This window comes from Strix uralensis, chromosome 6, assembly GCF_047716275.1.
Source record: "Strix uralensis isolate ZFMK-TIS-50842 chromosome 6, bStrUra1, whole genome shotgun sequence".
NCBI lineage: Eukaryota > Metazoa > Chordata > Aves > Strigiformes > Strigidae > Strix > Strix uralensis.
In genome coordinates this window covers 20,583,379-20,692,277 of record NC_133977.1, presented here as the reverse complement: position 1 = coordinate 20,692,277, position 108,899 = coordinate 20,583,379, and the positions used below count along the sequence as shown (strand labels likewise).

Here is a 108,899-nt window from a genome sequence, read left to right as displayed (position 1 = left end):
ATGCCGGCAACGCTGCAGTGGTGTTTGGGCTAGGGAGGTGCTGACAGCACCGGTTGAGAGGTGTCAGGGGTGCACTGAGCTTCAGCGAGGCCATGCAGGTCCTCCTGTTCAGACCAGTGGGTCTTGGGGTCTCCACTTGTTGGTTTGGCCCTTACAGTAACCCACCATTTAATGGGGCTGCAGCAGTTTCCCCGCTGCAAAAAGGAGATGAGGCTTTGTCTTAGCTCTGTGCAGTCAGTGCAGGGCTGAGCTGCTACTTTGCAACCTGTTTCTTTTGAGGGTGAGTCCCATCCATGTCCCTCTGTCTAGGGCCTGGTGAGCAGCACTGCGGCAGGGGGACCTAGGCAGGCACAGCCAGGGACTCCCCAGGATGCCACTGTCTTGCAGGTGCCACTTGTGTGGGGCTGGGAAAACAAAGCCAAATGCCTCCTGCTCCATTAGCAAGTGCTCCCTGGGCAGAGTGCTGCAGGCTCCCAGCCCTGGTCCCTGGGCAGGCTGGGGAGGGACTCTGGGGCACCCCACATGGCTGCCACCATGGGACCACACCTGGGTCACCTGGGGCTGCAGGCAACCTTGTCCGTGGGTGAAGAGGAGGCAGCTGGCTGCACACCCAGGAGGCAATGACAGGCAGGGGGGAGGCTGGCTAAGAAAGAAGGAGCCCACCATCACCAACTAGAAGTCCCCTGACCTTCTTGGGGACCAGCTGGGTCACTGGAGCTCCATGGCAAGAAGTCTGAAGGCAGGATCCACCACTGGGGTCTCTGCACCCCTCCACCCCTATGGGAGGCTCTATGAAACAGCCTGCAGGGAGGCCCAGGCACAGAAGGGACTAGTTGGCTAGGGAAAAAAGAGGGTAAAGGGGATGGGGCTGCTGGGCTACCTCTGGGAAGGTGCCTTGCTGACAGTTGTCGGCCGGGAGGGAAGGAAGGAGCTGCAGGTCGTGATGCCATCCTTCTATGTGCCAGCCTGACATGTGCACCCAGCGGCCGCACACAATGGCAGTCCGGCGAAGGCGCAGTGTGCTGCGTGGTGGAGGGGCCCAGGCGTCCGGCACTGCTGCCGCAGACCTGCCTGGAAACAAAAGCTGGAGCCAGACGGGCAGCACAAAGGGGCTGGTGCTGCCGGGGCAATTAGGGCTGCGGTGGTTGGTTGGGCACCACGTGATGTTATATATTGATGAACTGGCTACCTCTGTTTTTAAAAGGCGTGAGAGGGGCTGGACCAGAGCTCCGTTGACTGCAGCCACTTTCCAGGGACTGAGCGGCAGGTTAATCCCTGAACGGGCGACAGATCCCCATTCCCATGTGAGCAGTGGCAGTGGGTACGCTGTGGTCCTCGCTGGGAGTGGGGCTGGCGGGGGAGGGAGGGGTCTGGCTCTGTTAAGGGTCATCAATCACATGATGAGCACTTTTCACTCGACAGGGGTTCCTCCTACTTCTGCTTGGGCCTGAGCCAGCTGGGGCTTGACCTGGCCAGCAAGAGGCAGAGCCCAGTCCTGGAGCTGAGAGCCATGGAGTAACGTGGCAGGATGGGAGCGAGCCCCTTCGGTCGCAAAGGCTGATACGCAAAAGGGGACACAGTGAGGTGTCTGTGCCTGCACATCCTCTGTAGATGCTGCTTTGGAGCAGAGGTGGGCCTTTGTCTCCACCTTCAGAGCCCAGGGTCCTGGAGCACCCTGAACTGCTCTGGGATGAACCCCAGAAAGGCTCAGCTGCAGTGACCATAAGCACAAAGCTGAATGAAATTATCATGGGATCTGTACTAGGCAGGATGGAGGTCTTCCAGGTAAAATTACTCCTGAATGTACAATTTGAACACTAGAGCTAATTTGTTACTTATTTTCTGATGTGCCAGTTTTCTTGAAACAGCAGTTTTGGGAGAGGATAGACATCCCCATGCTGAGTGAGGTGCATAGCCTCGACCTTTCCTCCAAGGAACCTGGGCTATCTTTTAGGATCTTTGGGAGCAAGAAGAGCTAGGCGAGGCAGAAGGCTTGGCTGCAAACCCTTTGACATCTCTGTTTTGCACCCAGCAATATGGCTTACCTTGATACCTCTGGGTTATCAATACGTGTAGTTTTTCCTTCTTACCAAATTCACAGCTGCGGGTCAGGCGTTACATGGCACAGGGGCCCGTGTGGAATCACTCGTCTGGGGAAATCCTTACAGAAGGAGGAAGAGACTTTCCTCTTCTTTGTGTTCACGTAGAGGATCTTTGTAATTAATCCCACGTACTGGGAGAGCAGAGGTCCCTGTCCCAGGCCTGGTGAAACTACCCCAGGGGTCAGCCAGGAAAGGGGAGCTTGTTGTAGGGAAATATCAATGGCAGAGGGAAACACACCTTCCTTAGGAAGAACATAAAGTGCCCTGACCACCTGGAAGGGCTGTGCTTGTGCTGGAGCTGAGCCCGGCTCCCCTGGAGCTGCAGGACTATTCCCCTTCTTTGCCCTGGGATCTCTATACATCTCTGCTTTTATTTGCATTTTACAAAATCAACTCCCCAGAGCTTCTCCTCCTTTTCTCTGACAGCCTTCCTCCCAGGGGCCTTTGATGGTTTGCCTGTGTTAATAGGGCCGCTGCTTAAATCCCCAGTGTTCTTTCACCTCTCTTCGGGATGCTCATCCACACCCTGGCTGTCTCCACACAGTGGACGTACATCCCCACGTACCACTGAGAACCAGCTCTCCTGGCCGTCAGTGTCCTGGCAGCAGAGGGGCCAGGACCAGGTCACGCTTGAACCAGACCTTTCACATCAGTTTCCTAAGGGCTGGGGAGAGATCTGTTGAATCTCCTGTGTCTTAGTTACTGTGACAAGCACAGAGGGTGGAGTCTTGCTCCAGAGAGGAAAGGCAACATGCCCCAACCTCTGAGTGGTCCCTGTGGCTCAGGGCTGCCACTGCCACTGCTCAAGCAGCCTCCCCAGGGCATGGCTGGTAAGTGTCTGCACTTTGTCAGCTTTTTGGCTGGGCTCATTCCTACATCATGTCTTAATTTCACAGTGGCAATCTCAGGCTTTGCAGTGGCCCACATGTTTCCAGAAGTGTGGTGGCACAGGGGCTGGTTTGGTCCATTGTTCTCACAGAGAATTCTGCCCCAGCAGCTCCCCCGGCTCATGCCATCACCACGCTGCTTGCACAGATGTCCTGAAACCTCCCAGCCATTCTTAAATTGCCTTTGACAGCATCATGTTCCTCCCACACTTCTTTTTAACCCACTTTTCTTCTTCCTCCTTTGACTTCCAGGGACTCTTCCCCATTAGAACTCTTGCAAAAAACCAGCTGCAGTCACTCAACTTCATATCACTGGGACTTAGCTAAGTCTCAACATTGTGAAATTCAGGAGTGTAGAAAATTGCAGCCCCCTCAAAAGCCAGAGCAGCAACAAGAGACGCTTTGACTGTGTTTAGCCACTGATTTCTGCTTTCCTCATCCCTGAACAGTCCTGCAAAAACAAACAGGTAACAAACGAGAAACTCAGTAACAGAATCCAGCTGGGTGAATGGAAAGATCGTTTCTTGGTGTGAACATGGACAGCTCTTCTAGTGTTTAAAACACAGCTTTAGCTGTAATTAAACCAGTTGCGTTCTGCAAACAGAAGACTCAAGTAAAGCAGCAGCCCTCCTCCAGAGCCAGTGCTGTTTGTTTCACTGAGGGCAGGAGTTTTTACAGCAGGGGAGACTGAAGAGCTTTCCTGAGTGGACAGCCTTTCTTTGCTAAAGAGAAAGCCTGGGGTTCCCAGGCTTCTGTGTTGTCAGAAGATGGCATTTTCCAAACTGCTCTGATTGCCATGGGTGTGCTGAGCAAGTTTGTTATCATTCAGAATTTAACCTCTCCCTCAAAATGTAGGTTTCCTGACTAGGTGTATTTGATTTAATCTGTTCTTCTAATTTATACCTGTATCCCTGCAAATAGAAAGGTAGGAGATAATCCATTATTAATGAGGCAGGGTAGCACGGCCCGGAACAGTGAGCACGTCTGTGTCTGGAGAACACCTAACTTCGGGTCTCTGGGCTTACAGTGACTGCTCTGTCCATAGACTCTGAGTTCCAAGCATGTTAAAGCAGTGATCTGTATAGCCAGCCTTTGCTAAGTAATGGTTGCTTTATAGCAGGTGGGCTGGATGAGCTGGGGAGAAAGTGGGGCTGATAGAAGGCCATGGTGCTGGCCAGAGCCCATCTGCAGGGGAGTGTTCCCCTGTCCTCGTGGGCTTGTGTCTGCCTGTCCCAGGGATGTATCCTCTCAGGGCCTCTGCAGGAAAGAAACCCAGGCCTGCTCTGAACCATTGGCTGGTGGGGCAGCTGGGGCTGAGCTGCAGAGCACATGTCTCTATAGGAAAGAGTTGAGGCTGAGTCGGTGAAATGGTCTGATTGTGCCTGCCCACGATGTGCCTTCTCTGCCACCAGCCCAGCCTCTGAAATCCGCAAAAGACCCAGTGGAATTTTTCCTTCTCTGGGGATCCCAGTTGCCCTTGGGTGGTTGGCACCGTGTCTGGTCCTCGCAAAATTTGTGGTCTCCTCCTGACCACAGTGAGCAGCACTTTGTTCCAAGAGCTTGTAGAGCTCTTTGGGCTGTTGAGTGGAAGGCACTGAATGATGGATGAAGGCATTTCAATTTCATGCTTTTATTTAGAAATAAAAAATATTTTTGATAAGGTACCGCCCTTGCATTTCCCAGCTGAGTCCACATCCACCTCTTAAGACTTAGAAGGTTACATGTCTAATTCGAAGCGGTACGATGTAGCCCTTCTTTGTGTTCCTTGTCTGTCCAGTCCCAAGTCACCAAAGCCCAAGCATGCTCTCTCCCCAGCGCACCCTTTTGCTGTTCCGAACTGCACTGACACATGGTTACCGGTTGACAAGTTGGATGAAACACATGATTACCCAAATCGAGCATATGTGTAGCTCAGACTGGATGGCCAAATGTCTCTTGGAGCCATTTAGGGAAAGACGATCGCTTCTGGAGTCCACGCTTCACATCCTCCACGCTTGTTCCTGTTCCCTGCCATTCCGGGGGGATGAAAACCAAGAGAGAGAGTGTTGGAGGGTTTGGCTGGGCAGTGCAACTTGCTGCACTCTGCCAGCTGCAAGCGCTCAGTGAACAATGCCGAATGGCCAAGGGAAAAATGAAAGCCCATTAACGGGGTGAGCCCGGGGATTCACTTTGGAGAGCCTGCAGAGCACTTATCTGATGGAGTGAGACCATTAAGCGCCGTGAGGTGCAGCACCCCCCTCCCCTCCCCCCCGCCCCGGGTGCGGACAGCCTGGGGGTGCCTGCGCAGCCCGCCGCTCCCCGGGCTGCTCCCCCGGGCTGCGTGGGCTCCCGTGGGAGCCTCCGGGGGCCTGGCCGGCGGCAGGGCAAGGGGAGGGGGCAGAGCTGCCCAGGGGCGGGAGCCCGGGGAGCGGGAAAGCGCCGGCTCACCCACCCTCCGAACTCCCGGCCAGCGGCTCCGCAGTGCGCGGCGGGTCCGGCGAGTCCCGAGCGAGCGGCCTGTCCCGGGGGGGGTCCCGGGAGGGCTCGGGGGGGCTGCCCACCCGCAGCTCCGCGCCGGCCCTGGGCAGCCGGGGGTGGGCAGGGAAGCCGGCGGCGCCCGGGACCCCCGGTGCGGGCTCCCCCCGCCGGGCTCCCATTGGCCGCGGGGCGGGACGTGCCGCCCCGCTCCCGGCCCTATATCAGGGCAATATTGCCCCGGCGGGGCGCGGGGAGCGGCGCTGCCCCGCGGGCCATGGACCTGGGGTACTTTCCCCTCGCCTTCCCGCCGGGGCTGTGCCGCGGGGCCCCGCAGCCCCCCTACCCCCGGCGAGGGGACGGCGCCTTTCTGGCGCTGGGCACCGCGGCCAGCGCCGCGTCCCCCGCGCCGCCTGCCTGCGCGGGGGCGGTGGGGTACGCGGCCGCTCCCGCCGCGGCGCCGGGCCCCCGCTACCGGCCGTCTATCTTCCCCGGGAGCGGCCGCCCCGCGCCGCCGCCGCCGCCGGAGCCCGGCCGCCCCTGCCCCTGCCCCGGCGTGGGAGGCGAGGGGCTGCGGCGCCTCTCGCCCTGCCCCCGGGCCGCCCCCTCGCCTGGCTCCCCGGCCCCGGCGGCGGCGGTCCTGGCGGCGCCCCGCACCTTCGAGTGGATGCGAGCGAAGCGGAGCCCGCCCGGGAGAAGTGAGTGGGGCGGCAGGGCGCGGGCGGGGGCTGCTCCCATCCCGGCTCCCCGTGCTCCCCCGTCCTGCCCCGGCCCCGGCCCCCGCCCCGCTCCCTTCCCCTGCCCCCGCTGAAGCGCGGTGTTTTTCGGCGTTGCAGGCGGCGCGGCGCCGTGCGGGGGGGAACCTCCCGCCTGCTCCGCACGCACCAGCTTCAGCACCCGGCAGCTCACGGAGCTGGAGAAGGAGTTTCACTTCAGCCGGTACCTGTCCCGGGCCCGCCGCCTCGAGGTGGCCCGCTCGCTGCGCCTCCGCGACGCCCAGGTGAAGGTCTGGTTCCAGAACCGCCGCATGAAGCAGAAGAAGCGGGAGCGGGAGGCGCTGGCCGCCCCCGCCGCCGCCCCCCACCCGGGTGCCCCGGGCGGCCCCGCGTGAGGCCCCGCAGCCCCCCCACGGAGGGGTCTACCGGGGACGTCGGGGTTGGACGCGAAGCTGCGGCCGGCGGGGCACCCGAGGGTCCTTCCACGCGGGACCGCGGCGATGTAGCTCCGCTGTTTTTTCTGTTGCAACTTATTCACAGTTTTATTTCTGAGGATTCAGGGAAAGGGGCCAGCCCGACGCGCCGCCGCTGCTGAATTTCGGGCCCGGGTCGAGGCGGCGGGCGGGCGCGGCTGAGAGCTGCCGGGGACTGCCGCTCCCCCCGGGGAGAGCAGCGAGCGGCTCCGCCAGCTCCCCCGGATCCGCGGGGCGGTGGGTGCACGGGGGGGCCGCCCCAAGCTCCCCACCCTGTCCTCGTTTTGGCTTTAAGAAAAGAGAGCTTCGCAGGCTCAGGCGAAGTTCATGCAGAAGAGGGGGAGAAGCCCCGAGAAGACAGAGCAGAGGAGAGCAGGGAAAGCTTCACCCCACGGGATGGGGCAGGGGTGGTCACCGCCACCAGTATGGTTCCCTTTGAGAAAAGTGCCCTTGTCTTCTGCCCTACCCTTCGCAAAATTGCTGCAAAAACCCGAGGCTGTACATGCTTGTTTTTATTCCTCATTGGTTCCCATTCCTTTTCCTGATGTGGCTGATTTAGTCCAAAATCTGTTTAGTAACTGTGAGGGAAGGTTTTAAAAGAAATAAAGTCGGAGGAGGAGCGCCTCTTCCCATTCAAACTGCGGAGGTGCTGGGATTTTCCTTCCAGAGCCTATGGGCTGCCGGGGACCGGCCAGCAGCTGCTCTGCTGGCTCCCAGCACCTCTTGCATGTGCCTGGCAAGGACAAGACAATGGAAAGCCTCTTACAGCATCTAGGGCCAGACTCTCAGACCATCCAGCTCTCCCAGGCTTGATTGTATCTTATGGTTAAAGAAATGCACCATATTAATCAGTTTGCAATGAATCTTACCACATGCAAAACCTCAAGAGCTGTTAAAAGTGCAGAAAGATGCTTGGGTTTGACCACAGACAGCTGCTAGCAAAAGCCATGAGGATTCCTTGTTCAAAAAGAGTGACAACGACTGACTACCCCATACAAGTGCAAAATTCACCAGTGATCCTCAGTTTTCCCTATTTCATCTTTCCCAGAGACAAAATAACAGTATCAAAGTGGACAAAGGAGCTGAGTTTAGACTCTTCCTGCCTGTGACAGGGAGAGCATAACAGCAAAGTGGAGAGGAATGACATCTGGATTTACAGGAAGGTGATTTTATTTGCTTGTGGGACAAAATGATTTTGGATAACTCTCTCTTTGCTCCAGATTTCTGCTGGGTGTTGGACTTTGGGGTGAAGAACAAATTGTAGCAGCACCAGGGGAGATGGATCTCTGGGGACCTGTAAGCACTAGGTCCCTATCTGGAAGCCAGCCCCAGACACCAACAGCTGTTGGTCTTTGCTGGATGCTTGCTGAGCAAAAGAAATACAGAGAGAAGATGAAGATGGATGTCTCAAGTCAGAAAGTCTGCAATGTAGGGGCTACTTATTCTCCATACTGCCTTCCACTCTCCAAGGCACCCCTCTGCTTGAAGGCTTTCTTATGAAGACATCTCTTCTGCCAAGCGACTGGGAAGCCACCGCCAATGGCAGCTTCAGCAGAGGTTGGTGGAAGTGCTGGGAAACAGCGTGCTCCCAAAAGCCAGGCAGGCACGTTGGGATGATGCTGCGGCAGCAGGCCCATGGCTGAGCAGGGGCAGGAGGCCGCCTCGGCAAGGAGACGGGTGCCTCCTCAGCGAGCATCTGAGGGAGGGGGCCTCCCAAGACAGACGTGTTTGGTTACACATCATATCCCGACTGTACCTGGAAAGTACAATAAAGCTAGAGGCTCACAGTTGTGCATGCACACAGGGACGCTTTCTTTCTGTATATGATGTTATAGTTCATGTCCCACTGGCTGATTCACTTCATGGGTTATCACTGAAAAATTCTCAGGACTGAAGTACTCTTGTGAAACTAGTTGCAACCAAAATATGTGGTTTGCAATTCCTTATTAAAGTAATGACACCAAACAAGAGTTTATACTGCAGGCTGATCATTCATTAAAAATTAGAAAATACTATTTCTGCCACCTTTTTTTGAGAAGATGCTATTTAAAGCAGAATAAAGCAAAATCTGGAAAAATTAATGAAAATTCAAGTAAATCAAATTTGTTTTGCAAGCTGAATATTAAAGGCAAGTCAGCTACTAACCAACTCTTTTCAGCTGTTTTTAAGGTATGTTTGTACCAAGTCTCCTGTTAGTACTCCTTGTTTTTTTAAACAACAAATAAGCATAGACATGTAGGAAGAATAACCCATCTTTCTAAGAGCATATGGTTCACACGTGAACTTCAGAAAACAGCTGTGTTTTGAGTTGCCTCCAAATTTGTCACATGTCTTTGGGGTTGCCAGTTTGTCAGCCTTTTATTTTCCTAATGATTTTGAGATTTGTGCTAGGCATTCAGGCCAGAGGAACGTTTTCCACACTGCTGGCATGCTCCTGCACTACCAACTCGGAGAGAAAGATTCTCATTGATTTCAGTGGTGCTGGATCAGGCCATTAGAGCACACTAAGTCTTTTAAAATGAATGTTTTCATGCCATATATTTTCCTGAATAAATAAATACATGTGCCAGCCTTGTAGCAGTGCACAGTTTGTATCCATCAAAATGACACAGCCTGAATATATAGAGATTTACTTGCAAATTAAGATGAAACCTTACAGCTCTTTTATGGCAGTCTGAATCAATTTGCTGGTATGAACACAACTATATTCTTTCTTAAGAACTGGTACTTAGTATTAAGCATAATTTCTGCTCACATGACAGGGCCAGTTTAATAGGATCTTCTTCATGAACAGTTTTAGCTGTATGAGGATTAGATATTGCTCCTTTGCACCGTGCTGTCAGCAAGATACCCAAAGGAAGGAGCTAATGCAAGTCGTGTGCCAATTCCTGAATAATTAAATAAAAATGCCTGTGCACACATGAGACAAATAAATGATATATAAGGTCTAAGATTCACTCATTTAACATTAATCCCAAGAGTTGTGTCTCACACTTGTTCAGTTTGATGCCTAGTAGTTGGAAACCACTTTTAGGTTAGGCAGATATAGGTAAGAGCACAAGCTGCAGTTCTCACCACAGTCAGAGCAAAATATTCCAGACTTGCCTCAGTAGACACCCACCACCATATAATTTATCACAATTTATGAAAATACTATTTCCTGGCCTTATTTTCCTTCAAACATCATTAGAAACCACAGAAAGACCATTCTATTTCAGTCATATATTAATTTTTGCCTACTGACTATTGCTCAAAGGGCCACAGGCTACAAAGGGATATGAACAAAATAATTTTTTTTATGTGTTCCCATTTTGCCTGAAACAGAACAAAAATATTGATTTGGAAGGCTTCCAAGGAGAAAAAAGTTGTAAAATTACTGTTCCTGAGCGGTATATGTGAATGTAGAGATTTCATATCCTTTGGATAGGTAAGTGATAACAGAAAATCACACCTCTTTGAAAACTAGGCTTAGGCAAGAACCTGGGCTTGCTTGGGTATCTGGCTTCCCATGCAGAACTGAATGAATATGTTACCGCTTGCAAATACAGCACAGGGAACGCTTTGCCGAGGGTCAAACCAATGACTCTGGTTTATGGTATGAGCTGCATATACAGGTTTATTTTGAGCATGAAAGAACACAGCAGTAAGCCAGAAAACAAAAATATGCAACCAAATCACCACATTTTAATCTCCTTTTAAAAGTGTGCCATTTCCTCTATTTATTGGTAAAACCTGGAAGAGTGGTTTACGCATAAAACGGTACAGATTATTAGTAGAGGAGAACAGGCTATTACCTCTTCTAAGAAAAATCTTTCCAGGCAACATTACAAAATGGAAAGACCTCCTTGTAGTTTCAAGCACATGTCTCTAACAGCTAATAAATCATACTTATGATTTGTCCTGAACCGCTCTGTTAGCCTAAATTCCAAGGAAATCCCGAGAACACTTGCAAATCCCTGACGACCAAGGAGAATGAGGTTTGGAGAGAAACCCCAAATAAGACATGGTTGTTACCAGTTTATCATTAAGAGGTGACTGAAGTTTAGGGGAAACGCATTCTTCTCTATTGGTGATATATGGCTCATATGGTGTATGTGACTCACTCAATCTCCACCATAATTTTTTATGACTTTTTCTAATGCCAGTGAACGAGAGGAGTCTTTGGCCAGGAAAAGGCACCCTGTTGAAAGAAAGAAAGGTGAACCAAATGACAAATCATTCTGCTCCCTATCATAACAACGTCTGTTATTCAACCCCCTCCCCAACCATATCGCTAAAATGTCCCTCAAATAATTCTGGACAATATATAGGAAAATATACTTCCCAGACCTGTGTCTGTATTGTCTTACTGTATTTTAGTTTTATCCAGGAATCATTTGCTGTTCTTGAGCACCAGCCAAGTGAACAAAGTAACCCTCAGCTGTGCAACATGTGAATCTTCTTTGGCTGAAATTTACACCTGCACAGAGTGCTAAAATCTGAGATAGAGATGCAGTCCTGAGAACTATTTGTAAGCAGGACAAGGCTTCCTTCATACTGAAAAAATTTAGACCGCTGGCCCACAAAAGAGCTTTTCATAAACAATTTTTTTGCTCGTGTTTTTGTTTCCTCAAAAGGCAACTGCCCCTGGTGATTAGCAGATTGAAAAACAGCAGATTAAGTAAACAAACAAATACATGAACAAATCTAGTCAGTTCCTTTTCTACCAGCCTATCAGACTTCCTCCCAACTGGAAAACAGATCTTTTTACTACACTTCATCAGAAAGCATAATGTTACAAATAATAAACCACAAGAAATTTCAGTTTATTCTGGAAACTGAGACATTTTTAACCAGGATTGGCATATCATGCTTTATGAAAATGTTTAACAGGTCTAACTCAAGCAGTCTGGCCCATGGCCCTGGCCTTAGAGTGAGACCCCTACACCCACCAGCACGTGGGACATTTCTAACCTGGGTGCTTGTGCCCTTACACGGAGAACAAAGACCTTTGCAATGCATCAATCTATGCTGCTGTGGGTGTGAATAAAATTACACCCATGTATGAGTTCAGTGGATCAGGAGAGCTGCTTCTGCTGGGCAAAAGGAACCATTCCTTCTGCCCATACAGGCTATGAAAAACACCCGTGTCCCAGTGATATGATTTTGGTGACATGAGTATAGCAGGAGAACCCGAGAGCTAAGGCTTCCCAGCCATTACTCTTCATCTTAACAGTTGTGCTACACTAAATCTACATTCCTAATGCCCCTTTTTATATTCCTTTAGCAAGTAAGCTAGATTAAACACAGTAAAGTTTAGAGTGTTGTTTGAAAATAGATAAAAATCTCACTAAATTTTTTAATGACTACTCAGATCAGATTTTGCCCAGTTACTGTTCCAATAATGGAAACAGTTTCTAATCCTGGCAATTTCTGGTATCAGATCCATATGTTAAGCATAGATATTGGAATAATTATTTTTAAACCCCACACATTTATGGATTTATAAATGATACCATTTATCTGGGGTGACATTTTCTTCAACATCGGAGTTTAGAATCCAATGATAATTATCAAACAGTGTTAAAAGCCTATCAATAAAAAACATCTATCTTTCCCTTTAGAAATTCAGCCAAGTAAAAGTGTGGTAGGTACATGACACCAGTGGGTTATCAAACCCATTTTCTCATGCTGGAGAGACTAGACCCCAAAGTACAGTGTACGCAACAGGGTGATGTCTTATAAAAGGTCCAAGATTTTGTAAAATTTTGTAGTTGTAACCAGAACTGTGAGCACTGTGACTTTCATTTTGATGTGACCAGGCAGACAGTTCAAAAAAATGGGACAGGACTGTTGAACACTCTTAATGTCACGTCTCACTTAAGAAATGGACCACCTGGTGCTTCTGGTTGCTTTTCAAATGTAGTACCAAATCAAATAGATTTGGTAATCTGATTTGGGACTTCACAGGTGTGAATTGTTACAGCAAGAGCCACACGAGAAAAGGACTATCACAACGCTCGGGATAATAATAAATGTGAAAGAAAAAAGGGAAAAAAAGCATTACATCCTGTCTGCATGTTGTCAATGTCATCTATGATGCCGTTGTGTCTGTCACCTGTGATCTAAGGCCTGTAACAGAGCTCACCCACTGCAGAGACAGACAGCTGTGCTTTCAAGAACTGGAAGAGCACAGCTCTGGCCTGTTCTTCTGAAGTTTTTTTCCTAAATTAAAAATCCATTTATTTAATAAAAAGGTGATGGCATATCTGGATGTTGGTGGCAGCAGTCCCATTCAGACAGGGACACCCTGATCTGTGGTCACTGCTGGTCCACAGTTTGTGTCCTAAAGCCTTCATCAGCCACAGGCTAGCCTGAGCCTCACGGGTGGCCGCATGATGTACAAGCAGTGCCACCAATTGCTCACATTTGCTGGGTGTGTCAGTCTCAGGGCTTGTTCTGTGTTGGTCCTGTCTGCATTCAACTATGCTGATAGTTCAGACTGACTGGCCATCTGACTCATCAGTGTAAGTCTTCTGTACCAGAGCTGAGATATATTGGCAAGCCCAGGCATTCCTTTTACTAAACTCATTTAATTCTGAACATCTGACTAAGGCTTTAGATCCTAACAACATTACTCTTGTAACTTTTGTCAGCCTTCAGGGATTTGAGAGAAGGTAATGGATCGGAGATGTCATGCTTACACATGGCTGCTAGCTGGACTAGGTTGGAATTTAGCTAGCCTGTGCTCTCTGCACACTCATGGAAACTGAATCTGGCTCGTGTGGCTCAAAATATTTCTCAGTCAGGCATTCCTTTTCCATGTCCCAGTGTTCAAAAAGCTTCAAAGTGCAAATTTGTTGCAAAATGTTCTGAAATCATTGTTGCATTACTTTTTATTTCTGGCTGCTTGGTCTCAAAAAAGACCAATGAGACACCTGGTGCTTTTCTCACATCCTTCTACTGGTGCCAGGAAATGGATCAATCTGATCTGCCACATCTCCTCATGAATCTCAGGAGGTACCCAGCCTCACCAACTCATACCCACTACTAAAAAGACCATATGTTTTTAATCCATGTACATTCAAGTTATTTCAGTCAGTGTAATTTTTTTCCTTACCACAGTTGTACCCTGGGGAGAAGCTATGTCAAGTATGAACTTCTACAGCTGTAATGAAGCTATGGCAAAGCTTTTCTTGTTCCTTTTATGAAACAAGACAATGATTTTAGATGGAGTAGATTCAACTTCTGAAGTTTCTGCTATGTCATAGTGAATCAATTCTCAGCCTCCCTTAAAAATATAGCAGGTCACTCCTGTATGGTCAGGCTACGTGTTTAAACTGGAAGTGTTAACAAAAAAACCTAGATAAAAGCTTCTTATTTATTAGACACATGGGGGAAATGATTCAGAAAATAAAAAGTCACTTCCATGTAGGCTTTTTAAAAAAGGAGGTTTCGCATCTGGAGGCAAAAAGTTTGTGAAAGGTCATTCAGCTCTGCAGAATTTAGCTGTAAAAACAGAAAAGTCAGTATAAACAACAGATTGCTTCTCTGAGGACCAAGTAATCAGGTAGAACCAGTCATGACTCTTCTGCTGAGGTGAGACAGGCAGCATGAAAAGCCAAGAGCTAATCCCCATCCTGACCCAGCAGAGACAGCATTCACGTGAGATCAACAAGGTTCAAGTCCCTGCTCCAACATGTTGGTCTCCTCCCTAGAGCACTCCCCAAGGATACGGAGATTGAATGGGATGCTTTTGACCTCATGAATTCTCTACCAGACTTTCTTCTTAGGTGTTAAAATTTTCTGTGGGGCTTTCATGTTGCAAGAAAGTCCTACACATACAACTGATGAGGGTTTTTTGTAGGTGAGTCTTGCTCTCCCTCTATTTCGAAGATCTTTTAAAGGCGTTTTGGTTTTATTCAAGTGTGGAATAGCCACACATTTTTAATCTCAAAAATCTTTTGGGACAAGGAAACCATTTCCTGCCCAGCTCTACAATTAATCACAGCACATCCCTTTTACAGTGTGCTACAGATAAATAATTCATTACAGCTGCCTCTTCCCTCCATGCGGGGTAGGCAATTGTGATCATTTCTACAGGAAGAAGAAGAAAGTTAATTCTTTCTATGCCAGCCTCCAGAGAAGGATTTAGACCCTCTCACAAGGAGCTTTGATGAATTAATAAACCTCCTCGGTATTTACCACACTTGTCCAGAAACTGAGTTCAGTTGCAGCTCCTTAATTTTCCAGATAACATCTTTAGAGTTTGAGAAGACTTGCCTAACCAGTGCCTACAGTCAAACTGTGAACAATTATTCTTACTTTCATTAACAAGATGGATCAGGATTTTGCTGCAGTATGAGCTATATAAATATCAGGATGAACCTTTACAGCCATCGCTACTGCAAGTTGGAGTTATGATTGCTGCTTTGACATTCATGCTGTTTTGACAACGCAGCCCTGATCCATGCTTTAAAAAAAGATTTGTTGGTGTCTGGTCAAATGGGGATTTAAAAACGATAGACAAATATGGAAGCAGTCTGTTAACACAGGTTGGATCCAAGGGAGCCAAAGGTACAGTCAGTTTGGCAGGGAGGGTAGAGGAGGGCAGTGAGGACCTGTGCGGTAGCATGCACAGGGAAACCAGGGCAAAGTCCCGTTGAAGCTCTTGTCTCTCCTCTGGGAGCTCCTACTTGCAGGCCCCTCTGCTCTGAGATTTTGTTTAAAAGCCAAATCCTGGTCCCATGTAGCATAAGCTATACGAAACCTTTTGCTCTAAATCTACCACTTGCGTGGAGAAACACACTCCACATGCAGCTGAGACACTGCCAGGGTCCTGGGGGCACTGATAGGCCTGACCAGCCCCACCGGGGAACCCCACCACACCCTTCTCATTGGCCCAGGGATCTACTGAAAGCTCAGCTCAGGGGAATTACTCTCTTTCCCTAGCCATGGATCCTGCTTAGTTGGGCCTTGATCCAGGAGGTAATGTCCCTGTTCTCATGGAGATGCCTGATGCCCTGGGCTGAGAACAGTGGGATGGGTTGTGGCTGTGGAGACTCTGCCCTGGCCTGCTAACCTGTGGAGAACCCCCCTAAAAGTTTAGGTAAAGCTGGGAAGATCAAGGTCCAACTTCAAGAGCATGGGGAAAGCTTCCTCAGCAGCTGCTATGAATGACAGGGATATGCAAGAGCCTGGGGGCCAGTAACGCCTCCAGTGAGTAAAACGGTGAAGTTGGGATTTCTGCACAACTGCTTTGATGCCTGCTCAGTGCAGCTGCAAGGATGACAGATGTGCTAAAATAGACTTGGCACCCCTGAAAGTCTGGCCCTGCTGAATAAAAGGCGGCAAGAAGGGAGGTGAGAAAGGGAGGAGAAAATGATTCATCTAATGGCTTTCATACACAGTTTGAGATCCCTTGCTTGCTTTCAGAAATGCTAATCTTGTGCCTCTTAAAACTCTATGAAAACTCTTTCTATCCTCATGTGGGTTGTTGGAAATGCATCAGCATTAATTGATTTGTCAATTAAGTATGCAGTATCTTCCATAAGTGCAAAGTGGTTAGTGTTAATGCTCTAACTATTGCATTTTTATATAAGTATGTTCCTAGAAATCATACCTTATTTTGTTTACACAACCATTAGACCAAAATTTGTACTTACCTGATTATGAAAAAAAGAGAATGCTGTCCGTAACATGCAATTAATTTTATCATAGTGTGAAAATCTATTGTAAGATACAACTGAACTTCCACAGCAACAACTTCATTTCTTATTCTGTCATGGATGCTACCACAAGACGTACATGCCAACTGCCCAAGGAAATGCACAGGAGCTGCAGAGGTGAAAGTTTGGCCTCAATTTTGAGTTCAGGTTCTCATATAAGATGGTATGTCCTTAGTAAACTCATAGGACTGTGTGCAGCTGAAACACTTGCAACTTGGCTCATACTTGGGGGAATTTTGGCACCATTCTTCATGAAGAACAGTGGATTGCATGAAATGGCTGATAGGCAAACACTTGCATTAAAGATATACCAAATGTCTTGTGAGATCCATTTGATCACGCTAGTCCAGATCCATCTGTTTCTGTTGCTCTGTGTACTTTGCCAGACTGTTTAGTGTACAGAGAACCTCTGGCATGAAGTCCTGCTAAAAACACCCTCCTGCTGCTGCCTGGCACTGGATGTGTTGGCAGGGAAGGCTTTACTGAAGTCTTCCTTCATTGCAGAGATTTCCAGCAGCCATAATAGCTTTTTAAAGACACTGACAGGCAGCATAATGCAGAGCAGCCCCCAGAATGCCCTGAGTTACACCAGAGGGGCAGCCTGGCCATGGGCCAGGCAAGGAGAAGGCGTTTCAGTGCTGGTTTGTTTGCTGTCTCTCGCTACAGCTTGGCCTATTTTCACACGCCAACTGTACCACACAAGCAGTCTTCAGAGATTTCACTCATCAGCGAAATTTCCGCACGGTTCTCTTTCAGAGAGAACCATTCCTAATTGAATCTATGACTGTCAGCACTCCTCCTGTGTCTTGGAAAGGCCTGACTTGTTAGAGACCTGCTCCATGGAAATGGAGAGCAGCAGTTTGGGCAGAGGTCCCCAGTCGTGTGCTGAGAAAGTGCTCTGATGAGGTCTGTTGAGCAGCATGTGGCCCTAGCTAGTTGTCTTGGGATGAAGAAAGGTCATACCGCAAGACAGAACAACCCTGCAGTGTCCTCTACCACCTCAACAGCGCACAAAGAGGAATGTTTGCTATCAGTGTTTGGCACACAATACCATTGTATCCACCTTAAATTGGACTTAGCCTACAATGTGCTTCACGAACTTGAGAACTGCACGTGACACCTAGCAGAACTCAAATTTGGAGAAACTCATTCAAATGCCTCCGCTTTCTGGTGATTTGTTTAATCTTATGTCCTGTCATATACTTGGCCAGATAGACTGTAATTTGAATAGTCAGCAATAGTAGATGTGTTAAAAAGCAAACGGCTTAAAAAAATGCAGGAGTCCAAAAGTCTTTCATTGCCATCTCCCAATTCCTCTTGTAAAAATATTCATAACAATTCTATCTGCAAAGGACTTATACCGCAGGTATACGTATACACTATTGATAGCCATATATTTTATTAAATATTAACATGGAACAAAAGAACAATACAAATTAAACATACATGTTAAAAGCTGTCTAAATAATATTATTAAGGGAACTAATAAGAACAGTCTTTTTCTTTTTCGTAGACAGAAGATTAATCTTATTCAAATTCCGTTCTATTTAACATGGACCGTATGTATATATGCCCTAGTCCTGTTTCCCCAGTGGACAGTTTAACCCTAGCAATGAATACCTTACCTGGTAAAGGCAGTCCATGTGGAGAGATGGGCTATGAGAAAACTGTACTCCATCTTTTGGGCATGCCTGTGTAAGGTGAGACCCTTATTAAGGGGTAATTTAGGTTCTGTTAGGTCTATTCTGGCTGACTTTTTGAAATGCAAAGCCCAAGAGACAGCCTAATTCTGCCTTTTCCTTGAAATCCTATCTGAAAGTGCATTCTTCTCTCTGCACTGAAATCAGAGGGACTATCACCTTGGGATCTGCTGTCATGCCTTTAAAATCTGTGAAAGCTGGCGAGCTTTCCATGGCATGCAGCAAGAATTACCAGAAATATGTTTGTTAATGGTATGGCCAGCTGAAGAAACGATTCGCATCCAGGCCCTGCAGGAAGCCAGGCTCACAAGAGCAACGCCTTTCCTCAAAAAACTGGGGGAGGAGAGAGGCGTATCGAATAAAGGTGAAGGTGGTGATGGAGCTGGTTTCATTGCTACTATCTATCATCACTGGAGGTCTCCCTGGAGGATTTCCTACAAGATACTCTGGTAAAAAACTCCTTTCAGTGGGAGGAGGGAGGACTGGGAATGCAGAAACAAAAACCACCACCTGTCCTGTGGAAGGGAGCCTGAGCACCCGCATCCTGCCATATGTCAGAGGCATGGACTGAGCTCCACTCAGTTTTCCTCAGTTTTGGTCTGTATTTGTTGATAGATTTCTGTTGGTCTGTATTTGTCGATACTTGCTGGATTACTTCCTGATTGCCGTTCCCTGACTTAGTTTGCATCATCCACCTCCACTTCTGGAGATGAGCTCTTTCTATCAAACTGAGCTCTACAGAGAAACCTTCCTCTTTAATTGGGTGCTAACATGTGAATTTGGCCTAGCTCATCTCCAGCTCATGCTCAGCCTTACCAGGGCAACTTTTGTACCATGTATTGTGTTTTTAGTCTTCTAAGTACTGTTGGTGATGAAAGGACTCAAATAGGACACACCAGCTGAATTTAGACTGTTGTAATCTCCTAATACAAAGTCACTCAACTTCTCAAGGCTGCTCAGAGCTTCTGTAATTTTGGTGCTATTCAACTTACAACTATAACTAGAAATGCAGCTTTCATCAGCATTTTAAATAATCAGCCCTTCCACATCACTGTTTTCAGTCCTCAGTCCACTGTTCCAGTGTATTTACTGTATCTTCTGCTTTTGATACTGCTCTAAAAGCATGCTTCCACTACCATGTGAAGAATATATTTAGTAATAATGCTTAGTGATTTAATAGTGTCACCAGAGGACTTTCACCTACTTTGCAAACAGTAATATATTTCTATATTTGTTCCATATCCTCTAGTACTTACAAGATTTAAGATCTTACAAGACTGAAGTATCATTGTGTTATCTGTCCTTCACAGTAGAGTAAGTCAGATAAAATGAGATATTCTTAATTCTTACTAAAGTGTGGCTAAGAAATGAGGATCATGAGGCACTGTAGAATAGTGGAACAAGTCTTTAGCATATTCACTATTTTCTCTGTAATCTACATATGGGATGCATAATTTAATCTTATGGCATTTTTCCAAACTTTGGGTAGTCTTTCTATTACAGAATTAAGACTAAGTAATTAACGGTTGTTAAAGGCAAGGTGTACATCTCAAAATGCAGAGTTTGTCTTCTGGAATCTTTCTTAACTTGGGATGAAGAAAAGGCAGCTGTACCCTTTCCTGAGTCCCTTTAGTTATAACTTATCGTCCCCAGGACATTTCAGGAAGCACTTTGGTACCAGGATGTTGAAAAGAAGATATTCAGTATGGTCAGTAAAGAAGTCACCTAAGATTCTCAGAACAACTTCCTGTCAGATCCAGATCATTTTATGTCCGCCTTGCCACCCCTCCTCCATTATTTGTGTTTTAAAGGTCAAAAAATGGTCCAACTGGTCCACTGTTCTGAACCAACCCAGGGGAGCAACACATTCCAAAGCTGTATAGCCAGAACTAACACTTTTGTTCATGTTTATATCAGGGAAGAATTCTACCTTGCAATTAGTGTGGCACTTTCACACAGTTGGAGGTTGTTTTTTTTTCTACTTTCACTCTAAACTGTATTTAGCCATTTCTGTTATGTTCAGAGAACTAATGGGATTAAACCCTCACATGTGTTGGAGTTCCACACAGATGAATGGCAGAGGAAAACTGAAGATGGCTTGAGTCACCTTTCTTGGGAGACCTTAGAGCCGGTTACAGCATTCCCAATAGCTCTTGCTACACTGAATTTAAAAAAAGCAACCAAACAACCCACAAAAAACCCTGCTGGGATTCTCTCATAAAAAAGAAATGTAAAGTAGTTTGAACTTGCATCTTTCAGCTCCTTAAGATATTGCCTCTGTGTGTCATGTAGAGCATGTTAAGCTGACTTTCCATCAATAGTAGAGATTCCCGGTGGCTGGGGACTGTGTCTGAGCCACTGTATTTTTTTTTTTTTTTTTGATTTTGCTCTACTGTTCCAGTGCAGTCTTGCCCCCAACTCCTCTCTGTAGGACCACAGCCTAAGTTGCACACCCTTAACATACCACTGAGAGCGAGTTGCTGAATGTCTGCAATTACCCTTCTGTATATACATATTTCCGTTTCCTACCAGAATAAAGCTGAAGTGTCTGCAGTATTTCAGAAGCCAGCCACATTTATACCGCTGAAGAGCCTGGCATCCGTTGACTGTACTCCGTAACGGAGGCCGCCGCTGCCCCAGCACAGGCCTGACCGTTGCTCACTGGGCAGAGCTGGGCCCAGCACCGCCCCAACAACCCACCGCAGCGCACGGGATCGTGATAAATATGCTCATCGGTCACGATATCGGCCCGTGTTTCTTCCCACCGTTTGACAGACCGGAGTTTTGTTTCCACGCCCCTTGTGATCGTATCTCCAAGTCAAGCGAGCTGCTACGCGTGGCTGAACCGGCCGCGTCCCCCGGGGCGCTTCCGCGGGCCGCGCGCGCCCAGGGGCTTTTCCTCAGGCCGGACTCACCGAGGAGAGAGCGGGGCGGCACCGCCCAGGCTCCGGTTTATTCTTAAACGTCCCTCAGAGTTCCCCTCCCCTCCCCGCTAGGCACTGTAAGTGAGGAAGGGCTCCGTTCCGCGCCCGAACGAGCGCCAGCTCTCCGCCTCCCGTCCCGCGTCCCACTCACCGGCGGTGGGGGGGGGGGGGCGTGGAGCGGGCGCGGGGCCCCGCCCCGGGCGGGGGGAGGTGGAGGGGCGGGGCGGGCCGGGCCCCGGATGCAGTTGTTGCCCCGGCGGCGCCCGGTTCCTGCGCGTGCCCTCGGCCTGTCGCTGCCACCGCCCGCCCGCCTCCGCGACATGTCGCTGGTGGCGGAGGCCTTCGTGACACAGCTGGCCGGTGAGGGGCGGGGGCGGGCGGGCCGGGCCCCGCGTCGCGTCAGGCGCTGCGCCCCGGGTCGCGGCCTGAGGGTGGCGGCGCAGCAGGAGCCGCCCCGCTGGGGTGCGGAGCCAAACCCTCGCGGCCGCGGGCCCCTGAGTGACCCCTCCGGGCGGGGCCCGGGCGCCGTGGGGGCGAGCCGGCCAGGCGTGCCTCGGGGAGAGGGGCTGCGGCCGGCGGGCCGCGGGGTGCTATGCGGAGCTCGGCCCTGGGCGCCATTGCCCCCGCGTCGCCCGCCCGGCGCGCCGGGACGAGGGCAGGTCACTGGCACAGCTGCCCGCGGAGCACAGCGGTGGACGTTCGCCAGGTCCCTCCTTTAGGGGGCCCCTGACCCCTAGCTATGCCAGGGAGCATCTTTACTTTTGATTTAATAACTTCCCTGTCTTTAAAACTATTTACATTTCTTTAGTCATCCAAAAAGCCGCATTGTATTTATAATTTTAGCAGCTGGGGTTGGGTCCCGCTCTGTGGGAGAGCTCAGTGTGGTGCCATCATCTCCCTGCACCCACTGGTGTGTGCCGTGTTTCCAGTGTTGCTCTTGTGAAGCTGAGAAATGTAACGGTACCTTTGTTACTTGTTAGTGCTCTTGTGATCTACTGCAGCCGGGCCGTGTAAAGTGGACATGAGCAGTGTCATAAAACAGAGATGTGTATCACTGTGGAGTTACTTAGCAGAGAATGGTATTAGTCTGCTCTGAAGGGGAAAAAAATAACAGGATAATTCCTGGCTAGGAAGTTCAAAATACATTTAGCATGTTGCACACTGAAAATCAGTGCATTGTCTGGTTTGTACTTACTTGTTATTATCTGTTCCTTATTTCTTGATGCTACACAAGCTCACAAGCAATAAATACTGCAAGGAAGCAGCATTTTAATTGCTACTGACCTGTTGAGGAGGAAGCCAGTGTTTTGTCCCAGGAGCTGGGCCTTTGGCCACTCAGTGGAGGCCCCAACGTAAGAGTCTGAGTTGGGTTCTCTGCTATGAATGTATGGTTTCCACAGCAGGCTTGCCTGGTAGGTAAAGTGAAGGTGGTGGATCTTCAATATGGGTGTGTAGAGGTACCCATAGACAAGCTTGAAAGTTGTGCTGGGCTCTTGGGTTGGCATTCATTAATTTGTAAATGTTAGCATAAGCCATGCTTACATTCTTAAGGGCCAGAGCCCTGGATCCTCAGAATGTGGAGAATATGGTCATGATCAGCACTGCTTCATTCTGTTTACTAGCCTTTATGATCTCTTCAGTATATTTTATTTATATTGTGAAACACAAGTATCATGACATATGTGAGTAGATGTTGCTTCTGCTGCGTTCCTCTGCTCTATGACCTATATTCTAGAGTGACAGCTGGCTGATATTTACTTTTTTCTAGAATTACAAATACAAACTCAAAACTATATTGTATGTAGGCATCTCATTGCTTTCTTATAGAAAGTGTTGGATTTTTCTTGCAACAACTTCCTGCTAAACAAGCAAATCGTGGAATACAGCAGTGACAGATCCAAATGAAGTGTAGTGTAAGGAAAATGTGTGTTTGAAAAACTGGAAACAAGAAGACAAAAGTTCTGCAACAACTGGCTCTTTCCCTCCTTGCTGAAGCGTTTTTTTGTTCCTGTAGAGATTCTTGCCTCCCCTTTGGGGTAGTTGCATGCTGCTTATACTAGTCTGAGTTGCATGTTAACAATTGTACTATTAAGGTGGTGCTTTGAGGGCATCAGAGCTGCTCAATTACTTCTGAACCCTCCTACAATTTAATAAGCTTAAAACAGTAGCACCTCGTGTTTTATCTGTCAGACACAGGTTAAGTGATGCTCATTTTCTTTTCATAGGTAAAGTAATATATAGGCATCTGATAGAAAAATACTGGCAATACTCCACTATTTTTGCACAGCAAAAATGGTTGATGCTTATTTTATTAATCTTGTACTTCTGCTGGATATGCAGCTAGTTACTGTGACTCAAGGCACAGTACAAATCCTTTTTAAGACTTGTCCACTGAATCATTCTTTAAAACAAAATTTGCTTTCCCAAAAGCGAATCAGTGTCAAAAGCAGTTATCTGACTTGAAAATAAAAAATACCTTTGCCAGTGGGTTGTGGCCATCTTAGCTCGTCTGTATTGTGTACCAGTCCCAGACTGGAACTAAATAATCGGAAAATCACCTGGCTTGTTCATATGAAAGATTTTTTTTTGGGGGGGGCAGGGAGTTATCTGGGATCTTGGCCAATACTCACAACACTTTTAGATTTCCTGAGACATTGCGCAGGCACAAAGAAGATATAAATGTAAGAATATTTGTGAGGAAGAAAAATGGTGTATCTACAAGGAAAAAACAACACTTAACAATGACACTTGTTTTAATAGCATCTTATCCCTGTATCTGTGGTTGTGAATACAGCCTTTCTGTTAAGTATGTATGTAAATGTAAGAATGATTAAGAATTTTTTCCATGTCCATAAGAATGAAATTTGATTGGCTTGTCATTGAGGATCCTGTTCATGAAGACAGTCGCTTTGTCACGGCAGTTGCAATGAACTACTGCTGCTCTAACATCTAACAGCTATAAAGCATGGGTCCTTGCATGCAGGTGTTTAAAGACGATCATCCCAGCATAGTTTGTTTTCTAGAAATGTTTTGAAAGCTGAGGGGAGGGTTTGAGTAGAGAAGAGGAAGGATCATAACTTTCTTTTACACACCGACTTGCTTGTGTATGTATTAGAATATATATATATTTTAAGTACTACACATTTTTACCTTTCCTGCACCTTATGCATTCACTTCTGACTTGCCTATTCACTGTCTCAGCACAAATTGAAACACAGTGAAAAACTTTTTATACTGTGAGGATGGTTTCACATTAGAGCAGGTTGCTCAGAGCGGTTGTGGAGTTTCCATCCTTGGAGATGCTCAGTACTGAACTGGACCCAGCCCTGGGCAACCTACTGCAGCTGTCCCCGGACCTCCAGAAGTGCCTTCCAACCTCAGCTGTTGTGTGACCATCAGTTGTTCAGCCTGCTTGCACTGCTGTGATAATTCAGCACCCTCTCTGTGCAACATGCATTCACCTGCTGCTTTAATGCATTAATTATTAAATACAAAACTATGACTAAATCACTTATGTGAAGTAAAACACTTGCTTTAGTGCCATTCAACTGTTTGCTTATTCAGAAATATAAAGAGGTTGATGCTGTGTCTTGTGGAATAATAAACAAATATTTCCATAGCTTCATGAATAGCAAGCATGTTATGTCATGTTTTAAATCATCTATTTCTGAACTGTGGAAAATATTAATTGGATAATATGGTAGAGAATTTGTTTAGAGTAGCTCAGCATCAATCACATATTAACGGGATAGGAAATGAGTGTTTATACTGTAAGAAGAATTAGAGTGCCAGCTTTCAAGTGGTCCAGAACATTAATCTTTCTAACTCTAGTAATTTTGAGAACCTGACTGCTCAAATAATCTATAAAAGATTGTTGAAAAGATGTTTAATTGATCACTAAATTACTCAATATGCTTTACTTTTTTTTTTTTCCTGCAAAACAGTAGTTTTAGATCAGTGATCAAAAGAGAGAAAATAATGTCCTTGTTTGTCCTTTGATCTTTGGAAAATTACTTCTGTTTATTGCCGTTGAGTTACGTGCAAGGGTCTTATGCTAGTTTTAATACTAAGAAAAACGAATGCAGTTTGAAAAACAGATGCCCTTCTGCCTTTAGATATTTTACATTCTTTGTGAGTCTACCTCCAATGTGACATGCCAGAGCAAAAATAAATCTCTGATGTGCATGTTTTATGTATTGAGACAAGCTGCAATTTGGCTGAGAACAAATACATAGGGAATGAAACCTGACCAGCTAAATTGTTCCTGCACATAAAGACATAAAATTTAAACTGAGTATGCATTTTGTGCATCAAAATGTGTTAACATTTCCTGCATGTTAAGGTGAAAAAAATAGTTATTCTTGCCTGATAATAGGTTGTCTGCAGCATAGATTGTTTAAGCCTGCTGCAGAGGTGCTTGTAGTCCAAAAGAGGTGATTTGAAAATACCAAATTTGTCAGGCTGCATGATTTTATTTTACAGTGTTCTTCTGCATGTGCTGCTTCTTTTTTTTTTTTTAATCAAACTAAAAGGAATTCCTTCAACTCTTGTTCAGTTTCAGTAAACAAGTCTCTTGCACTGCTTTTGCCAATTTGTGCTCAGACACATGTTTTATGACATGATTTGAAGCAATCCTTTGAGCAGAGGGGAAAAATGACTTTCACAATTATTATAGTACAATACATATTTCATTTTGAGATATTGTTATTTCTTGTTTTTAAGATGCAATATAATTGCGGTTTATAATAGAGTATGCTTCTATAGTTGTTTCTGGCTCCATTAAGACTAAGCAGTCTTTCTCTAATCAGCATTTTATTGGTACATGTTTTCTGCTAAAGTAATAATCTTCTTCTCTCATGCCAGAAATGAGATTGCTCAAGAAATAATGGTAACAAAATTAGTAAATGAAAAGTAACACATATTTTGATATTGTCCAGTTTGATTTGCAGGTGAGCTTTCATCAGTTGTAGAACAAGCTGGATATGAGTGCTGTTTAGAAGCTTGACTGTTCAGCTCACAAGAGGTCACAGAAGAACGGCTTTGGAGAGGAACCAGATTTTTCTTCTTTCTCACTCTTTTTTTTTTTTTTTTTTTTTTCCTTTTCTCTCTCTGGTCCTTGGATGCTCTGTTCTCATGACTGTCCCCAGGCACTAACCTGGTATCTTCCTGTAGGTTTGGACCCTATGAGCTGCTTCCTTTTCAAAACAGGAATGAATGAAAGAGCTTGGTTTCAGTCCTTTGCTCTAGTTGAACAGGCATCGCATGTTGCTGCGCTGCTGGGCATTTTCAGCTGTCTCTTTTGAAAGTGAGTGAGAAACTGCAGGTGCGTGCAAGCCTTGGGGAGGACAGAGAATCCACACCAGGTTGTGAAATTTTTATTATTATTTTTTTAGTTCTAGTCTTTAATTATTAAGAAAATGACGTAGATGTCATGTGAACATGAATGTTTTAATACAAACTGGAAGAAGTTACATGTAGTAGTAAAACCTATGAAATGTGTAGGAAGGATTGGAAACATCAAAGGAAAATATTACAATAGTGCTGCAAAGAATGCAGAAAAAATTGATACCAGTCTCATGTGGGGGAGGAAAAGCCCAACAAAAAACTGGAATGTGCATACTGAATTGGAAAGTAAAAATGGTGAGAGATGGGAATTTTTGATTGTTCTGCCTTCTAGCTGTTGTATAATGAAAGTGAAGCCAATGTAATGCTTGCATCCCTAGCAAGAACTTTCAAAGTCCAACTGCATGTGTGGGGTTTGGTTTTTTTTTTGCATTTGAATGCCATATTGGAGAAATTCCACACTTGTAGTGTGTTCACTGAAAGCCTTGGAAAAGAAATGAGGAAAGCTGTGAGGATATGATTAAGAGAACAAGATAAACGTTTTCAGATTTTTAAGTAGGGAGTCTGCAGTGTTTCCCAGAGGTGGGGAAGAAGCTGAGAGGTGCTATTTTAAATACCAATGTCTGTTTTGGGTTGACTTAAGGACTGTAAGCCCTAAGGCAACATCTTCCCCCTTGCTAGTGGCAGTACTTGGCTGGCTGACTTCACTAGTGCTAAGTGTTTGCACTTCTGCCCTACAGAGCTCTCCTGCCCAGAGATCTCAGCTCTTCTTGCCCCTTTGCAAGACTCAGGCATAGAGAGTTTCTGTTATCATCACTTTGTATCTCCTGGTACTGCTGTGCTCAGGACTGTGGGGAAGATAGGAAAGAGAGAATGAACGCAAGCCTTAACAAAAGGCCAGAGGGATGTATAATTGTGCTGGGTGAGCAGGAATTGTGTGTGTGTGGAGCAGCTTTTGGAGCGGGTGTGAGATATCGAGGTCCTGTCTGGTGGGACAGATGTGTAGGATATCTGTTGTGGATCAGAGTAGGGGTGCTGTGGATGAGAAAGCAGGGAGCTTCCTTGGGGCACCTTGCAGAAGTGGTGTTCAGACTGCCTGCCAAACAGGACTCCTCCCCAATAGGGGAGGAGGAGTTCAGACTACCACAGAGGAGCAGGGATCTCAGTCTAAGAGAGCTTTCAAAGGACTGATTTAGAGTATACAAATGTAGCTAACGTGGCTAAGAAATGTCCCAGTCCAGTAAAGCATTCTCAGGCATTCATGAGTATCATACCTCCACTGTCCTACTCTTCACAGCTCCTGTGCTTGAACTTTTACTTCTTGAGTCAGGGCCAAAGAGGGTCAAGGGACTTAAGTAGCACAAAGGGAAGGGATTGATTTAGAGATCTATAAAAAGCTATAATTAAGAATTACAGAGTTTCTTTGAGATGGAGCATTTATGCTGAATATCAGGAATAAGTAAAATGGCTCCAGCTTGTCAGGACGTTATAAATAAATCTTTTGAGATCATTTATCTGGCACATTCTCTGATTTTTGTGAAGAAATACAGATGTTGATTTAGGAACAACTTATATTTATGGATTTGATTTTGTTGAGATTTTTTGGCCTCCTCTCCTGACAAGAGGCGTGATTCTGCAAGCATAGAGATGCTGAGCAATCTCCCTCCTGTGGCCTCTCCTAGCAGTGAGAGTGCTGAGCACCCTGGAGGATTAAACTGCAGATGTGCACACTCTGGAAAGTCAACTCAAAGACAGTAGCAGAATTGGACTAATGCTTAAATACATGCAATTAATAGCTTTCTTGGAGGGTGAAGAAGCAGATTGTGTCATGCTAAATGGCTGCTGCAGTAATGTCACACGCTGACTCTCTTAGTGGTGCAGCCACAGGAAACTCAAGTTTGAGAATTGCTGCTGAGATTGAGTCTTTACGTTGACAGTCTGCTTGATCAGTAATTACTGAACAGTCATGATTTATCTGAATTGTAATATCTCTACAAAGGAGGCCTGGGATGGATTTAAGCAAATGATGTAATTATTTGATACATGATTTAATGCATACTGTTTAGCTTGTGTGAAAGTTGGTTTTCATTTGGCATGGCGCTATGAAACACTTTTTGGTCCTTTGTCAGCAGAGCCAGGGAGTTGCTGATGCTTTCATTTTTTCTTGGCCCTGGTTAGTTTACAGGATCAGGCCAATTACATGAAATTGATCTGTACTCGGTGTGGGTGGGTTGAATTGGTGGATCTTAAAGGTAATTCACAACTTCCTCATACTTCCTTTATCGATCACCCTTAATGTATGAGATGTATATTTTTAACTACTTTGCTTCCATAGTCTCTGCAGTTTCAATGTATTAATCAAAATATACCCCTCCACTTATTTCCTGTAATAAGGATATAGAAACACATAAATTCCTGGCATGCTACTTGAAAATATGACCAATTTGTATTACAAAAAGAGAATGACGTGATCACCTGCTTCTTTTTGATGCATCTTAACATCAAGTGACTAATAATCCTCTTTCCTTCTGGAGACTGTGGCATGGCTTTCCGTGTGGTTTTCTTTTGGGTTACTACATCTAGAACACAGTGAGAAGCAGGTCCCCCCATAGCATCAGTCTTGGGAAACCAAAAAGGGTAACTGTTTTTCTGCTGATGGTTATGATGTTTGCTGCATAACGTTTGGAGACTTGTAAGTATTGTTGTTGGATGTGGATGTTGCCCAGATGTAAGACAAAATTTCTTTTTAGTGTTTACTCTTGTGAGAAAACAGTTTTGAGGTATCTCATTATAATTTAATCAAATTTGTACCTAGGGAGAGGCTGAAGGAAACTGTGCGGAAATAATGTGTAAGTTAATCTCTCCAGCTGTAATATTGCAATACAGTGATTCAAATTAATGCCAACTTTGTTTTTAATAGAGGATACCTTGCCTCTTGGCTGTTTTAACAGGCCTTTAATGCCATGTGAACCAAACTGATAAATACAGATATTTTAGCTTTCCTTCTTTTTATGCAATTTTCATATCAAAGTGTTTAAGAAGAATATAACAGAAGGGAAACTGATCCATGCAAATGTGGTGACTTTAGACAAGGAGTGGTCTTTATATGATCCATAAACCTTTCAGAAAATTGCTCTGTTTGAGAAGATCATATGTTCCCGGGCCAGGTCCTAGCCTCACCTATACAGCAGCACACAGTGAACTGCATGGAAGAGACCATTAGTCAGCTGAATACCTCATTTACAGAAGCAGAAAGAAGATATCAAAGGATAAATTGCTGGCATACTGAGGATTCAGTAAATCTTAGTTTATAGGAGATCTGGTGCAGAAATTGTCTTGATTTACTTATCACTGTATAGTTTCAGTACTTGAGAAATAATCAACAGGATAGTAAGATTCAATGTTAATTCTTTAGCCTTGATTCTTATTAGGCTAGTTTTATGACAGAAAATTATTTCTGTCTGCAGTGTCTTCTAAAAGTGTTCTTGCCACACCAAAGTTCTGTGGTATTGCTAAGATCTGGGAACAACATCATTTCAAGTTAAGTGTTTTCCTACAAAAATTTTAACCTGTTGATGACTTAATTTCCTATGCAGGAGGGAACATCTTGATGCCTGAATCCTGAGGTCTCTGGCATTTGTCTGTGGCTGATATTCAAGAATGCTGCAGTCTGATGACAAGTGTGCTAAATGAGTGGCAGACTAGCAGGGCAAACCACACCGCATACCCTACTACTTGAAACTGGCTATTCATACTAGACTGCTGAAATGGCTAAATTGTTGTTTAGCATATTCGACAATTTAACATGCAAAGTATTTCGTGTCTTCTCATTTTTGGAGTCTTTATTTTTTTAAGTAACAGGATTAAAGGCATAACTGTAAACCATTTATTTCATTATATCTCTTTGATCATTGTGAAGCTGCTTGGGGAAGGTGGATGAAAATGTCTGTTTCCTGCATCCATCCAGGCAGCACTGACACAAGATGAATAGTTTCCCAGTAATTCAGAATGTAGGAGCTGGAACCAAGTTTTGTGTACTCGCAAAGAGACTCCGAACAGCTTGGACAAGTTATTGCTGGGGCTGAGGCGCTGTAGAGCATCTTGGGAATGTGGAGTTTCCTCTCGCACAGACTTCACTGGGGGAATGTTATTGCAGCCTCTCATTCTTTGAATTAAAATTCACCTCTGTGCAAGTATAGTATGTTCTGTTTTGAGAGCATTAGTTGGAGCCAAGATGTGCGTAGGCCTCAGGTGAGCTGCTGATCCCCTGCTGATAGTGGGATCCAGTGCTCTTAAGTATCTCTTCTTATAGCATATGTGCATTCTTCTCTCTTGCTGTCCCAGAAGTATTTGGGTGGATAAAGTCTTATTGAAGTGACAGTCTGAAACATCTGGAAATGTTGAAATCAAAATGCTATTTGAAATTCTGTTTCTGGCCTTAATGTTGCGCAAGTAAAACATTTCACCACAAAATCTGAAAAAATGCACCTAATGCAATACATTTTTAGTGGCAAAGAATTTGATGTTACTGTCATGACTCATTCTGTGTTTGGAAGCTTTTTGTGAGAGCAGAAATGATGTATTTTCTGAGTCATTCTCTGACGTGACAGGTGAGGAGTCTAGGAATCTGTTTAAATAGATTTTACAAACCTGAGTAATTAAAACTCCAGTGGGAACATGCAACACACCAGTTCACAGAATTTTCTTCTCAAAGTCTAATTTGACACCTAAGAACCCTGTTAACATTTTGAAATCTGCATTTTCTATGCTAAGCTGTTAATAAGTAAAACACTTTGACTAACAAACATGTTGAGCTTAGTGAAATTTTCATGCATTTTTAGTCATCCACAAAACCAAAGAATATTTTATGTAGGTGGTCTACTTTCCATTTGACTTCTTTGGTTGTTGTGATGTTGCATCTGCCACATTCTCAGCTCCTAGGATACCAAGGCTTATGCAGTGATGCTTTCTGTGTCCATCTTCTCCCTTTAATTCTCACTTCCCAATAAATTTTGAACTCAAGCTCATTTCAGACAAACTTGGCAGGGAGGACTGATCCGCAGATGGTTGTTTCCTGTAACTGGCATTAATACAAGCAGTGTGGTAGAGGAGAAGTAGGGAAAGACAAAGTATGAGCTTTGCTGGTCCTGAACAAACAGCAGACAATCCACATGAAAGACTAAATATTTGAATTCGTTAAGTATGGGAAAAGTTTCGGTAGGGTGGGAAAACAACTTTTACTAAAGACTGCAAGCCTGAGAGACAGACCCATTGAAAACCACACAATAGTAATTCTTCTGATTATGGAGGCAGAAGGAAGAACCAAATAGTTCCTTATTCTTAAGATATGTAGAGAAGCTATTCCTGTAAGGCATACTTCCAGGCAGTTATTTCATCCTGTGAGCAGCTAATGATAAAAATGTCTGTGTAGGATCTAACACATAAATGTGATTCTGTGTTGAAAGCTTCTGAAACTGAATTGACATCACATTTGTTAATTTTCTTGTTATATACCTAGTGCCACAGTAGCCATGGTTAGCAGGGAAGCGAACATTTACAGACCAGAAGATTATAGCTGCCGAAGGATAAACTGGATTTGACTTCATTAGTGCACAAATGATAAGTTTGTGAGGAGTTATTATAGCATTAATCAACTTGATGGATTGGAAATATGACAGAACTGAAGCAGCGTGTAATATTAGTGCCTATTATTCTACAAATTATGTCTTCACCTACATTCATAAGGCAAGAGTCATTGCCGTACATTAAAGATGTTACACACTTTCTCTTCTTGTGGAGGCATATGACATCCCTTTAGTGATTCCTCCTCCTCTCTTCCCCCAACTAGGTTCTGGTCTCCCTTAGCTGCATGTTTTCACCTTACAACTAATCAAAGGTGGCTTGGGAGCTGATACTTGAATTTAGATTGCACCTTATGAACCTGGGCCTCTCATGTAGCAGTGTGTATTTAAACTTCTTGCTCCATCAGAAAAAAATATTTAATACTCTAAACATCTTGGTAGAAAGAGCGTGAGTAGAAGTTGGAAGGTATGAGACAGGTAGTGAGTGGGTATTGAGTTCTTTGATTTCCAGAGGATTGCACAGGCTTTGTGTGTGTACCTCTGGTATTCTGGAACACAATCTGCTGCATGCAATCCTGAATGCATGCTGCAGAATATTTTTTCCAGGATATGAGTAATAATATATGAATCTTAATGTGAAGTTGATTGTTTTAAAATCCAGTCTGTATAGTGATAGCAAAATCAGTTCTCTTTTATGTGGTCTGTGTACAAAGAACTGAAGGCCTCAGTTGAAGGCTCGTGATTATGTGTCCATCTTGTCCAAATGCATTCAGGATTCTGACCTCCCTCTGGAGACCGTCAGGTGCCAAGTGCGGGGGGTTTGTTCATATCCTTTTCTTAGAACTGCTGAAATTTGGAGATTAAGGTGTACTAATAATAAAGGCTGAGATTTTCATGTGGCTGTTTGTCCTCATTTCATTTACTTGTCAAAAGACATGTATTAGTATGTAACTAAACTGTGAATGAGTGAATGCAAAGATTTTAAACTACCCTTGTCCTTTCTTTCCCTCAAGTTGGGCGTGTGCTCCTATGTACTGAGACTGTGGGATAAAGACTTCATATCGTGACTAATGACATTAGGGTCAACAGATGTGGTTCATGAAAATCTGTATGTGATCAGTAGCATGTGGAAGGGAAATTAAAGCCGATAAGGACAAGCAAGTTATAAAAAAAAGTTTTACTTGTGTTTCAGTTTATAGCATGGATATGGCATGCCTTAGCAGCGGTGTAGTTTTGAATTCTGCATACCAAGAAGCTGTTACATATGTACATGTACCTCCACGACTGCATATAGCTTAGTGCCAAGGTCAGACTGGAGTTAGTGTTTGAATTTTTTGAAATATACCTAGCTCTTTTGTTGGAAAATTAAAAGTTCACTTGATTTTTGTGGGCCTGAAATATTTCAGCCATGTGCTTGTGTGGCCACTTCCAGTTTGGGCCAGAATCCAAGAGTTTTAGATATAAATCTGACATTTCAGTCTGAAGAGGGTCAGGCAAAATTTTCAGTAGAAGTGGGCTCATGCAATTTGGAGTTCTCTGTACTGTTTTGGGCATGTAAAAAGGATGTTTTCCCTGGTTGGCTGGAGTATTTACGAGATCAATGTACCTTCATGACTTAGTAACTTCTGTAAGTGTCTCAGTGTCTGGCACTAGTAAGTTTGCTAAAGTATAGTAATAACATCCTTAATTTCCTCATTCCATTTGCTCTTGCAAGACTTCAGTGGACCTGAAGAAATATATGTTAGATAAATTATTTTAAACAGTTAAGGCTATAGTACCGCAGATACTATCTTAGTCTCTTTTTATTTAAAGAAGTAAATGTACTTCCACCTCAAAAATTTTTACTCCAGGGCAAAACTTTAATGGAGGGGTGTAAAACCAATAACTGCTACAATAAAACATAAAACATTTTTTCATGACACTTAAATGTGATTAATTGCTTTCTCATGCCCATACTAGTATAGCTCTGTGCCTTAATGTTAGAGGCAGTGACCTTTGCAAAACTGTGTACAGTATTACAAGCTTTACAGTTCTGTATGACTTCCATAAAACTTAATACTTCATCATGAGTATCCAAAAAGAATGATAGTTAGATAATTGTGCATTTTTTTTCCTTTGCATTCTAAGGGTGAAGACACAAACAATGACATTCTGAAGCCAGTGGTGTATTTCTGTTTGAACCATGCATAGCTATTTATAGACATCATTGCTTTAAAAAAAAAAATTATGTGATTAGAGCATTAATTTTGTTTACAAGTAGTTAGTTTGGTTAGAATGCAAGGTTTGAATTGGTATTTAAAAATAGATTTTTAATCAGACATTAACAAGGAATGTAATGGAGACAAAACAATGTGATGACCTGTTATCTTAATGCTACTATTAACAGTAAATCATGCTGATTATTATTTTTGCCTTCCCATAAATTCGAGTGATGTGTGATTGATTAAGTGCAGCAGTTCTCAACTGGAAGATGTGATTGTCTTATTTCCTTTTTTTTTTTTTTAACAACTGTTCAACTGTTTTGAACAACTGATGATGCAGTTTTTTTAATGTATATTGACATTCCCATTTTAGGGTTCACCAGTACATCATTTATAGCAATAGGTAGTCCCAGTCGTCCTGGTGGGTAGGTTTGACCTGTCCGAGCACCTGGTGCTGTGGGTATTCTATAGGACCAGTGAGGACACAACTTTAAAAGGCAGAAAGTTTTTCCATTTCCTCAAAGCATTCTTCACACTGGGTTTGGAGGTTTGTGCCTCCCTGTTCTGTGTCTTGTTCTGTTCTTTCCAGAATTCTTTGTTTAATACCTTAATAAATAGTTGCTCTTGAGAGTGGCCAGAGTTGTGATGGGAATGTGCACAAGGATGTCTTTATGGTGGAGGGAAAATAGCTACTTTAGCTGCTTGAGAATTACAAGGCCATTCTGTAACGTAGCTTGAATTTTAGATTTTCTTGCAACATTAAATTTTGGGACTTAGTTTTCTGCTCTGTGTTGTCCCTCTGGGAGCAGGAGAAGTATGGGGGAAGAGAGTGACAATGGGATGTTTTTAGGGCAGGCTAAATCTTGCATCAGCATCTTTGAAGTTTGAGCTCCTGCTCTAGGTAATGTTTGTGTTCAGTTAGCATCTGCAAGTGCATTGTTGTTTGGCTTGCTTAATTAATTCCTTTTCTTTCCACAGCCGCAGAGCCTTGGCCTGAAAATGCTGCGTTGTATCAGCAGCTGAAGGGTGGGTACACTGGTTTTTGCAATTAATGATTACTTTATTTTTAGAAAACACATTAAATATGCACTAAGATAATTAACTGCAAGGAAGCACAGAAACTGTTAAAAGAGTCCTTTGTGTTGTTTGTCTGGTCAGAGGTTTTAGCTACGCTTGCATCTGCCAATATAAACCAGCTATTCATGGCCTATAAGGTCCTTGGTTTATTATTGACTCATTATATTGGCTGCTGTAGGCAGTGTAAAATGATGTGGTTGCAGGCACAGTTGGCAGATTTACTGCACCAATAGCTGAGGCAGCAGATTTTTGAAGTCTTGTGGTAAAGTGGGCTCTCAGTAAAAAGGAACTGTTAAAATGTATAGGCTAGGATGGTTCAGGCTCCCTTTAGCAGCTCTTCATATATCATCAGATCACATTATGGCCCCCATTTGGGGCTCAGCAGCCTGCTACAGTTGTCAGAAGACTGCAAAGTAATGAAGACTAATAGGTAGCAGCCCTAGTCTTCTAAGCATGGAATTTTTATTGCAGTGAACTTGTCATCTTTCTTTTGTGTGACAGACCTAGACACAGTGTGCAATATTAACTGCAAGCCGCTTTTATAGGTTTCTGAATGCTTTTACTTTTTAGCCAGAGGAGTTATGAAGATGCGGTTTTATTTAACTTTGATTAGGAGAAGAGTAATTGGCATAAAACTCAAGCATTTGGTTTTTAGTTGTGAGCATTTTTTTATTGTACGTTGGTGGTAATGTATGATAAATGCAATTGCATTTGCAGGAGAAATATTCCTGGTATTCTTTTTTTCTCTTTCTTTTTTTAATATTCATATCACAGGTTTTCTAGTCCAGCTGCATAATAATTATATATGCGCTCCTTGTTTTATGCATAAGAAATGCAACCCAGAATGGCTTACAGTTACAGGTCAGTAGCTAAATGGGCACTGTTTTTTGTAATTGTGTTTTTTTTGTTTTTTTTCTTTCAACAGAGGAACAAATTTTGCTTTCTGATAATGCATCTTCCCTTGCTGTTCAGGTAAACTGTCATCTTTTCTAAACTAAAGATGCTAATTCCATTTTATTTTTTGAATGATTATTTAGCTAAAGTAACTGTATTTAGCTAAATGAATAATTTAAGAATTATTTCTGTCAAAATCAATGACTTCTTTCCTGTATCTGATGTGCTTTACATTGTCTTTGAAGTGCCAGAGCCTAAAGGACGTGGAGATTTTGAGAATCCTATACAGAGTGCTGCTACTTGTATTTATATTGGTCTATGTTTGTACAATGTCTGCTTGTTTACCTACTCTGGGAACTGTGCATGGTTTCCATCTTTTGTCACTTGGTATGCTACTTTGTCTTGTAACATCTTGCATGATGCTTGCTGGTTATTTAATTCTTAAGGCTAATACTGCCCCAAACTCGAGGCATATTTGCTTCATGCTGTGGGCATCAAATCTCTGTATGTGTCTGATAGGTTTTCTCAATTTCATCATGTATAGAGTTGAGATCCAATGTGGTTTTTAGAAATAGTCCATATAATTGACAAACTTGCATCTCTAATTGACTTAAGAGCACCTCTGTGGCTGTGAAGTCTGTGTAAACCCCATTAACCTGTTAGGTTTAGTAAACCCAGATCTCAAGGGGATGTTTTCCCCATTAGTAGAGAGGGCCTGGCTGTCAGAAGTGGTGGTGAGCAGGATGTCTATAAGGTTCCTGTTCTTCACAGCAGCTTTGCTGCTGCTTTGCGTAGTAGGGAGTTGCACAGTTCCCCTGCTGCTGGCTTTTTGTGTGTGGTCTAGCTCCGAGAAGCTAGAGGCAGCAGTCTTTGAGGACTATTCAAAAACATCACATCTCATTTAGCCGAAGTGGGACACTTGGAGACTCTGAGTGACATTACCAGTAAGCAGGTTAGGATCATTTGATCATGGTAACTACTTCCAGGATCTCTAACTTCTTTCCTTCCAGTCTGGCAATCTAGGAAATACCTCTAAGACTAAATTCTGTACAGCAAGAAGATACTTTTATCCTTTGCTGGAAAGAGGAGTCATCTTTGATACACCAAATAAATGGGGCCGTGCTTGTTTGTTTGGGCAGCGTGTTTTGTATCATGCCTTGCAGTAATGCAAATAAGTGTTTTTGTTGCTCACTTGATCTTGGAGTTCCTTTTTACTCCAGCAACTGGGTTTTTTTTGTGGTTCTCATGAATTTTTTTACCATCTAACAATACCTGTAGGTGTGGCTTGTATTTAAAACACAAAAAAAAGATGCAACAACATAACCCTAAAATTTCCTTTTCTAATGCATCATTTTGCTTTACTGTTTCCAGTCCATTGTTATCCTACACATGTCACTTAGATGATAAATTAACTATAATATATTAAAAATGCTTGTTTTTCTTCAATATTCTCTAGCTGGACAGCTGATAGTAGCCATGACTATAAATATGGCTCTGGTAGATATCTGATCTTAAACTTTATAGAACGATTTTGCATTGGGGAATCATATCTATTTTGAAGAATCTGTGTAACGTGGTTGTGACTGCAAAAGAATAGCTATCCTTGGTGTCTTTGGTCCATTTTTAAATAATACTAGGATCTGTAGTTATGTATTACTAGCTTAGTGATCAGAAAGCTTTAAATATACTGGTGTGTTTTGCATAAGGAAATTGCTGAGTTCCTCTGTTTTAAAGTGTACTTCTTATTCTGATGAGAGCCTGTTTATCTTTTACTGGATATCTTTTTGCTGGTGGGTTTTTCTTTAGGGGTGGAGGTGGGGTGTGTTCTTTTCCTGAGGAAGAAATGGGAATGGGGGATAGGGGAAGAAATAGTATCTGGTACCTGGGACTTTTTTCCCCACTATTGCAGTTCCTTTTTCCCCTGTTACTAATTTGGGGCACATGAATATCACCAGAGCAGATACATAGCTTGTTCATGGCTTGTTGAGCTTCCAAGTGGTGAAAACACATCAGAATTTTGAGTCCCTATGATCAAAAGAGCATGTGGAGTCAGCCGCCATCAGATCTTTAAGGAACATGGTTCACAACAAGACTCTAAATGTGCTGCAACTGGTCTTTCAGATCTTTCTCAAAATCTCCTTGCAGCACCTCTTCATAATGCTGCCCTGGGATAGCTGTTGGAGGACATATATACAGGTAGCTACATATAAAATAAAGAATAAAATCCCGTGCCATAGTAAGTAATTAGAGTAAAAGTTGACTGTTTTAAAATTGACGACCTTGCAATATGGGATGACATCTTATATACCTCTTGTCAGCAGAGCAGATCAAACAGCAGAGCAAGTTACTCTCCGTCTAGGTGTAACAGACTGTTGCAGGCATTTTGTTTGAATTAATGAGTAGTGAGGGCTGCAGATTGAACATAGGAAGTTGGTTGAGCCTTGCTGTTTTATTAATGATCTGACTTATGGCTTCTCATTGTGCAATGAAATCTGGACTTCTGACTACAGCTACATGTCTGATAAGAGAGGGGAGGACAGAGTCTTCTGGGAATTGCTAAGTGACTGTGGTGGTACCTTCAATAGTTAAAAACCAACCAAGTCAACAACAACAACAAAAATACCCCTCTCATCTTGTGGAACTTCTCTGCAGATTCTGGTAGAGTTTTCGTTGTTGTTATTTGTGTTTGTTTTTTAACTCCTGCCCATTGTTCTTGGAAACAGGCTAAATGAATAATTCCTTTGTCTTTTAGTGCGTTCAGATTCTTTATATTTGCTGAAAATGCAATATAACTTCAGATGAGCTAGTGCATTATCTCTGGTACATCTTGGTGTTTGCACTCCTTGTTTGTTAACTTGAAGTCCTGTTGAAAGTGAAGCCTGTTTGATCTTAGGCTGCAAAATCTTGATATTGAATGAAGTTTTACTTTCACTGCAAATTAATTAAAATCAAGGGAAAATACTGATCAGTAATGATTATCCAGCTATGGGAAAGAGAACGTTGTACGTAGAATGAAGGCGCTGTTCTTGTGAGATGTTCAGCCCTCTTCCCATTAAAGTTAATGAAAACACATATACCTCCTGGGTAACATGATTCACGGTTAAAACCATTCTCCTGTTATTTATTGTACAGCTTCCATTATACAGCATCCCTGCTTATCAGTCTTATCATAGTAAACAAAAGCCACCAAAACCCAGAAGCAAATACACAACTTTATTTCAATAACAAAACAACTCCACAACTTCAAGGAGGGAAAAATGGAGTTTTAAATGGATTAAAACTGAATTACCATAGGGGAGTGTATTTCAGTCTGAAACAGCCTGTCCCGGCCCTCTTTCCCTGTTGGTGCCTGGTGCAGGTAAAGCCTTTTTGTTTAGTGCCTGGGTGGAAGTTGTGTGGCTGAGTAGGAGGGAGGGGGTTAACACAGCTGTGCTGTGCCAGGCCTCTTACCTCAAATGGCAGCACAGCATCTCTCTGCACTGTTCCAACTTGTCAGGCGGAGGAATGTGGTTGTTGAGACTGCCTCTGTTATTACAGGTTCTTCTGAAATCTTTATGCAGGTAGTCACAGAGTCTTGCTTAAAAGGCTGTCTAAAATGTTCAGGATTGTGGAAATTCTCCTAGCTATCCTGAGGTTATAGAGCCTGCAGCTCATTATGTTATGTATTAATTGCTTGTGCAATTGATGTCCTTGTAAATGGTCTTAATATATTCCAGGAAAGTGCATTTAGAATTGTCTGTTCTTAGTCCTGAATGACAGAAGGATGTTTGGGCAATTTAGAATTGTGTTACACAGACCAACTGCTTATTTACTTCAACAAGTAATCAAATGAATGTGTAAATCATGCATGATTAATTGCCCTCAACAGATCTGTGAATTTTTTTTTTTCATGTGTGTATATGAATTGTGGGGGTTTTTTTCTCTAGACAAAACATTAGCAGAAATTTGAACTTGTTGCTGAGGCTTGAACAAAGGCTTAGTACTGAAATGAAAATCTGACAATATCTTCTTTTTTAAAGAGAATAAAAGCTGGAATTCTTCATGATGAGAAATGCAGTATCAACATAATCAATCTAGCAGCATTGCGTTGTAGCTGAAAACATGCTTAAATCTCAAACCATACAGGTACTGTTTGTGAGTGAAACATCTTTCATATAGTTCGAAGATGAAATTACCCCTGAATGAATAGCATCTTCATTTATCTTCAAAACCTCTGTGCTACCAGTGAATCTACTTGTTCTGCATTCTACAACAAGAATTACATTATACCATTAGAGCAGTATTGTGCTTCAGTGTAAAATAGATTGTTTTGGAGAATGAACGTGGCTTTGCTATAAATTACGTTCACAGGTACAAAGGAATTTGTAATTTTGTTTAAAATAGTCACAAATATAATTAAGCTCTTAATTTATGTTAAACTACAAATGTGGCCATTACCATAACTGGATTAGGAATTTAATCTGTCACTCAAAGAATGATACTGAACAGTTTTCATTTATAACCTTAGACACACTATTTCAGTTACAGGGTCTGCAGCTGTTTGATATGAAAACTGAATTATTCTGTATATTTGTTCATGGTTTTTAATTTTAAAATGTGTTCCTACAATAAAGTAGAGAATAACTCTTTAGTTGTCATCACATATTGTCCTTTGTATGCTTATGAAATAATGTAAAAATGAAAACAGAAAACTCCTTTCACTCTTTCTTCACAACAGTATTGTGTGAATGCTTTTAGAAGTGCTGCTGAATAAGAGATGGCTTGGAATGGCTTGTTCTTTATTAAAATCTAATCATGAATAGATCTTCTTCAAATGAAGCCTGGAGTATGCCATCTGAAAATAGTGTTCCTCAGGTGGGGACATAAGTTGTGAACTATTTGAGTCTTGGCATAAGTAATTTCATTCTTGCCTCTGATCTCAGAAACTGCAATCTGGATATGATTTACATTAAGTTGTAACTCATTTTTAATGAGTATATGTGTTTGCTCATATGTATTATTCTGAGAGGGGACTGGAGGGGAAGAGGAGAGTGTTGTGATGGAGCTCTGACAGGGTGATTCGCTGCCTGATTTGTGTTGTTTCCAACTGTTGGTGTCCAGACAGCCCTTCCTTAGCTGGGGAGGGCAAAGAGAAAAGGAGAACAAGAGTAAAAATGGCACCTAAAACAATTTACTGTAGAAATAAATACAAAACTCCTCCCTCCCTTCTCTTACTCCTTCCCATTGTATTTCATGCACAGTCATTTTCCATCCTTGTCATCATAGGAAGACACAATGGCATCCCTTTCTTGCATTGTTTCAAGGGCGGCAGCAGCAGTGGAGATGAGAATGTCAGTTGTGTGAGAAGAGGAGTAAGGGGAGGCTGGGGTGAGTTGCCCTGTGGCTGGCTGTGGTTTCTGGGCTTTGGGCTTTGGAACTGTGCTAAAGCAGTACAAAGGTGATTGCTCTGATTATTTTTTTAGATAATTGAAATCCAACGTACTACCTACATTTTGAATTCGAAATTGGGCAGGCTGTAAGAAAACAAAACAAGCCTTCAGTTGACAAGCAATGCTGTTGGTGTAAATGTACTCCGCAATTCTGTCAGGAGGTGTCACTTGCCATGATTGAAATGAATGATAGGCATAAGATTGTTGATTAATTTTATAGCAAGTGTCACCTCAAAGCTTCCTATCAGCCCTTTTCACGTAGTTGCTGATACTTCCTTCTCTCACAGCAAAAATACGAACTGACTTGTTCTGTGCTGCCGTTGAAAACAGAGTGGCTCACGCTACTTCCTGGGAGGAGAAGGCAGTGCAATGCAAACTGTAGTGCTGTGTGGATCAACTTGCAGTAGAGCAAGAAAGGCACCGAGAGGCTTCTCCATGCTTTTTCTTCAGTTTGTTGTCCTCCCTCCCACACTTCCTCTTCCTAGTCTATAGCAGTAAATATTGGGAGGGCAGGGAAGGAGAGGCATAATTCATCTGGTGGCACCTTTTTTCCTGCCTCTCTGTTTCTACTCATGGACTTGTAGCAACTTTCCACCTCCCTGTCTACAGCAAGGTCTCCCATTAAAAACAAGGTGCACAGAATCAGTAGCAACTTTGTAGAATTGGTGCTTTCAGTCTGGAAGAAGAGAGGGAGCATTGCTAAAAATATATTTTTCACATTTCTCCCTTCCCTTCCCAGATGCCAGAAGAGTAGGTGATGCTACAGGTAGAGAGGCTGGAAGAGCATGAGAGGGGAGGCTGTTAGCCTCCAGGGAAGAGAAGCAGATAGCATGTGTGGGAGAGAAGCTGACAGACCCTATTAAGCTGAATCTTTATTTTTTAATGCCTTTGTCTGTTTTGCACATTAACCTCATCCAAAGAAAAGACACACTTTGTTCCAGAAACAATTTAGAGAAAAGTGTTTGTAGCAGACGTTGTATTCAACCTAAGTTACTAAACTGGACAGTAGTTTTCCAGGTGTCTGCTTCGGTCATTGACCAGTGCCAATACTGCACAAGAAATCAGGCCCCTGTTTTTAAAATTACAGAAACGCAAATAGTCAGTGGAACATATGGATAAAGGAGGTGCTCCTGCTGATGCCAGGGGAATAAACTCAGTTCTTCCCAATCTGAGATTTCATTACCCTTGTTTTATGCTGCATTAACTACTATGAGCCATGAAATTACTCATTCCTTTTAAAAGGCTGAGCGTTTTGGTTTGATGTCCTTCAGTTGTAGTGAATTCTGTACATTTATGCTTGAATGAAGTTTCCTTTATTTGTGTAAAGTCTATTAGGCAGTCATCTCTTGATCTTCTGTAACATTAGCAAGGGGAGATTAGAATGTTAATCCTACCTCTTTATGAATTGATCCGACTTGTTTACTCTTTGGATAGGTGTTAAGCATGAAAAAAAATTTTATCCGTTCCATCAGGAATTCAGTTCTCCTTTCCTTGCTTAGAGTTTGTTTGGAAGAGTTGTTTTCAAAGTATCAATAAACATTTTCAGTGAAGATCTTTACAGTTACTCTGGATGGGAAAACTTTACATGAAGTAACGTGTACCAGTTTTACTACAGACGTGAGAGCTATTTTTTTTCCCCCCTCTATTCTGAAGAACTGGAAATGCTGTAGTATTATTGCATGAGAATCCTAGGTGCTGGAGGAGATCCAGGTTCTGGCCTACAAATAGTCACCCTGTTGATTCTGTGCTAGTACATTTTTTTCCAGAGGAGAAAAGAGCAGGAAATGTAATGCTGTTCTTTGGAATTGCAAGCATCTTTGCAAAACCATGACAGGCTGTGCTCAGTTAAGTGTCTTGTTTCTAGTTTTGCTGTTACTGCTTTGCTTACCAATTTCAGGTGAATTTTTGCAGGAGCTTGATTAACTAACTTATGTGTCACTTGGAATTCAGCTGGCCCCTTTCAGTCCCTTTTTAAGTTGATCAGCCAAATTTATGGTGTTAACAATAATCTCTGATGTACTAGAATAAGCCTGGGCCCTTGATCTTTCAGATTGCTCAGCTTTTGATGCTGTGTCTTTGAAGGGGTGTTGATATCTTCATAAATCTCAGCAGAACTGCACTGGGGTGGTTTTAGCCTTCAATCTCTTGCCTTTCACTCCAAAAGCACTCAGAGGAGCTGAGATCACTCCCATTTGTTGATAGTTTCTCTCACAAGAAAAGCAAGGGTTTACTTGCTTGTTCAAATATGCAATGCTCTGAGCTGGAATAATCAGTGTTCTACTACATCTTTTATCAGAGTTGGAAGTCATGGCAGTCCGATGCCATCTGCACACCAGATGTGCTGGTTCTTGACATTCTACATGAGTGGTCAAAAAGGGAACAAATCCTCCCTTGATCACTGGGCTAAAGCGTTAAATGAGATAAAGACTCACAAAAATTGCTGCTTTGTCCTATATTGTCTCTGTAGGATTTCTTTGATCCGTGCCAATCTCAACTATTTTGGTAATAGCTCATGCCACTTACTGTCTAACATCAGTTATTTTCTAAAATCTAATTTATCTGGTTGAATGCATCAGAAAAAGAATTTTGAGATTTTCTGGCAGTGGATATTTGTAAGAATGCATTGGTCACGATCCTTGTCCATCTCTTTTTCTAAAAGAAACCATTATTTCCATAAACATGAAATGCATTCACTGTGCTCAAGAAGTCAAAAACACCTGTGCTGTTAATAATTTCCAAAGCCTGTCAGTTACATCAGTGAAAGAATGTAAGTACTCTCATAGCAATGCAAATTGTAAGGCTTATTTCTTAGGCTGAGCCCTCATAGTTTGGGATAATACTGTCTCCTTTTATCAGTTGACGTGTATTTTTTAGTCAACTTGAAGGCTGTCCAGTGGACCATTAGTTTAAGCTGAAGCAAGAAATGGATACTGGCCTACTTCTCTAGGTAATGATTAGTTCAGCAGTGTAGATCCAATAAGGATTAAACTTATTTCATATGGTGGAGCTTTCCTTCATTTTCCTGCAGAACAATATGTAAGGAGCACTTAAAATTTAATAGGTCACGCTTTGGATATGAATTACAGCTCAACGTATTGGTCTTTTAATTCCCTGGGCTTACATCTTTTTAAAGATGTAATAGAGTTTTTAGTATTTTTTTATTTTTAGGTTTATTGTATGGCATTAAATGATTTTGTCTTCAACTCTTTCACTGTTCTGTTTTCTCTTGGTTTTGTGTTTCATTACTATTTCACTGCTAATCTTAAAAGACGATGCTAAGTATAGACAAAGATGAAGTGGAATAGGTGTTGGCACATGGGTACCCAAGAGGGTTTTTGGCACAGGCCTTGTAAGGCTGCTGGAGAGGCAGCTCCACTGGTCAGTGTTTCTGAACCTCACAGGAGGACTGCTGGGATGAATGCAGAACTGGGTGGATTTGCCCACTTTTAATCTTGAATCACTCTTCAGTTTCTCAAGCTCAGTCCTGGTCTCCCATCTATGAAACATTCATCAGAACTTAAGATGACTATTCCAAGGAAGTTTTCTCAGGTTTTTTGATTTGGTGTTTAGGGTCTTTTTAATTTTTTTTTTTTTTTTTTAGAATTTTTTTAACCTCACTGAGGGTAGACTGACTTATTTCTAAGCTTACTAGAATCTGCAGTTTATTATGCAGAGTAGCAAATATTTTTATTTAGTTAATATTTGTTCCCACATTAGATGTCAATTCTAGTTCAGCCTCCTCTCTCCTCTTTCCTTTATGAAGTGCAAAAAAGGCACGTGGATGCAGCATGTTTGCATTTCTGTGATGCCAAAATGGCAACATATTCTCAATCCCCTTTGCACTAGGCCAGAGACTGAGGTAGAATTTCCCTGCCAAATGTAATAAAGGTCAATATTCCTTGGTCTGTGGATGTTTATTGAGAAGGAGAGAGAGAAAGGTCAGGTTCAGATTTTTGATGGAAACTTGGCTGAACTCTTTACATTGAAAAGATTTTATTTATAGTTTAGCCTCTACGCTGAGGACTGTTTTTCAGTCACAAACTGTGGTTTTGGTAGAAACCTTGTACTGTGTAGGAGCCAATGTACGATATGATGTACAGTAGGCAATAGTTTGCTGAAGCAACTCATGTAACCAAAGTGTTCCGTGCCAGTGTCTCCCTTTTGACACGCTGATACGAAAAAGTAAAAATAGTTCTTTTGCTTATATGTGTCTCTGCACTTACAAGCTTTTCAGTTATTCATGTGTTGCCCTAACTCCAGTGCAGTTCAAACTTTTTTTCTTCTGAACTTGCAGTGAGAATAGTACATGGCGGTTACAAAATTAATCTCTGGTTTAATGCAGAATTGCAGAGTTAATATAGTGCCTTACTGCGAAAGAAATTCATTTGGGAAGCCTACACCAAATGAAACCACTTATTTTTGAGATGAAATTCAACAGCTAAGGGTTAAGTAGTGTGGTAGAAGTTCAATCCTCTCCTCCCAGCCAAAGATGAAGTTCTTTGGAGCTGTTGTTTGATGCCATCAGCTCCACTGCAGCAAAATAGTGTTGAGATGATGCTGTTAGCTACTGCTAGAGCTTTCAGAAGAACGACGTCTGTGTACCAGCTGAGTTAGTGTATGTTTTTGGTGGGTTAGATCGTGTCCAACAATGGCATAGAAACATGTATTTAATTTAAACCAAAGTCTCTGTGTTCTTGTTTCTTAACTATTTCCAAAGAAGCTGCATATGAAGCCCCAGTTTGGGCAGAGACATGCTGCATATAACAGTAGCTGGAGCAGCCTGGACATTGCCAGGTCCTGCAGAGCCAGCAGGCAAAGGGGAAGAGATCTAGGACCGAGACAGACCAGTGCCTTAAATTCCTGTTTAAGAATTAGTCTTTTGGGTATTCCTGCTGTTGGCATGGAGTTTGGGATGCTAAGACAGCAAGAGCCTCAATTTTTGGTGGACTCTGATGGGTGCACAGACTTAGAAAGTGGCGTGGTGTCAAATGTGGCCCGTACCTTGTATTTTCTTTGGGTGATTGTTGCACCCTTAAGCAGTAATAGAGATTCTAGTTGGGATGAAGCACTCTAGAGACCAGTTTATTGCTAAATAGTACAGGACCTGCAGTATTTGGCTTATGTTGACCATGGCTAGTACCCTCTCTATATATATCTGTGTTTCTGTCTCTCTGTCTGCATGTGTATGTGTATTGACTCCCAAGCAGTGCTTTAAGTTAGAGTTAGGCTCAGGAAGTCAGAAGATGTAGAACCCCAGGTTTCTGGTGGGTTTTGTAGAGCCTCTGCAGTTCTGAGGCGGGCTCTTGTCAGCTGTAATCAATGTCTTGTGTAGCAGCTTGTGACCATAGTTCCTTGCTTAAATTGGGATTTGGATTTGAGTTACATCATCTAAACCTGCAAGAGCCAAATGTTGTAATGGACTGTGCAGTTCTTGGATTTGGTTGGAAAAGGACCAAAACTTTCGGCTTTTTATCCCTGGATTGGGTTAGAGTTTGGGAATAAAGGACTTGAAGAGTGCAGGAGAGAGGAGAGGGGCTGTTTGGGTTGTTTTTGTTTGCTTGATGGATACTATAGAAGCCAGAAAGTTAGGAACAGGGCTGATGCCAGTGTTAGTTCATGCCTTATGGTCACATTTAGTGCAGAGGTGAGCAATCTCAAGGTTAAAATTCAAGTTACTTTGACGTCTGTGGTTAGGGTCTGAGTATCTAAAGCTGTGAGAGTGCAGTTTACTGCCATATCTTGCAACCTGAAGAGCTAGGAGGAGGCTCATGTAGAAAGTGCTGTGTTACAGCAGCATTTTTCTTCATGGTGTGGGTGTAGCCTTCTTTGTGTAGGCTTTTTTCACCTCAACCCACTGTGGATAAATAGGTATAATTTTGGAATCTGGAATTGTGACCTGTTGTCATTGGAAAGACAAAATGAATGATAGAACTTAGCTGAATTGTGAGAGACTCTAGAGATTAAGAGTTAACCTTATTTGCCATGTTCTGTCCAAATTGCAAGTATTTTTCTTGGTATTGTGGTATTTCAATGGAAACACACTAAGGATTTTGTGGTGATGGCAGGTGCTGACAAAAATCAGTATCCTACTGAGAATGCTTTGAATCTAAGGTTATAGATAGAAAGAAACAGTAAATTGACCAGTTGTGCTCTTCATGATTCACATAAATTAAAGATGATAAATACTTTCTCCCAAAGCAGACTTGTGCTCTGACAGTATCATAGAGCAAAACTTCTGGCAGCTATTGTAAATATAATGTGGGAAGGTGCTGTATGTGTTTGCCAGGTTACCCAACGTGAACTTGTTTAGCCAGCTTTAGCCAGAAGCAGTAAGTACTATGATTTTCAGGATGGGTAAAATATTGCTTAACTTTGTACAGCCACAGCATTAACTGTGTCTGTCAGATACTGCTTCTTTGCTCATCTTGGAAAAACGGTAAAAACAGATGAAACTTCACTGGAAGAATTCCAGTCAATGACTGGATGATAAACAGTTGTCTAAGGAAGTTAAAAACCCCCTGGTTTTCTTTCACCTACCCTTCTTTCTTCCTAAAAGCAATATGCAAGGAGCTGTACTTCATAAGTGTGTGCTAGGAACTAGCTAAAACATAGTCACATGTATTGAGAAGAACGTATTTGTTTGTCACTGGTGTATTAATGCTTTTTAAATGCGGCTCTTTGTTTCCAGGCCTTTTTGCAAATGTGCAATCTGCCAATCCAGGTGGTTTGCAGGGCAAATGCCGAGTACATGTCCCCATCTGGTAAGTGTGGCCTTCATTTAGATTACTATGTTATACCTCCATTTTGATACCATGGCAACTACGCCTTGTCTTGCTGATAACAGTCGGTCAGTGCTACCATGTGTGGGTTGCCTTCCCCCCCTCCTCTCCAGTGCAGTTTCTCCTCCACAAGCAATTAAAACAGTCAAATGCAAAGTAACGATGGCACAATGTGTAACTGTGCCTGTGAATGCAGTCCCTATATAAAGCATTCAGACAGTTCAAAATGCATGGTGGAAACTTTCTCTCAGATGCTCAAGTGTGGTTGTGTCCTGAAGCAGAAAGAGGTATGTTTCTAAAAGTGGCTTTATTCTTCATCCAGGGAATATTCCAGTGAATACTGTTATATTTTCCCATTGCTGAGGTCAGACAACACCAGAGGAGGAGTATCTTTTGTTACCCTGTCTGGGAGATGATTGCCAGGATGTTGATACAGGAGGAGACTAAAGGGTCCGTTATTGCTTTTAAGGGTGACGGGCAATTTTAAATCTTTCTCTGATCTGTGAGACTGTCTGGAAAAAAATCCAAACCCACCACCACCAAATGATGTATTAGAAAGGTAGAGAGCCTACCTTTTGCTGGAGATGACAGGTTGCCTAAAAACATCCAGAGGTTGGCTTCAGAAGGTTGCCTAAAAATCAGAGAGAATTGCTGAATGCAAGGTGCAAAAGTCTGGCAATCCTGGCACTCTGTCCCAGATTTTTGTTGTGTGAAGAGTACTTACTTACCGATTACCTGGCCCTGGCTGATGACTGCCACATGGAAGTGCTTGTCAGTATATGTCTGCCAGCTATATGGGTTCTGCTGCTGCTACTGATACTTTGGTCAAAGCAGTGGAATTTTTAAAAAAAGCAGTTGCTTGACAGCAGTGAAAAACCAGCAAAATATGGAGGTATCTAAATTACTCCTTAGTAAATAAAGGTCGCTTTGAAAGGCTGAATCCATGCACAGAGGAGCATGCAGGAGTAGGACTGGTGACAGTTGCACACTCTTGCTTCTCTGCTGCTCGCACCCCATGTCCCCGTGCTGGCATCCGATGTTGTAATTTGGGTCTGAACACTTCCTTCTGCTGAAAACGAGGAGGACAAGAGGGAAAATGATACTGCTTCAATTTTAAATGTGGGTAGAAATACGTGTATTCGTTTTGCCGTTACTCCTGGAGTCTTTATTTTTATTCACTTGGCCCATTTCCTTTCTTTATATTGGTTCTGTTAATGATAATTCAGACAAGGTTTTCATTTGTTCCCTTCTTCCTCCCCACCACCCTCTGTCTCACAGCAACAGCAGACAAATATCTGCATCTCATCGTTTTGGGGGGAAGGTTATTTATCTCATAGTTGTTGTAATGATGAAACCCATTCGAGGGAGTCAAAAGTATGATACCAGAGGATTGTCTTGGTGTGTGAAGTACAGTCTGACTGAAACCACTGAATTCTGCAGCAGAGAGGTCTGTGTTTCATTCTGCAACATGCAGCATGTGGATGCAGGTGAAGCCTTTGTTGGTGTGATGCACTTCATTTATTACCCTTAGGCTGTTTTTAGCCAGTGAGAAGTGAATCTCATGATAAAAGCCATGACTGAATCTGCTGTTAGCATGAACAGTGTTCGAGCCAGGCTGAAAAATAGTTTTTTTGTGTTTCAGTGGAAAGAGCAAATGTATTGCTGATGGCATATTTGGAGTCAGACAGGTACTGATCTTGCTCTTTGGGCTGTTTAACGAGACCAGAGTTTGCCCACAGCAAGAGGTGGGAAGGTAAAAGGGTGCTGTGCCCCACTGCACTGGGCAGGCTCGTTTACTGCCTTTGGGCTTGAGGATGTTTTCAGTAATACAAAACATCCAGCATTTATCTCAATTTTATGGATTATTTCAATCATGTAAATAATCCTCAAAGATTTAGTCTTAAATATAAGGTTGATGTTTGTCAGTTGCACTTGGATGAAGAGTTGCAGGACAAGCAACCTGGCTGGAGCCTTCCTGGCAGGAGCCCTCAGCTTCACATGTTGAGAGCTGGGAAAAGGGGCATAAGGCAACTCCTGCCATGCTTCATGGCTTGCTGTGTGTAACAGGGCTTCCTCTTGTATCTCTGCCTGCCTTAAAGCTTTGGCTCAGTTCTGCGTGTAGAAAAAGTTACGAAGCAGAGAAGGTGGTGTGTACAGACTCGGGAGCCCTTCATACCCCCACAAGTTCCACCACAGTCATTTCCCAGTCTCCTTTTGAGGACTGGCTGTTTTTAGCCGTGCTCCATGCTGGACCCTCAGGGTTCAGCTTCATAGACTGAGTGTTGAGCCTTACTAGTATTAAGCTTTAACCCCGTTTTGTATCTGTGATGATGAAGCAGCTCCTTCCCCCTCCCAGCCCCCCAGATTGTGAAGCTGTGGGTCTCATACCATGAACCGCTTCCCGACCCCAGGGCCACAGGGGCTCAAAAATGACAGCTCACAACTAGAGAGTGGAGACTGGGGCAGCCAACAGGAGCCGGCTGGCCCAGTTGATGGAATCTGAAGGACCAGAGGAAGGAGAGTCAAGACTCTGCCTTGCTGAACGTGTGTTTGTGCTTCTCCCTGCTTGCTTTCCTGGGCGCAGTGCCACATCTCCTGTCATCCTTTCAGCAGCCCTTTCCCTGCCAGTGGGTTAGAAGGGAGGGTGGGAATGCGTTGTGTTGTAAAACTAGCCAAGGGCTCTGTCTGCTTTCCTGGGATTTCCCAGCTGTACTTCAGAGAAACACTGAATTAAGTCTTTCCAGCAAAGCAAAGTCCATTATTAAAATACAAGTCGATTGATCTCACTCAATAACTTTGAAATATACAGTTGTAAATACTGCATGCAGAAGACGTTCAGGAGGAGGAAGATGTTTGTTATTACAAATGTTTGCTAGGTGAGCTGTATATGTTAGAGCTTTATCTGTGCTGATTTGAAAAAAACCACTGATGTTCAGGTGTACCTGGAATATTTAATTGCTTTGAAAATTGTAAATAATGTTTTACAGGTATAAAAAGCTCTTACTAAAATACATTTCTCATTTTACAGGCAAAGTACCCTTTATTCATGTGGGAAATCAAGTAGTATCTGAACTTGGGCCCATAGTCCAGTTTGTAAAAGCCAAGGTAATAGTACATTGTTTTCATCAGTTAGTGAATAGCATGTTAATCCTGCTTAGCATTGTGCTGATCTGGTGTGCTCTTCTGGAATGTTACTTAATTTGTTAAAACAGTATAGAAATCTAGTGCTGTTTTAAAAGGAAGATATCCTGGAGTAGGAGTTTGTTGAGATGGAAATGTTTTTCTTTGTCATTTACTCAAATCCTGGAAGTAAATTCTGTGCAGAATAGTTGCATACCAGTGCCAGTTTCTGAGACTGCTTTTCTACATGCCCTGTCTCTGGACCTCAGAGCTCTTAAACCCAGACCTGAGTGGTTTAAGTCCTCGAGTGTCAGATACTGTTCAAATTCGCCTTTTCTCCCCTCCCTGCCCCCCCTTTTAAAAAATACTGTCTTTTCACTGAGCAGTTGATAAAGCTGTATCACAGATGTAAATTTGTGTTTACTTCTTGCCACAGAGATATATTAACCAGGAGGCTATGTGCTCAAACTGTGTTCATCTATAACTGATAATAGTCTACATTTCTTGTAGATTAGTTATGTTACGTTACAATGATCTCTCTTTATTTCTAAAGGATACTGTACATAGAAATTGCATATGTAATTTGTTATTGAACTGTGTAAGAGATCAGGATCTGAGCCAAAGCTCACTGACTTCAGAGGTCCTTGGGTCAGGCATTGCTGAATATTCCAATATCCTTCCTTACATGTGTGTCTTTTTTTTTTCTCTTTTCCCCATTAGGGCCATTCTCTCAGTGATGGGTTGGATGAAGTCCAAAAAGCTGAGATGAAAGCCTACATGGAATTAGTCAATAATATGCTCTTGACAGCAGAGGTACAGCAAACCATAGTAACTCCACACACTTACATAAGTGACTATAGGCGAGAAAGCTTTAGGATTTTTCCCTATATTGGAAATGCTACATATTCTTAGATTAGGTCACCAACTTTTGAGGTGAAAGGAGGCAGAAATAAATTCTCTGTACCCTGTGGACTGCTTGCTGAAGTGTTCCTGTAGACACAAGCCACACGTATGATTCCCTTCACCTAACTGAAGTGTGTCATGTAGCTGGAGAAGTAACCTTCTGGAAAATGCTAGTGGTTCCTGGGATCCTGCCCCAGCCCACAGCTGGCCACCACTACCCCATTTCACACACCTAGTTGGAGGCTGAGATCACCTGTGGTTCGTCTCTGTGGCCAGTTAAGGTGACGCAGTCCCAGTGTGGGAGTGGTGTTGGAAATGCTGGCAAGCTGCAGGCGGCTGAGGAGCTGCGGGCTGGTAACCTGGGCGCTGAGTTGTGTGCTGTGTGGGCAACAGAAGTGGGCCTTCGGTCTCGGCTTGGTCCTGGTGCTGGTGAAGTAACGACTAGCGACTGGGCTTTTGCCTTCCAGTTTTAATTTCCTTTCTACATTCAGAGGTCTAACAGAAGGAATGAAATGGAAATGTAATCTAATATAGAAAAGAAAATTCTATGACTGAGAAATGATTGTCTCTGCATTCTCCTTTATTAGGAAGTTTTAGTAAGTGTTCTTTCTGTTCCTAGCTCTATCTCCAATGGTGTGATGATGTTACAGTAGAGGAGGTGAGTGGTTCTGCAGCATTTATCTTAATTAAAATTTAATGAGAAAACACTTTTGCTCACAATTGCAAGTCCCTACTCATAAATGAAACATTGAGGTTTATACCATTAATGTTACAGACTTTTCACTTTAATTTCGCTTGCATATACATTTTAGGGAAGTTGTGTCATTACTGGAGGTAGCTGACTGCAGAATAGATACAGGTTTTGTATGTGTTTCTGAAATAGTAGTTTTAAATGGTTATGCTGCAAACTGTAAATTCTGTGCAAATAATTACAGCATATCATGCAACTCCCTTTCTCTTTTACAGCTCCCTTTCTGATAGAAATATTTGAATATTGGCTATTTTGCGCATAGAGATATCTGTATTTTCTTATATGATAACACAGTACCTTTTTGTTTCTAAACAAAGATTACGCACCCAAGGTATGGCTCCCCTTACCCATGGCCTCTTAACCGCATTTTGTCCTATCAGAAGCAGTGGGAGGTAAGGCGAAAGATGAAAGCCATTGGATGGGCTGGAAAGACGCTTGAACAGGTCAGTATGAAAAGTGAAGCTTATTTCTTTACCCTGTTCTATTTTTTCTTTTTTTTTTTTTTTAAAGGCTTTGGAGAGTAACACTTTCTTCAAACAGATGTAAAAACATATTCTGTACTTAAAATGTTATCTGGAGTCAGGTATTTGCCTTCTGCATCAATAAATCTTAAATTATATGCAACCCCATGGGGTGGAAGGAAGGATGTTTTACTATGAGTGTACATCTCCACTGATGTTAGTTTAGGCCATAGTCCTGAAAATAGGTTGTAAGTTATGGCCCCCAGTTCCTGTATGGCATTAATAGGCAAGCGTTGCAGGACTGCAGCTTCCCTTGTCAGAGGTCTTAAAAACAAACAAAAAAAGCAAAGCAGTTTTAGGGTATAAGTTAGTAACGTTCATTAAGCTAAGTTATAAACATTATGGGAAGCACTTACTCAGAATTGCCTTACATCAAATGTTAGATTAAATAACACTTAGCTACCTGCCTACTGTGTAGGTTTAACTGTCTTTAACAGCTTTGATGTTCCAACACTGTATGTTCCTTGTTCCCACCATCAGTGTGAATAGAGTATAAAGAGGTTGTTTTTTGCAATGTTGGTTATTTCCTGACAATATGGATCTTTTATCTCTTGTGTGTTTTGATAGGTGCTTGAAGATGTAGATCAGTGTTGTCAGGCTCTCTCCCAGAGATTAGGAACACAACCATATTTCTTCAATAAGCAGTAAGTTACTATTTCCTGAAATATTACATCCGGGAATGAGAGATACAGATACATGTATCCACATGCATACATACATATGTGTGTGTATATATATATATATGAAAACTCCTGTTTTATTTTAATGCTACATGATTAGTTGCAGAAATACAAATGTGTGACTGGAATATTAAATGTGAAATTTCAGAAATAAGTAATTGAAGGTTTTAAAAGGAAAGTTTCTGTAAGTTTCTGTTGTTGTTTGTTTTTTTTTTTTTTTCTATTTATGATTTAGTTTTACACCTGCTTGTCTTCTCTAGTCTACCACAACTTAGGTAGGCTACAAATGTATGACTTTATACAGTTAGTTTCTTATTAAAAATGGTGCATTTAAAGCTTTATTTGTATTTCTTAGGTAACATTTTCTACTAGGTACAGGGGAGAGAATGTATGTCATGCTGTCCTGACCAGGACAGCTTGTTTTGCGCTGCTTAACACCAGGGGCAGTTCTGACTGAACTGAATTAGCGTGAGGGTGCCTGTGAGTTGCAAGAACTGGGGGAGAAGCGAGCCTTGTATCAACAAGGGATCAGTTGCAAAGGTAAAACTAAGATGCACGTTCCCAGGAGAAAAAAGAAACAACCTGGCCTTTGTGGATGTCCTCTGCTTTCACCAGTTTCCTCCAATTGCAAACCACTTTTTTTTCCTCTCAAATAATTCACTATTTTCGAAGTGTTATGGATTTAAATAACATCACAATAGCTCCCTCTTGTCTCCTGGGCATAGACCAGACTAGAAATGCTCAGGACTTCAGTTAACTACATTTGGACAGGGAAATGTCTTCAAAAGGCAGCATGTGGTCTTGGTTACTTTTCTGCATGTGTCTTTGCATAAATACGCATTATAGAAGACAAGTTTGAATTGCATCTTCTCAAATCATTCTTAAACGTAGCAGGTGTCTGAAATATTACTAAGAAAATATGTGTTCTTAGTCCAGTATTTTTCAGTCTGTGACTTCTGGGAATCTGTAGGAGCTAAATAAGAAAAGCAGCCTGTTGCTGACAGATTTAAGTTTGTTATACAGGTGTCCATATGTCCATTGGAGAGTTCTAAGTGATCCACAAATAGAAAGGCAAAATCATCAGTTAGAAAACCCTCATGCTGCTTATCCTGAACACTAGTAAAGAAGGACTTTTAAATTATTAATATATTTGAAAAAAATTATTTATTTGCACATGGGCTACCTATATACGAAGGTCCAAGATGATAATTCAGAAGGTTTGTACCTAAGATAAGGTAGGACTGAAAACATTCAATAGACCACTGTTTCCCAAAGTACATGGGTTTTTTTTGTGTAGTCTCCTTTCAAAAGAGATGTTTCCAGTTGCTGTCACCCTGGAGCTCCTTTTCCTATTGGTTGAATAGTTCCTGGCTGCTGAAAAGCACAAAAAGGGAATAAGGGTTTTATGCTTTTTTTTCCCCCCCTCTCTTTTTTTCTAAAAATTTTCTTTGTGAGATAATAGCTGGAGCTTTTTTTAATATACATTTGCAGAGGAAAAGGAAAAAAACCCAAAAGACTTGATAAGCATTTGCCCTTGTTCAGAACTGAAAGGTGGAGCATGGTCTGATACTGGATCAGTAACTCTGTCCAATCTAAGAAGTGTTACTTCCACATTTCTGAGCTACCAGAAGCAAAAGATGTCATACTGAGAACTAGCAGTATGCTTATATACTGTATACATAGTTTTCATGCATTTGGTGAGTTCAGTGTTGTCCGGTTTCTTCCAAATTCTTAAACTGCATAGCTATCTAAAAGTTAGTCAGAACAGCAGGGTTTTATTGATCAGGGCTTGCCTTCCAAAATACCTGTTCTTTTTTCTGTTTGCTTTTACAGACCAACTGAATTAGATGCTCTGGTATTTGGACATCTGTTCACAATCCTTACTACTCAATTAACCACTGATGAACTCTCTGAGAAAGTGAAAAACTACAGTAACCTCACAGCCTTTTGTCGGCGAATAGAGCAGCAGTACTTTGAGGGTCATGATAAAGACAGCGCCACAACTGTTGCAGCCCGGTCTGCTAAGAGGTCCTTACTGAGATAAGCATGTTGTGTGATGGCTGGGGTGGATTGCATTTCAGTTTTGGGTTTTGTTGTTCAATTAATTGATTTCTGAGGGTGAAAATGTGTGTTAGCTTACTGAAGCTGCCAAATCATTCTGGAGCAAGAAAAAACTCTAAATGCAGTTTTTGCATTGTAGAATATACTGTGCGTGTTTAACCTGAAAGGACTGTATGGGCGCTTCCATTTTCATAGCCTGTATGCCCCTTGCTCTGAAGTGACCTTGGAAAAATATTGTATCTGTATTAAAAAAATAAAATACTTGAAAAAAGTTTCTCTTTGATCTTTCTAAATGCCTTTCTTACTAAGGTTTAGGTCTATGTAATTAATGTCTGTGTAGTTAATGCGTGGGATTCTGCTGGCAGGACACCTGGAAGACAGTTGTATGATAAGGTAGTTAGAATTGGTAAGCTGGGAATGGAAGGACTCATTAGAGATCTTAAGTTTGCCTGCCTCAGCCAAATTTCATTCAGAAATTGGGTGGCAGAAATGTCTTAGAGCCTTGCAGCACACAAATGATGGGATTTTATTCAGTCAGCTCTTATTTTGTGTCAGAGTAGCTCCTGGCTGTCATTACTACTTATCTGTGTCCTGCCTCTGCTTTTATTTCTTGTTCACTGTTGGTTTTTAGATTTACACTTTTTATTTCTTCCTATAATTTCCCAGTTTTAATCCTTAGCTTGTCTTGCACTTTTAAGAAATGAATTTGCTAGGTAAGTGTCTGGCTCACTGTTTCCCCTTCCAGTATGTTAATGTTGCTTCTGAACTTTGACATACTTGCTGAGGTGGGTCTCGTAGCAAAAGGACTTAGTGTGAGCCTGTGGCTGGCATGCCTTGGTCCTTCTGCCTCTGTATTATCCTATGGCACAACAACAGCAGTAAACAAAGAAATACTGTGGTGCTCCAAAAACCCTGGCAATGCGGAACTTCTCAAGGGAGAGTTCTTGTGTGTTGGCAAGGACTTGATGTGACTAGTATTTCTTCAAACGCATTAAATGGCCCCACTGTGTTCTGCTTTGTCAGTTGTACTTGACACTTCCTAAAGCACCAACAACCCCAGGAATGTGTTAGTGGCAAAAACAGTCCCTGTGCACTTGGGAAGTCCTGGGCACAACTGGGAATCAGATCAGGCTGTTTGGCTAGTTGGAACCGTTGTGTTTTCTTAGTCAAAAGACTGTATTCCATACTATACTCCTCAGTGTCAAAATACGTAATGACTCGAGCTTGTTATGCAATGGTCATGAGATTTTTGGCTGCCACTTCCTTCTCTCTTAAAAACTGAATGGAAAGCAGCTGTGTACCTTGGACTGGACACGTCTCCCTTGACTCTGTGGCTGATGAACCACTATTGCTTACTCATTCCTACTGCGGGGGACCACTTTTGTCAGCTTGACTGGAAATTGGAGCTGAATTCTTACTGACTGCTTTTTGATACAGGAGTCCTACTGGAGTCAAATCCATGTAAGTGTCAATGTGTAAGGGGGTCTTGGCCTTTTATCAAATCACTCTTGCCAGGAGAGAAAAATTGCCCTTGTCCTGCATTTCAGTCTTAAAATTTCACATGTGTATGTTGAATATCTTTTCAAACTAAAACCCATCAGCTCTTGACTGCTTAATGACAATTTCTGCTATCAAAGGGGTTAGTAGGTGAGAACCCAGATACTTCTTTCAAATCTGCTTTTCTGCATTAATGCAGGTTCTGGAAAAACTGAAGAAGAATTTGTTGGGTGTTTCTTAGTTTGGAGAGAATACTATGGTATACACTACTTTGATAGACTCTAATAGTCTCTAAAGCTAGCAGTGCCATGGTGATGGGGAAATTCTATGTGAAAACTGAGAGCAATTAAACTTGCCTTTTACCTCTGCTATTTACAGACCACCATTCATGAGTAAAGATTTTAACCTAGCTTCTGTGGCTTTGGCAGTTCTTCCACTACCACTAGACTGAACTACAGGAGTAATTTACTTAATGGGTTTCCAAACCCATCTGTGCACAGGCACTAACTTACATGCAGTCTGAAAAAGTGCAGGTGGGCATGTATTCCTCCTATTTCAAGGCTGCAGTGGCCATTAGCCACCTTGTAACCAAATTTTAGCAATTGCTTTGAAACAGCATTGAATTAAACCATGTTTTTATATTTAAGCAAGGTTTCTGTGAGGCAGAGCAAGCACTGGTAATACAACACTTTGAATGCTGAATAGCTAGTTATTGCAAATTTTGTGTGGTAACATATAGCAAGCTTTATAATAATTTCAGAGGATAAAAACAACTCCACTGAGGTAGCAGTATGCATTAACTTACTTTGAATGTCTCATCTAGAAAAGAAATGCTGTGGAAGTGGTTTGGCAAAAGATACTGATCTGTTACAAGCAAAGTTTGTGTAAATCCACCTGAGCTACTCAGACTGCACTTAAGGATACAGAGACAGGCAAATTACATGGAATTTTCAATATCGAAGTGAGAGGACAAGCAGAGACTGAGCTCTGGAAGCTAAACTGAGTAGTTTCTGGATGTTTAACCACCACTCGTTCCTTGTGTGTGGCTTTGATAATTAATAAAACAAAATTTAAATGGGAAAAAGCATTCCCTACTTCCTTGGCTGAAGAGCATACTTTCTATACAGCATGTTTGCCACAGGGCTGGTTTGTAGTTTAGGCTGCACCTATTCTAGGCGATACCTAAACTTAAAACTACAAGGAAAATCTTGGCTTTGCTATCAGTGTTGAAAATAGCTATTAAAATCCTAGACAAAGGACATACTTTGTACTTCATAAATAAAATAAACCATTATGCTTTTTTTTTTTTTAAATTATGTTGCTAGCATGACTAGTGCTACAGAGCAGACTGAGCTGAGCACTGAGGACCAAAACTTGTAAGCCATGCTTTAACTCTTGGAAGCCACAATCCAATGAAGGACACATACTGATTGTTCCTGAAATGCTGTGCACAACTCAAGAAAAAGAATGAAAATTTGAAACAAGACCAGCAATAAAACAGTTAAAGGTAGAAAAAACCCAACCCAACCCCAAAAACCCTTCTAGCAAGGGGGTTGAGCAAGTCAACCAACCTGCCTTATCCAAGGCCAAATAGAGGGCTTGTTATTGGTCTGAGTGGCTCTCTACTAGACAAGGCTGTGCAAGTGCAGTCTGTGAGAATTCTGCTCTTGGATTGTGTGTTTTTCTAGCAGATCTCCCATGACTGAAGCACAACTGCTGCACTAGAGGCAGGAACCGGGCTGGGAAGGCCTATGGTCTGTTTCACGCACCAGGACAGTGCAGATGATGATTTTCTTTCCTAGCTTTTCAAGCTCAAAAATCCCAAGATCCCAGAGACTATTTTGGGTGAAGAAAGCAGACAGCTGGAACTTCTGATGTTTCCTAAAATTAAGATGAAAATTAGATTTCTAATAGAATGTGAGGAGCAGCTGCACCGTGGCTTAACATCCTCTGAATATGCCCCACCAGGAGCTGCAGGAGTCACTCAACCAAAACGGTACACAAAGTCATAAAAGTGAATAGAGATTACTGAGTCTGAACAATGTATAAATTACTTGCCCATGGTGGTTTACTTCTTGCAGTCTTTTTGTTCCACAAATTAGTAGCTTCATATGGAGATGCTCAAGTTGAGCTAAATGTTCCTTGGAAAGTAGCAGATACTTTCCTTGCCTGGTGGAGCTAAAACAATTAGGAAAGTCCTGGTGAAAACAGGACTGCTCCTCCATTCCCAAGATGCTTCTCTAGGGTTGTGGAAGGGACTAATCTTGCTCAGCACAGACCTTGCTCATCACAGTTACCTGGTTGCGTCCTTGCTGAATTTGGGTGTCTGCTTCTATCAGAAATGTGTGGTGCCAGTTCCAGGTGTTGTGGAGGTCTTGTTTGCCTGAGCAGCACAGCACTGTACGCATAGCTAAACTGTGGCTGCCATGTACCCCGTGCCACTGCATACACAGCACGAAAAATGGAGCAGCCACCCTGTTCCACCACAGGCTGTGGCAAACCAGCTTGTGATTCAAAAGTGGCTAGGATTTCAGCCACACAGGCTAATTTATAGTATTGGATCATTGTTTGCAGCTGACAGCCCTTCCTGAGCCTCTGGTTTTCCTGTCCCTCTCTGAAAAGCTCTCCTTGACTGGGGAGTCTCTGATGCTACATTTTTATGATGTTGTGATGAGATTTCAAGACAGACATTATGTGAAGGAGCTTCAGTGGTAGCAGCTTTTGCTAGGATTTATCACTCTTCACATATCAGTAAAAATTATAGTATTTGAGTGGTGTTAATGAGATATTAATCTGGTATTTTCTTTGACTTTTATTTTATTTTCCCCTCCCCCCCCGGAAAGAAAAATAACCTGGCAATCTCCTGCTTCTCAGATGTACTTAAAGCTCAGTGTTGTGGAAAAAAAGAGCCTAGCACAGACCTGCACATGGAGAATGCTGCTGAGCTGCACTTAATGATGCCTCTTAGGATCAGCTGTGCTGCTAGAAAACGCTTCATTTCCCGTGGCTTTCTTTCTTTACAAGCAGAGTGCAGCTCCAATGGCTCTCACAACAATTAGCACCCACTTGTTCTGCAGGTTTGAAGTTTTTTGCATTAGTCAGGTTGAGAAATTCATGGTATTAATCATGACTGAAGTTGTTATTTATCACCTGCTGGGTGAGAAATAATAATTTTGGCACTACTGGGGCAGCAGGCCAGAAGTACCAAATTAAGTAAAACATCTAAACACTAGCAAGGATCATTTCTCTGATTAATGAATTGTTACAAAGAAAAAGTGCTACTCGTTATCTGATCTTAGGATAAAAGTAGGAGTTGGAAGTAGAAAGCATTAGCAAAGTCAGTCTATACCGTGATGTAGTTTGAAACTTTCCTGGCTGATCTCTGGTCTGTCGTTCAGTAACTGCTAACATGCACTCATCTGCGTCAGAAGTTTGCAATACTTGGCTCACTTCCCCCCACCCCTTTGTAAAAAAGTAGCATTTGGCAGGGAGCTCAAGGCCCATTGTGTCATCACCTCTAAAGAAACGTTGAAATTACTTTAACCTTCTAGGGCTTGTCTAGGCTGGAAAGTTTTGCCATAGGAACAGTTACCAGCCTGGCAAAACACCATTGTGTGAAGGCAATAATAGGGGTGCAGGAAACAAAAACAGCAACATCAATAGAATTAAGTTTACACCCAGGTAACTGTATCCATATTGGGGCCGTTATTCACCTACGGGATTAAAACAACCCACAAATTCCAGCTACCTGATCAGAAATATTTCGCATGTAAATACAAAAAGGGTTGGCCTACAGAGAAGTGGTTACGTTGCAATGAGGTCTGTGTGTGCTGTTACAACCCTAAGCCACCAAATCATCGTGACGTACCATGTCCTCTCCCTGTAAGACCATTGCTGGGAGCTGAGGAGCTGATGGCATAGCAATGCCCAACAAAACGCTATTTTCTGGGTTTGGATGGAGATGTAGAAACTGACTGTTAGCCTTGAATATGGTTGAAGAACTCAGCCCAGGAGAGAAGCACTGCCACTGAAAGCAAGCAGAAACTGGGTGCAATTTTGTTTGCTTGTTGTGGCTTACAAGAAAAAAGAAAAATAGTGACAGTTTTAGAGACCCTTTTTGGCTCCAACTAATTAATTTGCTGGAAAGAAGGCACAGGCTCTTTTCCATAGAGAGCATCAGTCATTCCCATCTATTTCTTCAGAGTTCAGATTTGGTTCTAGTTGACATGAAGAACTTCCCAGAGTTGATGCAGTCGAACTGCCCCTCCTGACATCTGTGGCAGCCAAAGTAACTCCTGTCTACCAAGCCAGTGTGCCCAGAGGCTGACTTGAAATAGTGAGCTGACATGAGAGATCAACATGAACTTATGCCTCTCCTATTTGGCTTAATGTTGACAGTATCCCAGTTTGTCAATAAAGACATTATTGTAAGCAAGCTTTATGTCACATAAATGCTCTTTCATCTAGATTTTTTTTTTTTACCTTGAAGTTTATTCTGCATTTAAGAAGAAAATTAGAGGTCTTGAGGATGTAGGGCATAATAGTCACCTTTCCTACAGGCACTGCTCAAATCATCAGTATTCCAGGGTTTGTGACCTCAGTTCAGTGGCAAAGTTTTGAACCAAGAATGAAGTGATGATTGTTCATAGAAAATAAAAGCAGCAGCAAAGGGCTTGTTGCAAACAGAAGACCAACTTCCTAGGCTAAGCAGGCAGCCATCAGAAGGTATCTGAATGAACCTTGTTGCAGGTACCATGGGGAGGTACCAGTGCAGTTTAGCCATGACAAATTCTGTAGAACTGGAAAGAACACCAGCCATTACCCAGCTGGTCTGGTCAAACTATGGCATGACCCAGTCCCTAGGGCATCTTCCTCTTCCAAGTTTGTCTTCTCTCATCAGGGATTTAACACTTTCTACCACTTCTTTCTGCCAAAGATTTGTGAGCAGCAATTCCACCTCTCTAGTCATACATCTCAGGTTGTCTCTGTCATGCTGTCATGGCTGGTGACATCTCTTTTCTCTATACTTTTAGCTACAAAGTGCAATTTTGGCCAGGATTTCTTGACTTTGAAGCTATCTGTTGCTGGTCACACCATTCTCTCACTGCTGAGATCAACAGTTTTGTCACTGATGCACCGGATTATTGCCTGAGATTATTTTGTGAAAATTATCCTTCATCTTTCAGATGTTAACACTTGGACTGTTAGATTAAGAGCTGCCCACTTTCCTTTCTTGTCAAGACAAAAAAAATTTCCCTTTAGGTCCACTGCTGTTTCTAGCTTAATTCCTGTAAATTCCTCTCTAAAATTCCTTTGCTGTTTTTGTCAGCACCTTCCCTCAGAAGTGCGTAGCATCTTGATCTATGATGCCTCCTAGCCAAGAATTATATAGCTGGGATTACTGACTATCTCCATGATCTCTTTCATTTGCAGCTTTAAGTCTGTGTTGTGGCATGTTTAAGGAACCAGTTGTTGAAGATCAGTAGTTTGGGGGCATTATGGGAAGGGTACATTTTTATCCACTTAAATAAACTTCTCTCCAGCATATTGTGATGTAGGTTATAACGTTTTGTGAAAGGCAGGTAGGTTTCTGCATGTGTGTGTAAAGATCACAGACTTGCCTGTGACCTGTGTATTACATGCAAGTGTGAGTGCAAAGGTCTTGCTGTTATGCCAAAGCTGTTATGCCAAAGCATGCACACTAAAACCGTGCAAAGCCTAAAACCACTGCTATGGAAACCGCTGCCCGTCATCTGATGGAAATGCTTTTGACACACAGAGGACAGCTCCTGCAGACCTGTTTCTATGGAGGCGCTTTCATTTGGTTCAGTGCATCTTCCTGGGGCCTGTCCTGCTGCCCGTTCTCCCTGATATCTTTTTGTGATCCCCCTGCCTTTGCTGCTGCTTAAGGGTCTTCCTGCACTGGGAAAAGGAAGGGCTCATCCTTAGGAAAGGTTTTCATGCCTGTGGACTGCATTCCTGCCTCTGCTTTGAAAGAGATTCCTTGTGCCAGTAAAATCACTTAAGCATGAACAGAGAAACCAGCATGCTTTCTAGGATTTGTTTAGGCAGAGAGAAGCATCCTGCAAACCTACCACCTTCTGCTCTGTGTCTCTGTAGTGAGTCCAAATGCTACTGCCACAGGAAACACATTGTGTTTCCATAAACTATGATGCCTAAAATCTGCTTTTCTAACTCACTAATCACAAACAATTCCAATAACAAGGTAATTGGTGTTTTGGGGTTTTTTTAAGTTTGACAAAATTCAACATTGGAAAAATGGAAAGTAAGATCAAAACTCATTTGGATAATACAGTTATCCAAATTTCTTTGGTATTTTTGTATTATAATACTAAAAAATTATCAGTGTACTCAGAAATTATGATTTATTGAGAAGCAGGCTGAGAAAAGCTTGGAAGGGCAAGGAGCAGATTCCTCAATCCCGAGGGGATTAAAAAGTGCGAAACACTTAAATGAGGCTTCCAAAAGAGGAAAACCAGGTAGCAATAAGAGAATGGAGTTGCCTTTCAATCCTTAAACCAGCTCAGTGAGTTTCTCAGTATATTGTCCTCCTCACCACAGTGTATTGGAGCCATCTCTTGCACTGAAGCCAGCAGAAGTTGTTTGATGCATCCCCTTTGAAACGTCACTGATCTGCAATCAAGCGAGTGACTTCTATCCAAAGATTACGAAATACTTGGCAAACTTATCCAAGTGGATGAGTCAGACAAAAAAACCTGCCTGACAAAAGAGCGAGTCAAGCCATAGCAGTTGCAAGTAATTTGTCCCAAATGTGAGCAGGGCAAAATCTAGAGCAGGAGACTGGAGGCTGGTTTCCCAGCGCCACGCTCCAACCACCACACTGCATTCTTTGCTGCTTTTTTAGCCACAACGGGCTCTTAAAATCACCCTTCAAAGGCATTTCTTGGTAGTAATAAATGAACCATCAAAACCTAAACAAAGAACCCAGCAGTTGAGATGATGCAACTTAACAAATAGAAATGACTAAGATTGCCTTGTCCTCTGCTAATTTCCAAAAGAATAAAGCCCATGTCATTTATAAAGCCTTCCCCCTTCCCCTCTCCTTTACAGCCCCTTGGGAGTCACCCAGGAGACAGCACCACTTTCCTCTGCTTCCCCATCTTTAAAATATATTCATTCCAGTTTTCAAATTGCTCTTTTGTAGTGCTAAATCTCTACTCGCACTAATTTCTCCAGGTCAGAATCTGACCCTGATTTGAACAAAATCTGGAGTCAAATATTCACACCAGAATGCTTTTGCCTTGCTGCATGTCAGATGCCATCTCCCTGCAAATGTTTCACACACCTTGGAGTGCAGCTTGTGGAACTGATGAGGTGAAGAGCACTGCAGAGCAGCTCTGTGCTGGTAATCACAGGACTGAAGAAACACATACATCATCTGCCACATAGGTTGGCATTTCAAGTAAAAAACCTTCACAATGTGTAAGATGTTGGACAAATGATGGCCATATGCATGTTTGCCTCTGCGCAGATGTCTTTGCATTCTCAGCTAGGAAAAAGCTGAGGTAGGCTTTTTTTGCCAACAGTTTAATATTAGTGACACAGTTTATGTCCTCTGCAAAAACAATAATGGAGGATAAGGTGACATAATTTATTTGCAAATCGTTTGACATATGCAGGGCATTGTCCTTGCAATAATCACCATCAGTCTGTCAGTTTAAGATATGAACCGTGCCACTGCCATTTTATATCATTGTGTTAAGCTTTCACATGTTGTAATTTTACAGATTTGTTCTTTGGAGAACACTGCAACACAAATCAAATTGTATTATGTTTAGTCATATGCTGTGCGGAGCACCTCCCTGCAATTAGGGGTGGGGGAGATGAGGAGCAAACAAACAGTTCTAGGTAAGAGGCAGCTCCTCAAAAGTTAGGATATTTCCTAGATACCATTACTTCACTTTCATGGTCATTATTCAAGGCAAGAGGAATTATTTAAATTCATGCTAACATCAGTTGCTGGCTGCATGAACAAAGTGAGCCCTGGAAAGTACCATACTGACAGATCAATTTAAAACACCCTTGTCTGCTTTGTTTCTCCATAACAGTCAAGCACAACATTTGATTCTTATGAATAATGTGGGTTTTTCTAAAGTAAATATGCTGATTTCTTTTCAACTCACAAAAGATCCCTTTATGACCTGGTAGGTGCCTGTAGTATTAACTCTGCTTTCCTTAGATGTGCAGAATGAATCTGGAATAGCAATGAACTCAGCATTGTCTCTTTTATTCCAGGCAAATTAATTCCTGTGGTATAGTTTAAAAAAGACCTAAAGTTGACTGCTTACATTTAGTCTTTTTTAAAAAATTTGAACCACAGATTACTGTGGGAATCATTCACAAGTGTATTTTAAGTGCCTTCAGTGCCAAATACCTTATATTAACCGTTTGAGGAATGTATTAGTATGTAAGTGTGTCTTAATTGGTAAAGGAGTCTGTAGGAAATACTGTAATATACATTCTGGAGTATCACATTTCAGTGACTTTTTACTATATTTTGAATAGAGAAACATGATTTGTTTTCCCCTGGGAAAGTTCCCCACATTCAGTTGTCAGCAGAACAGAATCTTTCTGCTTCCAGTGAGCCCTTAAACTAGAAAGATTTATTGCACTTACACCCTTGAAAGAACATATCTTTTTCTTTGAAGGCAGCCATTATCACCATCCCATTTTATATCTTTTCTGATAAGTGCAGGCAGTAAAGCAGATAAACTCCTTGCATACCAATTAAAGACACACGCACACTAAGACACTGTATACTATCAGAGATGCTCAGAGTAATATTCTTCCTAGCACAGTAGATATATCTAAGGAGTTTGACTTTTATTATTCTCAGCTTTACACCTCTGACATTTCTAAAAACATGGAGGAAATTAATGAATTCTCACCTAAGACTCCATTGTCTAATCTTGCCCCAGTGCTCATGAATTATGGAAAATGACAGATCAGCTGATGACGTACAACAGGCTATTTTAAAACTACCTTTTTTAACAAACCTGGGTCATGAACGGCTCACCACTGAATTTCATGCAGTCACCTGACAAAATACTGGTCTCATGTTAATTGATGCCCTAAATAACTGTCTTGCTTCCTCGTATCCAAGATATTGTGATCATTTTTATGCACAAAAGGTATGAAATCCAAACCTCTGAACCTCAGGAAGCCTCTTTATTCTCAGATAGGATGCTGAAGTGCAGTCCTAACTCTTGGCAACCTGCCTTGGATTTTTCCATTTTGAGATCTCCACAGGCTAAACGAGAGCTCAGTGACATTTTAAGGTTCTTAAGCACAACCTTCCTCCAAAGGAGCAAAGGGCTTTGCTCCTCCTGAGCAGTGAGACCAAGAGGATTCATATGGGAAGGCCCTCCCTGCTGAGATCGTGCAGTGGCCAGACTGTAATGACTGAGAGCCATGTTAGCAGCTGCAAGCCCAAGGGTTCTTGTCTGACCTGTAATGTTTGACTGGGCGGTAAGAAGCCACACTGTCTATGCAGCCTTTGGCTAGGACATCTCCCACACACTCTCTGTCCCAGTTAGCATGCAAATTTACTGGGGTAGGAGCCACTCTGCTGGGTTTCTTTCCAAATAAGTAAATAAAAGCCCCCAAGCATTACCACAGGCAGATGATGTCAGCAATGCCAGCTTGCTCAGAGGAGCTTATCCAGCGAGGGGCTGCCCTGCTCTCCTCCCATATCTGGGACCACTCTGGGCTGCTCCCAACCACCACACGCCCCAGGAGCCCCACACACTCAGCTTCTTTTTCCTTCTGTGCTCCAATATAAAATAAATTAGTATATTTACTCACAACATTTTTGTTGGGGGGAAAATTATCTGTCTGCAGTATTATTTGAACTTATTTTTACCTCTCCAAGAATCTCACCCAGGGTTTTCCCTGAAGTACAGTGTCTGAACACATCAGTGACTTCCTTGTGCACAGTGGCTGAGATACCAGTTTTCTGTCAGGGTTCCCTTTAGATAAGAAACTATGGAAAGCAATACATCTCATTCAAAACATCTGAAAGAGCTGAAGATACAGAAAGCACTAATCAGTAATTAATACAAATAAAAGAAACAATCTTTCATGTAGGTGGTAATAATAACACTCCAGAGTTTGTTCTAATCCATCTTTTTGTCAAATGAAGCACCAGGGAATTTGTCTGCAACAATCAGAGTATTTTCAGAGTCTCTGCTTTGATTTGCAATATGGGGTTTAGTCCTGTGTTAACACAGGACTCAGAATAAATAATCAAAGGGAATGGTTTTAAAACTGATAAACTAGGCTTTAATATGCATATATACTTTTATACCCATCTTACAAGTCAATTTTCCAAATCAAGAAGCCCCCTTTTCACTTCATATAGGAATTGCAAAGCACGATATCCCATTGCACAAATCCTGATAGCTCCCTTTCTTCCCTATTAAACCACTGAGAGCAGCTGGAATAAGGGGCTTCTACCCTTCCCCTCCAGAGAAACAGCATCTTCCAGAACATCAGACTGTCCCAAAATCCTTTAAATAGCCCTGTATTCGTTATATTTAGTGACAATTACACAAGTGACTTCCTGACTGCAAATATGATTCATTACTCTGCAGCAGAAGTAATACCTCTAATAGACTATGCATTGAGTTGACCCAAAATAGCTGCTGAAGAATAGTTGTTCCTGAACTACTCCATGGATAGATTTTTTAGATGATTATAACCATTTATAAGAAGAACAGATTATCCTGCCATGTAATTATTTAGCACTACCCCTAAATCTTTATGTAAACTAAATTTCAAATATGGACAACAATAAGCAATGTTTAATAAGGAGTTTTTAGCAACAATTTGTCTGGAAATTGCCGGGAGGTTATAAGCCCTATTTTAAATTAAACAATTTGCATTCAATGTTTAGTCACCCTTTAGCTCCACTGTTATCATCACTCTTCAAGTTAAAAAAAAAGAACAGAAAAAGAGAAATATAAAAGTAATTTTTTCTTCTGAGTAAAGGGAGTAGAAATTGAGTATTTCCAACCCTGCTAGACCTGAGGACGCAGCTCCAACTCCCTCCCCACTCTGGAATAATGCAGACAACTTAACCCTGCTGAAGACAGCACTACCGCAGGGCCTGCAAGCCCGTCTTTAACAGGATGGTGCTGCCCTGCTATTGATTTTGATGACTACATGGTGTTGAGCATCAGGGTTTCACTGCATACACACATTAGGAAGCCTGGAAATGCTCTCAAAAGATTGTCTTGTGTACACTCCCCTACTGCAGAGCCCTACACTGGGAAGACCACCCTATTTTGCTTGTGCACTGTCACTGTCCTAGGAAGGGATTGCTCACAGGCCTGCACTGAACATCTTCAGGTCATCCTCAGCATTCAAAGCAGATCTCAGCACTGCTGTGTGTCAGGCTGGCTCCGTCTCGCTGGCACAGGGCTCCTCAGCGCATCCTTTTCCTAAATTCACCACTGCAGAGCGAGGCAGGCGGCTGGGCTGCGACTGCCCAGCTCGTGCAGGTGCCTCCTGCCAAGGGGATTTTTGACATAGCCAGATCCATGCCGTCGCTCCCAGGGCAGGCAGAAAGCAAAGACTAGGGGAAAATCAGAGTCTCACCCCCTCCCTCTCACTGATGCCAACTGCAGTTTATCCGCGAACTTCAGAAAGGCCAAAATTTCATCTGTACTGTTCAGGATTGCTGCAGGCAAGGCAGCCAGGTATGCTCAAGGGGAAACCCAACCCTATCAGCTTTCAAAAGAAGCCACAGAAATACTCCATCGCCCTTATACAGATGATACTAAACACATGTGGAGTAATCTTCTTTCAGCTCCTTTTTTATTCCTTTTCATAGCAGTCGCTCAGCATAACCTTCTAGACAACTGCTGCCAAAGAGGAAGGCTGGGAGGCCTGAGCTGTGTTCAGTACAAAATTATCCAGGTGGGTGCTGTCAGCTCAGCTTTAAAATTTTTATTATTTTTTCAGCTTCCTGTCCAAGTGTTGTGCCTGCTCCCTTGATTAGAGCAATGGCAATTTAAACTAAACCTCACAACATGCAATGGCTGATGCTAATGCTGAAAAACCTCACTGATGAGGTCTCAGAGTAATCCCAGTGTCCCAGCTTACTGTGCATCTCTCTGTTCTAGCTTGTAAAAGAGCATTCTACAATGCTGGTATGTAATCTAAAAACCATCATAAGTAATAATTAAACATTAAATCAGATTAATTCCAGGCTTGTTTGCCCTTGATAATAATACTATTAATTCTCTAGAGACAAAAGTAAGACAATCGTGTGAAAACAAAGCACAAATAAAGTCCATAAAATGCAGAGGAAATATTTCCAACATTAATTTTGTAATATGGAGTATTCATTTTGTAATATGGTGGTGGCATAAAATATGCAGCAGCAACAAACAGAGGAAAGTTGATGGAATGCCAAAGCTGTTTCTCCTTAAAATGCACATTGCTCTGGAGCAGTTAAGCTTTGCGCTGAGATGACACTGCCTACACAGACATTTTCAAAGGACTCTTTCAAGGCCGACATGCCACTTTCAGCTCTGACATGGGATCAAAATAAAAGCTGGGGAATCACACGAAAACCCAGCCAGGCTGTGTGGGAGAGCCTCAGAGGGGAGGGCTGCAAGAGCTATATTTGTGGTCTCACGGGGTGTTCCCATGCTCGCTGTCTTCATATCAAAGGTGCTCTGCTTTTAGACAGCAATCTGTTGGTGCCAGGCAGCGATGGCCGTGTGATATATGGCTGTTGGCAAAATGAGCCCGTCCATGGGTTATCACCGGCTCTAATTAAAGGAAGACACAGGCTACCGAGTCGGGGTCCCTTTCATCGGAGCTGAGAGGACAGCAATCTCCACAAGAGCCGCAAAGGAGGACAGATTCATTTGACTGATTGCATGATGTCTGAATTAATGGTCAGGAAAAGAGCTATTATTGGGCCCACGCTGGTAGGCTGCTTCAGAGAGCGTTTGCTGCACTATCTGCTTGAACATGGAAGCAAAAGCAATGCACTCCTCAACACACAACCAGCAAGGCAGGAGCCTGGCTGATGCGGCGAGCCTTTCCTGGATCAATTTTACAAGGTTGAGTGTCTGATACATAATGAATGTTCAATAAGCTCAAATAGAAATACTTTGCAAGGAGCAGGCTGTTAGTCAAACCAATACTGCTGTAACTTTTAAAACAGTTTTCTTGTTTTATTGACAACGTGGGCAGCAGAGACAAAGCAAAGCAGGGCACAGTATAAACCACAGCACCAAGTAACTTCGGCTCCTGGCCTTCTTTGTGTCTCCTGGTTTCTGGAGCTGGGAAAAACTCACTAATTAAATCCTTATAGCTACACTAGAGCTGCTGGAAGGAAAGGGGTGGGGAGTAATTGCTCTCAAATAGTCATGGGCTAGCATGTGTTTGACAGGTGGGAAAACCTGGTTCAAGCCCTTGGTATTGGGGGCACTTTTGGGGGGGTGTGTGTTAATTCTTAAGAAAACACTGTCGTGCTATTCTTGTTGCATGTAAGAAATCTGGCTTCTCTCAGGATTTCAGTAACCTTACAAAACTGAAGCAAGTTCCAGAGCTAAAATTAAATTCACAAGCTGTAGCAGGCTTGTGGGCTGACACAAACTTGCAAGCAACAACCTGCTTCCAGCATCACATTTGAATGTAATGCTTATATTTCTAAGCCCTTCAGGATCACAACAGCTAAATGGAATTAACTCCAGACTAGAATCTGCTCTACATGGCTCATATCACCTCTCGCCAGGTGATGCTGGACTGAGCTGTAGAAGTACTTCAGTGTGACTCTTTAATACATGCGAGACTCATCTGTCTCACCCCACTCCAAGTGCAGTGTCAAGGCTGCTTCTGTGGCAAAGCTTTCTGCTTTTGGGAGACCTCCACTAGTAAGTAAAAGTCTCAGAAAAGACAAAACTAAGGCAACAAAAATGACAAGCCAGCCTGGTCCTGGTTTCCCATTTGCTACTTCTCTTCGGGAGCTAGTAGACAATTTGAATATACATAAATTACAAACCTCCATTAAGCCACCTGGCAGCGACTTCCTTGGGCTTTCGGCTCTAGCTGAGCACATTGCTGAATACCAGCACTGCGATGTTGCCCCTGGAGGTGGTGTGGCACCACAGCAGGGAGGCTGTCAGATCTTCATCCTTGAAGGTCTCGAGACCTGACTATACAAAGCCATGGCTGGCCTGATCTGGAGATGGCAATAGGCCTGATCCGAGCAGGAGGCTGGACTAGAGACTCCAGTGCCTGCCTCCTGCCAGCAGCTCTGAGGCTGTGACTCTCTGTTGGTCCTTCTTTGCTTCAGCTATCTGGAAATTTAGAAGGCAAACTTCTTGCTGATGCAGCTCTTAGGAAATTCTCCCTAGGGTATACATGCACTTCCACATTTCCCCAGGAAGAAACACAGCTACTTAGCCAACAAAAGAAACCCCTCATTGAGATCTTGTTTTCAGGAGTTCAGACAATAGCCTTTGTAAGTGGGTATGTGAGAGCTGATGCAGACAAGTACACCAAGGAACTTAATCATATCCTATTTCTGTGTGATCAAGATAACCTATATTAAACTGTTAGCAGTCATTTAAATATTTAAACCAGTAGATCATACAAAGAAAAAGGAAAGATAAAGTTTAATCACATGGCTCAGTTCTATTGAATATATCTGTGAAGTGGTATTTCTGGTTATTTGTGAGTGGAAAAGCACTTACATACTAAATTGTTTCTCACTTACAGTCATCATAGGCTTAGGACTCAGTGATTTGTATGGCCTAAAACATTAGATAATCTGTCCGACTGCATAACATGCAGAGAATCCCAACTGCCAAACATTTCCTCAAGCCCATGGGATATATCTTGCTGTTACGGATCATTGCAATTGTAGAAATGGTACCTGTGTATATAACTTTAAAGTAATTGCTTTTTTAATATTTAAGGGGACGCAAGTTAACTTGACCGAGGTACTCCTTGGATATCTAGTCATATTTGGCAGAATGTTCAAAGGACACTTAAAAATTCCCTTTGACTTCCATGGAAGTTACTTACACGCTTAAAATTAAACACACACCATAGTGCTCTGCTAGTTGAAGATGGTACATATGCACAATTTGGAGTACTATTTATACAGGATTAAACCATAAACAGTATGATATCATGTTCCTCATTTTTGAGAATAAAAATTTTAAATTCTCAATTTATTGTAACAAATAGATTTCTTTATTAAAAATATACTTTTCTAAATAATTTATAGCTTGTATAAAATGCAGCTGCACCACAGGGCTGGGCCCTGTGACCACTGTGCAGGAGACGCTTGCTTGTGTCCCAGAGATGATGCTTTTGCCAAGACACAGGCGCCGTGAGTGACTAGTGGAGTGGCATCTGCAGAGATGTGAACACTACTGAATCTCTAAGCTCATACAAACTGAATTTCTTTACTGGTTTACTATGGCGGTATTTTTATCCTGTTTTAGTTGGAGGCTTTGCTAAGTGTGGTAGATTTTTTCACAAGAATAGGAACAGAGTGGCAGAGTAGCAGAACAAGTATCCTCACAACTTTCCTGGGAGAATGTATGGAAAACTTTATCGACATCTGTTTAATTTTTTTTTTTAACAGGAACAAACTAACCTATTTTTCTCTCAACTTGTTATTAGAAATGCTTAAACATTTTTGGTTGATTAAGAAAATAATTTTGAGACACAGCAAATCTCAACTGTTCTGATTAAGATTTTAGAGAACAATAAACAATTCAAACCATCGTCTCATAATTATAAATGTGAGGCGATTTTAACCATGCCAACACCTATAAGAGAAATGCAGAAATAAGATGATCAATCTTTCTGTGTAATAGAAACAGTAACAAAATGCTCTAATTTCACTACACTCATTTCTGAACTGTCCCTTCCTATGGAGTTCCTAAAAGAAAACAGAATTATTGAACAAATTAGGAAATATTTAATAAGAAAATTCCTCTGTTTTTACATTGTGCCTTTACTAAGACTTACTGAGCACTCTTGAGACTCTTATTCATGAGTCAAAGTTAGTCAAATCAGCTTAAAGATAGTATGTGTGTACATGCATGTTTGTACACAGACTTAGTCAAAATACAAGGAGTTCATACTGCTGTAATAAACTGGGATAGCAAGAAGAAAACACAATGAACAATACTTCAGAAGAAAGAGGTAAACGGGGAGGAATTACATAAATGTAATGTCCTACAAAAGATATTTTCATATTACTCACTTAGTGCTGATTCATCCTCATCAAATGGTAAAATCAGCTTTGACATCACTACTCAACACCAGTGTGGTATTACAGCTAAATGCTACTTCACCAGTAATCTGTTATTATAAAATGAACTTTTATATTGGAATATTCAAATATTTATATGGAATAAGTGCATATTGATTTGCCTTCCTAGCAAGCAGGGACACCATATTACAGCAAAGAAATATTTAAAACTATTTATTTACAGCATTTATTTTAGTGGCTTCTGGAAAAAAAATTTACATATGTCAGCATTAGGACATGGAATTTATTTTCTCTGTGCCAATTTAAAAGTCTTTTCTTCCTTTTTTTATATGTCATGGCTCCAGGGCTCTTCACAGTGGGGCTCTGCAGAGTCAGAAACAAATCATCATTTGCAGTCAGTGTATTCAGAGGTCTTATTCCTCTTAACTCTGGCTTAAGAACAAAGTCCAATTCCAGAGCTGCATTTTGATCATCTTCCTCTTTCAGCTGGTGGTCTAAGACCAGCTGAGACTCCCTACAATCACTGTATAATCCCTGATTTAGACTGTTAATTTTTGTAATGATACAGAGCTGGTGCTGACCCTCCTTTCATTCCCAGACACCCTTACTACATGCTCCCCTGGCTACAAAAAATTTCATGCATACTTTGAAGCAATCTGGGGCTGATTTATTCAGTGCACCTGCATGAGGCTTGAGGGAACATACTGCACCGCCCATCACCTCCCAGGCGCACGCATTCCCTCTCAAACTTCTTGGTCATGACCCTGTCTCCTTCTCCCTCAGCCCGGCATTGTCTATCTGGAATGTTTCGCAGAGAAACATGTCCAAAGGGTGTTGGTTAAGCAGTGGGGAGATAGATGCGTGTGCTGAGTCTGGTGAAATCTGCTGCCATTTGCACCGGCTGTCCCCTTGGTGCGCTTTCCTGGCCTGGGCACTATGCAGAGAGGGGGTGAAAGTGCCTTATGACTTTCACAGCACATCAGAAAATAGATATTGCGATATGTCTTCAGGGAGAAGATATGAAACTGGCAGCTTTGGGGAGAAGCAGGAATATGGCAGTTGTGACGGTTCCCTGAAATGAAAGCTGCTCTTTCCATGACACTTTCAAAAAAGTAGAAGTGTCCTAGAAATCTTACAGGTCCAGCATCTGGCTCTTAGCATAATCTTTCTTTCCTTCATTAGGATGTTTTTCTGTTTGGATGAATCAGAGAGGAAGTCCCCTTGAGTTACACAGCAAGCCAGATAAAATGAGAGACTGACGGTCTCCCCATACGAACAGCACTTCAGCTAGTGTACAGACGCACAAGGCCAGTGCTCCAACAAAGGAAGCTGGCAGATCTGTCAAACCTTCTTCAGACAACCTATTTGAGGATTAATCATATCAATGTTTGCTCCATGAGGTTGTGTGCACTTCAGGCACTTTTCTCTCCTCCAACTCTTTAAACAAGGAAACACTTCTTTCCTAGGATTCAGGGGTCAAGATTGGTCCCCTTCTGACACCTCAGATCCTTTCAATTTGCCTGCTGCTGCTAAGCTAAATGGTGGCGTGAGGTAATTTATTTGGGATCAGGGTTAAAGTGTTAATGAGAACACCACATTTCTCTTAAGCTCAGCAGAACTGAGAGCAGCATTCTCAGCTGAGAGAAAGAAAAAAAGAAATCCTCAGCACATACTGGAGCCAAGAAGCATATGGAGCCATTTTAGTCCACGGTTGCATAGCTTCTTCTCAGGTTTCAATGAAGTAAATCTGAAGGGCAGTCTGAATCCTAATATACGTGCAGGAAGTCCATGCATTCAGGATTACTATAAAAGTAGTCTAATTGGAGCCCTTCTCCAGCGAGGTGCTGAGAGCCTTCAGCTCCACTTGGAGCTAAGAGGACCGGTATGTTTAGCACCTTGAAGGATTAGGCTTCTAAATGTTCCTACTGCTGATAGCACATTTGCTAGGAGGATTGATTTGACAAGGGTGGCGATGTATGGCCATTAAATTGTTTGCAGATTTGACCTATCTGTCCATAATAAGAAATAATACCTGAAGTGCCATAACTCTGTCAAACATTTCAAAGTAATACTTGTTTAAAGATCGAATGCATTATGTAATCTCATAATGTCAGATTAGGACATAAAACCATGGAACATGACACAGAGCAGCATTACAAGACATACTGTGTTGGAAATTTTATAAACAATTTCTTCTGGACCTTTCACATGTTATCAGTTTGAGTAGTGACTATGATGCATTTCAAATTTCTTCTGGCAGCTGGAGACAAAATGACGTGGTAAGAAAGTGACTGGAAATATCATCCAGGAGCTCTTGCAAAAGAATTTTTCCATAGCAGAACAATAGAGACCAGCAGATTTTGTCCTGGTGTGAGGAAACCTAAGGGGAGAATGGGAACAAAGAAAGGAGAGCAGAACGATCAAAATCAAGGAAAGTAACAGATCTTAGTCTTGTGTGTCATTAAACTGAACCACAGCTATCAGTTAACAGCCCCAAAATAATTAATAACAAAGTAAATGTAAAAATCTGTTACCTACAGCCAGCACAGGGGCTTAGAGTTACCCAATGCTTATGCCTACGATTTCATATGCATAATTTTTCTCCATATGAATTTATTTTTATTACATGTTATTTGCCTGAGTATGAGACTACCTAGGCAAGATAAATATCTTTTACCTTGGAAGTATCTATCTGATTTCTTTTAAGTATAAAGCACTTTGGAATTTGGGGAAATGGAAAAGCAAAATAAATTCCCACAAACTAAATCTAAAATCAAGACAGGTATAAAAAAACAGAGCTGAGAGGAGAAAAGGAAATAAACCAGCAATGAAATAAACAGTGATCATTTTTTATGAGACTTATAATAAAGAAAAATTATTTTAACTTTCCTTAAGTGACAACTTGTGGAAAATAGGAAGCAGCTAAAAAAATAGCATTGAGCATGCTAGGCTGGTGAACATCAGCTGGAGTTGCCTTTTCTGTGATTTTCCTTTTATGTCTAATCTTAGTAATTTTTATGACTTTATTCCATTCAAAGTATGTATAAATGTATATATGTATATAAAAGTATATATACATGTCATATGCAGCATTTTTGTGAATTGAAATTTAAGAAGCATATGGTGGGCCCATTCAGCAACATCTGCCTTGACCAGTGCAGAATAACAGAGCCCACGAATCAGTGCTGTGATCGCAAAGGTCATGATTTTCACTCCCATGTCACCTCCACCAGCCTGCACCACTGACAACAGAAGAGGGACTAAAATGAAGCTATACGGGGGTAGGGACCAGCTCCCACTCAGCTCCTGTTTTCCCTCTGCAAAACAGTGTGTTGTGAAGGGATGGTGGCCCTGCCAAAGATCTCAGGAACCAAGAGTTCAGGCCTGTCAAAGCAGCCCTAATGCTCTCCGGGATGTGCCACCCTTTCTTGGAGGAGCCTGGAGTGCAGTGGCACCCCAGATACTGCTTCTCTGGCCTTGCCATGATGCTGTGCCTTGGGGAAAGGGTGACAGAAGAAGGATGCCAAGATACGGCTCTGACGGGGACCAGTTGAACAGGCTCGGGGTTTTTGTCTTGCTTGCCTTGGCACAGCGAGTGCCAAGCTGGTCCTGCACCCCAGGAGCCAGAGTTTTAGGGAGAAATGCACAAGTGCTGCTTCGCTTGGCACAGCGGATTTCGAATGAGTTTGTCTCCCTCTGTGAGCCATGTGGACGTGCACAGCATGGGTACACATTGCACACGATGAGTGGAAGAGCTGGGAGCTGTCTCTGCTTCTCTACTCTCAGCACGAGTTTTGCCCCTTGGCTGCCCTTGCCCCAGCAGGCTGTCGAGCCCGCACCCTTGCTCTTTGCACAGGTAGCATCTCGCAGACTGAACTTTGCTTCTGTCCCAGGACAAACTGCAGACAGATTCTCCTGAGATGGGAAGCAGGCTACAAGCCTGGGACCTGCACTTCTCTCAAGGGACAAGTGATCCCCTCCACCTTGCCCTGTCCATGTCTCTCCACGCAGGAATCATGCAGAGCAGGACTGTTGGGAAGCCTTGGTAGCAATCCCTGCAGGATGTACCACTCACCAGAAACATCAGTGCTTGCTGATGACTCCCCATGGATGGCTGCTCTCTGAAACCTGTCAGTTAGCCAGCACCTCCGCATTAGTGGATGCTAACCGGGTCAGTATTACTTTGTATTAGATGTAATAACTCTTTGTTCCCTCCTTTTTCTTGCTAATAACTAGCTGCTTCCTTACATCCCTTCTGGTCAGCCCTGCCTGTCAAATGACATGTCTGTCAAAATATACATTATTCAAAACTGGACCTGTTGGCAGCATTGTGAGGCTGGGGGATGGGTTCATGTATCATATCACTCTTCCCTTCCATACATCTCAATTTCCTGCTTTCTGCATGATTAATGCACATTTGCTTCCCTCTACATAATGTAGACAGCAAAGAATGAATTATGCTGCTTCATTACATTAACTGGTAACATGTCTTTCCATACCTATATACGCTAATCACTGCTTTCTTGTGCCTTATGTTTGTAAATGAACTAGATAGAAAGAGTAAATACGGAATAATTGCATGTTATGCTCCTCTGATGTAACAGAAATCAAAGAAGGGGGCAAGAAGGTGTTTCTCCCACTACAGAGTCAGTTTAGTAGGTTTTCACAGTCATCACTGTCCTTGTAACACCTACATTTGACCTTTGATGTTGAGCTTTAGTAGTTTTCACTAAATTCAAGGAATAGAAGGCAGACCTTTTCTGCAGTTGATAGAAAATGGATACAAGTGACTGAAAATAACACACATATACATCAGAAATGTAGACTACAAGATGCTGTTCACATACTGAGTGGTTAATCTCTGCCTAAACTTAATACTAAATGAACCAAGCCAATATTGGCACTCTCAGACAAACTCCAGTATTGCATCTGGAAATAACATTATGCAGACTTGAACATATTAGTAGCTTAAAAACAGAGAGCAATAGCAGATGCTATAAAATACACAGAATCAATCCTGCTTGGACATTTATTGCATTAAAACTATTTTCAATTTATTTAGCAGCAAAGTGCTTTTATTACTGACTACTGACTATGTATGAGTGAGAATGTGTGTGGGTGCTGTACACACAAACATGTGCATGTTAGCTGCTCTGTCTGGCATAAACAATCCCTAAGAGGACAGCAATAAAATTTTTTAACAACACATAGCAACATCATGCAATATGCTGTAAAGACACAACACAATAGAATACTGATGCCATAGATCCAGCCATAGTTTAGATACAGGGGATAAAAACATTATTAACTAAACAGAATTTGATTAGAAGATTAGCACTATCAGTTTATCCTTGAGAAATGCCATGGGACCTTTAACCAGAAGTAAGAAACCAGCTGTTGGTTGCTGTTTGCCTTTTTTTCCCCTTTTACTTCACAGAGCCTCCAGAAGCTTATGTAGAAAGAAAATCAATTAAATAAAAATGGACAATGATGAAGAAGTCAAGAGAGCAATTTTAAAATCAATACATTGCTTCAAAAGAAGCTCACAAGGTGCTTGCAGAATATGGAACAGAAGCCTGACATACCAAGCAGACACAATGTTAAGAACCAAAAGGAGATCCCCCAATACTTTCATATTTATCAGAAAGGATGGCATGGAAAGATTAGTAGTAACCCAAGGTTGTTCTCTATTGCCTATCCTGACTCCTAGAGGATAGCTAGTGAAGGTTCAGACACTAAGCCATGTCTTTATGTAGACAATGTTTGGGTTTGAAGAACCCAAAACTTCAAGAGTCAGACAAGAATGAGCTTTTGTAGTAGCAAACATCAGCACAAATATCATCAACTTCTGCTCTAAGTACAAGACATAATTCTTCAATTTTCAAATAAACACATGCCATAGACTTTTTAAAAAAAGCAACAATTAAACAATAAAACTCTGCCAAAGCAAAATGTTCCATTATGCATGCAATTTTCTCCCCAAGGAGAGGACTGAAGAAAGAACAAACCACATGTGAAATGTTAGTCATGCTGTTTGACGCACTTTTGGGTGGTTCTCAGATAGTGCGGTAAGGACAGTACAAGAGTTTATATGGAGTAGTGGAGAAATCAAGGAAAAAAACACCCACAAACAAATGAACTTAATGTTTGCTTACAAGCTGATGTGGGTAACTTTATGAAACCATCAGAGACAAAAGTAATCTAAACTGTCATAAAGGATGGTGATCTCAAACTATTTCATGGGAAACATGTTTGGCAGAAAAGGGTCTTAAAATAGAGAATAGTGAATTGCTACAGTTAGCTGTGTTTTAGTGCTGCTTCTAAAATTGCAAACTGTAAAACTCAGCCCAGAAAATCTTTTGACCTCTTTTGCTGTGTAAAAATTAAGGCAGAATTAAGTATGACTCAAGAAGTCAGGTAGAGTATCGAGTCAAAAAATTCTTAGCCATATTCACTTTTCACTCCAAAACCATTTCTGTTTTATTGCAAGTCTGTGATTCTGAAAACATAGTTCAAAAAGATGACTTTAAAGAAATTCCTTTTTTGTGTGTGCAAAACATCTGTGTAGTGATACACCATGACAAGCATGAGGCGTGCAAATACAACTCAGAGCAACTGGCACTTCTGTCAACACAGCACTGAAAACACTGATGTCATTTAGTATTTGTGGTAAGCCCCAAATATTCCTCTTGCAGCAGAACATTTGTTGCCTTCTTCCTATGGAATTTCTGAGCTGGAATCAGGTCCAGCTATATCATATTCTATTTCTTCCCTTACACAAAGTTTTCTTTTTTGAATTCTGCAGTCTCAAATGCACACAAGTTCACATCTGAACTTGAATGTTTGGAAGTCTTACCTCTCCCTGGAAATAGACTTGCTGGCTTTTCTTTCAGCTGTTATTATTTGCAGGTTTCTCATCCATGCTCATGTTGATGAAACAAAACAATGTTTTCGTGTCTTCCCTTCAACCAATACAGTATTTTCATACTTTTAGTTACAAAAAAATTGTAATGAGTGAGTTTTTTTGTTAAATTCTTATTTGTCTGTAAAGGTATGCTTATAGATCATTAACACTGAATCTTTAATACTGTCACTATGCTTTTAGAAGCTGACATCATCAACATCATGTTTTTTTCCATAGGTATTGGCCAAATTCTGTAGTCATGGCAGAGAGAGCATCAGTGATACTGTACCTGCAGCTCTCCTGTGGTTAATATCCTAGGATCCTCAGGGATTATCATAATAAAAGCAGCAGCAGTGGCTGAAGGACAAATCTACAGTGTGTTTTCTATCACTGCTACCCTGAGGTTGAGGTACTGTTCAGGTCTGTGCTGGTTGCCTCTGGACCAGGAAAAGCTGGTGTAAGAATAAAAACTGGAAAACTGGGAAAAAAAAATTATTTGAGTGGTGTATGTGACATGCCTAGCCTGTGTTCAGAGGAGGTACATGCTACTGGTTAGGCATCAATAAGTGCATTAAACCTGCAGCATCGCTACTAGTAAAACTTAAAAAGACACCTGACTTTCTCCACAGCAGTCACACACTGAAAGGTGACTTACTGCTGCACCTAAGAGCCCATGGGGCTCATGGTCACAGCCAGGGCAGCCGCCCTGCATGCTGCTCCTCCTTGTGCTCTGCACAGAGATCCACATTGCTTCTTATGGAGACATAGTAAAGGATAATCAAGCAGCTAATTTGTCATATACTGTCTGTTTTGAAATAAAGACTTGTAGCATGGGGGCCATGCCATATGAAGCCCCAAGCGAGTACCTGCAAAGACAGTGTCTCTGCTTTGAAGAGCTAACCGTCTGGGAAAAAACAGTCTCACAGTCCTAGAAATCAAGCAAAATACAAAACTTACAGAACACACCAGGTTGCAATTTACCTCCATGCATCAGCTCTGCTTTCTAACCCAAATTTCACTGTAACCCACCAAAGGCCCTGTTCTAGCAATGGGCTCTGCCACAGTGAGCCTGTAGACATACACAAGGCAAAGCTGAGGCTGCTCTTTGGGATAATCTTTTGTCTATAACTTTGATAGGTATCACAGATTTGGAAGTTTAATGGTTACATCAGACACAACTTCATAAGGTACTGGAAGTCTTTACTGGCTGCTTGTCAGCTGAAGTCCTATCAGGACTTAAGTTCACCACACTACATGCCCCAAAATATTTTCCATAACATATAATGCTTTTTGGAGTTAATTTCATATAAATTCCTCTTTTTTTTTTTAAGGTGCTGTCTGAGTTTTGAGGAAAGAACATCAGAGCTGATGATCGTGATCTGCTCATGCCAGCAATGATGTCTAGGATCAGCAAACTGACACTAGCAGAAACACACAGAATTAAAAAAACCAAAAAATCCCCAAAGAGAAAATGAGTATTACATTTCAACATTTTCATTTCAACATACATGTTTCAGATATTTGAAACTAATATTTCCTGGACCTTTGCATATGCATCTGTGACTGGTATATAGAAAACCTGGAAAATCAACAAAAGGAACCAGAACAAATTAATAATCCCTTCCCTCAGCAAATTAAACTTCACTCTGCTAAATTAGTTGACCTTCAAAGTTTGCCCCAGGGGAATCATGTAAGATTGGAGGGTTTATCTGAAGAAACAAAGATGAAAACAGGGATGAAGAATGTGAGGTGGCTAGTGGAGTAGATGGGCCTGGAAAGGTTTGTTTAGTTACCTTAAAAAAGTTCATTAGAAGGGGGAACTACTACCACCTCTGCATAAAGGTAGATTTTGTCATGACGTCTTATTTACTCAGAGGGACTTATTTACCTCATGTGTGTAGAGAGGAGAAGGAAATATTCTTCACAACTCAGCACAAAATGTGCTGCACCAGCTTGGACAGGGAATCAAAAGAGAAGGCAGAAAGATGCTGTTTTTCTCAAGATGGTGCAAGCTGAGGTAGAGTGAGGTTGTTACTCAGCTAACACGAGCAGTCTGCAAAGTGGACATTATTTCAAACCACACCAGAGACATGAACTGAGATGATGTGGATGTCTAAGAACTGTAGCCCAGCTCCAGAGCATCTTCCCCCTGGTATTTCAATCACACTGGGTTTGTGCTGCAATGAACTCTTACAGTTGAACATCTAATAAGAAAAGAACTAGAGCAAGTAGTAGAGACAAATGATCAAGTAGCTACTTTAAAAAAAAAATCTTGTTAAACATGGAGTGTTAACTGTCATGCTGGAGTTCTCCTGCTCCTGCAGACTTACTGTCTTATCCCCTTACCAGAAGGAATTCAGTGCCACGCCATACAGACACTTCTGGGACAAATATGTGTTTCTGCTTATTTTGTAGGGTTTATTAATGGTGGTTATTGCTACACAATTTCTAAAATTTGTGATATGGTCTACCTGTATGATGTTTGATGATGATAATTGTATGAGTAGACAGATGTACACTAAAATGACTCCCACAATTTTTCAAACTATGAAAGTATACAGTTAGTCCTGACTACTGGAAAGATTCAGATGTGTCTTCTTGATAAGGCCATAATTTTGCTAACTCTTACAGGCAGATTCTCATGAATATGGTTCTTGCAAAAAGGTGATCTGACTAATATCTGAAAACACTTACATGCTGGTTGCATTGATGGAGGGCAGGAAGCGTAACCTTTGACCAGAGAAGTAATAACAGCGTAAGCTTTTCTAAAAACAAAACCTAGGGGAATTAGTGTCCCGTATCAGTCACAAAGTGCATTTAGGGCTCTCTATAAATCTCGCTGAAGCATTTAATGAAATGGTCATCTTCCTGTGTAATTTGAAACGGATGTGAGAGTTTTGCACTGACAATGAGGATGTTTAAACTCCCAGAGGACTAGGGCTAGAACCAAAAGAACGTATGACACTGAGGAGTGGGGGGGCTTTCACGGGCTCTGACCTGGTACCTCAAACCCGTATGCAGGACATCAATGTCTGGAAGAGCAAATGAGAATCAGCCATGTCCAGATAGGATCTCCAGCATCAGCATGCTGGCTAGGGCCACCTACCTCCAATCACTTGGAAACACTCAGGAGAGCAGGCTTATGGGGTCTTTTTAAAAAAATACATAGGTGTTTCCATTTTGTGTGTCCTTTTGTTTTTAACACTCCCCATATATATCACAGTTCATGGATCAGAAGATTTTTCTGGCATGTGAAAAGTTTAGATTCAGTTCCCTCTACCCCTTCATCTGACTAATTAAAAAGCTATCTGCTCTGTTTCCAACAGAGTCTCTCCAAGGAGCATCAGAGAAGGACTCCATCCTAACAATGCTGAGGTATCCTCACTGGCTCCTATAGCGAATGGGAGTGGCTGGTCTTTTTTCTTCCACTGTATGTACTGGTACCAGGCATCACTGTCTCATAAAAAAAATCGCTTTGCAGGCTCAAGTCCATAAATATTAGTAAATAAGGGATGGACCAATAAACACATTGTAAGTTGGCTTCCATTAACTAATTAAAGATGGCTTATTCTAATAAGGTGTTTCATGTCAGCTAGGTTGTTTCTTTCTTTATTTGAGGAAGATTAATGGCCCAATTTTCTACCTAACTTTCATCACGATAGTAAATTTTTATTATGATTTTTTATTTAATGTGCTTTTATAATGATTTTTTAATCATCATATCTGAGCTCCCCTAATGTGAAGCTTTTTTATGACCTTGCCGAAAATTTCTTTCTGATGTCAGAATCCCTGTGTGAGCAGGTGTTACATGCTTTGGCAGTGATAGAATTATTCTTTCATAGTCTATAGAAGCTCTTAAGCTGCCTTCATCCCCATAGCATCTAAACTCCATTGAGTAGCACATTAACTGACAAGAGTAACATCCATCATCTTTGCTTCATTCTCCTCTCCTGAGGAAGTGTGTATGTAGGGGAGCATATGGTTTGGGTGGGGTTTCCACTGTGTTTTATTTTTAAATGTCCATGCTGCTAGGTGTGTGTCTCAGAAAATTTTTCCTCTCACATGGGGCAGAGGCTGCAGAGAAGTTTCTAAAGGTCTTTCACTCCTGCCATTACTTATGCTTGTGTCTCCAGTCAGTCTCTATCTTGTCCAGAAGTGAGATTTATTATGACAAATGATCTCATCCAAGTGTTAAAAAAAAAAAAAAAGGGGATCCTTTATTAGAGCATTTTATACTGATGAAGTCTTTTGCATCTATAGCAGAAAGAGCTTTCCAAACTAAGGATTTTTTTATATGGTCTCCCATGTATGCAGTAACACTAGCAGCAGGAGCTATTACTCCTTACGTACATAGCCATCAATAAAGACATTCAGCTGAAGTTTTGCCAGTGAGTAAAGTTTGATGATTGCTATTAAAGACCATCCTTAACTTTATGGTTTACTTGTTGTTTTACTTGTTCAGCTTGATATTCTAGGAACATCTCCAGGATAAGGGGATCCTAATACTGATGGTAACGGAGTATTCTAGCTTGAGGTACTTAATCTTGGAGATCTGGACAGTCACTCTGTTATTAAGAGATGTCATGAAATCAAAATATAATTGCAGATTAATGTCTTGGCAATGTTACCATGTTAGCTTCAAAACACTGTATAGGTACCACTCCCTTACCACACTTTAAAGATGGATTAGGAAAGCAGTATTACTATCCATCCAGGTCATGATTATCCTGTGATTGTATCCCTTCATCTCACTCACAGTCTTACTTCTGCGGCACTCCTCCTCAGTCTTGGCTCACTGCCACTCCTCCTCAGGGAGAGGAGCTGCCAAGTCCTCTGGCACTGTCAGTTACCCTTGCAGCAAGACACAGCCTCAGATTAAACAGGAAACAGACCCACTTCAGCGTGCCATCAAATATGTAAATGATAAAATGCTCCTGGACCACAGGAGTTCTCACCTAATCTAATATGGTCAGTGTTAGTCATAGTCCAGTGAAATACCAACTCACACGATTTTGTTACCGGTTGGGATGAATTTATAAAGCTTCAGTTCTCAAACTCTGGTGATTACTTGAAGAACATAAGTAATTTTTTACATTGTTTTTTAGCCCCATGAAAACAGGATCCAGGCATATAAGGCATTTAAAACATAAATCCAATGCAAAATATATTACTTTAAAGAAAATGTCATTGTCTGGGGAGGGATAGAGTTGTGATTTCTGAACTCTCAGGTTTGATACTGCTGATGTTGCCAAGTATGAAATAGCTGTTGCTGACAGATCTATAAGGAAAACTTGAACTCTGTGAAATTGCTGTACCTCCCAATTTTCCCTGCTTTGTTTTGAGCAGGTCAGTTTTCCTCTTCCTATTTCACAAGAAATCCCCATTAATTATTCCCCTACTCTTGCCACAAAGCCACTTATACCATTTCCTCTTGGATTTCACTTTCCACCTCCTGTGCAATTAGGAAAGGGGTATTTATTTGTGCTCCGATTTCTTCCCACTACTGCTGTTCCGCTCTCTCCCCATCTCTCACAGCTCCTTCCTTTTCTTCTGCTGTCTGATTTTTCTCCATCCCCTTGCTCTCAACGTCAGCCCTCCTCCTACACCTTCTGCGCTCTCCCTCTCCCATCACACCCCTCCATTTTGTTTCCCTGTCAGCCCAGCAGCAGAAATCAAACTGACTAGCGGCCCCATCCCTTGTTGGTATTTCAGAGCTCCGGAGCCAGATCAATTTTGCGGTGCTGCTAGCAGAGGCAGGGGAGAGCTGGGGCACAGCCACCAAAGGGGAGGGAGCAGGGAGGCAGCACAAAGGGCGCAGCGAGGAGCAGACCGACCGAGGCTGCCCGGCGAGCAGGAAGGCGGCTCCGACACGAAGGGAGACGTGCGGCTCCATCCATCGATCACCACCATGCTGCCTTTCCCCCCTGCAAAGGCTGTGAGCAACAGGCAGCGAGTGCTGTGAGGGGATACATGAGCCTGAAATGCCTGCGTGCCTGTGGAGGTGCACAGGCAGGTCTTCCTGAATTCTTGTCAAGAGCAGGGAACGGCTCCAGGATTTTCCCCAGAGAGGACTTCTGGCAGGAACTGATATGTGGGACTATTTTGACGCCCGATCAACTTTTCAGTTCCACAAAACGCAAACTGCTCCCAGGTCTGGGGAGTGCACAGGGGCTGATTCCTTTGTCCATGAACACAGCATCTAACTTGCTACTTTGCAAATGTTGGGAAATTCTGAAGATGAAAGGAACAATGTACACTACATCTACAGTCTTGCAATTTTCATTTGGCACCAGAGAAGCCATTAAAAAGAGACATGACTTTCCTGTGAGCAACTACTTCCTAGAAGTTTGACATAACCTTTGCATATTACTGACCCAATAATCCAAAGAAAACAAAGAAAGAAGGGCTTTTAACTTCCCATGAGCTGTGACAGTGGAGCTTGCTGTTACCCTCCTGTGTTCTGGGGCTCTTCTAGTAGGGTCTGTTCACTCTGACCCTGGGGATCACTCTCATATGGGTGTATTTCCAAAACTTCCCATTTCTTTTTGTAAAGAGAACACATTATGTTGGACAGCCTTGGTATGCAGCAGCAAAAATACACATTCCTGAGAATGAATGTCTTGTATCCCACTGTGGGGAATACTGACTGAATGTTTCACTGGTATGAAACCCCTGTACTGTAGCTTACCATATCAAAGGCCATACACCCCATATGTCCCATAATCTGTTGTCAGTTTGTACACTGACTCAACTACCCCAATCTCTATGTGGTTTCAACCCCATTCAGTATGATGCTCAGCTGTCATTCACAACCACACATAGTCTTCCCATCATCTTGTTCAAGTAACCTGCCTACTGGACCACTACAGCAAAAATACATCAGGAAAAAGATCAAGAAAATGAAAATGAGTCAGAGGAGGTAACCAAATGCTTCCATTTATATCTGCGTTCCACTGGATATACACAAACCTGAAACACAGCAGCCTTAATAAAGAGGAGGGGAAATGCCTTCTGGCCAATACCAAATTAAGCTGTAGCTCTTGCTGTTGCAGAAGTCACACAGTATATTCTGTTATAATTCTGAATAGGAGGTGCTGGGAAATTTGCATTCAGTGAGTTAAGTTATGATATATATTCAGTTTACATATTGTTTTCTGTGGAATTCTCTGTCCTTATGTAGTCTGCAGGGAATCCAACCAGTAAAAACATCAGAATTGATTATTCATATAGGCCAATCCCAGTAAACTCCTCTTAAACCAGTTCTGAACTTCAAGGTTGCTTGACCAGGCTTTCTGGAGACCAGCACACAACCCTTATGGCCAAGATCAGTCCTATATTATGTGAATAATCCTTCAGAATTGAACCCTGGAGTAAGCAAAACAACCTGTTTTGGTGCTTCTGGACCAGTATGGAAAGGAAAGACTACAGAGCCCTTTAGATATTTCCAGACATTTCTAAATAGGAAATACTCCCCCCTACCTGGAAAGTCTGTGAAAACCAGGGGAACTTGACACAGGTCTTGCATTCTCTCTATTCTAACTACTGTCAGTATAAGCAGGTTTTTTGCCTAGCTTAGCTCTTTTGTATGACCTTCCTATGTTTGGATGAAAAAAAGCCTCAATTGCATGGGAAAATGTGCAGAAATATTATGCTTTGAATGGTTGTTTCTAACACAGTATAAAACTCTAGATGACATGAGAGGGTCTAAACCTTCCCTTTGTAAGAAAAAATAAACTATTTATTTTCAGTAGAAAATCCAGTAATTTTTAAGGACAATTCTGCTGATATAGCCATATTACAAAAATGTTACATTTATTTTTGCACCCAAGCGATCTTTTGACTTCATTGCCTATGCAGTTTGCAAAGTTTACATTAATATTAAGAGGGAAAAAATGTCATCTTTCTTTGAGCATACAGAGGAGTCTGAAACTATCAATGTATTTTCTATCACAGGCTTTTCTCTTTATCAAATCCTATTATGTCCCACTATCGGGACATCATAAATACTAGGGAGAATTTCCTACTCAGCAGTCTGATACATATGGTCATCTCTCTTCAGCTCAATGCAAGAGACAACAGAGTTTCTTCAGTATCATTGTAGTGAAATTATACTCCTGCTTTGTCCCCAAAGCAGCATGTTGACACCCCAAGATGCAGAGGGAACCTAGCCCCTAACTTACATTTATAGTAGATTTCTTTCTCTTTCCTGGTTGAAACCTACAGCCCTGGGAAAGTAAGTCACCTTCTGCAGACAAAAATGCAGGACTGTGCTAACTGGAAATATGTAGCCACCAGTAAACATAATCTTTCACAACACACAAATATGCAAGTGTTGCAATGTATCAACACTAACTTCTTTGCAGGGATACGGTACAAATGCACAAAGGAAGAGATCTCTGACACAATTTAAAGCTCACACAAAATGTCAAGTCAACCTATAATACCCAGACTTTATCAAATAGATATTTTAAGATGAAGTCTTCAATTCTGATTATGGTTGCAGTGTTGATTGGATTGCTCTCACTGTGGAGTCCTGTTCTGCTTTGACTGGAAAAACATTTTAGGCCCAATTCATCCTCACTGTCTCTAGCAAAATTAACATAACAGCTAGAGCCTGATCTTGGTCTATATTTTTTCCATCCTCATTTTAAAAAATACACTGTATTTTAGAGATAGCTACTTCCTCTATAAGACATAGTCTGATAATGAAAACATCATTAATCTATAGTATGGAGACAGATAGATCTTTGACAAAACATCTTGTAAATGGCTCTAACAGAGTAATATTGACTGATTCTGTCAATAGTTAGGAATTTGTTGCAATATCACAGAATTATAGAAGAGTTTAGGATGGAGGGGACCTCTGGGATGTCATCTGATCCAGCCTTGTGCTCAAAACAAGTCCAACTAGATGGGGCTGCTCAGGGCCTTGTCCAGCCAAATTTTGACTGTCTCCAAGGATGGAGACTTTACCTCTCCGGGCCCCTGCTCCACTCTCACAGTGAATTCTTTTTTTCTTACATCTAATAAAAATTTCCCATGTTGCAACTTGCATTTGTTGCCTTTTGTCGTATCACAGTGTGCCTTCAAGGAGAGCCTGTTTTCTCTACAGTCTCTGATCATTGTAGAGAGCAATAAGATCCCCTCTCACCTTATTTTCTTAAGGCTGAATATGCCCACTTCCCTCAGCCTCTGCTTGTATGTCAGGTGCTCTAAAGGCCATCTTGGTGGACTCATTCCAGTACACCAACATCCCTTTTGTGCCAGAAAGCCCCAAACAGGAGACAATACCCAAGATGTGGTGGGAATAATCACCGCCCTTGTCCACATGGTTACAATCTTGCTATTATGGTACAGTATGCTGATGGCCTTAGTTGTCACAAAAACACATTGCTGTCTCCTTTTCAGCTTCTTGCCTACTGGGATCTTTAGGTCTTTTTCTGCAACACTGGTTCCATTGTCCAGTCTGTATGGCTGCATGGGATTATTTTGTCCCAGTTGCAAGACACTGTGCTTGCCTTCACTGAAACCCATGAGGCCCCTATCAGCCCATTGCTTCAGCCTGTCAAGGACCCTCAGAATAGCATCCCTGTCCTCCAGCATACTGACCGCTCCCCACAACTTTGTGTTGTGCACAAACTTGCAGATCATGCCCTCCGTCCCATTGTCTGGGCTGTTAATAAAGATGTTGAATGTTCTGGCCCCAGTATGAGTCTCTGAGGGATGCCACAAGGAATCACCTGCTAGCTGGATTTTGCACCTCTGAACACAACCCTTTGAGCCTGGTGGGCCAGCCAATTCTCCTCTTGCTTTAACATCCACTTATCCAGGGCAAATCTACCGTTTTACCTACAAGGATGCTACAGAAGACTTTGACACAGGCCTTATTAAAGTCAAGGGAAACAACATCCACTACTCTCCCCATGTTCACATAGCCAGTCATCTTATCAGGTCAGTCAGAATTCCTGAAGATCAGAATGACTGTTCTTGTGCTTTGAAGAGGTTGTCCTTGAAGATAAAATATTAATGTAAATTAAATATATATGTATATATTTTGAACACTGCTTAAGAGTGTACACTTTCATCTATCATATTTAAATAATTAAGAATTGGAAAGCATACCCTAAGGAAGGTTTGCTTGGTGCTGGGTATTTGACTAGTGTGCTTGGTACTATATACTGGTTTCTCATTCAGGAAACAGAAGTGGCACAAACAAAATCAATGCAAGCTTGTCACCAAAAACCTGCAGATTCATACTGTCTTGGGCAAAGGCAGTTTCTTTTGGGGACATTTCAGCAACATTGCAGGTGCTGACAGCCACCTGGAAAACAGAATGATTGTATAAGCTTTGAGCAGTATGAATTGCAACAGGAATGAATTGCAACAAGAATGAATTGCAAATCCTTAGCTCTTCCCCACAAAAGGGGCACTATACATGTGAAATTAGTTGAATGACAGACACCGTATGCTACATCTAAGTGCAACTGAAACCTACATTTTTTTTTATTCCCCCTCTCTCATCGAAACTACCTGTAGGGTCTTTCAGAGGTTTGGCCTTTCACTTGTGTTGAGACCTCATAATTACAAAGCAGATACTGGTCTGAACGTAAGTTTTTGGGAAATTATTTTTATACAGAAGTGTTTTTATATGGTGTTGCAAAGAGACTTCCATAAAAGAAAGATGTTTTTAGGAAGTGATTTGTGATCAGTGCGAAAATGCAGTTAAAGCATTTGGGCTACTCTATCCCACCTAGGGAGCGCCTGTCGCTTTATTAGAACAGAGTGACATAAAAGAATTTGATAATTCTGTCATGAACTACATTATTTCTGATTGTGATAAAAATCATAGACTGCTTCAGAAATACCTGTGTGAATCTGGGCACTAACTAGACTCTGAACAATTTGCCTTTCAGCAGGACTGTTCCTCTGATGAGCTCCAGGCCACCTGGGCAGAGCTAGTCCCCTGCAACACATCCAGCCGATCCGTGGGTTAGAGTGGGATAGCCCATGGGGGCCCCCATCTGAAAGCTGGACTTTCAGTTCCTAACAGAGTACAGATACTTTGGAGCACTTCACATATGTACTGTAAGTATAAATAAAACATGAAGCATGCTATGCTAGCTCCAATTAGGAGCAGCATCACACTTCTGTGAAATGGAACTACATTACCAAATAAACCATGTGAATTTTCAGAAGTATCCAAGAGAGACTTTTCCAAATATTTGCAGACAAACCAAAGGGAAGACTAAACAACATAGAATGAAAGTAATGAAATGATGGTCTACCTCTTTTTTGCTAGAGAAAGAAAGGTTTAGAAGGAGCGGCAGCTGTGATTACATGTAGAGAAAAATTCCAGCAGTGTGGTAAATTATTAATTAATATTGATGCACTATCAATCAGCATAGTGCATTTACGAAGTATTCAAAGTTAGAGAGAGAGTCTGATTAGCAGTCTAGAGGGAAGGCCATTTGAGAAAGCATGGCAGAACCTTTGGCTTAGATTTACAGTGGTATTTATTTACAGATTTTACGGGTGGCATTGAATCTGTGCATTCAGTGGTTTCATAAAGTTAGTTACTTGGTACATAGTAGTGAAAAAGTAAATCTGACCAGATATAATATGTTTTTCCAGATTGAGCGTAATGGAAATGCATGCACTGGCCAGGGAGAGGAGTTGCCTCAGATAAATCCATCACACCAGTTCCAGAGTTGCTCATTTGATATAAGAAAATCTATAGGTAGGTTATTTAGCCAAGTAAATATTGAATTTCTATTCATCCCAATAAAACATATTTCTCTCTCTGCGCAATACAAAAAATACACCTACTATGACAGTTAAAGACTCTAGTGATTTTGGGCATTATGTTAACAGAGATCCATGTGCATACCCATTTTCTCCTGACATGTTTTGTACAGCAACATAGATTAATTAAAATAGTTTCAGGAGTTTTTCTACAGCATTTACAATATTTGGATTCATCTTTACACTTATTGAAAACTATAACTTTTGACAATATTTAGAATGGTCATAGTGCCTAAGTTTCAAAATTGCATTTTTGGAGTGAGAAGACTCAGCCACAGATTAAGTTTTACTTATGATGACATGATTTCAAGAAATAAATTAACAATTTATTGTTCTTGTTAGAACAATGTCTGATGACAGGCACTTTTCTGTGGTGGTTTGATTCATATTGTTTTAATGCCGGTCGTCAAAATCAACTTTCCTCCTTTTCTTTAGCATTGCTGTAAGGGTTAATGCCTACATTATGCAGGTTCATTCACATTTCCTATTCAATCTCATTGAGAGGTTAAAAAAAAAAAGTAGATTTGAAATTGTAATTCAGATTTCATTTTAAACTGCTTATCTCTGTTCGCCTTCTGATTAAACATAATTTTTTTGGAACCAAAATGTCACATTATCTTTATGACCACGCTCTCCATCAAAGCAGTAAAAGCTTGAAGGTTTACTGCAAAAAGGGTTCCCCTTACTGGTGACTCAGTGTACTACAGCACTCAAATCCTCAATATGGTTTTAAAGCTCTAAAATGCTTTAACCCAAAGCAGCTGCTGGTTGTATGTCTTGATTTGAGGATTCCTCATGCAGTCTTTCTTCAAGGCTTATGCATATGTTTAGCAAACACACGCCAAATCATCAATAAATACTGGCTACTGGATTTGCAAGTGTCCTTATGATATTTGGATACTTTTCAATAAGAGGGACATGTCTGTGCATGCGTGTTAGTACATAATGTTTGCTTATGCACTAAGATACCAGTCACAATATTTACAGCTATAATATGTATACGTTATAGTTATATAGGATGGTTGGAAGATTTTATTGGCATTTACATAGAGTGGCTACAAAAATGAGACAGTGACAATTACGTTAGTCATCCCACAAGTATCACTGAAACCGTTATCCCCTGCCAGTAAGCACACGGCATACAGAAGCCTCATGGATTCAGAGAAAGGGTGCTTGCAAGTGCAGAGGAGGTCAACCCTTCAGCAGTGAATTTTCACACTGTCACACAAAGAACCCCACAGGGCAGAGCTCAGGATACAGAGCTGTACAGCTAATCCTTCAAGAGTGTCTACCCATTGCTTAAAACAGTTTTAAAAACTCATGCCACTCATTTTTGTTAAGTCCTGATAGCTCAGTATTTCCCACGGCTAGTCACACTCTACCTTGCCAGAATCAGGAATATCCTATTTCTGTTTTTTAAAGAGGCCAGAAGAAACACTCTTCTGCTTTCCATCTGGAACACTGGAAGAGATGTTCTTCCATTTCCCACAGCATGCAAGTAGGCACTTTACACTGAAATTTATTCTGCCAGTATGGACACATCTAGAATAACCAGAGAATACAAGGTGGGAAGGTCCGTAGTTCTACTTCCTCACACTGAAGGTAAAGAGGTAACCTTAATCTGGAAGGCTGAATTAAATATGGCTGCTGCAGTCAGATCAAGGGCTAAGAAAACATCTCAGGTGCCCAGGCTAGCCAGGCTCTTCTGTTAGGTAGTTCTTACCATCACAGGGTTAGTTCTCAGCTCTGACAGTGCTGGAGGCTATGCTGCAGCATAAAATGAAGTATACTTACCACCCATCAGCACTGAAGGGCAGAGCTACAGCCTCTCCCACGTTTCCTGTCACATATATTGTTTGCATATGCCCCTATACTATTCCCTGCTACACAGGCAGTCGCGCTTTCATGAGGTCTCAGAAAACTAGCTTGGCAGAGAAGGTTCCTTGCCCCACAAGTGCTCTCCTGTGGATAGGGTACAAACAGCTTGCCTTACAGGTGCTCTCCTGAATGATTGCTAGATTGCAAAAAGCAATCAAAAAATCCCAGAACATAGCCCTTCACTATCCCCTCCATACAGTTCACACACAGGTACATGCCTCAATGCAGGCACAAGTCAACCGCCACCATCTTCCCAAGACAAGTTCCCAGTATAGCAAAAAAAAAAAAAAAAAAAGAAAGGTGAAAGAGTGGTGGAGCAGGGATGAGCATGTGCTTGTTAGGTGTTGGAAGTGTGGGAAAAGCAAAACAATGAAAAATCTGCAAAACACACATTTCCTTGACACATGGTGCCCAGAACAAACACAGGACGGGACGAAGATCCAGTGATTTGTGTTTGCTGTGGCACCAAGGAGGAATGCGAAGCGAGGTGGAGGCCACACGGTCCCATTCTTTCACTTATCTCCTTCTCAAGGACTGTTTTGCAGTAGTCTGCCACCTTGTCTCTCACCCTTCCTCTTCTCCCACAAAAAACAGTGCACCCCTCACACCAAGGAACGTGCTGTGTCGTTATTCAAGAGATAATGGCTTGACCACAGTCCCACCTACTCACACATACATACTATGATAAATACTACCCCAAGTTTGTACCTCATTTGGGAGGACGATAATCCGACACCAAATCGGAGGGACAGATCGACGGGTTTGTGCGCTCGCCCCCCTGCCGAAGGGATGCCTTTTGGTAAGATTTGAGCCCTTGGCTACGCCGAGTGATTATCCGGGAACTTAGTGTGTGTGTGATTGCAATCATTTTTCTTTTTGTGTGTAGTGCTATATAACCAACCTGCAGTTTGTGCATTTATCACAGACAATCTTAAAGATTCTGTAAATGTTGCATAAAAAATAAACCGTACTACTCGTGAACCTGACTGCTTCTCTTGAATGCAACTGGACCTACAGCATACAGGCTGTTTGTGCATCCGAGTCAGACCTACAGTTACAGCCCTAATTGGCATACCTATTAAGAGATAAGTCCAGCCACGCCTAGCCCCTCTAATCTCTGAGGATTGGCTAGAATGCAAGGGGATTCATCTCTTACCAAATTTAACCTCACCTTAAATGCAACAATGCTACATCCCAAATCACTGGCATCACAGCTAAGTTTAGTTCTTGCTAAGCAGTGAATGGCTGTTTTGATCCTGATTGCAGCCCATGCCACAGCCCCAATGAGGCCACAAGGCTTCCTGGAACTTGACTGTCACATCAGGCAAAGCTAGACAGATCAGGGCAATCCCTGCTGCCAGAACATCCCCTGATCAATAATCCTGCTTCCATGGCTCATTTTCTAATACCCCTTGCTGTGGTGGGATTTTTCCTTTTAAGTTCCATCTCCAGGTTTTTAAGACTTTCAGCTGTGGGGGTTGGGTTCAGAGGCTGTATTTTTTAACCATTTCCAGTTTGAGTGGAGAAAAGACATTCCTGTGTTTGGAGTATTTTTATTCTCATGCACTAGAGGAAGATAGAGTGAGCATAGTACCCCATTAATTACCAAGCTGGGATTCAGAAAATACATGAACTTCTTAGTTACACAACATTTCAAAATCACATTCTTATGGGAAGTTACTAAACTGTAGATTCCTGCCCATTTTTGAGGATTTCCTCTTCATTGTACAAGGTAGCAACAGCACTGGAAATCCACACTGGGTTCTAACTGGGCTAAAAGCTGTGAAAGCAAGTCAGAATGCTAGGACACTCCTATGAAATAAAACAAAGCACAACAGCCTGATGTTTCCTTTTCAGTAGTCATTACTGTCATCACTTTTTTGCCTGTGTTTTCAGGCAAAAAGATGAAACTTCTAACATTTCTTAAGTATCTCATATCCTGTACTCCAAGCACTAATCTAAATGAGAGTGCTGAAAGCTGACATGGGAATCTCCTGACAAGAGAATCAAGCTCCACTGAAGTAATTTTTAATCTAAAGCTGAAAAATCTTGAATGATGGTTGGTAGAAAAAAACTGTGCTATGGCTTGTTTTCAAAGGAAAGAGAATCCATCCTCCAAACGGCCAAGCGTCTGAAGCATCTGTCTGGCCAGGATGTACATTGTAACTAATTTAGGCATCTGCTTTTCATGATGCCTTTTTGGGCTTTTGTAGGAAGCAGCCTGCACTAATAGTCATGTATGCCATTTTTGGCAGTAGGCCTGTTTCCTTAATTAAAGTAATTTCATTCATACAATCAATAAACACACATTTCCTTCCTAAATATATCTTGAAAAAATGTTAATTTAGATAAAGAGTAATATAGTATTTGGCCATGCTATAATAATATTAAATCAATATTTGAAGGAGATTAGAGAACATCTTTGAGAATATCAATATCTTCACTAATGGATTAATAGTTTGTCACATACTTAACAATAACTTAAAAAAATAAATCAATATGTAAGCCATGTTAGAACAACTAACAATAAAACTCTGGGTTAGGGCTTCTTCTTTAGGTTCCAAATCTAAAAAAACCCAAAACACATAAAAGCAGAATGATGTAAATTAGGTTTACCTTGGTAGTTAGGACTTCCTGACTTTATATCAGCTTCTTAACATTGAAGTGTATTTATGCCCTAAACAGTTTTTTTTTTTTTTTTTAAAAAAGCATACTTTTAAAATGCAAATTAATTACTTTCACAGTTAACTAAGTTTAACTATAGGCTTGAATACCAAAACAAAATTCCTTTTGAGAACCTCTGAATTTCACGTTAGACCCCCCCAGTCTACTCCAAAGAGCACTTTGCCCTAAGCAGAGGCAAAGCAGCATATTAGCTTGCTCCTGTTTATCTTTTCCTGGCACCATTGAAGACTCTCCACCACGTGATAAAGCAATGACGGTCTGTGTGTTTGGCGTGGGGGTGCTACCCAGAGCAACCAGTGTGCTACCTCAGGATGGGCGGGTGGATAGAGCTGCTCTCTAAACCACCCCACCTCCATTCTACCAGCACTTCTATCAGAGGTGATTTCCCACCTCCCCTGCCAGGAAAGTCATATATCTCTTCACTGCTGAGATTTGAAGCCATAAAAAACAGCCTGCTGATGGCTGTGCTTTGCCCCCAGCTCTTTCACTCCTCCATAGCAGAGAAGCTCAGAGAAATCTTTCACCACAGCAACCATGGCGGTGGTGGAGACAGGCCTGTCAGGAGTGGGAGGCAAGGGGAAGAGAAGGGTCCCTGAATAGGAGAAAAAAAAGCTACAGCCCTCAGCTGAGGAGAGATGGGAAATACCACTGATGTGAAATACCAGTGCAGAACTATGCCTTTGCATAAAGAAATCTCTTCTTGCCTTCTCCGCTTCCACTGAGTGGACACAGACACAGCAAGACCTGAGGTAAAACAGGCATCACGCTGTCTCTCTCTGCCTGGTCCTTGCCGTTTCCTTCATTTCTCTCTGCACACATATACTGTAAGTACTCTGCACCCTGAGTTGTCTTCTAGCTATGTGTCAGCATACTTTCGAAGTCTGTGGTGGTGGCAGCCACGCAACTAGATCATGAAGAACTTTTCAAAACTAAACTGCCACCATTACAAAATACCCAGTTGTGCTTAGTGATGCTTGGATGCTCTCACCTGAAAGGTGAAAGTGCGAGTTGTTACAGGGATGGAGCTACCCAAAAGAGCGTGCTAGAGCAGGAGATAATGTATGACTCAGGGCTGCAAAAGCACAACGATGCCCAAGGCATTTATTTTGTCAATATAAGTCAAAGTTCATCATGCATTTTTGCCCTAATTCTGTGATAACCAAGAGATGTGAACAGAGACGTTCTGACAATCACTTTCAGCGTGTTCCTGAACATAAAAGAATGATGGGTTTCCAAAACACACTGCTGTGTTAAGGAAGGAGAATAAAGCATGCTCAGCATTAGAGAGTCCCAGTTACCTGAATAACGGACATTAATCACACAACAGGACACGCTTTTTCAAGCGGTAAGATAATACTTATTTCTAAGACAAATTCCCTAATTTCACATACGTCCTCGGATTTACTGAGAATTGACTGTTGCATGTGCATTCCAAGGGATGGAGTATTTTTGGTTTCATGGCCTAGAAAACCAATGAAAAACAAAACTATAATTTGGAGACCAATGTTGTGTCCAAATTAAATAGGAACTCCGGCTGCTCCAGCATCTCGTTAACTTAGCTCAGTGTTGCATATTCTACCAGCCAGTTGATTTGTGGGATTGTATTTGTGAGAGCAGCCTCCCTCAAACCACTGCACTTACTTGCAGGAGTAACTGCCCATCAGTGGGAGAGAAAAGCAAAATCCAGTTTCTGATGTATAGAAAAGCAATTTGGCAAAATACTTTTCAATAAAAGGTCTCTCTCTGCATTGATGTACCCCTTTTTCCTACTGCACTAGGTACGATCCCAGCTAGTTAATTTTCCTTTACTGAAACAGTTTCGGTTGTCTGGTGGGTTTTTTTGTTTGTTTGCTTAGGCTTTTTTTTGTTGGTTGGTTGGGTTTTTTTTGTTTTTAAATTGGTGTTGGAGGGGAGGAAGGCATTACATGGCTGGGCACCTCTTCCTTGCCCTGACTGGAGGGGTCAATTCTCAGAATAAGACTCTAGACATGGAGGCTTCACCCAGTGTGAATAGTTGGCCTCCTTTTGAGATTCACTCAGCAGTAGTTTCATAAATAGACAAAGAGTTAGTGAATGGCCAGGGATAAGCAGCAAAGTTCTTGTGCTGTGCTGCAGATTTACTGCATTTTTGGCTGACTACAGAAAACACACTATTTTAGAGTGTTTATAGGAAGCTATCAGAATTTCTTGTTCTGTATATTTTACATTTATTTGAAAATTAATATAGTCCACAGTGTATATAAATTTCACAGACTTATAGCTGGCAAATACACAGCACATGCTCTTGAGAAATACTGTAAAAAGTCTCCCAAGGTTTGTTTCTTCCCCATCTAAAATCTGCATTGAATGAAGCATCTGGTTGCCATTCTTAATTCCCTGCAAAGTGGCTCAGAAAAGACCCATTTCTCATTTCCAAAAAGACTACTTAATTCTATCTGTGTGGTACTGCAAAGTGAGCATAAATTACCCATTCTCTTCCTACTTATATTATTGTAAGTCAAGTGACTTCAGTGCAACTAATCCTGATTTACATCAGTGTAAGCCAGGAGAGACATAAGGGCTCTAAATTTCTCCAGTGTTTGTTTTCATACAGTATTTTCTCCTTCTGATGGTTATCCATTAGCCTATAAATCTCAGTAGTCCTAAACTCATTCAGCTCATTATTTTTTGAAGTGGTTTGGCCTATTCTTAGCGATATACTTGAGCCAACTCTGGCAGACGTATCTCCTGATCCCATTTCCTGATCCCATGAGAAGGCGCTAGTCTGAGGAATTTATTCCTAGCTTTATAGTCATGCAGGACCATCCCTGTAAACTGCCCTGATGACCGACTGTGCATGTCTTAGGGGTGCCCTAGGACTTGCTCAGCAGAGCGTAATATTTGAATATTTACATCCGCTATTTCTGTAACTTCTCTCATTAACCAAAGGTGCCAACTCAAAATCCCTGGTCTTTAGCATTTACAAACATGGACACTATTAACAGTAATGGTACCTATAAATATTACCAAAGGAAAGGACAAAGCCCATAGGTTTCTGAGGTACTCACCCTCCTCCTCACTGCTCTCTAGATAATGTTTTGACACCTGCTCAGTGAAACAGACATCAGATTGAACCTGGACCAACAATGTTAATCAATTAAGATGTCAGTTAAGAGATTGTTCAATACACTACAGAGAGAAAATGGAGTCTTAGGACTTTTCATCCACACTGTACCTTAGGAATCAAATTGCATACACATGAAGCAAAACATTAGAAGCATGATAACATCAGAATGATCCATCCCTGCCTCATCAAGCCTTTAAGCTATGACTTGTTAAGGGTTTTAGAAAGTTGATAACCCTCTCTTCAGTAGTTACAGGGCACTGTGCTTGCATCCAATAGTTTTTCATTATAGAGTGATATCACTAGAGATTTTTAGAAGTACTTGCTACTTTGATCAATTAATAACACCCATGTTTAGTCTTCCCATGCACATAGACCTCCCTAAAGTGACAATTGCTGGAAATAACTTTATTCTTGTATAGGAAACTGAAATTATTGCATAGCAAACCATCAACCTTACATCCCCCTGCTTATAGATTCCTAAATTATGTAGTAATTTTTATTTACATAGTTTATATGTTTTTTCCACCTGAAAGATTTAAAATATTTTTACAGAGCATTCTTAGAGCTGTATTACTTCAGCCTTCCAAAATGCTGACATACAATTCCTGTAAGAAGGAATTCACTACATTGTTCTTTGCTATCAGCACACCACCACTGAAATTAGACAGTGTTATTCCCTTTCTATAATGAAGCATAAGAAATTAAGTGACTTGTCTCAAATTATACACCAAGCAGTAGTGCAGTTAGGAATGGATTTTGGATTTCTTCATTCCCCGTTCTTCTAACACAAGCAGCATAGCATGATGAGGACACATGCTTTAGCGATGTAACCTTTCCATGCCATTTTACTTAAAAAAATTGTTCATTTTTGTCTTTGTGTAGGGTTGCTATTGAAAGATATCGGCTACAGTTCCACTCCAGAGACACTTGCCTGTCACCTGGTATGACAGGAAATTAAGACTGTACTTATAATTCACAAAGTGCTTTGGGGCTTCTGTGGATCAAAGGTACCTTGGAAATGCAAAGCGTTTAATAATTTTAACCGAACAGCTTAGCTTCAGAGTTGTTTCTCTGTAAGTAATAAATTAGCATTTCCTCTCCTAGTTGCTGTCTTTTGGTCTCTGCTATCTTTAATGTGAATTTGCAGCTGTCAAAATGAATAATATGCAGCATCAATTTAAACCCTGCTTTTCGATAAGTTCAGCGTAATAGTTTCACTTTGTCTCGATTCTGTTGATTGCTATTAAATTCTAGATTGTTTTAAATTCCTTGAGACCATCTTGGAAGTATCAATTATAGACTGTAGGCATTTATTAGAATTCAGCTTGAGATAGAGCACTCTCATTTGGCTGGAAAACATTTCTTTCTATTCTTTGCACTTAATACAGAAGGGGCCATGGAAATATAATTTGCCATATAAGGAAGTAGAGTGTTTAAAGAAGAAATGTTACGGATTGTAGAGATTAAAGAAAGAAGAGAACCTTCATAAAGAGCATGGATGGAAGTGAAGAACTACACACAACTTGCTTTTTGTCCATCTACACAGTTCATGACTGGTGAAAATCACTGGAAGAGAAGTGATTCAAGAACATGAAGCTCAAAAGTAACATGACTCTCCCCATTCACGAAGTAAACTTCCCTCTGACTTGGAAATGGAAAATGAAGTCATCAACTCTTGCAGGTCAAAAGATTTCTAGAATAATATGGCTTACAACACGCTCCCTAAGAAATTTGTTATTTCTGCATGACTAGATGTTCTAGTAGATCAGTGCTATGTATGCTGTTTGACAGTAAAATCCCACATAAGCCCCCTCACCCTTTTTTTTTTTTTCTTTTAACAAGTATGTGTTCCAAATTTTTATTGATACTCAGAATAAACATCAACATCCATATTTTTTCTCCACTGAACACAGCTGACATGCAGGCACTTTACACAGCCTCAGCTATTTACACAATACTTACATAAAAGAGATCCTTGTCCCTCTGTTTTGCAACAAAATAAAAATGCTTGTATCACTGAGATCAGTATTAGAAATGGACTAGGAAAATAATGCCTAGGAAGAGATTAGGGTTGGACTAGAGTTTAAAACTGAAACTGGAGTTAAAATTCAGCCTGGATGATACAGAAATCTTCTTGGCTGTTCTTTTGAATTTTTGTTCAAGAGCATAGATGATCTCATAAGAGCATCTGGAGGGTGTTTATAGTGTGCTTGACAAATATACTCACAGTTTCTTACATCTTATTTGTTACTTTACATATTCTCTATCTACAAACTATCCAATATGTGAATGTTCATCTGACTTGTATGCAAATATTAAGCAACCATTATCTAGGCCAGATGAAGATATTCAGTCTTTTCTTTGTAATCTACATACTGCTTTTAAATTCTTCTTTGACTTTTTACACTTAAATCTAAACTTTGTATTTTCTATTAATTATTGCAACTGAAGTCATCACTAATGTTGATATACTGATTACTAAGTCTTCTTGATTAAAGCTCAAATGGGAACCAAATTGCTACCAAATGTGTAGTGGTTTCCATTTTTAATTTTTCTTTCAAGGATGCTGACAATTTCAACCAGAAAGACTTGTTAACAATTCCTTACTGCTAATAGGAGTCTTGAGTTTCTTACTTCCTTGATCTGGAGCAATACTGTTTATTTCCTCCAGACCAATAAAATAGGAAGGGTACAGCCTTGGCTCCCGGCCAGCTTCACCTTGGCCTTGATTCTAATGTTGCAGGTGAAACTTCATTATAAACATGGACAGTTATTTGTGCTTGAAGTTACATGTCTAAATTATCAGGTAGAATCACTGATGTAACCTTTGGCACAGGTGCAATCCCAGTATGAATCAGTCATCCTTAACATGATTAAAATGCGTGTACCTGAACACTGATTCTTAATAGCTGGTATTGTTTCCAATAAACAATGCACTCAGTAGTGAAAGAGAATAGGAAATTTTCACGCCAGTCAGCTATGTCAATTTAAGGAAATGCGTAAACATGAGATTTAATTAAACTGGAAAAAAGTGGTAAAAGATTATTACACTTCCAGAGCCCATGAGATGAAATGGATAACATAAATAATATATAATTATAGGTATAAATAAAGAGAGATGAAGAGATGGAGAGTGATAGAGAAGCAGCTAAAGATACAAGGTAGAATATAATCTTTTGCACAAAGCACTACATAAGCATCTCTGCTCCAGTTTTAACCTTTCCCTTACTGTTATCCACAGTCTCTTAGTTGTTTTCCCTATTTTTATTCCACCTCATTTTGAATTGTTTTTCTTTCCATTCTTATGATTTCAACCTGTAGCCCTTCACTACAGCACATTAAACCTAGTGTGGCATATGTCTTATATTTTCTAAATAATTTCTGTTTAAAAAAGTCTTTCAGAAAACTAACATTGAGATTCCTTTTTTCAGAACAATAAGCTGATCTGGCAGAGGACTTCTGGAGAGGCTATTTCATTATTAAACTGAGCCAACTACCTTAGATGGAAGTGGCTAAGTAAAAAAGGATGATTCATAAATAGCTTTGCATGCACACAATTCAAATCTGGGGCTTCCTGCAGTGATGGTATTTATTGTTCTCCAATCTAAGCATTCATGCAAAGGGTAGTGAATCCAGGAAACTGAGCTTGAAAAGTCATTTTAGATTTGTCCACTTTTTTGCCAGACACATTCTGTTTGGAGCCTTTGTGCATGGTGGTAAGAGGCGATTGCCTTCCCTTTTGCTTTTTGTCTCTCCCTCCTCACCCCACCACAGCAAGTAATCAAGCTGTGGGAGAAACAAACTAGAGTGGACAGAGTAGGAAGGTTTCCTGGAGAGACAGGGAAAAGAGAAAGGTTTGTGTTTCTACTTCCCTTCCTAGTAAACCATATTCCAAAACCACTGTGAAATCTCTCACTTCTTTGTGAAGTGCAGAACTAGCCTGTGCTCTGCCTGCCACTGGTGCTCAGCCTCAGCCCAACCTCAGCACCTTCACGATGCAGCCTACTCTTGTGCTTCCTTCACGATGCAGCCTACTCTTGCGCTTGAACTTACCCAGGACCGGTGACCTCTTCTCACCAGGAACTGGAGTGAGCCCATGCCTGGTTGCAACAAATGTCAGAACATTCATGCTACTTATGTTCCCTACAATGCTGATAGGGAAGATGGAAAAATTGCATGTCATCAGGACTATTCAGCAGTAGAAGCGTGCTTTATTCAGTGCCCAGACATCCAGATCTACACTGACGTCAGAACTGCAATGAGTCCCAGCACACTACTGGAAGCTGTGAGGTCTTACAAAGTCTCTTGACTCACAAGGGCCAGACTGCTCTCCCAGACTCTACTGGGCACAGACACAACTGGAGAAGCAGAGCAGAAGCCTCCTTCCAGAGCTCCTGGCATCTGTACCCCCCTGCCAGGTCAGATAAAGCTTTATGCCACTGGGAACACTGTGGGTAAAAGTTGGGTTTATTGGGTTGACATGACACAGGCAGCTCTGTTTTCCATAGAAAAATCAGCAACTGGAAACTGAGCAGAGTATTACACAGAGCTGTAATGCCTATGTACACTACACAACATTCATCATTGCTATTGAAGACTGACTGGGACCATAATAAATACATGACTATTTGATATATGTCCTCAAAAGGTCATCCAGAAGCATATCCTGGGAAGCCCCTCCTGGCATGAAGTGCAAGACCAGCCAAATTGTTTTAACTTGCCAGTATATTTTTAGAGTTCATTTAAAACATTTTGTCATGTATATTCTCTTTTAAAGAATGATACATCACCACTGACAGTCAGTGCATACTGTTTTCATAGCCTAGCTTTCATAAATATTATGAACAAATATCACAGTGGTATTGTTATAATGAATTACAGTGATGTGTTTCTTGAGAGAGTGCCAATGACTGGTTTATATCCTCCGTGATGTTAGTGTCATAAGAAACGTGGCACAAATCTTTTCCCAAGGTTCAGCAGTATCTTTAGGCCAATAATGCTACACATTTTTTTTCCTTTTTTTAAACAGTTTCCTCTGAACATTGATGTATAGCCTTTTAAAATTTTATTTTAATATGGTCAATGATCTAACAACACTTATTATGTTTGAAGTTCCTTTATTGTAATCTGGAAATAATTTTCATCTGACTCTCACCAACAGCCAAACATAATAAAATATGTGTAAGCCAAGTAATGTTACACAGAGGCTCTCAGGACTACATGAGGCTCTCATACAGTCGTACAGTCCTGCAGTATCAGAGTACTGCAGTACAAGTGGAAACAGAAGCAGTGAGCTCTTCCCATCTGCTGGTAAGTTATCTGGGAGGGAAAGAACACTTCGCAATGCTGCAGAGAACCCTCACCAGGTTCCTGTTTGCACACCTGTCCATTAGAGGCTGGGGACAAGCTTTGAGCTTTCCCTGGGGGTGCCTTGCTCCCAGTCACTGTGCACTGTCTCTGCACTAGGACTGGTGTCCTGCCAGCCCCCTAACAACCTTCCCAGATGGACTGCTTCCTTCAGGAATCATGTGCCAGCAGGCACCCTTAGAAAGACATGGCTGGATGAATGTGAAATTCATTTTTATAAGATCTGCGGGGGGGAAAAATGTCATATGTTTGCCAGCTGCTTGTCTTGAGATAGGCTTGTAGTTGGAGCCATTAAAAAACACAGGATTTTTAACTTTTTTCTTTTTCGTGGTTTTTAATCTAGCCTACCCTGTGAGAACAATAGTTCATTTAACTCCAGCTGTGTTCCACCACATTCATTTCAATAATGTTTGGTCTGCTGAACATACAGAATTAAGTACCTATGTGTTCTGAAGTGGCATAGATATTTTGTCTTATGCTTTCAGAAAAAGTTCTGCACACAAACATACGAAGGAGAAATTATATGCAAATGTATACCTGGCCATGGCTGAAATGGCAACATTTGCTAACAGATATACTGCACAATATGGTAAGTGTTTTTGTTAACATACAGAATAAGATATAATAGCAATTACCTTTGCAACTTTGCTGCTCTACCTTACACATTAAATGCTGCCTTCACCCATAGTGAAGTAACCCATCCATAAGAAATTCTAAATGCCCTCTTTCAATATCCCAAGGAGTTTTGGATTTCACAATGCACCTTTTGCTTCTCACACAAAGATATTTCTCATCAAAAAAACTAAAACCCAACCCCCCCAAAACTGAAGCCCAAGCAATAAAATTTCCAGAATGATAAGGAGATCAAAAGTAACGAGTGAAAACAACAAAATCTTTGCCTAAAAGAAGGAAAAACCCTAAGGGCCCCAGAGCTGCATTTTTTTAATTTGACAGGCATTTAGAAGTGTAATTGATGGGGCAGTTAACATGGCTCTTGACCAAAACAGTTCATATGCGATAGCAATGTCACATTTATAACATGCTAAAAATCATGCTAATCTGTATTTCATGAAAACACAACTACTTCAGAAAACAGGAGAATAAAAGATCCTGTATGTTAATAAATGTATTAAAAGTTTCAAGTTTGAAGTGCTATATTGTTATTTCAGATTATTTCTACAAATAAACACAAGGGAGACATTTTCAAAAGCTCCCTCTTCTCTGTTGCATTAGGCTATGCTACCTTTGCTACAAATATGATAAAGCAAATTGTGTACAGTCCAGGTTTACAGTGGAAACCAATTGCCTCCCACACCAGGGAGAGGAAAGACCAGGTCATTTATCAAAAATCACTAATGCCTAAAGCCATGGGTCACTTTTCAACCCAAAGGATAACAGTTTTTCCTTTCAACTACAAATTCCAGTCTAGATGTGCTTTATGATACCTTTTGAAAAGCCTTTTTGCCTAAAGTGTGCTCCAGTGCCAGTTACCCTTGTTTGAGGCTTCTTTATAAGAACCCAGAGCCATCTGCCTTTCACAGGCAGTAGGAAAGCTTGAAACAAGCAGAAGAGTTCCTCAACGCGTGAATTTTTTGCGGGCTGGCGTTCACTGACTACCCTTCTGGCACCTACAGCACTTATGAGTAAAATACATACACGCATGTAATTTGGCATTATTTTACCCTGTAAATATTGGTTACTACAGTAAGTCTGATGCATATGAAGCACAGAAACAGAGAAACACATACCCACAATGGAGGCGTGCCTCTATAGGTATTCTGTCTGCGCTCATAGGGTGTGGTAAACTCTAGAAAAGTGTGTGGAAGGATAGTGGCTGCCACAAGGATCTTGGAGTCTAGCTCTGTCATCAAGCCAGACATGCCGTAACTTGATAGTCTCTCCTGACAACGTTAACTGGTTGCCTTATGTTAGACAAGAACTTTAGGCACACCATACTGAAAATTAATCTTAGTATATCTGTAGGCCCCTGAGACAGCTTGGTACTAATTACAAAGCTTACATTTATTACAGGTGCATGGGGTCACTGTTGACATTTCAGTTCTTAATAGCCTTTTTTCAAGTACACACCAGAGCACAGCATGTCTCTGTTGTTTAGTGCCATGCAGGTCTCAAACCACCACTGGAGCCAGCCATCCGCCAGTAGTGACAAATTCACTAGTTGCATTTAAAGTTCCTACTGTATCTTAACAATTGCCATAGTGAAAAGCATCAGAAGTGATTACTTGGTTTTCCTTTACCAAATGACTTCAAAAAGTTAAAAAACTGCACCACATTACCTGCTACATGGCAGCAGTTTGAGGTGATGAAGTTTGAGTAACCTGAAGGTTGTGTGTTTCCCTCAACCCTGCAAAGCAGAGCTGAGGTACACTGACAAGACACAGTGCAAGCTCCCTCTGCCCTACTTTTCTTCCCTCTCCTATAAAGGACTATAATCTCCAGGACCTATCAGTCCTGCAATTTGCATGAACATTAATTTCTCAGAAAGATAGCAATTGTACCTTAGAGTGGGTCATCTCTTCAGGCTACATACCAGTTAAACTAAATGTCTATTAAAAAAAGAAAAAGCTCTCAGATACCAGCACGTGGTAGCTGTAAATACTAATTTATGAATCGTGAAGATATGAATAAAGATGAAAGTAGTGAAAACAGTGACTGAAAATTTTATGACTGAACATGCTGAATTTGATTAGTTATGATTAATGGGGGTCACATTTTGTTCCTTGTAAATAGTTGAGTAATTGCTGTAAATCCATGAAAATATTCACAAAAAGTAAAAGGTTTTAGCACAAACATCAACCCACCCAGGAAATGTGTAATGTGTTACTACAGAACTGTTCAAAAAATCTAAATTCTTTATGGCTTGTGATATTACAATCAATTTTCCCTTCAAGTTTCTGGCATCATCATCCATTTCTTCACCCAAACATGATCACAAAACATCTCTGTGGCAAATGCAACTCCAGCTCTGTGAAAATTATTATTAAAAAATCATGTACACATTATTGGCTAGTTTGAATTTTTACTTTAAAAAAAATGTAATC

General features: G+C 41.8%; 2 protein-coding genes and 1 long non-coding RNA gene across 5 annotated transcripts; all 3 read left to right on the top strand.

Annotated features, from left to right (window-relative positions):
• The first annotated feature begins 5,720 nt into the window (after nucleotides 1-5,720).
• On the top strand, nucleotides 5,721-6,554 carry HOXD1 (homeobox D1). Its single transcript, XM_074872271.1, has 2 exons — nucleotides 5,721-6,141; nucleotides 6,280-6,554. Exons 1-2 carry the CDS (start codon nucleotides 5,721-5,723, stop codon nucleotides 6,552-6,554), a joined length of 696 nt encoding a protein of 231 aa, XP_074728372.1.
• Nucleotides 6,555-21,190: 14,636 nt separating this feature from the next.
• Nucleotides 21,191-56,578, top strand: MTX2 (metaxin 2). 3 transcript variants are annotated; one of them, XM_074873158.1, is made up of 10 exons: nucleotides 21,191-21,323; nucleotides 35,068-35,115; nucleotides 36,092-36,138; nucleotides 48,178-48,250; nucleotides 51,297-51,373; nucleotides 52,109-52,201; nucleotides 52,911-52,949; nucleotides 53,426-53,485; nucleotides 54,131-54,207; nucleotides 56,077-56,578. In XM_074873158.1, the coding sequence occupies exons 1-10, from the start codon at nucleotides 21,203-21,205 to the stop codon at nucleotides 56,285-56,287; spliced, it is 846 nt and encodes a 281-aa protein (XP_074729259.1). In that variant the 5' UTR covers nucleotides 21,191-21,202; the 3' UTR covers nucleotides 56,288-56,578. The 3 variants fall into 3 exon arrangements, with proteins under 3 accessions (XP_074729259.1, XP_074729258.1, XP_074729257.1); XM_074873157.1 differs by having other exon boundaries at nucleotides 53,423-53,485; XM_074873156.1 differs by having other exon boundaries at nucleotides 53,360-53,485.
• A 796-nt stretch (nucleotides 56,579-57,374) lies between these two features.
• LOC141944957 (uncharacterized) lies at nucleotides 57,375-85,433 on the top strand. The gene is made up of 3 exons (XR_012629377.1): nucleotides 57,375-57,765; nucleotides 78,107-78,266; nucleotides 82,331-85,433. It is a non-coding gene; the product is annotated as an uncharacterized LOC141944957 (long non-coding RNA).
• Nucleotides 85,434-108,899: the final 23,466 nt, after the last annotated feature.

Coding starts and splice junctions, on each gene's coding strand:
- HOXD1 (XM_074872271.1), top strand. CDS start 5,721: ATGGACCTGGGGTACTTTCCCCTCGCCTTCCCGCCGGGGCTGTGCCGC. Junction 6,142..6,279: donor GCGGAGCCCGCCCGGGAGAA/GTGAGTGGGGCG, acceptor TCGGCGTTGCAG/GCGGCGCGGCGCCGTGCGGG.
- MTX2 (XM_074873156.1), top strand. CDS start 21,203: ATGCAGTTGTTGCCCCGGCGGCGCCCGGTTCCTGCGCGTGCCCTCGGC. Junction 21,324..35,067: donor CTTCGTGACACAGCTGGCCG/GTGAGGGGCGGG, acceptor TTCTTTCCACAG/CCGCAGAGCCTTGGCCTGAA. Junction 53,486..54,130: donor CTGGAAAGACGCTTGAACAG/GTCAGTATGAAA, acceptor GTGTTTTGATAG/GTGCTTGAAGATGTAGATCA.